The sequence below is a fragment of the Coptis chinensis genome, chromosome 4 (genome assembly GCF_015680905.1).
Source record: "Coptis chinensis isolate HL-2020 chromosome 4, ASM1568090v1, whole genome shotgun sequence".
Lineage (NCBI taxonomy): Eukaryota > Viridiplantae > Streptophyta > Magnoliopsida > Ranunculales > Ranunculaceae > Coptis > Coptis chinensis.
The window spans coordinates 93,746,127-93,890,305 of NC_141459.1; the positions used below are offsets into that span (position 1 = coordinate 93,746,127).

Sequence of the window (144,179 nt, forward strand, 5' to 3'; positions counted from 1 at the left end):
TTGCATAAGACTCATCATAACTTCCATGAATCATTTCCATTGCTAAGTTCCTGGCATTCCAAGCTTGCCAATACTTAATCTTAACTTGATATCCTGCTCCAAATGATTTTCCCGATGTCACCGGTTTTGTAGGTCTTGAAATGAAGTCTCATGTCTTTCTCAATATCTTTTGCTATCCAAGCCTGCATTTGCCATAGGGTTTCTATCTTTTCTATCACCGCACAAGTGTGAACATCATTCAACCTTCTTAATCTGAATGTACTCCTCTTAGTCATGCACCTGCAATAAGCCCTCCATTTACAACCTTCCTCCTTACACACAGCTTCAATCTGCAGAGCATCATTTTTCTTGAACTTCATACTATATTTTCTTTTAATAGCACACAACCTCAGATAATCTCTACACAAGAATCTATCATTTCCATTTCTGACCTACAAACAACCTAACTGATGTATCATCAGTTCTAGTCTCTCCCTCATCAGTTGGAATATTAAATGTGTTTTCAACCAACACATTTATTACATCATCATCCTCAACTGTTTGTGTCCTAACATTTGGTTGTATTGGTTCATCTTCTTCAGCAATTGAACCATTTCCATCCTCTTCTTCAGCAAACAAAGACTCCTCATCAAACAAAGACTCTTCACCACTTGAATTATTTTCAGAAGGTACATACTCCTCATCAGATGAATCTTGACTGTAGTAATGCTCTGCTGCATCTATCTGGTCAATGTTGAATTCACATCTAGAACTTTGAGTTGCATCAGGACCTAAATCATTCAAGCAACATACAATAATTATAAAAGAAGTCTTTGGAAAAATTTGGATGTAGACAGATATTAAAATAATTTGGTTGTAATTACACATACCTGCAACTCCAGTAGATGTAGACAGCTCCTCAACTTCAATGGATGTGGGTTGTTGATCTTGTTCTCGAACAACTCTCTTTCCCTTTACTTTAAGACTAGGGCCACTATCTTTCTTGTCTTCAGAATAATATGGCAATAGCAATGGTGGGGACCTCAAATTTGCTGTCTTCTTCATAACATAGTCAAAGTCTTCTGTAGTGGGCCAGTCATCCAAGTCAAACATTTTTCCCTTTCTACATCTTCTGCCATGCATATATACATATTCATCTTCACTATCTGTGGAAGAGTCCACAACATGTGGTATTTCACCTTCAGAGTTATTTTCATCATCACTTGAATCACTTGAAATGACATCCAACTCATGCCAATTTACAAAGATATGTGTGAACCCCTTTGCATCAACTCTTGCATATTCCCACATGAACATCACATCTGTATCTGTATCTAGACTAGTTTTGTTTCCACCATGCAACCAACATATTTCCAATACATTTCCAGATGGGACACCAAATGCTAAAGTGATCCAAGCAACAAGGTCTATCAAATTTGCGTAATCATAATCCCATTCCTCGGGAATCTACATATTGTCCACCAACATATTTCATATATTGTCCATCCTCTACCCATTTACCCTGATGGTGACACCTAAAGATCCTAATTGAGGCCATTATCTGCAGCAACGTAACCAAGCCAAAACCAAAACAATAATCAGACACAACAACCAAACTTTAAAACCATGCTATCAATAAGGCATTGATACTCTTATATAATTTAAAAAAAACCTTAGAATGAAAAACCCTAAATAAGGCACATGAAAATTACCTTGATTGTGAGATTGTCGATTCGAGTACGAGATCATGGATTCCAGTGTAAGAAGTAGTGATGAGTAGTATAAGAACCCTAAGATCATGGATTCCACACTAAATAACCCTAAATTCAATGCATTTGGCGATGAGATGAGAAATAGAGTGAGAAGCAAAATAAAACCCTAAGTTGGGGGTTTTAATCTAAGTTATTGGAGTGGGCCATGTTTAATTGGGGGGGAAAATAATTTGCTCCCGCAATTTTCTTGAAAGGGTAGTTTGGGCATTATGGAAAAAATGAACAGTGTTTTTAGAGTTCTGAGACAGATTGGGGGTCTAATTGTGATGATTGAAATTTTGGGGGTTAAACACAAAACTCGACATATCTTTGGGGGGATAACTCAAAAAGACTCATTTTTTTTTATTTTTTTTTTTATTTTGTTTTGTTTTGTAACAGGGTAAATGATTTGCGGTTTATGAAAGGCTCAAAAAAGGCTCAGAGGGGCGACTAGCGGAAAATAATTCATAGGTTTGAATTTCTGGTTATATCGATCCAAAGAGGGCCTAAATTCTCGCTTTAGGATATGGTATAGTAATCAAGCAAGTGGACGTGTGATTTCTCTATCCAGATTTTACTTCTCCCTTGTGTCATTTTTCAAATGTTCACTCATATAAGGCTTTAGGCTATATTCTCACAGGATTTGTAGAATAAGTACTCTAGCATAGATTTCAAAAACTTACTACCAACAATCATAGATACTCATGTAACATATTTATAGATAGATGCAAGGATTATTACCTACATATTAGCCTAATTTTCTAAAAACTATTCTAATGCAAAAGTTACGTGAGACTTCTAGATTATTGAGAGCATAGAGAAAGAAAACAATACCAATATTCCTAAGTGTATAGCATACGTACTTTTTATTTATATTTTTAAAAATTTTGAATTTTTTTAACTAGAAAACAAGTGCATATTATACATATCTATATCCTAACAGATGCCTTAATTACACGTGTTTCTATGCCTCCCCAAACAAGAAGCATGCTTTGTCCTCAAAGTATTTAAATAAATAGGTTAGAGGAATGCCATTGAAACGCGTGAAATTCTGGAACATTTGCAAAATAAGGTTAAACATACTAATATAGAAAAGAAAAACTGACACAACTTTATAAGAGTTCCACCCGTTATGGGGTTAATGAGAAATAAATTGCTTGGGACATAAGCAGACACTAACTGAAATAAAAACTAACCTTAACTCCCGTTTAAACATTTTCCTCCTCATCCTTAATGAAGAAATGAGATTCCTTCGCATCCTGCCACGCCATGGTAATTTGCCAAGCTTCACGCCACTTATCGTCTATTATAGCTAACCTGTCAAGCGCCACTTGGTCGGATGGGGTGTAAGGCACAACCTGATGAGGTTGTATCCTCCACCCTTGCCAAGTCATTGCACGAAACGATCGAATAATACAATTGGTGGGTCTCACAATGTCAACCCCAACCCAATCTATGAAACGGGCACAAAAAACAGGGAAAAAACATAGCATTATACGACAAATTAAAACAGGCATAAGAAGGTACTCATGTCTCATGCTATGGGCTCGGGCTAAACTAGACATTAGGGTCTGGGGAATATCATAGAGTGTACGTCCCCCAGCTAAAGCAAGGAAAATATCACAAGTTTTAGTCATTCACAAAAGAATAACGCCATTCCCTCTAATGTTTAGCATGATCCAAAACATAACAAAGGTTCCACGCTCATAGAGGCAGTGCACCAAGGGCAATGTTATAATCCCCTTGGTCCTCTATCCTAAAGATTCCTGCCCCGTAATGCTCATGCAAATCATCATAGTTATACATGTACATATTATCTACCAAATAGGCCCATGAGTCTTGTATTTCGATCGGCATAGCAAGTCCAAGCACAAAGGCTATCAAGAACCTGGAAATTTCTATTGGTTCATCCCCGATGGTGATGGAGAACACTTGTTCTCCATCTGGTCTATCAAAGAACTTACAATTATCATAAAAATAAGATGTAAGTGTGGGAGAATAAAGTTCATCAGGACTTACCAATAGTGGCTCCCATCCTGCTAGAATGATCACTTCGTGAAACCACCCACCATAGCTGTCACTTTGGAACAAGTCTTCAAAAGACTGTTCCGGTATGATACGAGGGAATGTCATCCCCACTAAACTCGCTGGAATAGCTACGAAGGATCCTGGAACAACCCACAAAAAATTGGAATTTTTCTTGGCCACGGGGTTCTGGGCGCGAGGTGCGCTCCACCTATGCCTGGGTAGGGCGCAGGGTGCGCCTTGGTGATTTTAGGGTTCCAGGCACTTGGACGCAGGGCGCGCTCACTTTGTGCCTTGGATGGGCGCGGGTCGCGCTCAGGATGAAAACTAGAATTCCAGTGTTGTGGGTGAATGTCGCGCTCAGCTCAGGGCTTGGTAGGGCGCGGGTCGCCTCGGTGAAATTCTCGAGCAATGCCTGGGGCGTGGGGTTGCGCTCCATCAGCGCAGGGCCCCGAAATGCCGATAGTGCTAAAATGGATAAGAAATATGGGAATCGTGGGAGTGAAAGGTGAGAGATGAAAGTGAGGTGTAGTGTGGGTTGTGAGTGTAGAATGAATGAAGTTTTTATAGGTTTTAAGTTGCTAAAACGAATCGGGAAGTTGCCAAAAAGTTTTAAGGCAATTGTCGAAACAAAAAATTTCCAAAATCGAAAACGGAAACAACCCATATTCTCTATTCCAAAACAAACCTAATATCTTTTAGGTTGAATTTATGATAGAAACTGCCTAACTCATCAAGATTTCATCCTACCACAATATCTATTCATAGGGATGCCCATATCGGCAATATTCTCAACCCTCACTCCAACACAAATTCTAAACTGGAGGATCATATCAAAAATCATGCTAGAATACATAATACCACCCCCAAACAATTCGGGAATGTGGGATTAACGATAAAAATAATGCACAATTTAAAAAGAACCGTATTATATTAAAACGGAAATTTCAAACAACATTTAACAACCAAATTCATAAATTAACATCAGAACTAAAATAAAAAGCAAATACAAAACAACATCAACTCATAATATTCCTAAACCACTCGCTGCTGGTAGTGGAAGGGACATGGGAAGGTGATGTCTCCTGAGCTCCTGATGAGCCAGAGCCTTCCGTCCTGCGGTGACGATGCTCGTGCCTCACAGACAGCTCTACAGAAGAAGCGCCCTCCTGGGGTGGAAAGCGTGCAAGTATATCATCTCAGAACTTGCGCTGAGCTTCCATCTCGGCCCTCGTCTATTCCCACCGCTCATCCTCGCGCTGGGCACGAGTCTCGAAGTTATGATGCATGGTAGCCTACCAAGTTCGGAGGTCTTCACAAATAGTATTGAGAGAACGCATGCCATGATGAATCACAGCCATGCGTTCTGCATCCGACCTACACTTCTCCAAGGCATCGGCATCAAAACATGTCGTGTCCTCCTCATCCTCCAAGTCATCCTCTTCGACTACCCTCTCTTCAAGCAACCTCCAAACTCTTTAGATACACTCCGTATAAATATGAGGATTTCGGTGCTCTTTCAGGCAAATCCTATCAGAAGTCGGAGTCGCTCTCAAGGTCATCATGATCTTGGTTATCAAAACAGGGAGAGGTGCAATACTCTTCCTAACTCCCCTAATCATGTTACCCAAAAACTCCAAAATACAGAACTCGTACTTCTGCTCTTGGAGTATCCATATAATGTGAAGGTAGTTCAGACCAATGTCACTGACTTTCTCCTTTCCTATGACATTCCTACCAATCCACTGAGCTACAGCCAGATGGTTGGTTCTGAGAGACGACTGGTGAACACAATGCGAGCTCGCATTGTAGTTCCCTTCCGAAACAGTCACGTTCATCAAAGGCTCGACCCCAATAAATTGGGAATCCTGTAGTGTGGCATCGAGATGGCATCTAGGCGGAATGCCTAAAATCTCAACTAACAACCCAGTAGATACTTCTCTCATCCTCCCAGCCACCTTAACAAAAATCCTATTTCCATCTAACTCCCTCGTCCTATAAAACTGTCGAACCAAATCTTCATGGTAAAAATCGTCTGTCGAGTACCACAAACCACTCCAATCTCTCCTAACCATCTCATCACCGTAAAACGGTGCGAAGTGGTCAGCAGTAAGCGCGAGCTCCGGCAAAATCCAACGTCTTTGAGCCATTTTAAGATTTGGGACGATTTGGGGGTTTAAATTGAATGTGGGGATGGAGTTTGAGACAACCTCACTAACCAAACAATGGTGGTGGCGCGGCAGTTCAAATTCCTCAATTTTTTTTGTTTTTTTTCTAATGTTTTGGTGGTGGGAATTTGTGGGGATGGTGGTGGGTGTAGTTTGGAGAAGATTTGGGGTGGATTTAATTGATTGGCGTGGGTGTAATTATATTTCTTTTTTTTTTTAATTTTAGGTTAGGTTTTGAAGCTTAAAACTTTGTTAATGGCGGTTTTGAGGAGGAACGCGACTGTTGTGTTGAAGATGGACACGCATGTGTGTTGCACGTGTGCGCGAGATTGGGCCCAAGCCCAATTTGATTTTTCAATTTTTCTCGCAACTTCAAACTAAATTTGTCGCTTCGTTACCGGTCCGATTTTTGCGAATGAGCTATGGAAATAATCAGGAGAGAATTTCCAATCCAATGATCCATAAAACACTCTATTCTGACCGTTGATGACATATAAGAAGATAGAAAATGCCTCAAAGTGCGTGCGTGATGTAAGTTATGCGAACGAATGAACTCTAATTTCATAGATAAAGTCAACCCGAATCGAAATACAATTAAACGGCCTACACAACACAAATGGAAAGTTGAATAATCCATTACATAAATGAACACCCCACCCCCCAAACAAATTGTTGGCAACAAAGTTTAGAAAATTTGTTTTAAAAGCGGGTCTTTTAAAGTCAGATTCCCGAGACTTCCTAAATTAATATTTTTATGATTTTAACAATTCTTATTTTTTTATGAATAAGATTTAATATAAGAAAAACAATAAAGCAATAAATGCATAATTCACACCATAGAAGAACATGACTCAAAATCCGAGAAAACATGCAAGAGTGGAAAACGTGAATTATGTTTAACGTGGACTTATGATCCGGTACTTACAGCCACACACTCCATATGGAGGGCCCGGTTACCTGACTGGTGCACTTACCAATATATGGAAATGAAAGGAAGTACACCAATGAAAAAAGTCAGTCCTCATAGACAGGTCCTGTAAAAGGACTTCCTCTACATCAGGGGACAATAGCTCGTGAAAATGTTTCAACCATTGGCCATTGACTTGAAAGGTACTGTTGTCCTTGGGATTTACCAAGGTGATTGCCCCATGAGGGGTGACTTCAAGAACTTAAAAGGACCGGACCAACGAAGTTTTTAATTTCCTAGAAAAAATATGTAGACGGGAGTTGTAAAGCAAGACTTTTTGACCTACCACAAACTCTTTGCGCAAGATTTGCTTATCATGAACACGTTTCATGTTAGCTTTATAATCCTTCGCGAGATCATAAGAATCGCTACAGATTTCTTCAAGCTCATTCAATTGCAACTTGCGCTTGACACCCGCCTCACCGACATTGAAGTTAAGGCTTTTTATAGCCCACATAGCACGGTGCTCCAATTCAGCGGGCAAATGACAAGGTTTCCCAAATACAAGTCTAAAGGGAGACATACCTATAGGGGTTTTGAAAGCCGTCCTATATGCCTATAAGGCATCATATAGACGTTTTGACCAGTCTTTCCTATCGGGGATTTACGCTTGTTTCTAATATCTTTTGATTTCCCTTAGAAACTTTTACTTGTCAGCTAGTTTGTGGATGATACGGAGTTGCTACTTTATGTATAACTCCATACTTTTTCACTAGAGATACAACAACTCTGTTGCAAAAATGTGTTCCACCATCACTAATGATGGCTTTGGGAATGCCAAATCGACAAAAAATATATTCTTTAACAAAAAACACAACTGTCTTATGGTCATTGCTACGGCAAGCCATGGCCTCTATCCATTTAGACACGTAGTCCACGATGACTAGAATATAAATGAAACCGTGGGAAACTGGAAAGGGACCCATGAAATCAATGCCCCATACGTCAAAAATTTCTACCACCATGATTGGATTCAATGGCATCATATTACGCTTCGTGATTCGTCCCAAGTTGTTGGCAACGAATGCACGTCTTGCAATGTACTTGGGCATCTTTAAAGAGAGTGGGCCAATAAAACCCACATTAAAGAATTTTAGCAGCTGTTTTCATATCACTAAAATGGCCACCACACTCTTTGTCATGGCAGAATGAGAGAACCTCATTATATTCCCATTGGGGAATAATCTGATCCGCACAATACTTGAAAAGGTAGGGCTCATCCCAGTAGTATATCTTAACTCTGGCCAAGAACTTCTTACGTTCATTTCTTGACCAATCATAAGGAATAACATCAGACGCTAAATAATTCACAATGTCAGCATACCATGGTGCAGAAAAAATAGCATACAGATGCTCATCCGAAAAAGAGTCTGGTATAGAGTCAGAATCACTATCATCGTCGTTTGTATGTCTAGATAAGTGGTCGGCAACTACGTTTTTGACCCCTCGTTTGTCATTTATTTCTAATGTGAATTCTTACAGGAGAAGAATCCATCGGATTAATCTCTGCTTAGCATCCTTCTTTGTGAGAAGGTACCTAAGGGCTGCATGGTCCGTGTAAACTAGAGTCTTAGAACCAACCAAATAAGGACGAAACTTATCTAAAGCATAAACGACAACTAAGAAATCTTTTTTAGTAGTTGTATAATTTTTTTGAGCATCGTTTAGAGTTTTACTAGCATAATAATAACGGTGGATTTATTATCTAGTTTCTGTCCCAAGACAGCACCAACTGCATAATCACTAGCATCACACATAAGTTCGAAAGGTTTAGACCAATCGGGAGGCTGTATAATGGGTGCAGAAGTTAAGGTAGCTTTTAAAGTTTCAAAAGCCTGTTTACAGTTAAAATTAAAATCAAAGATGGCCTCCTTTAAAAGCAGATTAGTTAAGGGTCTAGCTATTTTCAAAAAATCTTTGATAAAACGCCTATAAAAACCTGCATGGCCTAGAAAGGCTCTAATATCACGGACAGTCCGTGGTATAGATAGAGTCGCTATCTTATCTAGTTTGGCCTTATCTTCTTCGATGCCATCACTAGATACGATGTGACCTAGTACTATGCCTTTTTTCACCATGAAGTGACATTTTTCCCAATTTAAAACGAGACTCTTCTCTTCACATCGTATTAAAACTTTAGACAAGTTAGACAGGCATTCAGTGAAAGAGTTTCCATAGATAGAAAAATCATCCATGAACACTTCCATGAAACGCTCTACCATGTCACTAAATATATGAAGCATACACCGCTGGAAGGTACTAGGAGCATTACAAAGGCCAAAAGGCATTCGTTTATAGGCGTATGTTCCAAAAGGACATGTGAAGGTAGTCTTTTCTTGGTCATCAATATCAATAATAATTTGGAAATAGCCAGAGTAGCTATCCAAAAAACAATAAAAAGCATGACCAGCTAGACGTTCAAGCATCTGATCTATAAAGGGTAAAGGAAAATGATCATTTCGTGTCATGTCATTTAAACGTCTGTAATCAATACAGATCCTCCATTTCATATGACTATGCGTGGCAACATATTCACCCTTGGCATTACGTACCATGGTAATTCCTGATTTCTTTGGAACTACATGAATGGGACTTACCCATTCGCTATCAGAGATTGGCTATATGATACCCACATCGAGTAACCGTAAGACCTCTTCCCTAACCACTTCTTTCATGGCAGGGTTTAAACAATGCTGAGGTTCGCAGGAAGTCTTTGTGTTATCCTCTAAATGGATACGATGAGTACACACATTAGGGTCAATTCCCTTAATGTCAGCTAGGGACTAACAATCGCAGAACGATGTTCCCTAATCACCCTGATCAACCGTGTCTCTTCCTCCTTAGATAACAGAGAAGATATAATTACCGGATGACTACCATCCGGATCAAGTTGAATATACTTTAACTCAGGAGGAAGAGGTTTAAGCACCGGGGTGGAAGGAATATCGATAAATGCTTCTGGAGGGTCCTCATCTTGAGTAATGAATACTTGCTTAGGCAGCAGGTCTTCAAACTCTGTATATGGAGCAACCGAAAGGTCTACGATTTGTGTAGACTCGAAGATTGTGTTGACTTCCTCTATGTAGGAGTCATTGACAAAATCTAAACTTCCAAAAGAAAGGAATTTATGCATATGGTTTTCTGAAAACATGTTATTAAAGTAATCTTGAGCTAAGCTCTTGATCATGCTAACCTCTCCATCTATAAACGAATCTGGTAACTGTTTCATCATTTTAAAAATATTTACCTCAACCGAAAGATGGCCAAAAGACAAGGACATCGAACCATCGCGGCAGTTTATAAGCGCGTTGGCAGTCGCCAAGAAGGGATGCCCTAAGATGATCGGAACAGAGTCGTTAGTGACTTCTGTATCGAGGATAACAAAATCAGCAGGATAGTAGAAATCCTGGATCTTAACAAGCACATTTTCAACCACACCCTTAGGGTACTTAATAGATCGATCCGCTCATTGCAACGTCATTTTAGTAGGTTGCATCTCTTGTAGACCTATTTGTTTGTATAGATAATACGGGTGTAAGTTAACACTCACCCCCAGGTCTAGTAAAGCGGTCGTCATGTGGGAATCTCCTAAGGTGCATTATACAGTAGGACGACCAGGGTCATTGTACTTAACAATTCCATTGTGTTCCGTTAAAGTTGGAAACTGTTCAGTTAAAAAGGCGTCTTTAGGAATATTTGTCTTACGCCTTTTAGTGCATAACTTTTTGAGAAACTTAGCATGGTGAGGTAATTTTTTAATTGCGTCCAGAAAAGGTAAGTTTATCGTTAGATTTTTAAAAACTTCCCTAATCTCGTCGAAGTTTGTATCCCTATTTAACATAGCTAATTTCTGGGGAAACGGTGGTTTCTCTCTATATTTAGCGTATGGATCAACTGGATGTCTAACCTTTGCTTTCTGTTTCTTAGGTTGTGGTTTAACTAGTACCTCTATAGGGGTAGGCTCTTCAGTTCCTATTACGGTATCTAGTACAATCTCCAGTATAGGGACAACTGGTGGGGTAACTATAGGCATAGTTACTTTGTTACTAACCACTCTCCCAGAACGGAGAGTGGAAATGGCATTTAGCTCACCTACGTTTTCATTTTCCGTACTAGTATTACCATTTACCTCAAAGGCTGTGTTTGTTGTTTTAGGATTAGCTATCGCTTGTCCTGGAAATACACCTTTGGGTTGTACTTTCTCTTGAGCTAACTGCTGTAAGGAAAGCTGGATGGCTTGTAAAATCTGTTGTTGAGATTGCATAAAGGTATCAAAACAATCCGGTTGTGGAGTAGTATTTGCTACTGGTTGTGTGACAGGAACTATGTCACGTTGATTATTAATGGGTGGATTTTGGTAGTTATTATTTATCGGAACGATACCTCTATTAATTAGTATTATAATTATTATAATTACCCTAACCTTGTCCTTGTCGTGGTTGAGCTTGGTTGCTATAATTATAATTACCGTGACCTTGTCGTGGTGGGCCTTGGTTATAATTGTTTGTTGGCCTAACATTTTGATTATTAAACCCTAGAGGTGTTACTTGTTGATTATTTCTCCAACTGAAGTTGGAATGTTATCTCCAAGGGGCATTAGGAATAGGATAACTATTAATTGAGCAAACGTTATCTTGTTGTAATGTTTGTTATTCATAAGCGAGAGGACAATAGGAGTCGGGATGCTCTGGACTCAAACAGAAATTACATGGATTGGAGTTGACATTCATGACGGGAATAGGCGTTTGTTGAACAGAGATAGCCTTTACCTTTTTAGTTAGAGATTCGATTAAATTTTTAAGTTCCAGATCGGGTTTCATCTCAAACATACCGGTGACTTTAACTGTTGTAGAAGAACTAGTGGAATGGGAAAAATCGTCACTACCCCCCCAGTTATTATTACGCTTAGTTTGATCTTCTAAGAATTAATAAGCCTTTGAAGCTCCCTTACTTAGGAAACTACCTCCATTCATTATGTCAAGCATCTCCTTGTGGTGGTGTAACAGTCCCTTGAAAAAGGCACGAACTAGCATGTTTTTCGCGAGGTTATGGTGTGGACACTCTATAAGTAGATCGGTGAAACGATTCTAAGCCTCTGAAAATTATTCATGAGGATTCTGTCGAAAGAAATGAATCTTGGAAAGCATTTCATCGGTCTTCAATGGTGGGTAAAAATGTTCCATAAATAGTTGAACAAAGTTTAGCCTACGAGTCCACAGAATTTGGTGCTTGGGCAGTTAACCAAGACACCGCCTTATCGGCTAAAGTGAAGGGAAATACCCTTAGTTTAATTTGTTCAACACCAACCATAGGATGGTGGAATGTAGTAAGGACTTGATCAATCCTACGCATGTGCTGATAAGGCTTTTCATGGTCTAACCCATGAAAAAGGGTAACAAATTAAATATATTTGGGGGGATTCGGAAATCCCCCACTGGGTCTGATAGAACGATGCAAGATTTAGGGCTATCATTCAAGGCTTTGTAAAAGTCAGAGAGAGGAGACTCTCTTTCTTCATCCATTACTTCAGGTGGTGTGTGTGGTATATTAGTTAAAGGTGTAGTGAGTGGTATACTAGAAAGGCGTGTGTGTTGACGTTGCCGGTTGATTACATTAGGCGTTTTTCTTTGGCCTGACCTTAATATCATGCAAGGCTAAGCCAATCTTAATAAAACACAACAACACTCCAAACAATCCTGATATGCTAGTATGAACCTCTAACAGGAGATGCGAGGTGTGGAAGAAAAGAGTACCTGAATGCCTCCTTGCTTCACTTATAAATAGCGTCTTATTTACACGTGCTCAGTGTGTATAACAAGTTAAAACACTGAAAACTATGAAGAAATGGAAATTTGAAACAAACATATGGAAATCGGGCAGTTTTAGCGGTAGGCTGTAAGCCTCGAAATAGGCCTAAGTAGAAGTAAGTAGTACGCTTTTAGGTTCGAAATGGAGTTCCGTGCTCTTGGTATCCACTTTAGCCTTGGTAGGGCACAGGTAGCGCTCAGGGAAAACCTCAAGGTCCAGGAGCTTCAAAGACCGGGCCAGTGTTTTACCTTGGCAAGGCGCAGTCGCTTCGGCCAAAAGTGGAGTTCTAGGCGCCAGTGCGGTCGCTCAATTTAGCCTACCCAGGGAACAAGTCGCGCTCCGTGTAATACTTCGAGGAAAATTTTCAGTGCGGAAACGGACAGCCACAGTGAGAAGCAAACAAGGGTGGGTGGGTTATGGGACTTTGGAAAATTAACAAATCTAAAGAAAACAATGTTAAAGGCAACTAAGATGGCAGCGGCGCCATTTGATAAACGTAAAATTGCTAGTTTTACTAATGAATAAAGCGATGAAACTCTAAACGGAAGTAAAACTAAAAACTGAACTATACTCGTGATTATCAAAGATTTCTACTCTCGATACTATTGAAGTAGAGTTGGAATAGAAGATTCGTTCCACTCCTAGTTCTTTAGCATTCAAGTTTCCTACGACTATCAATCCTACCAAAGTCAATAAGAGATTTACGAATTATACTACGAAATGCTACGAAATACTAAGTTTGAATCTCGAATAAGAATTAGGGGAGAATTGAATCCACCTTGAATCCAACTTAAGAAACTAGCATAGATTGTTGTAATCTAATTCTTACGTTCTTACGGTAAGAATTGGTTGTTCTAATCCCTAATTATACATGACATCTCTACCAATTCATAACTAGCATGTGAGGACGTCCACCCATTCTCATGGCGAATCAACAACCTTCTAGAGTGGAATAGACTCTTACAACTATTCTAAGCTAACAAAATTAAGTTTTCAACAAGGCTTCATCAAACTCCTCTAATGGAGGTTTAGCCTTGATTCATCAAACTATCATTTCCATATGAAATTGAATACGAAATAATATAAAGATTGTACCTTTATTAAATTTAACTAAACAATAATTGAAATCTAAATTAACAACTAAGAATCATTAAATAACAAGAATTGAAATTAATCTAAACAATCATTAAATAACAAGGATCGAATTTAACAAGAACTACTATTTTATTTATCTAATGAATGATAAACAATGATTCAATACTGAAATTAAAATAAGAATAACAACTAATTAAATAATTGAAAAACTAGATCTAGAACTAAGCTTTAATGGCTACTTCTATCCTAAGCTAATTGATACTTAAGAGCTAAGTCTTGTGTGTGGAAATGGAGGAGACCAGATCCACATTCAGGTACTTCTTTCTTCCACTCCTCGCATCTCCTGTTAAAGGTTTATACTAGCATATCAGGATTGTTTTGAGTGTTGTCGTGTTTAGTTAAGATTGGTCTTAGCCTTGCATGAGATTAAGGTCAGGCAGAAGAAAAACGCCTAACGTAATCAACCAGCAATGTCAACAAACACGCCTTTCTAGTATACCACTCAATACACCTCTACCTAATATACCACACACTCCAACTTAAATAATGGCTGAAGAAAGAGAGTCTCCTCTCTCTGACTTTTACAAAGCCTTGAATGAGAGTCCAAAATCTTGCATCGTTCTATCAGACCCAGTGGGGGATTTCTGAATCCCCCCAAATATATTTAATTTGTTACCCGTTTTTCATGGTCTAACCCGTTTTTCATGGGTTAGACCATGAAAAACCTTATCAGCACATGTGTAGGATTGACCAAGTCCTTACTACATTCCACCATCCTACGATTGGTGCTGAACAAATTAAACTGCGGGTGTTTCCTTTCACCTTAGCTGATAAGGCGGCGTCTTGGTTAACTGCCCAAGCGCCTAATTCTGTGGACTCATGGGCCAAACTTGTTCAACTATTTATGGAACATTTTTACCCACCACTGAAGACAAATGAAATGATTTCCAAGATTCATTTCAGAATCCTCATGAATCATTTTCAGAGGCTTGGAATCGTTTCACCGATCTTCTTATAAAGTGTCCATACCATAACCTTGCAAAAGACACGTTAGTTCGTGCCTTTTTCAAGGGACTGTTACACCACCACAAAGAGGTGTTTGACATAATGAATGGGGGTAGTTTCCTCAGTAAGGGAGCCTCAGAGGCTTATAAATTTCTAGAAGATCAAACAAAGCATAATAATAACTGGGGGGGGGTAGTAATGATATCTCCCGCTCTGCTAGTTCTTCTACAACAGTTAAGGTCGCCGGTATGTTTGAGATGAAACCCGATCCTGAGCTTAAAAATTTAATAAAATCTCTCACTAAAACGGTAGAGGCTATTTCTGTTCAACAAAAGCATAACCCCATCATGAATGTCAACTCCAATCCATGTAATTTCTATTTGAGTCTAGAGCATCCCGACTCCTATTGCCCTCTCACCTATTAACAACAACAATCACAATAAGATAATGTTTGTTCCATTAATAGCGAACCTAACGCACCTTGGAGACAAAACCCCAACTTCAGTTGGCGAAATAATCAACAACCTCCAAGGTTTAATAACCAAAATGTTAGGCCAACAAATAATTACAACCAAGTTCCACCGAGGTAAGGACAAGGACAAGGACAAGGGAATTATAATAATTATAACACTAATAATTATAATACTAATAGAGGTATCATTCCGATAAATAATAACTATCAAAATCCACCCACTAATAATCAACGTGACATAGTTCTTATCACACAACCTACAAAAATGACGTTGCAATTAGCTGATCGGTCTATCAAGTATCCTAAGGGTGTAGTTGAAAACATGCTTGTTAAGGTTCAGGATTTCTACTATCCTACGGATTTTGTTATCCTCGATACAGAAGTTGCTAACGACTCTATTCCGATCATTTTAGGGCGCCCTTTCTTGGCAACTGCCAACGCGCTTATAAACTGCCACGATGGTTTGATGTCCTTGTCCTTTGGCCATCTTTCTGTTGAGGTCAATGTTTTTAAAATGATGAAATAGTTTTCTGATACGAATATCAATGGAGAAGTTAGCCTAATAGAGAGCTTAGCTCAAGAGTATTTTATCAACACGTTTCCTGATAATCATATGCACCAATTCATTTCCTTCGGAAGTTCTAATTTCAACAAAGACTCCCTGGACGTAGATGAAATTGAGGAAAATTTCCTTCAACTCTTTTGCAACTCTTCTTTGCCACCCCGCGAGTCCCCACTTATAAACATCCATTCATCCCTCGATGACATGACAGAAGAAGAATTATTCACCCTCTATCCCAGTGATTATTCTAACCCACCTATTAAGGAATGTGTTGCATATTTAAAAGATTCTGATGGTCTAAAACTGAGAGCATTAGGTGAGCACCATTTACCTACCTCATATCATCCTGTTACTCAATCACCTTCCATCAATGTTCCCCGCCCTCCACCTTTTTAAAGGAACCTTGAGTTTGCGTTTGACCCTCTTGCTTCTTCTGTGCTTAATGATTTTCTAAAGCCTCCTAATACATAAATAACTCCCAAGGGAAAAGCACTTGACACCTTCATTTTCAGAATTGAGACAGTTCCTACCTACACCATGAATGAGTTGTGTTAAACCCATATTCTCCTTTCTTCCATTCCTTACTTCTAAAACTAATCCATATCCAACATATCTTCCACAAACATCCATTTTCTCACGATCATTCACCTGGACACCCTCTCGGTCAAAGATGAAGAGGAAGGTACATTCTCGATTACGTTTTAGATCTATCAGACTTCCCTTTCATTTCACTAAGTTGCGTTGTCGAAAATCTTGGTGCTTGATTATGTTTGGGGGTGCATTCCATGTTATTTATTTATGGAAAGACCCACAACTCTTTAGGTTGTTGATATATGATAAACTGCATGTTCATTATATACATATGTTTTAAATATAGTCTTGAGTATCTAACTATAAAAGACTAATTTTGATGTTTGGTGTACTTCTTTTCACTTCCATATATGGGTAAGTGCACTATTCAGGTAACCGGGCCCTCCCTAGGGAGTGTGTGGCTGTAAGTACCAGATCCTAAGTCCACGGTTAATATAATTCATGTTTTCCACTCTTGCATGTTTTCTCAATTTTTAAGTCATGTTTCTCTATGGTGTGAATTATGTTTTTATTGTTTTTCATTTTTCTTATATTAAATCTTAATCATAAAAAGTAAAAAATATCAAAACCATAAAAATAGTAATCTAGGAAGTCTCGGGAATCTAACTTTAAAAAACCCACGTTTAAAACAAATTTCCTAATCTTCGTTGCCAAAAATTTGTTTGGGGGTGGGGTGTTGGTTTTCCGTCCTTAATCGCTAAACTTTCCATTTTTGTTACTTAGGACGTTTAATCGTATTTTGATTCGGGTACGGTTAACATTATCTATAAATTTAGATTTCATTCGTTCGCATAACTTACGTTATTCATGTATTTTGAGGCGTTTACCACCTTTCTATATGTCACATGCGTTTAGATTAGAATGTGGTATGGACCATTGGATTGGAAATTCTCTCCTGATCGTTTTCCTATCTCATTCGCAAAAATCGGACCGGTAACGAGTCGAGAATTCTAATTTTAATTTTTGCGCGCATGAGGACAAAATGGGCATTTCCGAATTTGATTGGGCTTGGGCCCAAGTCAGCAGTACGAACCAAGAACGCATCATGTTCTTCTTCTTCCTCACTCCATATTCCGCCATTAACGAGTTTCAAACCCTAGAAAATAAAATTAAAAAAAAAAAAAAACTTAAATACTACCACGCCAATTAGGATTCCCCCACCCCAAACCTTCCCCACAACATCCCCACCACCATCTCCAACAATTTCAACCACCAAAACAGTAAAAAAAAAAAAAAAAAAAAAAAAAAACCACCACGCCACCGCCCAAACTTTAAGTGAGTTTGATTTAAACTCCATCCCTATGTTGCATTTAACCCCTCAAATCGTTTCAACACTTCAATGGCACAAAGACGGAGAATTTTGCTGGAACAAGCTTTTACGGCCGACCGCTTCGCACCGTTTTATAGTGATGAGATGATTAGGAGGGATTGGAATAGGTTATGGTATTTGACAGATGATTTCTACCACTCCGATTTGGTGGAACAATTCTATAAGAAGAGGGAGTTGGATGGGAATAGAATTTTTGTTAAGGTGGCTGGGACGAGAAGAGAAGTATCTAGCTAGGAGGTTGTTGGCTGAGATTTTAGGCATTCCGCCTCGACGCCACATTGCAGGAATCCCAATTTGGTGGGATCGAGTCTTTGATGAACGAGACGGTTTTGGAGGGAAACTACAATGTGAGCTCACATTGTGTTCGCCAGTCGTCTCTGCGAACCAACCAGCTGGCTGTAGCTCAGTGGATTGGTAGGAATGTCATTGGAAAGGAGAAGGTCAGTGACATCAGTCTGAACTGTCTTCACGTTCTATGGATACTCCAGGAGCAAAAGTATGAATTCTGTATTCTCGAGTTTTTGATTACTATGATTAGGGGAGTTGGGAAGAGTATTGCACCTCTCCCGGTTTTGATAACAAAGATCATGATGAGTTTGAGAGCAACTCCGAAGACTGAGCGTACTATGATTAAGTTGCATACGAATGTCATAGCGTATACGGACTGTGTTCAGAAGGTTTGGAGGTTGCCTGGAGAGAGGGTAGTGGAAGAGACTGAGTCGGATGAGGAGGAGGACACGACATGTTTTGATGCCGATGCCTTGGAGAGATGTACTTCTGATACAAAACGCATGTCAGTGCTTCATTGTGGCATGCGTTCTCTTAATACTATTTGTGAAGATCTCTTAATTCGGTAGACTACCATACATCATAACTACGAGAGTCGTTCCCAGCGCGAGGATGAGCGTTGGGAAGAGATGAAGGCATAGATGGAAGCATATCGCAAGTTCCGAGAAGAAATACTTGAACGCTTCCCACCCCCACGGGGGTTCTTCTTCTGAGGAGGCATCTGTGAGGCATGAGCATCGTCGCCGAAGGACGGATGGCTCGGGACCATCGGGAACTCAGGCACAATCTTCATCTCATGCTCCATCTTCAACCAATAATGTGTGGTTTACGGAATTTATTGATTGATGTTGTTTTTATTGTTTTTATTAGTTCGAATGTTAATTTTGAATTCAATAGTTAAATTTGTATTCGGTAGTTAATTGTATTTGAATTTCGATTTTAATATAATGTGGTTCTTTTCAAATTATGCGTTGATTCTTGTGTTAATCCCACCTTCCAAAATTGTTTGGGGGTGGTATTATTTCTTTTAGCATGGTTTTTATATGATCCACAATTTATTATGTAATTTTGCGATGATTGTTGGGAAGGTTGCCGATATTGGCATGGCTATGAGTAGATATTGTGGTAGGATGAAATCTCAATGAGTTAGGTAGTTACTATCCTAAATTCAACCTAAAAGATATTAGGTTTGTTTTGGAATAAAGAATAAAGGTTGTTTCCGTTTTCAGTTTTGGAAATATTTTGTTTCCGGCAATTGCCTTAAATTTTTTTAGCAACTTGCCAATTCGTTTTGGAAACTTAAACCCTATATAAACTTTCTTCATTCTCCACACAAAACCCATATATCTCACTTTCATCTCTCACCTTTCACTCCCAATTTTTCCTCTTTTATTCTTCACTTCAGCACTCAAGCTACCCGGAGCGCGACCTGTGCTTGCACCACCTGTAACTCGATTCAGTGAGGAGTGCGACCTGCACCCTACCCAAACCAAATCTGAGCGCGCCCCGCACCCAAAACACTATAACTCGAAATTCACTTGAGCACGACCCGCGCCCTACCCAGACCAAATCTGAGCGCTCCCCGCACTCTGACATCCGTAGGCACAAAAAATTACGATTTTTTGTGGGTTATTCCAGGATCGTTTGCAGTTGTTCTAGAGAGTAGTTTTGGGATGACAAGCCCTCGTATCATACCGGAACAGTCTTTTGAAAACTTGTTCCAAAGTGACACCTATGGTGCGTGGTTTCACGAAGTAATCATACAAGCAGGATGGCAATCTTTAATGGTAAGTTCTGATGAACTTTACTCTCCTGCACTTACCTCGTATTTTTATGACCATTGTAAATTCTTTTATCGTATGGATGGAGAACACGTGTTCTCTACCAGCATTTATGATGAAACAATGGAAATAACCAAGTTCTTGTTGGCTTTTGTTGTTGAGCTTCCTATGCCTGCTGAGATTCATGACCCATGGGGCTACATAGTTGATAATTTCTCTGCCTACAACTATGAGCTTTTGCATGAGAATTATGGGGCCGGCATTTTCCATGTAGAGGACCAGGGGACATATAACGTAGCCCTTGGTAGCTTGTCCCTTAATGTGGGCACGGTCATGTTCTTTATCATGCTAAACATATTAGGGGAGTGGCGTTTTTCTTCTGCGAATGACGCCACTTGCGACGTTTTCCTTGCTCTAGCTGAGGGACGCCTGCTATATGACCTTCCCAAGACATTAATGTCTAGTTTAGCACGAGCCAAGAGTGTCAGGCATAAGTACCTTCTTATGCCTATTTTAGTTTGACGTATTATGCTATGTTTCTTCCCTGTTTTTTGTGCCCGTTTCACGGATTGGGTTGGGGTCGACATTGTGAGACCTACCAATTGTATTATTCGATCTTTCCGTGCAATGACTTGGCAAGGGTGGAGGATACAACCTCATCAGGTTGCACCTTACACCCCATACGACCAAGTGGCACTTGACAGGTTAGCTATAGTAGATGATAAGTGGCGTGAAGCCTGACAAATCATCATGGCGTGGCAGGATGCGAAGGAACCTCATTTCTTTATAAAGGAGGATGAGGATGACGCTTAAGGGGGAGATACGGTAAGTTTTTAGTTCAGTTCGTGTCTGCTTATGTCCCAAGCAATTTAATTCTTATAACCCCATAACGGGTGGAACTCCTATAGATTGAGTTGCGTCTGTTTTTTCTTTTTATATTAGTATGTTTTAACCTTGTTTTGCAGATGTTCCAAAATTTCACGCGTTTCCATGGTATTTTTCTACCCTTTTTATTTCAATACTTTGAGGACAAAGCATGCTTCTTGTTTGGGGGGAGGGGGGGGGGGGGCATAGAAACATGTGTAATTAAGGCATCTGTTAGGATATAGATATATAGAATATGCACTTGTTTTCTAGTAAAAATTTAAAATTTTCAAAAATATAAATAAAAAGTTTATGCTATACACTTAGGAATATTGGTATTGTTTTCTTTCTCTATGCTCTCAATAATCTAGAAGTCTCACGTAGCTTATGCATGAGAATAGTTTTTAGAAACTTAGGTTAATATGTACGTAATAATCTCTACATCTATCTATAACTATATTACATGAGTATCTATGATTGTTTGACAGTAAGTTTCTGAAATCTAGGCTAGAGTACTTATTCTACAAATCCTGTGAGAATATAGCGTAAAGCCTTATATGAGCGAAACATTTGAGAATGACACAAGGGAGAAGTAAAATCCGGATAGATCGAGAAATCACACGTCCACTTGCTTGATCACTATACCATATCCTAAGCGAGAATTTAGGCCCTCTTTGGATCGATATAGCCAGAAATTCAAACCTATGAATTATTTTTTGCTAGTCGCCCCTCTGAGTCTTTCTTTAGCCTTTCATAAACCGCATATCCTTTATCCTATTATAAAAACAAAATAAAAAAAAAAAAAAAAAAAAAAATCCTATCCATTATTTGAATGAGTCTGAGAATAGAGATGAAGAATAGAAAAGAGGAAGACCTTTGAAATCAAGAATCTGTTAGTCGCTTCAAATAAGAAAAGAAAGTTTCCATCCAAATAAAAAACAAATAATAAACAAATAAAAAAAAATAAAGAGTTAGAACTCCAAAAATAGAATAAAAGGAGTCAAAAGCCAAAGAAAAAGAAAAATATGGCTAAGGATGGAAACAAAGTGTATAAGCAAAAGTAAAGAACAAGGTTTTCTCTAGTTACATAATATGAAGACTCAATTATCTCAGACTTGTCCTTTTTGAATATCCATTCCCTTCCTTCTTAAACAATCTCCTAATCCCCGCAACACCTAATAAAGACCTCTAGCTCAATTAAGAATAGGTTAGTGTGATAGTAAGTGGCAGATGTGTTTGATGGACCCCGGCTTCCTTGTGTGTCATTGAGATTGTAAGGTAAACTGTGCCCACTGCGCACTGGAGTAGCGAAACTTGAGCGGAAAAATCAGAGTAGTTTTTGTCTTGACATTTATGTGAGGACCTACTTAAAGACGCTATTCTGAGTTTTCATAAACGGACCTGCTAATGCATTTCATAGTATTACTCATTGTATATATGTTTATTCGTAGATGATTGATTATTATGAACATATTAGCTTAGTTTTCGACTTGATTATTCTGTATTCATTGCTAGTGAGATGTATAGATAATTGAGGCATAAAAAAGGAAACAATAGTTTTATTTCTTAGTCATTGTAGTATAGATGAAGTTTGTGAGTACCTTCACTGGAAAACTCTCATGAGGCTATAACTCGTCCACTAGGGAATTCCTAGTGGTTTAAGGCCTTGTTGCATATGGTAAATGCAATCGCACTCGGTGAAACGAGAGTAGTTAGAACTCCATTTTTGGTCACTTATTCTAATTTCTCATATTTGCTTGAGGACAAGCAAAATGCTGTTTGGGGGTGGTTTGATAAGAGCCCAAAACTGTAGTTTTAACCCCTTAACAATAATATTTTTAGACCAATTATGTGAGTAATAAATAAGAGTTAATGTTGATTACGTGTTTTTATGTATTTCAGGCATTGGAGTCGATTATGTGCAGAAATGTGTCACTTTTGCAAGATAAAGGAGCAAGGATTGGTTGCTAAGAAGTTCTGTGATTAAAGGCCAAGATTCAAGAAGAAAAAGCCTTTTTAAAGCCCAGTCAAAGCTGAAAAGTCAAAGTCAACACGGGCATAAACAGCGGACAAAAGTTAGTAGAACTTCCGAAGGCTGTATATTTGGACTTAGACCTCGGAATTGGGCCTACCTTATGTCAAAACGACCGGCTCGGAAAGAGCTTTCTAATGGTCTAAGCTTTGACCCAATCAGAGGAGCAAAAGTGGACAAAAAATCTGTTGAAGTGAAATCCAGCTGAAAAGACCTTTATGGACTGAAGAAATTAGGTTTTGGGCTCGATTTTCCGGCCCAAAACATGGCTCCTCAGCCCATGCACAAAAATGTGGATCTGGCCTCCTCCATTTAAAGATACAAGACTCAACTCTTAAGAAGATAGTTTTTAGGTAGTCATTAAGGAATAATTTTAGATCTAGTTTTAGACTCCATTAATTAGTTTCAATAGCTTGTTTTAGATCTAGTTTTTTACATTCCATTAATTATTTTTAGAACAAAGTGGATTATTATTTTAGAATCATATTTAGTTTTATAATAAAGTATTAATTTTTAATTTCAATTTAGTTTAGTGATTAAATTCTTATTTAGTTTTAGTATTGTTAAATTTATTTCTTAGTTGTTAATCATTTCTTAGTGTTAATTTAGTTTTGAATTCTTGATTAGTTCAAATTAGTAAAGTTAGAATCTTTATATCATGTCTTGTGTAATTTCGTATAGTCATGATAGTTTAATGACTCTAGTCTAAACCTCCATTAGAGGGGTTTGAGAAAGCGTTGATGAAAACTTGATTGAGTAGTGTAAAAATGGTTGTAAGATTCTATTCCACTCTAGAAGATAGTTGATTCGCCATGAGAATGGGTTGAACTTTCTCACATGCTAGTTATTATTTGGTAGAGATTGTCATGAATGATTAGGGATTAGAACAACTAATTCTTATCGTAAGAACGTAAAAATTGGATTACAACAATATATGCTAGTTTATTAAGTTGGATTCAAGGTGGAATCAAATTCCCCTAATTCTTTATCTAGATTCAAACTTTAGTATTTGAATTCCGTCATTTCGTTATTCGTATCTTGTTAGTATAATTTCCACCGTAGTATAATTTCCCGTATTACTCTCATTGACTTTGGATAAACTGATAATCTTAGTAAACACTAATTCTAAAGAACTAGGAGTGGAACAAATTCTCTACTCCACTTAGTGCAATAGCATTCGAGAGTAGAAAACTTTGATAATTAGAATCGAAAATAGTTTTAGTTTTACTTGCGTTGAGTCTCGTTACTTATGCATAGGTAAAACTATTGTTTTACGTACGTTTATCAATGAGTTAGTCTTCTCCCATAATAGAAAAATTCTACAGATATGGCGTGCAAACATTTATTGGTCGCCCGTCCTTTCAGTGCAGTCTGTAGTAAATTACATTGCTAAGTATGCTTCAAAATCTGAGCCTGCATCAAAAAGTTTCACAGAAACTTTACGAGAAATTGTTGAAGATCTTCGTCGTCCATGGCAGAATGCAAAATCTACTTTCAAGCGATTGCTTATGAAAAGTGTATCCAGAAGAGATATTTCTGCCCAAGAAGTAAGTCATTTGTTAATGGGGTACCCATTGGTATGATTATCAATTAAGGAAGTTTGTCCTTTTAAATGTAAGTGAAAAGAACATGTTAGCATCAACTTTATGTCGTAGAAGAAGGAACGACGATGAAGAGATTGTTGGAACATATCCAAGCTTTGTAGGAAGATGTATGCAGTGACCTCCTTGCTATGAAAATACATCCCTCCTCGATATGGTGAAAAGACACTACTTTGATCGGAAGAGTTGGCACACTTTTCGAGCTAGTGCAATTGTGTGTTTGGTTCCACAACTGGATGGTGACATCCAACCAAACACTAAAAAATGGGAATCATTTTGTCGTCAACAAGTCTTGACTTATCACCATTTTTAGAGTATGGAAGAAGCAAAAGGAGATTTCATACTATGGTCAGAAAGGTACATTGACTTGGGCTTCAGAAAACACCAATCAATAATTTTTCCTGAACCTGTTGATGAAGAATTCAAAGATGATATTGAGATAGAGAATGATATGGAAGACCTATTTTGAAATGAATGGATGATGGCAGCAACAATGGGGCCCTTGTTTGTCCCTCGGGAGAATGTCGAATTAGGAAGGCGAGACTTTGATACTTCACACAATTGAGCTGAAGGTTTATATCGATATCCAAACATGGAGAGTGAAAGAAAATGTGTGCATACTTTGTGCAGTGGAGAAGAAGTTAACATTGAACCTCTTATTGTAACCCTTGATGAACTGTCTCCTAAACAAAGAGTGGCACATGATATGGTTATTCAAGCACTAGAATGTCGAGGGTGCATTCGTATGATAGTTTGTGGTGGTGCAGGCACGGGGAAGTCCACTCTCATAAATGCAATTGTGCATTCAATTACTAGATTTTTTAGATCAGCCAAAGCAGTATGTGTCATGGCTCTAACTAGAGTTGCTGCTTTTAATATTGGATGTGCAACCATACACCATGAACTTTCCATCAGAACTGAACAAAGATATGAATGAAATGTTTCAAAAAAATTTAAATCTTTTGAAGGTGATCAATGTCAGCGTATGCAAAAGGACTTTAAAGACACCAAACTCATCATTATTGATGAATATAGTATGTTCGGAACATCTATGCTTGCGAATATTGACCGTCGTTGTCGAGATATTTTTGGGCCTAACGAGCCATTTGGTAATATCTTTATTCCCGTTGTTGGTGATATGCGTCAGTTACCTCCTGTATGCGATATGGCATTGTATAAAGGAGGTGGGAATCCTCAGCAACTATATGGTGGACTTATGTACTCTTTTTTTGATAAATGTGTTCGGTTATCCACTACTACATAAATACACATTAGCCACGGTATGTTATTTGGTATATACCACTGTTCCCATAATAACAGTGGTTTATACTCATTTCCCACGGTACAAAACACTTTCCTAGTTTTGGAACAAACAAATACCACTGATTTTGTGAAACAGTGGTATATAATACTCCATATACCACGGTACTATCAAATACAACCTAATATTTTTTGTTGTATTCATATACCCAACTGTTTCTGTGAAAACAGTGGTTTATATTTTTGGCAAAATTACAGCTACCGTGGATAAAGCGATTTCTGAACAAAAAAAAACAAAGGAAAAAAAGGAAGACTCGCACTAGAACTCCCTGTTCCACTTCTATCTCTCCGTAATTTCTGCCACCAGGGTTCACGATTTGAGAGATGTTGCAATTCACAGTGATGTAATGCGTAAAGTTATCTCTACTGTGAGGATGTTGCAGATCGAGGCTTTTGAATCAAGTGGGAAAAACCATAAAAACAAAAAATGTTTCTGGCGATCTCATCAGACCAACAAATTCATAAAGTAAAAAGGTTTCTTCCTCTTACTTCTCTCTTTGGCTCTTTTGCAACAACATGTTTCCCTTTATTTTCTATCTCTTGCAACTAATGACAACCAATTTGTTTAATCATCTTCAAAATCCTCTTTGCCGAAAAGGATTGTGAGGTTTAATTTATCAATTTCATTTGATTCTGTGTGTATCTATGCGATTGAATTTTCAATTTGGGTGTTTGGAATTGGAGTTAGATTTTGGTATGTTATTGATGTTGTTGAACTTATGATTTTTGGATTTTTTATTATATTGTTAACCCCTTGGATTTAGATTTACTAGTTTTTGTTTAATCAAGGTTCAAGTACGTTGATAAGTTTGTGTATTTGGATTAAATGTTTGACTGTATGCTCAATTTGACTGTGGGATGTCTAAACTCTAAAGTGTTGCAAGATGTTTGTTTTAGTTTGGATTATTCGTTCGAGCTCATTTGGATTTGAAGGTTTTCGGTTGCATTCCATTTGTTATAAGTTGGCAGCCTATAGAAGGCTAGCACTCGATCCTGTTACTGGAAAGAGAATCCAAATACATAATAGCCCAAGAATACGCCGTCAACGTAAACCCATAATCAGTAACAACATAACCAATAGCACCACCCAAAATAATAACCAAACTACCAAACGTCAACTCAGATGGACAGGGCTATTTTCGGAAGGCAGTATCAGCAATAGCAACTAAAAGTGGTGTCAATGATCTTAACACAATAAATGTATCGACATTGGCGTGACAGAGTAGATTAGTGTTAGTGAATATAGCCAGGTAGAAAACAGTGGCAGCAGGTAGGAATTTCTTGGCAGTTTCGAAAGTGAATGGGTCGTGATATAAGAAGCCTAGTTTGCCTAGAATGTTGACACCTAATGCTGATGTTAAGTATTGGAGGGCAGTTAATAGGCCTGGGAAATTGAATTTTGTGATGGCATATTTGTTGATTACGGAAAGTAGGCTTGAGCAGAGGGCGTAGCCGAGGACTAGACTACTTGTTGCGTAGTATTGTTTTGATGCATCTATTTGGATTGAAGGCATTGAGAGGAAATGTGAGGGAACCCTAGAAAATTGGGGGGAATGTTTGTAGAATTGAGATTTGAGATTGAAGTGAACAGAGGGAGAAAGAGAGAAAGGTTTTATTATGAATGAATCATTTATGCTATTTTGCACTTTTTTATTTGCAGGGGAAATTAATACGATTCATCCCACGGGTGAGATGTGTCGACTTGAAGGGTGGAAATGCAAAGCATGAAGCATCAACCTTTGGATACCATCTTGATATCCGTTATTGGGTGAAACTGCTGAACATACACCGTTTGATTAGTGAGAAAAAGTGCTCCTTGTTTATATATTTTGTTGTGGTGTTGGAACAAGTTTCTTTTTGCTATCTTTTTTCATAGGATAACATCTACTTAGTTTCTTTGGTTGATACAGACTCCCGTAGGTTTTCACCACTCCAGATCAGAGCCACAGAAGAGACATCGGGTTTTGTTGAAGTTGGAGAGGTGTTCTTGGACATAAAGGAAAAGGTAAATGCCACCTTATTTTATTGATCTTATATCTTTCCGTATGGAAGAATAGTAGAATAATAATGTTTGTATTTCACCATGGGGGACTTGGTCACTCATTGATCATCTATTCATCCCTCTATTTTTAAACATGTATCTAAATCTTTTCACCAATATTAGTTCAGCTTTTTGCCGACTCTAAACTAACCTTTCTACAATCATTAATAGTGGGAGGCGGTTGAAAACAAATCCACAGTACTTATCTATGGAGGTGGGGCTGTACAGAGGTATAAAGGCAATGAATGAAAAGAGGATACCTATGAATACTGATTGAATCAGTTGGACACTGTCTCCCATTTTAAGATTTGAGAGTGGATTGGTTCAACAATTAATAATAACAAGATTATGTTGAATTGAATAATTGATTGAGTAGCGCCCTACTGGGAATGGTTGTATTTTTGTTAGTGAGGACTGAGGAGAAAACAAGATAATAATAAATGAGCTGCTTTTTTCCCACCGAAAATGGATTGGACTTTTTTTAGACCCCAACGTCCAACCCAACCAGCACCCCCTGTTGTTTGGAAGTGAGTCATCATAGTTTTGCCCAATGATGATATATTAATTTGAGTAGTGGTACTTTTGATTTGATTCTCTTCTGGGGGCGTAGGGATACGGTAAAAATTCTCTTTTGAGCACTCTAGACCCTATGGCCATGTTCTCAGATTGACACCGCCCCAAGCCTCCAACTATGCAAAATATATGTTGCATCTCGTCTTTGAAAATGGAAATGTTCACATACATGGAGCTTTCGCATTATTCTATTTCTCTTTACTTCTCATGACACACTTGACTTGGTACGACTAAAAAAAATGTTACATATTTTTCACATACTATTTTTCTCTTTATTTATCGACCAATAATATGTTTTCAATCGGGCCTCACCACTTCTACCTTTGCGGTCGATAGACTTCGCTTCAAATTGGTATTTCTTCTCATCCCCTCTTTCTCTCCATTTATATATATAACTTATGTTAAATTCGGTAGGAGACTTTGTCGATTTATTAGAGTCGCGGACGCCGAAAGCCAATGGTTCTCGTCTTTGCAATTCACGGATGAACTTGATGTCGCTTTGCCGCTATTTCTAACCTTCCTTATATTTCCTTAGCTTCTCTGGTAAAAAACTTACGTGACCCCACCCCCCTTTTTTTTTTTGTTCAGGACCAAAATGTCAATGACACTATTGAGGGTAGCATACGTAAAAGAGATTTCATCTCATCTGTAATAATAACGGAGGGGAGAAATACTCATGGCAAGGTTTATTATTTTTCTTCAATCTCCTTTATATTATTTTATATATAACGTTAAGCTTAAAAGCCTTTAAGACCTTAAGCCATATTCGATTTTTGTTCCATGTGCAGATACAAGCCATGCTAGGGGGGAAGAAGCAGGGTCTATGAACAAAATGGTAGCATACTAGCAGGTAGTCCTTGGATTTTCGTACTGTTTAATATTATCTCAATCACTCAATGTTTAAATGTGATCAATCTAAAACCTGTCCCTTCTAATCAGCTCATTATACGAGGAATGCTAAGGATAGCCTCTTCAACTCGAGGGTTGGAGCTACATTATTTAAATACACTATTATGCGAAGTAGTAGAACAAAATAACTAGTGTGATCAATGTATGAAATGGTAATGAATAACTAGTTATGTTTGAAGGTAAAAAGTTGTATGTTCTAAATATACAATGAGTCGTTGATATAAGAATCTAACTGTTTTTGATATCTGAATTGAGTGTTGTGCTCAGAAAGGCCGCAATAGGCACAAGGAGTCTATCACCAAGCCATTTGTCGGGCCGCTACATGCCATGTTAGGTCACTGCAGGCTTTCGTCGGGCTACCACAAGCCGCAATGAGCTTTAATATATCCATGCCTATTTTATTAACTTATTGTTTTATTTCCCGCGTAATTAATTGGTTGTTAGAATAGTAGTGAGATAAGTATATTAATGACATGCCATTATCATAGGTTCTCTTGCGCTAAATACTTCTTTTGTCTAGGTTGAATAATAATATATATATATGGTACGTTTACTCGAGAATTCGAGAAAAATCTCGAATAAGTAGAAGTGAAGTGACATACTAGGTAGAATACCGATTCAAGGTTGAGAATCGGTGAGGGAACGTTACATAGTTAGAACGAGAGTGAGGAACCTATACTGCCTTCCTCATCGGAAACGGCTTAATCCATCCCCATAGATCCCTACCCGAATAGGGGAACTACGATTGGCTTGATCCCTAAATGGGTACGTAGGCAGCCACCCGGCTCAGCCGCTTCCATAGGAAAACCCTCACCCCTTGTAGTAAGAAAATCGGTTGTTCAAGTTATTTTATTTCTAGTTAATTCTAGTACAATTCATTTGCCTACGTGTTAAGCATGATAGAAATCTTGTGAGTATGAATTATATTGAATGCTAATGTTTTTCTTGAGAGTATGTTAATCAATGCACTTACGAGGATTTAATAAGGAAACGGTAAGTGGTATTAAGAAGCTAAAGGTATGTGTTAACCTCGTCTTTTGTTTCAATTTCATTTCAAGTGGATTGTTATATATTGACTACGTATCCAACGCTAAGCGTTGGAGTATCTTCACAAGTGCTCCCATAAGACAAGAAAAGGCGTACGGGTAAATTAAGAACAATTTAACGTGAAGCGCACTCGGATTGGCTAAGGCGGTTCTTTTAGCTCTTTCTTGTTTATAAATTTATTCATTTAAGTTGTTTTGTAATAATTTAGTATTTCTTTATTGTCTTTAATAATGAATCCATATTAGGATGCATCCATTAGTTAGAAACTATGACATGGATTAGCCAATTAGGAAAGACCGATCCGGGTATGAGATTTGTTTCGGCTTGCAGCCTACTTGATTTAACCGGCATTTGTCGAGATGGTTAAGTAGCCGGTGCCACGAATCAATATCTTTAGTAGTTGGGTTTTATGGTTGAGGTTTTAATATAATAAATGGAAGTGTATTATTTAATTTTCAGGTTAGGACAGGTTGTAGATTTATGAAAGGTTAGAAATACGAGAGGAGACTCACTTAATTTTTATTTTTTTAGAACGCCATGTTCAGAGGGGGTTTTATATTTTAGTTATAGTTTGGACTCGTGTGAATCAAATCCGCTCACGTCTTGGTTTATTAGATTGTTGAATATTCAGATTGAGCTATTTTACCTGAATATTCAATTGTTTGAAAAACCGGGGCGCTACAGTTTGTAACAAACCTTGCTCACTTAGGACTAATAACTTTGGCTGATTTATATTGTTTAGGAATACGTTTGTATTTTAATTTCTTTTGTTGGCAGCTTTGTCGGCAGCTTTGTTGGTTGTTCGTGAACATTTGGATGTGGACAAAATGGTATGGTAAATTATTGTTTACTTCTATTTTGGTGACCTATTTACTTTATTTTGTTTAAACTAATGTTGCATTAGGTTGGTATGTTTTTCAGGTGGCTCAAGTTCAACTCACTGGAGCATACTCTTTCAGTTGTCAGATGTTGAATAACCTACATCATAAAGGTTAGTTTATATATACATGTCCTAGTGTTGCTCATAATTCTTACCCAATCAAAGACCAAGACTTTGCTAGAAGCTTATAACTACTTCAGTCGCTTAAGTATTTAACTCATAGATGATTGGTCATTGGTAGTGTGTTAGTTCCCTGATTTATGGTGGTATTTCTAGTTCAGTTTTTTTGTACCAAGGAGATATTCATTTTCTTTGTGTTTTCATTTTTCAGCACTTCCACAATTTACAAGTGCCTTTACAAGTAAGTTCCCCATCATATTTGACAAGTGTTGTTTTTTTTATTACTTGTTTTCTTTTCTCTTGCATATATATTTGAGAAATTTCATAAAAAAACATTCTATATGGCCATTATGTACTGAAGGTGAGGTTTGTACTGGGCATGGTTACTTAGAGCTCCTTAAGATTGATAAGCGACTACACCTTAGTTGTTTCGTTCCTACTTTTCAGTTATGACCTTTGATGGGATCATGTTTTGTATATGTGGACAATCAGTTGTACTACATTTGCGTTTAAACTAAGGTTCACTAATTCACTTGTATGTATATCTTAATTGGACTTATTAAATGGGATAGATGGTTGCGCAAACGAAGTGCTCTCTCTCTCTCCCCCATATACATGTTCCCTTTATAAAGGTATTAGTGACCCATGCCAAGCACTACAGACATTGTATTTTAGTCCAAATAGGACAATATATTTCTTTATACATTTCAACCTTGAGATGGAGTAGACTATTGCGAAGTACTAGTGCAAGGTTGCATATTGGGGGGGTAGTTGCATTATTTTTCATTACATTATTTGTCAGTACATAGGGCACGTACCAACCTGGTGATACAGAGTGGGTATTATGTAACGAAGTTTATGACGACGGAAATAATGGAAGCTTGTTTAGATAATTTTTTTTAGGGTATTTTAGACTTTGGTCCTACGCATAGTTGGTTTATTATCTCTATTTTGTGTTACTCTTCATTATTTAGTTATTATATACTTTTTTTATCTTTGATCATGCAGATGACAAATCTATCCCTCAAAGATACATACACACAAGAGGAACTTGATGTTGTTCGACTTGAAATTCTTAGATTCATCCAGCATAATGGAGCGTTCGAGCCAAGCATCGAGTCTTAGCTAGGTTTTTAGCTAAGTTTTGACCCTTTCCAGTTAAGGTGTGGTGTTTGGTCTCACCATTTTTTTTTAATATTTTAGATAGAACAAATAGATTGTTTTTTTTATTGATGCAACAAGTTAGGTCATTATTATTTTGATATAACAAGTAAATTTGGATGTTTCTTTCATTATTGATGACTCAAAAAAGTTCAAAATTCTTTTAGCAATTCAATGTCTTTGTGTTGGATGTGTAAATTTATTTCTTTTGTTTGTGTTGCATTATGAATTGTTTATCTGAGTAATGTGTTTTTAAATCCAGTGTGGATATATATGGTGAAAATGGCAAGGTTACAGGTTAAATGAATATGATTAGAATCAAATAATTAGGGGTTTAAAAAAAAAAAAAAAAAAAAAAAAAAAAAAAAAAAAAAAAAAAAAAAAAAAATTAACCCAGGTATAAGAACCGAGGTATAAGCAGTTTATATAACCCACGGTTTGTAATGACTATACACCACGGTTTGATAAGAACCGAGGTATAATCAGTTTATATAACCCACGGTTTGTATCCAACCGTCGTATATATCATCACTGTTTCCCACGACTTGTAAATATAAGAGCAAACTTTTCGGACTATTAACCACGGTTTGTAAATCCTAATACCACTGTTTTACTCAAAACCGTGGTATATAAGAGGTACTTTTTCCCACGGTTTTGTTAGAAGTATTTGTCACGGTGGTTGTTACCACGGTATGAAAACAGTGGCTAAAGGCTTTTTACCACTGTAAATAACAGTGGTATATGAGCTTTTCAACAAGCAGGGTATAGGCAAGCATTGTTCCGGGAAGTATTGATGAGACTCAGTGATGGAACATCCACAATCGATGTCTGGAAATTATTTCTGACTAGAGACTTTTCCTCACTCAGTGCGGAAGAAATTAACACCTTCAAATATGCTTTGCATCTATTTCCGACCAAGCAAGCTGCACATGATTACAATCTTAATCGACTAATTGAGCTTGGAAAACCTTTTGCTCGAATTGTATCAAAAAATAATTGTGATACTGCTTCTAGGGCTTTGTCTGATGATGCGAAAGGCTTGGAAAAAGTTTTGTGTTTATCAGTTGGTGCACGTGTTATGCTTCAATCAAACATTGCCACACATAATGGTCTGGTTAATGGTGCAATGGGCATTATTATGGATATTGTCTATGCAAATGGTTGCAAATCACCAGAAGATATTCCTCTTGCAGTCATGGTTGACTTTGATAACTACCATGGTCCTAAGTTCCATCCAGATTCCAATATAATACCAATTGCTCCACAAACAACTCATTGGAAGACAAATTATACTTCATGCCAAAGAACTCAGATTCCTCTAGTTTTGTGTTGGGCTATAACAAGTTATAAAAGCCAAGGGCTCACTTTTGATCAGACTGTGGACTGTGGTAGATATTGGTGAAATAGAAAGCCTCAGTTTGATATTTGTTATTTTGTCACGTACTAGAAAGTTGTGTGATCTAGCATTTAGCCCTATGTTCACTTTAGATAAACTGCAAAGAATTGGAAGATGTGCTGGTCTTAAAGGCTGATTACAAGAGGAGAGCCGTTTGTTTCACATGTCCACTACAAGCATTAGTTGAAACTACACTTATCTTGAGATTTTGTTTATATTCTCGGTATGTTAATTCGTGATTGCATCTTATAGTTGATTCATCTATATGTACCTTTAAACATCTCTAAAGTTAGACAAAATATGTTTCTTATAATATCATAATTGAATCTTAAGTAGGAGGTCGCACATATTGGTTTTCCATAGTTTGACACTTACTAATGTGTTTTCTAATGTTTTTTATTATCCTTTTTTTATTTCCTAATGTAAGGACTCGACAAATACCAACCATGAAGAACATTTTTGACACTTGCTAATGTATCTCGTCTATTCCTACTGGACTTTGATTCACCTCCACCCGCCATCTTCTTTAAGCTTGATTACTAGTGTAAATCTGCACCATATGTTTAGGTGCAACTGCATAGTGAGAGCTCTGTAATGAAACAATCTGTATAGTCTTACGCGTATTTTGTATGTTATATGTATTATGTTTTTGAACTTATAGGATGTAAATTGTTATGTATTTTTGTTTTTGGATTGTTTTATAAAAGTCGAAAGCAGGTATGATGTGGAGATATGATTTACAGAGGAGACTATAAAAAAATATATATATAAATGGGGAAAAAACAAGGTTGATGTACAACTAATTTGATTTTAGTTTTAGTAATGTCATGCGATGTTTGGTTGTTGTTACAATTACGTACATTAGACTTATTTTGTTAATTAATATGTTTTTTTGCATTCTTAAATTTGTGTTATCGTGTGACAATTTAATAGGTCGAACTTTTAAGTATATTGTTCTAACATAGTTTGGAAACTATGTCAAAAAAATAGAATATTTTGAAAAGAATCGGGTATTATAGATTATTCATGACATAGTCTAGAAAAAATAAACAGAGAAGTAATGATGTGAAATCCAATTGAATTTTTTCATTTACGGATAAAAAAATATTAAATTTATAGCCACAAAATTGCATACTAGACTATCAGTACAATAACCACATTAGTAATTGCTGAGACTGTTAAAGGGATTTGGGACATGATAAAATAAAAATTTCTCATTATGTAGAGTTGGGTTTAATTGGCAAAAGGAATTTGGGACATGATAAAATAAAAATTCTCTCATTATGTAGAGCTGGGTTTAATTATGCCAAAGTGGCACTCTAGACTTATGATTGTTTTTCTAACTTCAAAGCGTTTGAGTAATAGGGTTACATGGTTGGGCTAATTTTAATAGAACATAGTAATTCAATCTTTTTAGAACATAGTATTTCAATTTTTTAATTGAACATATATGATTTACGTGGTTTGCCTAATTTTTTATCTGAAAATTTTGAATTTTTTTCAAAGTCATTTAATTTTCAGGGAATGACTCTCAAGAACAAAACTGTTGAAAAAGTAACTCTCAAGGACACCTTTTTTTTCGTAACTCACAAGGACCAAGTAGATGAAAGGTCAAGTATACCCTTGACGCGAAATAAAAAATGGATCGGGTAGATGAAATGTCAAGTATACTCCTAACGCGAAATAATTAACGGCCCGGCCCAGACAAAACGACCCGGTGTATTTAGTATGAACATTGAATGTTCATAGTCCTTGGGTATGAACATTCAATGTTCATAGTCATTGGGTATAATGTCAAGTATACCCCTAATGAGAAATAATTAACGGCCCGGCCCAAACGAAACGACCCGGTGTATTTAGTATAAACATTCAATGTTCATAGTCATTGGGTATGAACATTGAATTTCATACATGAACATTCAATGTTCATAGTCCTTTGGGTATGAACATTCGATTTTTATAGTCCTTGGGTATGTACATTCGATGTTCATAGTCCTTTGGGTATGAACATTAATTGGGTATGAACATTCAATGTTCATAGTCCTTTGGGTATGAACATTCAATATTCATACATAAACATTGAATATTCATACATAAACATTCAATGTTCATAGTCCTTGGGTATGAATATTGATTGGGTATGAACATTCGATGTTCATAGTCCTTGGGTTTGGGTATGAACATTCAATGTTCATACATCAATATATTATATAAGGGACATTCACCTATTTGGATATGAACAATCATTGTTCATACACCAGCAGAAGGTATGAACACTCATTATTCATAGTAAAATGACAGAAAGGGTAAAATCGAAAAATATTTATTTTAAATCTGGGCCATTTGTCCTTGAGAGTTATTTTCACGAAAGGGTATAACTAGCATTTAAAAAAAAATAAAAGGGTCTGGCCAACTTATTTTGTCCTTTAGGGTTCTTAATTTTGAAATAGTGGGTTTGTGAGTTACTTTTCCCCAAAATTTGTCCTTGTGAGTTGCTCACAAAAAACAGTGTCCTCTAGAGTTACTTTTTCCCCAAATTGGTCCTCTGGACTATTTTCTTGTTTAATTTTAGTCCATATGTGCTGATAAATTTTTTAATTAAATAATAATTAATTTAACCAGTGAGATTTTTGTAATTAATTATTAAATTAAAGAATATAATTTATAATTAACGAAATGATATGCTCTGCTCACCCCCCACAGCAATGCAGTATACTAGTAAAAAAAGTGTGACTCTTGGTCACTTTTTTATACCACATGCAAAACGTGTGTCGTTCGTCCTCTATATAAGACACAACACTTCATTCGCGTTCCTCATTTCTGCATTACAAAACTGACGAATCTCAAAAGCTTTCGACACTTCTCTCCGAAATTCCTTTCTCTTAGATTTCGAAGGTAACCAACCTACAAAAAAAAAATTATTTACTGATTAAGATTCATTTACTAATTTTAGTTCGATCGGATTAAGGTAATGATCAGATTTGTGCATGTATTTTGAATTAGTAATATTTTTACTAACTCCTTTTAGATATGATATTGATCTTATGTTTTTTTTTTTGTATTATATGTTTGTCTTTATATTTGTATCATGATATTTTTTATTCTAATTCGAATAAAGAAATTGATTTGCATGGTTTTGCAATTAGGGTTGGTGTGTTACCGGCTTCATTTTTTTAACAGTCACTTTTATATCTACTCATTTGTTTACCCAGCATAAGTGCGTAGCACTTTTTTTTTTTTGATAATACCATATATATTACTAATACCATCAAACCAAAACAGGGATTAACTTGTCTTGCAGGATACAAAGAGGAAGCTGATCCATTTGCGGCTTATGGAAAGCCCATTGTGCAAGCAAATGTGCCTCTCCATTAGACCTCCTATTGATCCACTTAAACTTACAGAAAGCAAAATTAGAGCTTAACTTTACTACATAGTCTCGCAAGCTCTCAGACTTCCAAGAACATGTCTGGCCATTAAGAGCCTTAGTGACCTCTAAGCAGTCCCCTTCTATGTACACAACAGTCCACCCATGAAGCTTCGCAAGTCCTAGTGCCATCTCAGCAGCCACCATCTCTGCTTCCTCTGCAGACTTTGCTTGGAACCTTCTAGTACCTGCCCCTACTACTTTGCCTTCTGAGTCCCAGGCTATAGCACCAGCAGCTGCTTCCCCTGACATAACCTGAAAGGCAGCATCATATCTAATATTAATACAATCATTTGGAATAACAGGGAACAAAGAATTTAACTCAAAATTGTTTTGATTAAAGTAATTTTCAGAGGGGATAGAGTTCTCATTCTGCATTTTGGTAGTGGCAAAACCCTTGTAGCAGTTGCAGGCCTCCATCTCACTCCTTCTGAGAATTATTTCCCTATTAGGGAGCCTCTGTTCAAACTTGGCTTCATTCCTAGTTTTCCAGATGTTGTATAGGAGATAACAAGCCTGGACTCCTGCCTGGGCTATATGTTGGCTCTTATTATTGCTCCAACTTATGAATTTGGAGATCCAATCCTTAGTGTTGTTCCTACCCTGAATCTCCATTCTTAACCCCAAGCTTGAAGTGAACCACAAATTTCTGGTCTAATCACATTCAAAAAACAGATGGTTTTCTGTTTCCAGACTAGTGTTACACAGGGGACAAGAAAAGTCCCCCTCCATCTTCCGAGAAGCCAACCTATCTCCCATAGGTAAGGCATTCATATAGGCTTTCCATATGAACATTTGAATGTTGGCTAGTATTTTGGCTTTCCAAAGAAGCTTTACTGTTTTAGTATTGAAACTAGAACTCTGTCCTTCACCACTATCTTTGGCTAGGTACTTGTGTATAGATTTCACAGTCAATCTCCCAGACTTCTCTCCACTCTAGATCAGCCTATCCTTGCCAAGACCCAGAGGTCTGATCATAATATCTTTGATTCTTGCCACAAGGAAAGGATGAAAGAAGCAGCCTTGTAGCTTGGCCTCATCCCATCCAGTTCTATCCTCCAGAAAAAGGTCAGCCACATGAAGTCCTTCAAGTCTGGGATCCTCCACCCCTAACTCTCTCAGAGTCTGAGGTTTTCCATTGCAGATCACCCAAGGGTCATCTAAAACGGAGGTGGAGTTACCACTATGGATGCTCCAGACTATCCCTCCACTTATGAGATTGAAAGTGTTATGGATACCTTTCCAAAAGTAAGAGGCATGCCCAGGAGGTTTCCAGACATCCCCTATCCAGTTTTTACTATATATACTAGCAAGAGTTTTTGTCCAAACAGATTCAGTATCTGTAGCAGCTTTCCAAGGGAGCTTGGCTAGCATTGCTACATTTATATCCCTCATCTTTCTAAACCCCAACACTCCTTCAGGTTTAGTTTTACATAACTTGTCCCACCCAATGGTGTGGACACTGTTAGAATTTTCAACACCATGCCAAAAAAAATCTCTGCATGCTTTGTCTATTTTGTTGCAAGTAGACATGGGGAGCATATAGGTAGACATAGCATAGAGAGGAGTAGCTTGTACCACAGATTGGATCAGGGTAGCCCTTCCAGCCTGTGAAAGGACTTTAGCCTTCCAACCTTTTATTTTCTTATGGATCTTATCAACTAAAAAGTCAAAATCCTCAGCCTTTTTTTTTTATAGCATGATAGGTATACCCAAGTATTTGTCTTTTGGATCAAAAAGCCTCATTTTCCAAAACTTCTTTAGCTTTATTTTATTGCGAAACTTGATGTTTCTGCTGAAAAACATGCTAGATTTATCAAAATTTATCACCACGGTAAAGCGACAATAGTTTTGGAGGATATCTTTAAGATGACCCCCATCCTCAAGATTTCCTCTGGTGAACAGGATCAGGTCATCTGCATACAGAAGATGGGAGATGGGAGGAGAAGCCCTCCGGATCTTAATCCCATGGACTTTCTCCTCAGCCTCAGCTTTTGCAATCATCCTAGAAAGGGCCTCAGACATGATGATAAAGAGGTATGGTGATAGGGGATCACCCTGTCTGAGGCCTCTTTCAGGGATTATCTTATTAAGAGGACTCCCATTAAGAAGCACTTGAAAGGAAACAGTGGATATACACTGCTTAATCAGATTCCTCCACTTCTGGCTAAAACCCAGTCTATCAAAGATGTTGTCCACCAGGGACCACTCAACTCTATCATAGGCTTTTGCCATGTCCATCTTCAAAGCTACCCAGCCATGGTTCTTATCTTTCATGTTTTTCATGTGATGAAAGAGCTCACAAGCTAACCCAGTGTTATCTCCTATGTTTCTACTTTTGATGAAAGCCCCTTGGAAGGGAGATATGATTTTATTCAGATGTTGCTTGAGCCTATTGGCAAGGATTTTAGAGATGACTTTATAACAAAAATTGTAGAGACTAATAGGCCTAAATTGTGCCACAGTCTCCGGATTATTTATCTTAGGAATGAGAGCAATATAGGTTTCATTAAAAGTAGGGTTCAGCTCCCCCTTATGGAAAAAATCCTTCACAAAAGCAACAATACTACTCCCCACAATCTCCCAAGTGTTTTGATAGAAACACCCTTGGAACCCATCAGGCCCAGGAGCCTTCAGGCTTCCCATCTTATTAACAACTCTCCAAATATCCTCAGAAGATGGGATGGCAGTAAGCATCTCATTTTCCTTATCCGTGATACAAGGAGTGAACAGATTGAGAATGCTATCATTTGGATGGGGTTGATCAGACTTGAAGAGAGCTTGGAAATAGGAGTTGATGTTATCTCCCAATTCAGCTCTTCCCCCTCCATCCCCCACCCTCTGCCTCTCTCTACTAATACTATTTTTTCTTCTTCTAAAAATGGTGGAGAGATGGAAAAACCTAGTATTTTTTCCCCCATCCTTCAACCAGTGAATAGTGGAATTCTGTTTCCAGAAACTTTCCTCCTTAACCAACCATTCAAGCAACTCAGATTTTAGTCCTTTTGCTCTCTCATAGTTGGCTAGGGAGAAAGGTTTAGCCAGGACAGCTTCCAGCTCCTTGTTAACTTTTTTCAGATTTGTAAAAATGTTGCCAAACACCTTCTTATTCCATATAGTAAGATGTTGTTTAGTCATTTTGTGTTTTAGGATCACATTAAGGTCAGGCAAATCATGAAAAATAGAGTTCCAGGCAGTTTCTATAACAGGCATGCATGCATTATCAGAGAACCACATATTGTAAAATCGAAAGGGTTTTTCATGCGTGGTTCTATTCTCCTCCTTATCTTTGAGATTTATCATAATAGAAAGATAATCAGAACTAGCATTTACAACATTATACACATGCATGTTAGGAAAGAGGACAACCCAGGCATCAGTAGCCAGAGCTCTATCAAGTCTCTCTAGGATATGACTGTTGGGGGCTCTGTTATTACTCCAAGTATACATAGGTCCTTTAAATCCTAGGTCAATCAACCCAAGGTCATTTATCAACCCATTAAACTCAACCATACTGTTATCAAACATACTTCTTCCCCCTATTTTTTCATTAAGCGAGGTAATGGCATTGAAATCCCCAAACAGACACCAAGGTCCTGGGATCAGGGTAGCCACATCCCTGAGCTCAGCCCAGACCTGATGTCTATTACAAGCAACAGGTTCACCATACACAAAGGAGAAAAACCAGGTTTCAGTGCAAAAATAATTATTAAGTTTACCTGTCACTTGATTCCTAGTAGCTCCCAAGATTTCTAGGTCCACCCCTTCTTTCCAAAGAATTGTTAACCCCCCACTCCGGCCAACTGCTGGAACACAAAAACAACCCCTATACTTGACCATTCTACTGATACCTTTCATCCTATCTACGCCAACCTTAGTTTCAGACAGACATATAATATCAGGATCGAACTTCCCTATTAAGTCCTTTAGATTTTGAATTGCCGCGGAGGAACCTATTCCTCGGCAATTCCAGGCTTGTATCATGGTTGACGAGGCGGCTGTTGTGGGACAGCTGCCGCGAACCCCGAAGGAGAGAACAGACCCCCACTGTTTCCAGACTCAACACTACCACTACTATATCCACCACCAATACTATAACCCCCCTTCTTTCCATTTGGCTGCCTTGAACATTCCCCTTTATACTGTTGCTTAATTTTAACAGATCTCTTGTGTACCACTGAGGAGTCATCAACCGCTATAGGCTTTGGTTGTGGAAGCATCGCCTTCGAGATGCTCTCCTCTGATACATACCCATCTCCTTCCAAACTGCCTTGAGCAAGATCCCCAGGCACATTTCCAATAGACACTTCCTCTGGCCTCTCCTCATGCTGAAAACCCCTATCATTTCTAACCTCTATATCTTGATAGTCTTCCCCATTCTCAGAACGCTGTCGAAGAATCGATCTTCCGAAATGAGTGTCCCGAGAAATCAGATGGGTTGGTAGAATCCAGAGATCTACCCAAGTTAGATGGCTCAGTTGAGACCATAGAATCACTTGAGATGCTAATCACTGGAGCTTCTTCTGGGATGAGCAAGTGTCCTAGACCTCTGGCCCTTAGAGCATCTGCCTCTCTTTTGGCTCGTTTTGATTCTCTTGCTACCTTCCTCAGACAATACGTTGTCCATTCTTCATCATCCATGGTTTCTGCCTTACTTCCAGATCTTGAGATACTCTTCCTTTTTTTACCCACATCAGCCCCTCTTACTAACCCTACTCTTTGTTTGGCTGACCCTTGACGCCTTTCTCGAGACACCACCGTCTTAAAACCCCTTCCACGTGTAGGTAAACCAGAGAATCTGAAAAAAGGTGGTGCTTTTCCAGCTGTTGGAGTGGATTGATAGAACCCATCTCTATTGGTCTTCTCAAGATATGGTATGATTGTGTTGGAGACTGGTAAGAGAGATAGCGGCAAAGCCTGCTCATCTCCAGCTCTATTCCCTATTTCCAAGGAGTCCTCTCTCAGAGCTAGAGGATCTAGGTCTCTCATAGAAACTTCTAGGTATGCCAAACCAACCCCTTGGGCCTTATCCAATCCATCCTCCTTAGGCCTCTTCATATTATCCAGGTCCATCTCCATAGAGGCCAGTCCCCAGACAATTAAGGCTTGTTCCTTATGCTCCAGCCCCTGTCCTGATCCACAACTGCTTTCTTGGGCTTCTATCATATCGAGCTTTTGGGCTTGGGCCGATTCTCCCATAATCTGGTTTTTTTCAGCTTCCTGTTGGCCTGCCATGTCTACATCCCCAACGGCTACTGACTCTGCATTCCCCATTCCTGATCCATCCGTTCTGACTTCTGTCATATCAGACCGTTGCTCCTCTGCCTCCTTAGTCCTAGTCAGCACCCCAGCCCCCTCCTTAGCTACTCTTGGCGGTGTAGCAAGGATCCCCGCCCCTTGCCATGAGCGTCTACCCATCGAGCCCCTGTCCTTAGCTGGTATCTGATCAGCTCTAGGCTTTTTTGGCGTCCCCGAAATGGTAATAATTGCTGGAGAAGAGGCAGCCAAGCCATTAAAGAACACATTGGCCCTTTGGAGGAAGGAGAAATTATTTTTGATATCCCTAGGGGATCCACCCAAACTCCTCATCTCTACACAGAGTTTCTCTCTTAAATTGCAATAGTACAAATCATGCCCAATACATCCACAGAAATAACAAAAAATGTCCAATTTTTCATACTTGAAAGTCACTGGAATAATTTCCCCCAGCTCCGTGCATAAATCTATTCCCTTAAGTAAGCGTTCCTTGATATCCATACGCACTCTTACCCTGGCCACTGGATTTTTAAACTTAGGTGAACAGCCGGTATCAACTCCCTTCACTTTGCCTAGATTCATCCCAATGGTGTTGATATTCTCCTCGTTTATCCGATCTCTTAGAAGTCCATATATCTGGATCCAGAAGTCCACTTTGTCAAACTTCCAATCATCTTCCAGGAGGTCTACATATTTTCCTTTTTTGATGGACAGAATGAAACCTTGTATCAACCAAGGCCCATTCTGTCTAACATAGTTGTATTCATCTCCATTTTCAAACACCATCTTATACATACCTTTTGCAATCATCTCTATACTCGTCTGACCTTTTGTTTGCCAATTTCTATGTACCTCATCCGCAAAAACTTTCAAAGGAATATGTTTGCCCCCAAACAACTTCCCTACCAGGGTTGTGTGCTCTTTTGGGTCTACCTCTAAGTTCTTACATCCTATCGCAACCAGTTTTTTTTTCTTTTGAGCAGAACAGATTTTTCATATCAGCTTGGAGTTTTTCTATTTTTTGTTTTGTTTTTTCTTGATTTTCTTCTTCGTTCTCCTCCAGCCCACCTCCATGTATCACTTCCATCTCCTACCAAAACCCAGACTCCCAGAAAGCCCAGAGATGTATGAGTGATAGAGAATGCAGTATACGAGAAAGTGAAGGAAAGAGCAGAAAAAGATTGAAAGAAAAGAAAGAGAGTAAGAAAGAGATACACCAAGGGAAACAAAAATACTAAATTTTGGATTTTCTACCTAGCCACTTTGTTGCATCATTCAAAATTCAAAAAGAAAAGAGGGGGAAAATAGAACAAATCAGTCAGAGAGAGAGGAAACTGCTTTCAGCCACAGGAGAGCTTCAATTTTTTTTTATTTTTTTTTTACATCACCATCACCAAACTATTCATGTTTGTCGGCCAAAATTACATAATCCACCTCCTCCTTCATATTTCCCTAAATCAAAAAATCTATACGGGTATTGCACAACTTACACTACCTTATCAAAGTATATATTGGGTGCGATCATGCCAGTATTAGTTGACCGGATCTCATCAGAAACCTGTACATTAGGTAATATAGTTAAGCATATTTGGGGGGAAATAATGCTATGATAGGCAACCTTTTTGGAAGTTTTAAGTGCGTAGCACTTGCACCATACTAGTCTACATAACTAGGATGGTTATGCACTTATGCCATATGCATGTTGGTATGGACCAAATGAAATGGGTTGGGCCTAGATAGTAATAACATGTTGGGCTTCAGTCTTTACCTCTCAAATTAAATCACTGTTTTATCAATCCTCATATTTTTCAAACAAACAAACAAACCCTAGCTCGTTTCTAAGACTAATGTGTAAGTAATTATTATTTCCTTTATCTTTATTCATTTCTTGTTAGATCAATTTGTATTATTTAATCGCTTAATTTAACTCTACATTTTTTTTTTCCAATTTTGATTTGGCTGAAATTGGAATTGCTTCTTGTTTTGATACATTTTTAAAGTTACATGTGAATCAATTACGACTTCAATGAGTTTAAGAAATTCTAAGATGTAGGTTTCTTCGATAGATCATATATGGAAAAGTACTAATTGTGTAATGTATTTTCATTCTATTATGAATTAATAAATTCAAATGCGATTATGAAATTTTAAGTTTATATAATTCTTTGATATGTACGAAGAAGATTTTATGAGTTTAGGCATTATCATTTCATGATTTACATTATCTTTTTAGGAAATTTGGACTACATTTGCTCTGTAATTGTTTTGCATTGTTATTTTGAGTTGTGTGTATAGTTATTGATTGTCAATCAAATTTGCAAGATTTTGTAATAAGGATTATGCTCTAACTTAGAGTTTAAGTGTATTATAGTTGTCAATTGTGTGTTGGATATAGGATTGGTTTGAATATCAATTAGTACGGCCACATAATATTTCTCTTCTTTGCCTTTCTTCTCAATCTTCTTCCTGATGTAACTAGACAAGGAATATAGAAAGGCTCCATTGGCCTACTGTTGACAGTCTTAGGAGGTTGGGCTTGAAGCCCACATTCACCAGGGAAAAGGGGATTTATTTTGGGAAATGAAAATAGTAGAGTAGTAATAAAATTTTGTTATCTCTCTCCTGACCTATTCTTTTTCATCTTGTCAATGTGTTGGTGTGTTCAATTTTGGACTATTTTTTCCAGAAAAAAATATGAAGTGCCCATGTTAAACAAGTCTGATGAAGTCAGCAATTATATTCTTATATATATTATATCATCCTAAATAAAGTATGATCATAACCCTTGGTTAGTTGTTTACCCAGGTCCCTACATACTTTATGTTAGAATATCAAATATGTGAAATCCATTTTTTGATAGTACATCCCTGCATACGTTTTGTTAATCGAGTCTTAAATAGTGGTTTTTTGTATTCACATAAGTCCTCTCTCTCTCTCTCGTATAGACACAAGTGACTCTCACATTTTGGTTGAATTTGTTGTTGCATAAAATGGATTGATTATGCACTTGTATGGACATATGTTGATGTTTTAACTAGATCCTTAGCTTCATAGCTTGTCTTCAATATGCTCTTGTCTTGCATCTATCTATCCTTCTTGTCATCTTGTTTTAGAATATGGATGAATTTCTCACACCAATGTCTTCCATGATTTATGTTTCTACAAAATCTAGAAACCCGCCTTATTGAATTTGAAGTTGCATTTTGGATACACAAATGAGAAAGTTTCCATTTTCCAATTCACTAGGTTGCTAAAGTTTCCAGAGTCGTGAAAAATTGAAACAAGAGTTCTCGGAACTTTTATACATTTGCTTTTTTTTTTCTTTTTCATTGTTTCTATTGTAAGGATACCTCATTCTACTTTTTCTATGTTCATATGAGATTATATCAATAAGATGTCTATTTACTGATAACAAATAAACAAAAATGAAACAAGGGTTTGTCCCCTAACAATATTCTCTATGTAAATAATATGGAAATATTACTTCCCATCTGCATCATCACCAACACACACGATTATGTTGTGCTTGTACTTGGAGACCTATTCATTGATACGAAAAAGAGAAAACGTGAACGGTGATTGGATTGATGATAAAATAGAATCCTGGGTCACGAACAGTGATTCGATTGATGATGAAGAAAAAGAATTCTTGGTTCAGTTCTCCACCTTAACGACCAAAAAAAGATTGGTGCATTGGTCTTTGCAACATTAATGCTTTTTGCCGGTTGGTTCCATTATCACAAAGCTGCTCCAAAATTGGCTTGGTTCCAAGATGTAGAATCTATGTCGAATCACCACTTAGCGAGGGGACTTGGGTCTCTTTCTTGGGCGGGGCTCCAAGTACATGTATCTTTACCGATTAACCAATTTCTAGACACTGGAGTAGACCCTAAAGAGATCCCATTTCCTTATTTGCAGTCTCTGTCGAAGGAGACAGGGGCAAGGCACCGAACATGTTCCATCCTCAACCTCCATCCGTCATTTGTAATCTAAACCCGCTTTTCCTATTCACTAGTACACTGCGCGTTACAACTAGCAGCTTATGGAAAAAAGCTAGCATGCAACGGCTGTTAAGCTTAGATGTTAGTTCTATTCCGTCAGCGCTTGCTACTCGTGGAGTGCGCACTCCACTCGTTACCAAACTTTCAAGGTCGTGCAGCTGTTTTCCCACTGCAAATCATTTTTTACAAAGTGCCCGTTATAGCTTATTCATGAGCTTAGTAGGCTCTCTTTCAGCAGGTATTTTGTTTATAAACTTGCATACAAGAGAATCAATCACTCTATTTCTATTGCTTGCTGAGGGAAGGGAGTGAATACCTCAACTCATCTTATAGCATAACATGTTTTTCTTCATCTTTCATGTTCTACTTTTTTATAGCATAAATGAGCTTATGAATTAGCTTAGTAGAGTCAGTCCTGGCATGCTTGCCTTACTTAAAACTCTCATTAATTAGTTGACTGTCTTCACTTCTCTTTCCTTTCATGTCTGATCCCTTGCTTGCCTACTACCTGATCGAACGTGGACTAATGCTTCCCCTGATCTGTTGGATGGATAGGATCCGGCCTGTATCCACTCGTTAGCTTCCCTTTTCACTTCCATTCTCTTGGGGCTAGGTTCCTATTAGGGTTTTTATTGTTCCGCTTCTCCTACTGGTCTGGTGGTTGAGATGCCAAGGCCCGCTGGTGAAGGGAGTTCTTTTGTTGTTGTGGAGTCAAGAGGTCGATGTTGATACTGGCCAGACTAACTCACTAGTTCATCCCACAGCCATAGTGATGAATAGCCAAACCAAAGACGTTTGCCTAACTATCTAACAATGGAATTACGGTTGGTAACCAATCCCGGTAGCAGTAAATCATCTAGTTAGCACAGATTCAGGCTGTGTACACCAGAAAGAAATTGGTGTTAGCTAAACAAAGTCCTTAGATAAGAACTCACCTCCACGATCTGACCGACGTACTTTTACAACCTGTAAAATGTTCTTGCTCTATCATAAAATGCTTCAAGTTTGCTAAAGGTTCATCTTTTTTAGACTTCCGCATAGAAAGCCCAGTTTTTTAAGGTATAATCATCAAGAAAAACCTTGAAGTACCTTTGACCTTCAATGCTTGTAACTGCCATGGGTCCACAGAGATCGGTATGAATCAGTTCCAAAGGCCTTGATGCTCGTCACTTGGATTCTTTTGGAAGAGGGGTCTTGCTTACTTGCTTACCTGTATTAATACTTCCTTTCGCTTCCATTGTTCACTGGCTTGGGACCCTCCCTGCCAAGAAACCTTACCCTTATAGGTCCATTCCGTACGTACGAATAGTTCTATATCTCCTCTCCAAAACTGAAAGCAGCTGGAATGGAATAACGAATTGAATAGATGTGGATGGAACTGCCTACGTTGCCTCATCCTTTCTTTGATTTTTCCTTATTTTTGTGTCTTATAGAGCAGATCGTAGGTGAAAGGTTCTCAGTTCCTTTGCTAAACAGTAATCTCGTAGACCAGTAGACCAATCTTGGCTAATTGAATTCCATTTCATTCCCTGATTTCAGATTGTGATTTTCACTAGAATTCCTTTCGCTTACCTGTATTAAAACTTCCTTTCGCTTCCACTGTTCACTGGCTTGGGACCCTCCCTGCCAAGAAACCTTACCCTTACAGGTTCATTCCGTACGTACGAATAGTTCTATATCTCCTCTCCAAGACTGAAAGCAGCTGGAATGGAATAACGAATCTTTATATATATATAATAGCAGTCCCTTTTGCTGCACTATGAGGTGTCCACGTCGGCAAATTTTAAGTACCCTCTTTACTCACGAGAAATCAGGAGAAGAGAGGGATTATGGAGAAAAAAACTGCGATAGATGTCTCCCACTTAGAACGAAACCCGCCCAAAAAACCCACAACTGCTCCCAAAAAAAAAATCCACGACTAACATTATTATATGAAATTCGACACTTTGGATCTCAGACAAAATTAACCAAACTAATGCTGATAAATATGAGTCCCATCATCATTATCCAGGCGTTCATGATGCATCTGCTGGCTACTTGAGGTTGCATGGAGCAAAAGAAATTGATATTGAGAAGGTTGCTCAAGATGTTGTGCTTCGTGAACAAGTACGTTGTTTTTACCTTCTACGTGTTTTGGGCTGCTGGTTATTTAATATCTTACAAGATACCCTTTATTTTTACTGTTATTCTAATTCATTTCTTCTGCTGTTTTCTCATTTCTTGGTATTTGATCATTAGGAAATAACCACCCAACAAGTCATACATAACCAGAGGTAAGTCTCGTCTTTGTTCTCTATCTCTGAGATTATAGTCTAGAAATTGGCATTCAAGCTAAATATGATGGAGTATATATTGTGCGCTTATCTGTGATATCAGACAAGTGAGAGGTGCAACTGGACCTTCTGAGGATGGAAAAGATATCTTTTCAGGTCGTTTTGACTCAAATTTATTGAAGGTATGATGTACAGCATATTACTGAATTCTTTAAATTGACAATATGCAGTGATTCACAGTCCTACGTCTTAAACTCTTAATCAATTTCTCCAAATTCTTTCCACTTAATTTATTGGATTGGGCTTTTTTCATTGAACCTTTACCCCATTTTGGAATTTAACGATTTTAAATCTAATGATATGCATTTTGATACTAATGAGTTTTTTTTTTTTTAGGAATGCTACCCCAAAAAAAAAAGATTTGTTATATTAACTAAATGAATTGAGTTGTTTGATTCTAGAATAATTGCAAATCAAGGATTCTACTTGCTGGGATTGGACAACACTTCACCAACTTTTGCTTCAGCCATACAGAACTCAGTTACATCCTTAACTTTCATCATGGCTGTTGCACTTAGGTGAGTACATGACACTCTAAATTGTTGTTCACTCCTTTTATTATAAAGAACGTCATATTAATACTCTAAATTGTTGTTGTTGAAGAAACTTATGCTCTAGATTGGGCTTTGTTAAACACTTCATAATTTCTATTGAAATCAGATTTTATAATACCGTATGGTAATTTCATCATGTTTTAAAGTGAAGGTAAAGCAGTTGGTTTGGTTTGACGTATGAACTATGAGCTATTAATTCATGATTGCACTTCCAATAGCATGTTAGTACGTAATAATTCTAGGGCTTATTGCTTCTCCAATTTTCATCTTTAATTCTAATGCGTATTCGATAGTTAAAGATTGATTTCCAAATATGCTTCTCACACCTCATATTAATATGTAGTTTGGATCATCTATCAATTAATGGTAGTCAATTAATTACAATATCTATTGAGATTTTATTTGTTCTTTCATAAATTTGGTTATCTCTGAATTGATTCGAATATATTGATTGTTTTTTTATTTGTTTGGTCTTTAAAACCAAGGCGCTAACAGAAGCTTACTATGCCAAAAAAAATCTTCAATGGTGATTTTTCCCCCTCCTTATATTGTATACTTTTGAAAACAAGTTTTTTATTATTTATTTATATTTTCCTATTTTGAGTTTTTAGTCGTGGGTTTTTTCTTCTTTGATAGTATTTTTTTTTTCATGATTGCATTTGTTAATAGGTTTGAACTTGCATCACAACAGAATTGACAGGTTCTTTTATTACTGAGTGTTGTATAAATTGTGGAAGTATATTGCAGATGTATATAGAAAAAGAATAAAAGGGTATTCAATACTTTTACATACTGAGCTACTGGAATAGTATGCACGTAATATGCCCACTTAATTTTGAGTTATCTTTCTCAAGTAATTTTAGTTCCTTCCATTTTAACATCATATTCTTCTTATGAGTTTCACCAAGCACGTAGCACTATAATGTTTAGAACCAATTTACAATTGGGCATATGTTTCAACATCGTAATTCATTCTTCCTTTGTTGTTCTCCAAAAAACCAAGCCACTACCTACAGGTAATTCTAATCTAACAGTGTTTTAGCTGTGTAGTTGAGCCCTACGAAATTGGATAGTATCCTTAGATATATATTATAGCTCTACCCTTTTGGCTCTATTTTTTGAGTGTTTTTAAAAAGAAGTTTAAACATCCTTAAAAACACAAGCCCCCTAAAGCCGACTCCCCAAACCCATTCTCTCTTTCTCTCCAAAAAAAATACTGTGATGAAGAAGAAGAAACCAATGACTCAATTCTTCACTCAGATGATACCATGACGTTAGTGATAAAAAGTAATTGTATCTTATCCTACAATCTTAAATCATACAAAACCTTATTGTAGCCTTTCTTTTCAATCGTTTGGTCTCATTCTCCATCGCCTTTGCAATTGTTTCATACTCAATTTTTTGTTTAGTGACTTATCTGTTATTATAGACTGTGTTATGATTTGTTGGTTGAAGGCTGAATTTTTATGGGATGGATATTTTTAGGCCTTCTAAAGGTATTCAATTTTGAAATTTTCATTGTTACAATTATCAATTTGACAATCTTATTCCAACTACAATAGTTTTGATTCATGTGTGTTCACAATAATTCTTTTGCATTTTCAGTTCATATAATGTACTCTTTTGTGCATGTATGTGCACTATCCAAACTGAAAAGAATGAAAAATTATAAAGGCTTAAGTACTGGCCTTGATTTTCTCGGGATCTGTGCTAATATTTTAAGAGTCTTATTAACTTAAAACACTTTCCTGCTAATACTTTAAGAGTCCTAAACATTTTCCTGCCTAAAAGAACACAACACTTTCTTGCGCCTAAAATTTGCAGACCCTTTTTGTCCTTTTTCTTCACGCCATCTTCATGCACTTTCCTGCTAGCCAAAACTTCCCAACCCTTTTTTCCTTTTTCTTCACTCCATTGTCAAGTTCAACTCTTCTCTATAAAAAGGTCCAAGTTCAACTCTTCTACAAACTCTTTTCAACTCTTCTCAAGTATTCTTCTTAAGATAACAGGTAACCTCCAAACCTCCAATTCTATTCTAATGATTATAGTGCTTCTGTGCTTAATTGTTATGACTTTTCCTTTTTTTTTTTGTTCATCATATTCATAAACTTATTTTGTTTTGTATTGTTATATACTTTTATATAATTGCATTGTTATGACTTTTCCTTTTCTTTTTGGTCATCATATTCATAGACTTATTTTGATGATCGAAATGTGTTTGTACAAATGTCAATAAGGTGCAGTGTTTGTGTATGTTCATGTTCGTGTATGCATATGTTCATTTGGTATTAGTGTAACCAATCCCTTCCCTGTTGTGTGCATGGATATGCAATTTGCCTTAAAATTTAATTATTATTATTGCCTTATTTAGTTAAGCTATCCTTCCTTTAATTTGGCAGTATTGTTTGTAACATTAACTATCGTGTGCAGGTAATCGAATTACAAGTATTGCATTATGACCACAATGCTAATGTATGTTGTTCTTTTAAATTTACACTTGAGAAGATTTTTTTGTGCGTCTGTGTGTCACCTTCTTCTTTTAAGATGTAGCTGGATGATCAAATTTATTGTTTATGTAAATCAACACACTGGATGTCAGGCTTAGTGATTGAAACCTTTTGATCAATCATCTAATGATACTTTAATAGTAGTAGTGACAGAGACCGCGTGTTCTTAACATGTATCAAATCCACATTAATTCCTCTTTATCTCTCTCTCACTGTTTAGTCTCAGAAGGTTCATTGCTACTACCAAAAATGGCATCTGAGTCACATGCAATGCTTCCACTTCTTATATTTGGTAGAATTTTAGGTTCCTCTACATCTTAATCTTATGAGAATTAGGTCGATCCAAGTATCCTACAAGCTTTGGTTTTCTATTTACAACTTATAGGAACAATATGAATACTTGCAGATCTGATGATGAGAGGTGGGATTAACTGAAGTTCATATGGAGAGTCAGAAGAGCCTTAATATGTCTATACGTCCCTTAGACAATCTCATCTTCCTTTCTTACTAAGTGGCTGAATATTTGATTTGGAATGGTTAATGACAGGATGTCAGGATATACCTAGAACTCCTTAAAATATATATTTTGTCTCATGACAAGATTTACACCTTAGTTACCTTATGGTTCTCTTGCATTTTTTATAATTGTTTCTCTTTCAATTTATTGATATTTGAATGCATGTGCTCGACTTAAATGAGATACTTTGTTCTTTCATTTATTCTAGATTTATTACTGCTATCATTATATATATACTGAATTTACATCAAGTATATATAAGGTACCAAACCAAGCAGGTGAACGTATGAAAATATCACCTTCTTCCCTGTCACAGACAACTTTCTTAAAGTCTCAAGACTGCCACCTTCTTCACCTTCAAATTTTGGTGATAATCCTTACAAGAGGGCGGAATTGAAAGTAAATGCACGTCTGCATCTACTGCTCTTAGTCACCCACAACATTTGTAGGAAATTCAAGATATATCCTCAATCCGTTTGACATTTAATTTGTACGAAATTCAAGATATATCCTCAATCTGTTTCATATGAAGGTCAGTCGGCATAAATATTAAGCACGTCGCGATATAGCCTCTATGTTAAAAAGTAAGTCTATGATTAGGCCGACAATAACTCATCACTCATGACTCACTCACTCACCCCTTCAGTGAGTTAAAAGTTTGAAAGAAAGTCAACCAAGGTTGTATCTTAATTAGCTTTAGTCATTTACCTAATTATAATGAGAATCTTTAGAATCAATAGAAAAAAAATTGGGATAAGCTGAATAATCCAAGACACAGACACTTAGGCCACTGCCTATAACTTGATGTAATAGTCCAACACTATATTTTAGCTCAATAGATACTTTTAGGTTACCTTTATAGAGAATGGATTATCTCAGTCAAGGTTTACAGGAAAGAGAATAGTTTAATTCATTTAAAGTTTCGTGTGCAGGAAAGAGAATCACAATTACACTGCGACCATGTTTTCAGCCACATCATGCGGGATCAAAATACGGATGTATGTAATCATTTGTCCTTTTAGTATTTTTTATTCTTTTAGCTTTAAATAGTTTTACGTTTTCACGAGAAGGTCAAGAGAGTTGTTCCGGGGAGAAAATTTACGAATTCACCGGATAATTGACAGTTCTTTTCTGAAAAAATAAGTGATTGACTGAAGCATGACCCTCATATCAGCTAGCTTAGGATATCCAACTGGTCTCCAAGTGTCAGTGTTGTTATGTGATGAAGTCATTTGAGATTGAAGCATGAGGACTGTATTCGTAGGACGTCGTGGCTTCCGCGAGCGAAGCGAAAGGTGCTCTCGCGAGTAGTATATCCGCTCCTTCTTCCTCCGCCCTGATCTTATTGTAATTATTGGTTTTACCAGATGATAAGACGAAAATGCAGTTATCGTCTTTGCGTCTTATCGTCTGCTATTCACTTCCTTTCAATAGATGCCCTGTCTTCTCCCTAGCTACATCTCCCTGACGGAACTACACCGACGGTAATCGAATGAAACCTACTCCTTTCCATGTTCCTTTTACCATAAGGTGTAGACGATCAGTGTTGTTTTGAATAAATCCTTGGTTGGTCACCTTAGGTTAGTTTTTATGCTTTGGACAGGAGATGCTTTGCTGCAGGCTTATACCTGATGTACTTCTTGACAAGTTTCTAACAACATGGATCTATCGAGTTTGATGAACTATATATTTTTAGGAAATAGATAATGTCTAATATTAAGTCTAATTCTAATTGCAAGAGGGAGTATCAGAGTAATTAGTTAGATTTGGTTATGTTGTAATAATTTGTTCGTTACACAGGAGTTTATAAGGACCTATATGGGTTCGTGTGACAAGCAAGGGTTTCCGAGATGAAGAAGAAATTCCACTCCTAGAGTGTCCATCTCCTGCTACATAGAGGTGGCTTCTGTGCTGTTATAGAATAGACTTCACATTACTAGTGGAGTAGCATGAAAAGTTGTCATCTACATAAACAAATGGTCTGAGCTTTAAAGGACACAAACATGTTGATCATCACATACAAAGGTGAGCACAATCTTCCCAACACAATCACAGATACTGCAAGTCTTAACATTTTCAATCGTCTAAATTTGCTTATTCCGTCTTTTCTTAAATATTGCTTGAACTGTTATATTTATCATTGGTATTTTATTTATGGATGCGTATGTTCATATAGTGTTGATCCGATATGACGATCTTGACATGTATTAACCGAAGCATTGACACGCTTGCTCACTTTGTCAATTATTAATCATTGGCACCTATGATTAGCAATGGTCAAAAGGCAAGGGCTGTTTATTTCTCTGAAGCAATGTCTAGCATGGACTTTTATATAGTTCATTTCTTTATTGGCCCTAGAATGTATGCTATTTCTATGTAGGTTCACGGGTCCTTTTTGAATGACATGACATATGCAACTGTGAAGGCAATGAATCTTGACATACTTCTTTTAGTTGCTAACTTCATTTATTTTCTTACATACAATATAGGATATAAAACTATGTAATATGGTAAATACTCTTAAGTTGCAATGATTCTTCTTTAGGGTATTGGTTTGAACAAATGATTCGAGTATCATAACATTTCTCCCTAATTAGTTAATAAATATTCCAATAATGTAGAGTAATTAAGTGCTCAATAATTATATGAAATTGCTTATCGTAGTATATTTAAATTCTTGACATTCTTTACTAATGGTAAGTGAGTGTGTTTGCATAGCTTCTCAAAACAAAATAAGTAGAAAGAAGTTGACACTGAAAACACTATTGGGTGGTGATGGGTGAGTGAAACTGAACTCATGTGGATAGTGCTTTTTCTATAGTCTATATACCATAAGTAGTTTCACCTCCATTTGTGAGGTTTAATATTTTTTCTTTCATTTATTTTTTTTTTCTTTTTTTAAAAAAAATATATATTCTTAAACAAATTTCATTCCAAGTTTCTGAGGCTTTACAAACGAACAAAGAAGGGTTCCAAAGTATGCATAAATACGTCATAGATTGATTGAATGAATATAAATAGCAGTCCCTTTTAGAGCTCATTGGGGTTGTCCACATCAGCAAGGGATTAAGAAAAAAATAGGAAGTAAACAAACCTTTACATCGAACAAAACATTAAAAAAAACTCTATAAACCCCTACGTACTAAATTGTGGGTTTCCTCTCCAAAATTAAAGTTAAACCCAAAAAACCAATTCGGTCACAACACTCAGAAAGACCCCTTTCTTTGGTCACAACACTAAAAAAAAAACCCTTTTTCCCCGTCTATAACTCTTTCTTCTCCCCTTACTTACTGGTTTCAACTCCAATAAAGAACCCAAACAAATTATATCTAAAGTTTTTCATTTTTTTTACAATTCTGAGAAAAATTGAATTTTTTTTTTAATATATAATGATGAAGAAGAAGTCACCTCATGGTTTGGCAATGAAGAAGATAATCTTTAATTTTTAATAGCCTCTACTCCAAACTCACAGATTCATAGCAAAGCAAGGAGATGTTGGTCACCAAATTTGCACCGACGATCTGCGAATGCCTTTAAGATGTTGGGTGGCTCTCAAGGTAATAATGTTAAATTAAAAACTTGGGTACAATGTTAAATGTTAAGTTGTACTTTGTTTTTTTCCTGCTCTTCTTCCAAACATGTTAAGTAGTGTATTACTCTTACAATGAACTGCTACATCTAAACCCACAAGGAATTTAACAACATATTTGTTGTAAAATATGTGTGAATATTGAGTTTCTGAAACAATCAAGTAATCAACTATATCAGTATATCCTCAAATTTTGACCAAGGGATAATTGTTCATTTGTTCATCGTGCACTTAGCTAGATTCACCTTTACTATTTTTACAGTTGGTAAGGTGTAGAATATGTAGTTCTTGAGATATGACGAACCTTACAAAGTGATAATTAACATAACACCCAATTAACTTTAAGACAATTAAGCAATTAGTAGAGACAACTAGCTTCAAGCGAAAGTCTTCAGAGCGGATAATAATTACTTGAACGTTTTGAAGCTATTCAAATTGGTTATTTTGAGTGAGCCATATCTACATGTATAGAGTATTTTTATTTGATTTAGTGTCTTGGACATGACGATATGTACAAATTAAACCTAGGTACCTATTTTTCCTGCAAAACACGCCTTATAAATTTGTGTGCCTTAACTCCCTTTAGATCTTACAATTAATTGACTAATGCATACACAGTCTATAATACAAAATCCTTAAAGAAAAAACTATTATATATACTTGCATACATGACGAGAACTCTTATATGTAATTTGAGCATTGATAGCGATCTGTCTTGATTGTATATTGTTATGTTTTTTATTATGAAGGGTAATGAAAGAAACAATGGGTCTTACTATTCCTAATGTTCCGTTGAACTCTATAATTAGACCTGAATGGAAATGGAAAAACTGAGGGTCTCAGGACACCAAGAATCAGAGTTAGCTAGAATCGGGTCAGAATAACAACTATTATAGAATTGAGCAGAATTCACTGGCTAAAATTGATCTATTCTATTAATGTTGGCTAGCTATGCCCATGTTCTGTGGATGTATCTTGCTTTTATTGTTACCGTTAATTAGCAATAGAAAACTTAACATTTAACAAATATGGGTTATTTTGCTAAGTATTGTTTTCTTTTGGGATATAGTTGTATGTGGCAGAGACAGTATAGCATGGATCAGAAAAGTTATTATTTGATGCTTTCATTTGCAATGTGTTGTTGCAATGGTTCTTGGTTTAGTGAATTTTCTCCTGATTGGACAACCTTTCTTCGAGCTTGGTATAACATTTGTGTTGTGTGCCCTATATTAATGCTCACGCTTTCAACCTAAGAATTATGTTTTGTTCCTCATCGTGGATGACAAATGGATTGACCTCTTGGAAACATGGACCAGCTCATTCCTCATTGCTCACTTGCTTGCCTGCAACCTATGCCCATATCATCTACATCAAACCCACCAGGCATGGGCATTTGCCCTACTATGTATAGTACGAGTAGTCAGTTCATTACTAATTAAGAGCCATTGGTTAAAGTAGGATCTCCATTGAGGTGCATGTCTGAACATGGGTTTATGTTCTTCACAAGTACATGCAAGTGATTTTTTTTTTCGGGAATTTATGTTCTTCACAAGAAGTGCTTTGAATATTCATGTGCTTTGTTAAAACCTTAAATTTGTGCTTGCACTATGCCTTAAGTTTTCTCTGTTACTTCGTTTTTCTTTAATCTATTATTTCATAGCACATGGTCAAATTTGCATTTTTTAACAAATTGCTCATACCTATGGTTAGTGATATAAATTGAACAAATTAGGCCCGTAGAAACGAAGTATACACCATGGTTTGCATGTACCGTAAAAACTAAATTAAAGACAAATTATAATTGGTATCTTCATAGAAGTCGAATTGCTTAGAGGAGACACAGTTGAAATGTATGGAAAAATCTTTTAATACACTTGAAACACAGGCATAGGAGTTGGGTGGGCAGTCTGGGTGCAAAAGTTGAACTTCAAAAAGAAAAATATAACCACCAGGATGCTTTGGCCACATACAAGGAACTTGAGGAACAGTTATAATGGTTAGAATAAACTTATTTTAGTGAATTCCTATGAATAATCTGAGTCAATATTACTAGGCTTACTTTGTTTCAGTCTTGGTAACTGATTGCTCCATAGCGATTGAGAAATATATGTATAGCTTCGTCCTTTTTTAATCTTAAAACTTTCTTTGCCATGGGACAAGAAAATATATAGTTTAATTTTTAGAATTTTAGACCAATCACTGCATAAAAAATAAAAAATAAATAACTAAATCTTTAGCATTGCAGCATGTGGTAGTGATTTCACTATGTAGCTTAGCCAAGTTTCTCATTTTAATTCCTCTATATCTGTTTATATATATATCTAGCTTAGCTAACTTGCATGTATATCTCTTTGATTCATTGTTGCAGGAAAATAAAAGTTATAGTCTTAAAGATTTTTTGAATGTTGCATGCGGCGTGTAGCATTCGTTCTTAAAAACCATATCTAAGAGTTGTAAGGACCAAATCTGAGAGAAATGGATTTAGCAACCATAGAGCAACGACCATTAGGTATTTGTTTTGTATAATATTGTAATTTGGTGACATTGTTTGTTCTTTAAAAACTACTTATTTTGTGATTCATGTAGAGGAGTTTTTTCTGTAATTGTAGGAAGTCACGTTAGTTTACTCTCAATAAGTTTACTTTTAATTAATTATTAGGGTGCTGAGGTGCAAAGTCCAACTTATGGTAAGGACAAGTTCTGTAATGTTAGCTAAGGACAACTTGAGACATTCATGTGAGTTACGAATTTGCTTTCTTTAATTTGGTTGTCACCGTCCAGGTATGCAATCACAAGTGAGTCTATCAATCTGAGGGTCAAATTTCTAGAAGAGTTGATAACATTTTTTTATCTTACATGGCAATTTAGGAAAACTGATTTTTAGGATGTGGTTGAATGGTAAGCACTTCACTTATAATTAAACTAAATCATTTCCATCTCATTCAAAGAGTACAATATATTAAACCCTGTAAATGAGTTATTTGAAGTCAAACATTCTTGAAAAAGGTATGCTATTATGTCTATCACCTTTGATAAGCTTCTGTTGTCCCATATTCTCCTACGGCAGATGAAGTCAAAAATTATATGTTAGTTCTTTATTTCTTATGTTACTCCGTTGAAAGGCATCGAATCTCCCTTCTCTCTATCTTCATGTCTCCTTGCTTGACTTTTGAGTTGAATTTGATGTTTGGAACTGATGGTGCTTCAAATGAAGGTAGCACTCCTTCATGGCTCCATCTCTTTAACCGCCATCATAATCACCATCTTATGTTGAACAACAACTACCAAACCCATTTTTCATTTAGTTATATATAACATAAGATGGTGATTGCACAAGAGAATTAATTAGAACATTACAATTGGTGCACTTCATATTAATGTCTTCGATTCTATTGTTGATTTGGTTATTGATTTAAGTCGGAATTTTCCATTGATTCATACCAGTTGGTGATTGGTACTTTTCTCCAAAAATAAATCAAATATATATGATATGTTTTCAACTATTTGATTGCCCATCAACAGGCTAGAATTCAAATTGTCATAACTCAATAAGGTGCACACCATTTACTGGCGTGGGATTTCATATGATAATCAAATTTTTTATAAAATTTTGGCAGTGGTCTATAGAATAATGTATTGCATTTGATCCAAAAAAAAAAGACGGGGAAAAAAGTAAAAGAAAAATGTCTGTGGGATATGATTGTTGCTTTCCCATTACTCAAAGAAAATATAATTTATTGTCAGTTCCACGTATCATATCTAATCCAATTGTCACAAAAGTAAATTCCAAATCAGTTCACATCTAATGTAATGATACGAGCATACAAACAGTATGGTTTTATTTCAAGCATTCCACAAAAATTATCACATGTCATTTTAAGGCCAGACATTTTAAGCTATTTCTTGATTCCACATAGTTAAAAGACTTAAAACCATGTATAATTGTATATTTTATGCTAAGTTATTTTCTATATAGCTCTATATTTGCACTCTTTGCATTATTAGAGAAAATTTTCAATTCGTCAAAACAAATACGTTATTTGTAACAGCACCGTTTGTAGGACGGGTTCAAAAGCTAGTTGAATAGATGTGGATAGAACTGCCTACGTTGCCTCATCCTTTCTTTGATTTTTCCTTATTTTTGTGTCTTATAGAGCAGATCGTAGGTGAAAGGTTCTCAATTCATTTGCTAAACAATAATCTCATAGACCAGTAGACCAATCTTCGCTAATTGAATTCCATTTCATTCTCTGATTTCAGATTGTGATTTTCACTAGAATTCCACTGAATTGCATTTCATATGATCCAGAGATCGACCTTTCCACAGGCAGCGTGAACTATTTCCGCTTTCTTAGAAAGGATGTCATCCTCTCTCTTCTCTAGTTGTCTAGTATCATACTCTTATTCATATTCATATTTGAATCCAATTTGCTTGTCTAAGGTCTATTTCGAGGTACAGATCACCAAAGACGAACCAACAACTTTCATCACCAAGTTCAGTTTGGAGGTGTCTTCTGCTGTGGGTGCATCGAGGGGAGGGTGCAAAGATGCTCTGTAAAGGATCTCGGTGGGGGTAAGGCAGAACATCCAGTTTTTTTCATCTAAAAAGGTATCGGCCCGTATAAAATAGGGTCCACTGATCATCCCACTGAAAGGTCCCACGGATCAGCCTATATCCAATCTCAGGGGGCTATGGACCAATAGTCTCCGTCTCGTCTAGCCCATACCCCGCCGATTCGCTGAACCTACCTCTGAAGCTGGTATCCTCCAATTCCTACGAGTAGCGGCCTGCTTCCTGCCTCCAACTCCCCGCTTTCTGTTATATCATATGGGTAGGTGGTTCGTCTTGCTTAATCGATATGTGGTTACTGTGAAGTGATTTGAAGTGAGGGCGACTGTACGTAGCCCAATCAGCATCTTCCAAGTTTTTCTAAAATTTTATTTAAACCCCTTAATAACACTACATTTAAACTAATTATCTTATATATCTTATCTTATATATAATGGGAAAACTTGCCCCATTTATTAGTCCCCGTATTACCGTTTTTAGACCAATCTTTTAAATCACAAGGGTACCTGAAAGTTTCACCCACGAAATTTTTCCCAGTTCATGTTCGAAGGGTAAATTAGCCATTAGCTCCCGTAAATAGGCCTATAAAACTCAACATCTTCGTAAAACAGAAACACCGTTTCGCGGTTTCCCAATTAAACCGTTCGTTTGTCTTCTCCGTTCCTTCGCTCCCTCCCGAATTTAAGACAAAAATAACTCTGTCGTTCCAATCAAAACAAATTTGTCATTCCTCTGCTGATTGAATTTATGAATTGAAATCTACTCTAAAGCGCATAGGTAGGAATTTTGTTTATTTCTTCAAATTTATTCTATTTCTTACTTTTTTCTTCTCTTTTTTTTTTTTCCTTCCAGTCACAGAATAGTGCCTTTATCATTCAATACTTTTTTACCCAACTTCCACCTCGAACAGATAGGTATGGTCTTCTAATCTGTTGCCCAAAGTTTCCAGTTAACCAACCGTTTCGCTACTTTCCCAAAGAAAAAAAACATATTCAGCAACATCTCTTCTTCATCTTGAAAATCCCTCTCCACATGGAATAGGTTAGATTATTCTTTTTTTACTTTACTTTTAAATTGTGTTTAGGGAACAAGTTTGGTTTCCAATTTGTTTGCGCTTAACGATGCTTTCTTTAAGACATCAACTTTCTTTATCTGTTCTTCATCGATTGGGTATGTTTATTGTCTGCTTTTCATATTCTTCATCTTTCAGCCTCGTTTCCCTGCTTCACTTTCCATAATCTCACACAAGGTAAAGATGCATAGGTTCAACAATAAGTCACTGCAATGTCTCAGACACGGGAAGTGCTTTTACCACACTTAACTTGGAGAAGGCAAGAAAAGACGGAAATGGTTTGGGCAGTGGAAAGCTTAAGTTTATGATATTGGTTTAGATTCGTTTAGATTCGTCAGAGTCAATGCCAGATAATGGGATTTCGTATTGGTTTATTGCTCATCGGCATAGTTGCTATGAGCAAAGATATATATATATATATGCAGTGGAAAGCTAAAGTTTATGATATGCAGAACGTGGTTGTGAGCATCAAGTCTAGACGGGTAGCTATCACAGACGATGAATTTTTCTCGTCTTGCAATGAGACTGAGAGTGATTATGGTGATCCATGACGAGGATGAGAAGAGTCAATTGGAGCTTGCCCTTAAGATAGATTCTTCGTCGAGTTACGCCGAGAATGGGATTTCGATGGGTTTATTGCTCATCGGCATAGTGTTTATTTGGTGGATGGAGAAAACCGGAAGCCAAGCCCGAGACACAAAAAAATTTGCTTCCTCCTAGAAGTTCACTTTGTGTGGAGGAGAAGGTCAGTGATCTCCTTGGGGATTCGCCTCCCAGAAACAGACTTGGTAGGCACTCAGTATATATTGCTGCGAAGGGGGATGAACTCCATAGAGGAAGGGATACAAGAAAACCCTTTTTTCCTCGAGTACAAATAAGGATTGATACGTATTCTCTGGCTTTCACCCAATTTCCCGCTTCAGACACAAGAACTCCTTCCTTTGCTTGATTTTCTCGCAAACAAGGTCAAGGCAATCCGTCGTCTAAGAGAAGTTCTTACTACAAATCTTCCACCATTAACTTTTCCTGTTGAGGTTGCTATTCCGGTGGTTCCTACTATCAGGGTGTTGGTCACATTTACGAAGTTTGAAGAGTTGCAGCCATTGGATGAGTTCTCTACGCCTCCTTTAAGTCCTCGTCTGCAGGCAATCAAAGCCCAGCAGTGATGCAGGCCACAGGTTCATCGTGGCTGCATAAAAGCCCCTATGAATTGTTGAAGTTTGTTCAATTTGGCAGCCTCAATCTATGAATTGTTGATTTTGTTTATAGAATTAATTTTTTTGTGTAGTTATTGGTTGTTATCTATTAGTTTACTTATGGTTGCCCTCTATACCGAAATTATGGACATGCATATGAGGTATTTCTTAGACCATGCTCACCATAAAGTCACGTTGTTGACTGACTTCCAATTTGATTTAAGTGTTATTGTTTAACCAGGCATTCAGGTTAATCCTGAATCATCCTGACTCCATTTTAAACTCACTTACTCGCGAGATTAAGGAAGTTGGTCAAGATGGAAAGGAGGTAACTACAATTCGCACCCCTCATTATTTGGTAGTATAAGGTACTCTGTTTGTGTTTTGCTTATCAATTTGTCACTACACATGTCACTAACCTGGTACCCACTGTGTCAGATGAGATTAAAGATGCTCTTTTAATCAACATTAGGAGGCGCATGACCCTATAGCGGTGAAAAATACAAACGGACATTGAAATAAAATGTTTTCAGATGGAAGTGGTTCTTCACATCAAGGTCATGATCTCATACTGTTGACTTTAATTCGTTTCGTTTCTTTTGCTAATATGATTTGTTTAGCTTATTTGCCCAAATTTTAGTTGCTGTAGCCCATATTACGTCCATTCTTCTCCATTTTACAGGCTGCCATGCGGAAAGCTTAGGCTGCTGGAAATGAGGATTCTCCTGTTAAGAAGAAATTGGTGGCTCCCCCACTGTATGCCCTTACAACACAGACTCTCGACAAGGTATGCACTACTATTGGCCTTGAATTTTTTCTATTAATGTCATACACTGTTTACCGGTTTCCTTGATGAGGTGTTTTATACTTTCATGTACGGTTGGATATGTAAACAGTGTATATTTTGATCAAATGAGAATTGTTACTTACTTACTTATATTGTTTTGTTATTGAAGATTTTGTATTAAGTAACTAAAAACTAATATTAGTTGTACTAATAAAAGTCATTTATATATTACACATCCTTAACAAATTTGATGTTATCCTTTCATTTTTTAAATTTAGTTAATTATTTGTGTCTTATATGGTTGATTGGTTGAGGGTTTCAAACGTTTCTCCTTGAAGCTGTGGGGTAGTGGTTTAGTAATTAATAATTTGGTTTTTTCTCATTTAGTCTTGGGGATTCTTATTGTCCATTCTGTCCCTATCGTCAACATATGCATCTCTTAAGGCAGGTACGTCTCCCATCAATGCATGTATTATGCTAACATCACAGTTGCCGATTTCTTTACTCGGATTTTTGTTGGGTATGCAGGATGTACCTAAGCGCAACATTTCTAAATGGAAATGTTTTGAAATGATGGGCAGGATCTTTGGTTAAACCTGCATTGTTTTATGTTGTTCTTGCTGTCATTGTTGTGACTACCTCCAGCTTCTGCTTAATTGCCTACATTGAGTAGTTTATTTATTTTTCAACGAGCCATGTCATACCATTGCAGCCGAATGGTGTCATCACTACTTTCTCAACAATGTGCAAGTGTTGGATATTCTAAATTGTTAACTCTTCTCTTGGTCATGCTTCCTTATCCGTTTTTCTATTGGACTCTATTATCCGTCATCGTAGGTTTTAGGAGATCTATTATCCCACCTATTAGCCGGATTTAAAAAAAAATCTTTGATCAATGGCTAGAGTATAAAGTTTAATCATGTGGACGATAATGGAATTGTGGCCATCATTCTTAACTTTCATTATGGGTAATAGGTATTGACACATTTTACAGAGTGATTTTCAATTTATCTTCTATGTTTTCTTTGTTCATTTTATGGATTTAAAGCAATTATTTGCTCTTTAACTTTGATCTTAACTTTCATATATCATTTGTGTTTTACGATGCAATGTGGAGAGAAGGGGTGGCCCCGCTTTTGCTTTCATGCTCACGGGTCTATTGTTATACGTAGCGATAGTTGGGAGCAAACGACTCTAGAAATGGTATACAAGCAAGCTCCTGAACCGCTTCATCTTACTGCTCCTCCACAATCCAACCAACATTTCAACCGCGATAAGACAACCCGAATGAACCGGAAAAACCCATCTGTTACCGAATTCTTAGACAAGACATGTTGCAATATTTTCGTGCTGCTCTATCTGAGCTTCTTAGTACCAGAAGCGTTCTGTTCATGTCTGGTCAGATGGTCGCGCAAATTGGTTTGTCGCAGGACAGCCAGATCAAGGCGACAGTGGGAGCTTTCTCATTGTTGAAGTCCACTGCTATTCTTATTTATCATTGGCTTATATTTATTATTTTACCTCTTATTATACAATCAGGTGACAGAGCCATCACAGATTCTAAATGATACCTTCCAAGCCCAACTACCTGACAACATGCATCAATACAGCTCAACTCTTATGAAAGAAAAGGTATTCATTTACTTTTACCCTACTGCCAATGACTAACAATCTATACAAAAAAAAAAATGCTTATTCCTTGATTCAACGCTTTATTCTTATTATGTTCTTTTTTTTCTAGCAAAGAACTTCCTTTCGAAGGTCCACCGACATTCCTAACTCCTCAAATAAGAAAAACAGAACTGATAAAACTTACAAAAGAAAAGCTTATGTGGTATGTGTTTCACTTTTATATGTTTCCATTTTTAAATAATAGTTAGACATTCACTTATCCTCTATCAACTTTTTTGTCAAAGGTAATTTCGACTGAAGATTCGAATGAATCATCCCAGACTTCAGTCATTAGACCTCCATCTAAAAGGGTGCGTAAGATAAAAGAAAACAAGGTATTTAAACATTACTTATATTCAAAACAAATTTACCTTTACCACGATTCTACATGACTCTTCTTACTAATTTGAATCACATTTACTTTTGCTTTGTCTATAGGCCAAAAGCTGAAATGTGTCAAAGTAGATCATGCGATGGAGATATTTTATATTAATTTGTTGTTATTATTAGTTGTGTTCTTATAAAGAAAACTTATTGTGCTATCTTTTGTAACTTTATTGCATTTAGACATGAAGTCCATCTCTATCATACGTATTATAATAAACTATAATAATCTGCATAACTTTATTGCATTTATTGTGCTGTTTCTTTCAGTCCCTCTATATTATATCCATCTTACGGTACTTTCATATATATAATCACTTTGGTATTACAGAAGCACAAGGGATACCTACTGTCAAGGTTTATAGGTTTAAGTGATAAAGATCTAAGGTACTTGAGGGACATGTGTTCCAATGTTTTACACATCAAGGTCATGATCTCATACTGTTGACTTTAATTCGTTTCGTTTCTTTTGCTAATATGATTTGTTTAGCTTATTTGCCCAAATTTTAGTTGCCATATTACGTCCATTCTTCTCCATTTTACAGGCTGCCATGGGGAAAGCGTAAGCTGCTGGAAATGAGGATTGTCCTGTTAAGATGAAATTGGTGGCTCCCCCACTGTATGCCCTTACAACACAGACTCTCGACAAGGTATGCACTACTATTGGCCTAGAATTTTTACATAATGCCATACACCTTTGTTTACCGGTTTCCTTGATGAGGTGTTTTATACTTTCATGTACGGTTGGATATGTAAACAGTGTATATTTTGATCAAATGAGAATCATGCTATTGCCTGAACATGTATAAACCTAGAACGAACTTGACTGGCCAGTTGTATTTCTCGAATATCCGCTTTAAGTGAGAACTCCTAGCCAAGCGGGAGCTATCACCAGGGCCAATGATCCAACCCCATACGGAAAAGCCCTTATGATGATGGGCGTGATCCATTGCCGATGTAGTCTAGAAGCAGTATCAGTTGAAGCTATAGAGCACCCCTTCCAATTTCAGGTCGATATTTAGTTCCATATCCTATTACAGATCCAGATGTAGAGACAGATTCTAAGCCATTTGATCGAGATCGAGAACCTATAGCAGATCTATTTAGAGATCGGAACCCTGTTCTGGCTACACCTATTTTAGTAGCCACTGCGCCTAAGTCTGCATTAGCTGGGTTTAGCCGCTAACTAATAGCATCAAAAACATTCAACTCTGAACCTGCCTTGATTTCTCACTCTGTCTCCCAGACGCCTTTTGATTTACCAGAAACCAAGGAAGAATTAGTAGCGGGCATTCATTTCTATAGTCAACAATATTATGCTCCCCCTCCTGATTGTGAAAAAACTGCTTTTTCGCTACTTACAAATGATCTGCCGATTCGATTTATCTGGTGGAATGAGAGATCACATGGACGTCCACAAGAGTGACACCTCAAGCCCTGATGGCAGTGAGCCCATATATGAAGGAGAAGATCGGATACTACATTCAGGAATAAGGATTATTATCTTATCCATGTATGAAGGAGAGGTAATTTTGGCTGAACAAGCTGGAAAAGCCACAGACGAGTCTCATGCCAATAATGATGTCACTCACCATAATGGTAAGGTTCTATTTGATAACATTGAAGATAGTGTAAACTGTACATAATTTTATTGATTAAGTTGAAAATTGTAGATGTATAAACTACTATGATTGTACAACCTGGACCTGTAGTAGACTTCCTAATTGCCAACCAAAATGTCAGGGATCCGTATCATATTGACTGGGCAAAGGTAACCTTGGCTGTTTTTCATTATCTGGTGAGTGGTTAACAGTATCTTGCCACTTTAATGCCTTTGGTTTTGTCTTTGTTAACAGGCTAAGAGAACACTAAAAAATCTGAGGATAAAGGCAAGTCCCTCTAATATGGAGAACAAAATCACTGGATTAAGTGAGCTTCCTTGCAATCAGCAAGCGTAAGCTCTTAATGAGCTTTATTTTATGAACTTCTTGATCAAACAATGTGAAAAGCTCGATCCACAATTCTGATATCAACATCAAGGTCACTTCGAGTCGCGTGCCCACAACAGATCCTGCCTTGCCAATCCACCAAAATGGGATTCCCTTCTCCGAATGCACAACTTACATACACACAATTTTCAGCCAAACTGTATCTAGGAGCCATCACTTCTTCAGAAAGGAGGAAAGGGAAAGTGAGCTCAAGAAACCTTTTAAGAGTTTTCTGTCTCACTGGTTCAGCGGCAATCATGAGAAATTTCATTGAAGAAAGGTCATAGCTAGGTGTCTTCTCTCTATAAGACTCCAATCTCCTACCAACGAGTTCAAATGTGAAGTTGGGGCCTGTGTTGTGCGTAGCTCGGTATTTGCTCATTGTCTGAAGCCATAAAAGAGGATTCTTAATGAATGTGAGCGGAGAGAACAGAATCGCAGTATTCAGTGCAAGAAACTTTGATATACCTACTAAACATGCCCAGTCTCTTAATGAATGTGAGCGGAGAAATACAGCAGCCCTGTTTATTCTCCAGAGACAGTTTTATTTTCTCTGTTGTTCAGTTTTAATCTCCGAGAAAAGTCTTTGATGGAAAAAGTTATTCTCCTTTACAGTCTTCTCTTCCACCTAGAAGGTCTTCCAGGTACTTTTATTGTTCCAAGTTTCAGTTTTTTTGCTTCTTTTTGTTGTTTTATCAAGTGGGGTTTGTTCATTTTGTTTTAATTTGTTGGGTTCTCTTTATTTGTCTTTCTTTGGGCGTTGATTTGAATATTTAATGAGTTTTTGCAATGGAGTATGTTCATTTTGTTTAAATATTGAAGTAAGTGGTGCATTGATGGAGTTGGCGTTGGGGTTTTGTGGGTTTTAGGTTGCGGATGGGGTTCTTTGTTTCGTTTGAATAATTAATAACTCTGTCCAAATTATTGCGTTTTTTTTTTTTTGGTTTTGTTTTGAATTTATGATGAGTGTTTTAGATTTGTTCAAAATATTGAAAAAAAAAAAAAAACAAACACAATGGGCTCTTGATGGAGTTAGGCGTTGGTGTTTTCTGGACTTCTGGGGTTACAAAATGCAACTCCTGTTAGCTACTACGAAGTCGTGAAAAGAGAACCAAGAAGGAGGATGATTTATTAGGACCTTTAGTTGGAGAAGGTTTGCGGCCTGAGATTTATACTGAAGAACATGAGAATCTACTTGGTACTTGTGGGTCGACTTGGGATCTGTTTGTTGATAGTTATACAAAGGATGGAGTACGCATTTATGAGGTCAAACACCTGTTATCGCCAACTTTCAATGCACTTTATGCTGCTGATGTTGTAGTTTGAGATTGGAGCATGTAAACGGTAATAGGATTGAATCCTGGAAATGGCTTGGACTATGTCGTTATTATTATTGTCCTAAACTTACTATTGTTTTATTATTTATGGTTATTAGATATTTTGTTCTTGGAATTTATTCTCAATGCGCAAAGGTGCTGCTACTAATGTCTACTACATTTGCTCTGCCATGTAATAGTAATGTGATAGAATTTACATAAATAGTTGTTCGATAAAAAAAAAACACTACTAGATTTGCTCTGCCATGTAATAGTGTTTGTTATGATAATGGTAAACAAACACTTTCTTTGAAGGCCCCTCATGATTCAGTGCACTCACGCCTACTATGTAGTATAACCATTGTTGCTTAATCTGACGATGCATTTCAACTGTGCTTTAGATTCTCCCTTTGGCCAAATCCTTTAACTAAGATAATATTGGGGAAATGAGTCCCTTCGCTTTGCGTTACAGCTCGTTTCTATCTAGATTCTTTGACTGCACACATCTGCAAATTTTGTTCAAAATCATTGTTTGAGTTAATATCATGTTTTTTATTGTTTCATTTTATTATCATGCAGTCTATCTCTGCTCTTACTTCTGTGCACCTCCATACAAATGGATTGAAAAAATTCAATCCTCCATCATTTTAATCATTCAATCTTACCACATAGCCATCTTATCGAAAACTATTATTTATACATTCAATTCAGTCCACATATTATATCCGACTTAAATGTAAACGTTTCTAAATTTTAAAAAAAAAAAAATGGGTTTTTTTTGCTAGCTACATTTTCTACCTCTATCCAACCTACTTACTTATTTAATCAAACCAAAATATTCAACGACAAAAAAACATTTGCTAATGGATTCGCTATATCATTTTGAAGACAATAATAAGAAAAAGATTATTCTTCTTGCATTTTTCTTTAGATATTTTATTCTTCAGTTAAGAATACACATTATGTTGCACAACATGATGTAGTATTTTATATCTTACAGGTAGTACACTCATATGAATCCAACAATGCTCTTCCATCACATATAAATCCTGGCCAAGAAAATTACACAACTAGCAGCACAAAGGTGAATTTCCTCAACATAATATCTATTTTTTAGGTAAATAAGTTTGTGGCATATACAATACTAATTACATACTAACTAAATTACGATGCTTAAATACATCTTCAAATATATTTATTCGCAAAGATGGCAGAGCAAAGAAAAAAATCATTATCAAACAAAAAAAAAAAACTAACGTATTCAAATGTTTTTTTTCCCCTTAATTAAAGTTTCATTCAGACAAATTTAATATGTAATATTTTACATTATACATAATTCTTTCCTTTCATTTTTTCCGCCCCATTTTTCATTGCTAGCACGTGCAACGCACGTGCCCGTTTACTAGTGTTTATAATAAATAAAAGTTAGTATTGTTTATATGTTTTCATGCATTTCAGGACTTGAAGCTGATTAGGTGACTAAGGACACCATTTTAGCATGGAAAATGAGTCAAGATGATGGCTGAGGAAATTCTACGTTTAAAGCCCAAGAATCATGAAGAAAAGCCTTTTTCAAAGCTGGGAAGTCAAAATTAATCCGGATAGGAAAGGGACAAAAAAGTTAACAAATTTCAACAGGTCGTATATTTGGACTTGGACCTCGGAATTGGGCCTACTTTATGTCAGAATGACCGGCTCGGAACCAACTTTCTAATGGACTCAGTCTTACCCCAATCAGAGTTATAAAAGTGGATGAAAATGGCACTGAAGTAATTTACAACAGTTGTAGCTTCTTGGCCCATGCACGAAAATGTAATCCTAACCCTCTCCTATATAAATAGAGTTAAGACTAAACAAGAAAGAGTTCCCATTAATTTTAGTTTTTAGTTTTAGTTTAGTCTCTCTCTCTCTCTCTTTCTTTTAGTTCTCATTATTAGTTTAATTTAGTTTTAGTTTGTAGCAGCCTCCATTAGAACCCAATCAATAAAAGCTTTAATTCTTCAATTCAATTATTGTCTCTTTATTTTAATATTGTTATCTTATTGTTTTAGCCAAATACATCCAATAAAACAAGGCTAAACCTCCATTGGAGAGGGTTTATGAAGCAAAGTGAGGATGATTGGTCTTTAGTTTATTTGTCGTATTGCAATAAAAGTTTCAAGCCCTTTAGTTGTGAGTTTCTAAAGATAGAACTCATAACCAAGGGGCTAGAGACTATAAACCCCATCAAAGAGATTTGTGAGAGTGCTAGCTTCTCATGCTAGTGAATATTTGCTCCAATAGGACTTGGTATTCACTAGAAATAAAACAAGCGATTTGATAACTAACTAGAGTTAATGGCTATTTAGTACCACGAACTTTCACATTTTTTTATAAATGGTACCCGAACTTTGTTTCTCGCCTATTCGTACCACGAAGTTTTAATTTGTTTCAATTTAGTACATCAGTTAATTTTTCATCCAATTTCGTCCAATTTCACTAACGGCGTTAGCACTATTCATGTTAATACTATTCATACAGTCACACAACACTATTCACGTGAACAGTGTTTTTTCAAAGGTTCAAATTTTGGAAAACAAAAAACACTATTCACGTGAACATTGTTTTTTTTTTGTGTAATAATCTAATTTTTAAGATTGATTAAAGATTATTACAAAAAAAAAAAACACACACACACACACACACACACACACACACTGTTCATGTGAATAGTGTTTTTTATTATTTTTCATTAAAGAATTAATTTTTAAGATTGATTAAAGATTCTTTTAAAAAAAACATTGTTCACGTGAATAGTATTTTTTTTGTTTTTCAAAATTTGAATTTTTTGAAAAAACACTGTTCACGTGAATAGTGCTAATGCCATTAGTGAAATTGGATGGAAAATTAACTGATGTGCTAAATTGAAACTTCGTGGTACGAATAGGCGAGAAACAAAATTCGAGTACCATTTAGGAAAAAAAGCGAAAATTCGTGGTACTAAATAGTCATAAACTCTAGCTAACTAATAGCCAATCAAATCGCGTGGTGGAATAACCCCTCTCTAATCCTTCTTCTCATCATTTAAATTATTGTTTCTTCATATTATATCTATTATTTTACATCTTCTACTCTCATTAGGAAATAGTATTTCAATCTAAGTATGCATCCAAGTAATGAATGTACAACTAGAATGGACCGAACACAATAGCTCATCTTTATCTACTGATTTAGAAAGTATTTACATATTGTTTTCCCATATCATATCTAATATTTCTACACGTACATCTCATTACTGTTACTTCAATTGTTACTTCTCATCAGTGAAATAGCATCTAAGTTAATCCCTTATCAATGGCGCCGCTGCCCGGGATTGTTCATTATAACCACTGCATCTAGTTCATTATGACTATCCGTTGCCGGGGATAGTCAATTAGTTTGATTGTAGTAACAGTGTTATCAGACCTAGCCTGGCCCAGCGGGTTGACCCGGTGACCCGCTCCCTAAATCGGGTTGGGTTGATGAATAGATCGCATAAGCAGTTGACCTAGTGCTAATCCATCAACCCGTCTGGGTTTTTGTGAAAACCGGCAACCCGAACGGTTGTTATAAACCCGGGTGGGTTACTAAAGTCTTGAATAAGCAGTTAAGAACGTGGGCTGGCTGGACTAAAAATAAGAAGTTAATGAAGTTCTTCTGTTCTTGGCTACTTCTTGCCACTCATGAAATAAAATAATCACTCATGGAGATTTCATCTATCATCACACTTCACTAGTAGGTATTAATCAATGTCTTCCATTAATTTTTTTAAAACATGCAGTCATGCACTATTAAATATTTAAATATTAGTTACTATTGTTCTCTTTCTTTTACGTTCTCTTTTGTTCATTTAATTTTGTTCTTGAACCATATTAATCGTATTAGTAGGGTGCTTTTGAACTTGAGTTTTGAAATCAAGCCTTCATGCTAAAACTGTTTGACAAAATTCCTCTGTGAAATGCTCATTCTATTTTATTTTCCAAATTATTAACGATGATGTTTTTAGATGTCTTGGATGGCATTGATGACGATGATGATGGTGGAGATGAAGCTAGAGTTGAAGAGGAGAATAGAGATGCAGTTACTGATCTTAATACTAATACTCAAGACTGGGTTGTTGGAGATGATGAAATTACTGATCTCACAACAAATGTTCAAGACTGGGTTGGTCAAGGTGGAGGTGTTAATGGAGTTGTTAATCCATCTTTTGGTACCACAGAATGGAACAATTTTAATCATGCATAGATTCATAGTGCACTTGGCAGTGTCCTTACTGTTTGAGCTTTCTTTTAAAATGATTATACTACAATTACATAGCGAACATTTGTGTTTTTGTCACATTTCAAATAGTTTCATAACTATTATTATTTATTAAAAATTTAATTAACAACCCGCTGGTTGGACCAATGACCCAGTGACCTAGTCCCTAGACCGGGTTGGTGCCCGGGTTGGGTCTGATAACACTGCTTAGTAATGCTTTACTTCCTTAAAAATCCTACTCCCACCAACAGTCCAACAACCGTGAATTTATAATAAAAAAAGTGTGACTCTTGGTTACTTTTTTATAACTGTTTTAACCCTATAATTTTGTTCTAATTACGAGTTTACCCAACATAAGTGCATAGCACATGCACCATACTAGTCTACATAACTAGGATGGTTATGCACTTATGCCACGTGCATGTTGGTATGGACCAAATGAAATGGGCTGGACTTAGATAAGTAATAACATATTGGGCTTTAGTTTTTGCCTCTCAAATTAAATCACTGTTTTGCCAATCCTCATATGTTTATTAAAAAATATATTTTTTTTCAAACAAACAAACAAACCCTAGCTCGTTTCTAAGACTACTGTGTAAGTAATTATTATTTCATTTCTCTTTATTCATTTCTTGTTAGATCAATTTGCATTATTTAATCGCTTAATTTAACTCTACATTTTTTTTTTCAATTTTGATTTGGCTGAAATTGGAATTGTTTCTTGTTTTGATACATTTTTAAAGTTACATGTGAATCAATTATGACTTCAATGAGTTTACGAAATTCTAAGATGTAGGTTTCTTCGATAGATCATATATGGAAAAGTGTTAATTGTGTGATGTATTTTCATTCTATTATGAATTCAATGAATTTAAATGTGATAATGAAATTTTAAGTTTATATAATTCTTTGATATGTACGAAGAAAATTTTATGAGTTTAGGCATTATCATTTCATGATTTGCATTATCTTTTTAGGAAATTTGGACTACATTTGCTCTGTAATTGTTTTGCATTGTTATTTTGAATTGTGTGTATAGTTATTTATTGTCAATCAAATTTGCAAGATTTTGTAATGAGGATTATGCTCTAACTTAGAGTTTAGCTGTATTATAGTTGTCAATTTGTGTTGGATATAGGATTGGTTTGAGGATTATGCTCATCTTTATCTACTGATTTAAATAGTATTTATATATTGATTTCCCATATCATATCTACTGTTTCTACACATCTCATTACTGTTACTTTTTATCAGTGAAATAGCATCTAAGTTAATCTCTTATCAATGGCGCCGCTCCCGGGGATAGTTCATTATAACCACTGCATCTAGTTTATTTAGTTCATTATGACTATCCGTTGCCAGGGATAGTCAATCTCATATATTATAACCACTGCATCTATTTCATTTACAATTAATCTCTTATCACATTGTTTCTTATTCAATCTAAAGATTCTACATGCAGTTTGATACTTTGATGTTATGTCACTATTTTCTTCAAATCATATGGCTCTTCGACATTAACTAATATACTATTTCTGAATGGCGATATCATCTGAATAATTGTAATGGGTCAGTAAAACTTTTGGCCGATATTCGACTCTTGTGCCTTAGGCGGATTCTTATGTAGTTATATATTATTGGAATTAACTTTTACTTTGAAGTAGTCATGCTTTTCATTTTAAAGTGTAGTAGTTATATTTGACTAGGTTGTTGTGAAGTTTAAAAAGGGGGTGACAAAGCATTATGACTTAAATTTGTACCAATTGTGGCATGTATGTGACTCACAAAGTTGGTTGCCTGGTAGCATTCTAGAAAAAAAAAATGCTGACAACTGCTCATCCACTTCTTTACAACAAGGCTTAAAGCTCCCAAGTCACAATAGTAGAGGTGTGTGTTGGTAAGATGATAATTAAGCTGATTCTCCTTCTGTCTTTTGCAACACAACCCTTCCTGAGAATCCTGACTTTGGAAAGTACGTGCAGGTCTAAGTAATCTATATGTTTTTTCTTTAAGTACAATTGTGATGACAGTATTCTATTAGGACAACAGATATTTTTAAGAAAAAAAAAGTTGATTATTTACAATTGCCTAAGTAAGGGTGGGTAATTAAACGGACTACGTCCAACGCAAGACACAACTAAAGACTATATTAATTTTGGATCCATACTCTTTAATTTCTAGAGCTTTATTTAATCTAAGTGTTTATAAGTAGGGTCCCTTTTAACCAACCACAACTAAAGACTATATTAATGACGGAATTCAAGAACACCTGTTTTGACTAGGTCAAGCTGGTCACTTACCCTGGGGGTTGTCACTACATTCATTCATTAGAGAATTATTATTTTGTTGTTTATAATTGATTCAGGGGTCAGTACATAAGAGTTTTAAATTTCCTTTCATGTTCAAAATTGTACATTTGTAATCTGCAACCCACCACTCGCAACCAGTTGTGCGAATAGTTCACTAAAGGAACACTAATACAATCAAGTTTCAAGTTTCAAGTACACTTTATATAGATGAGAAGTGTGCAACTCACTTAAGAGTTACGAGTTGTTTCTTATGAATATGATCATTCAAAATCCAGTCGTGCTAATTCTAGTGTACCAAAATACGAGAATCGTCCATGTATTGTGGTATCTCAAGAACTCCAATCCATTATCTAAATCAACGATAATCATTCTTAATTCTACCGTGGAACATCTTATCAAAACTCCTTCGAATAAAGCAGCACTTGCATGTTGCCATGTTACACAACTCATACCTAAATGACGATGTTCCCTCCATTCCATCATCACACACACAAAACAATACTGCCCACTTTTCTCAAATAAAATTGATCATTCACAATTTCACATGGTTGACTTAAATTAGCAGAGCTCCTGCAAAAATGGGCTTGAGTTGCCTTAATTGGGTATTAGTTTGGGCTTAGGCCCAAGCGCAACGTTGAAGGTTTAAGTCCAAGTATCCTATTTAAGACCAAAGGCGGTATCCGAAAAATAAATCGTTGAATGTAAAAAGAAACACACCCATAAACAGACAAGGCCTAAAAATTCATCAATTTTCTTCTTCATACTTGTAGCTAAGTCAAGGTATGCAATTCTTCTTAACTAGTTAATAAAATTATTGTATGTTTTCAATTACTATTATATGCTTATTGCTTGATATCAAAATCTTGAAAAGATAAAATCTTTTTTGTTAATAGATTCGTGGGTATGTTTAATTGTTACGGAAATTTAGTTTCAAGATTACTAGCTATGGCTGTCCTTCAATTTTTTTTTACGGGGCACCAAGTACATGTATGAGGGTTAGCCACTTCAACACAACTAACTAAAAATACACACTAACACACTCAATTTGTCATTCTTTTTAAATCTTCGAAATTACAATTAACATTTCATTTAGCTTTAGAAAATTAAAAACTTAAAAATAGAAAATATTCCGTATATATGCTTTATCTAGGAAACCACTTCAAAACTGTACAATTTACAAAAGCAATGAATTTGTAGGTCTGTCATTAGAAAAATAGCCGAGGCAATGGAAAAAAAGAAATTGTCACCCCTCAATATGGCAAAAATATTGTAAAATAGTAGACTTTAGTGTATTTCTTTTTGTCTTCACTTACGCGTTTGCTTTAATTGTTTTCGTTCTATTCCAAAATTTCAATCAATGTCTTAAAGTAGATTCAAAACTAATTTCATTACAATAAACAATCAAAATTAGTGTAGAAACACATTCAACACAATAAATTATCATGGATTCGATTAACCAATATAATTCATTAGAACCAATATAAATATGTAAAAATATCAAGGAATAAAATGTTTAGATAACGTACCAATGAAAATATATTATGAAATATTGGGACGTGAGTGTTGTTTTTTTTCCTTTTTATTTTTCCTACCAAAGAATTACAATAAATGTTTATAAAACTCGTACAAAAAGTATTGTTCTATGAATGAAAAATAGATATAAAGAACAAATTCGTGAGAAGATATGAGACTAACGAGGCTTTCTTTTTCGTTTTTGGTATGTTAGGTACGATGTAGGTGTAGGTGTAGGTTAGGTAACAAATCAATATTCATATAAATTGTTTTATAATTATTCTTATATATATATAGTAGTTTTTTTTTTTTTTCCAAAATTTGAGGGTGAGCCAGGGTGTACCCTGGGACCCCCCTAGCTCCGCCACTATCTTTACCGATTAACCAATTTCTAGACGCTGGAGTAGATCCTAAAGAGATCCCACTTCCTTATTTGCAGTCTCCGTCGAAGGAGACAGGGGCGAGGCACCGAACATGTTCCATCCTCAACCTCCATCCGTCATTTGTAATCTAAATTCGCTTTTCCTATTCACTAGTATACTGCGCGCTACAACTAGCAGCCAGTGGAAAAATGCTAGCGTGCAACGGCTGTTAAGCTTAGATGTTAGTTCTGTTCCGTCAGCGCTTGCTACTCGTGGAGTGCGCACTCCACTTGTTACCAAACTTTCAAGGTCGTGCAGCTGTTTTCCCACTGCAAATCATTTTTTACAAAGTGCCCGTTATAGCTTATGCATGAGCTTAGTAGGCTCTCTTTCAGCAGGTATTTTGTTTATAAACTTGCATACAAGAGAATCAATCACTCTATTTCTATTGCTTGCTGGGGGAAGGGAGTGAATACCTCAACTCATCTTATAACATAGCATGCTTTTCTTCATCTTTCTTGTTCTACTTTTTTATAGCATAAATGAGCTTATGAATTAGCTTAGTAGAGTCAGTCCTGGCATGCTTGCCTTACTTAAAACTCTCATTAATTAGCTGACTGTCTTCACTTCTCTTTCCTTTCCTGTCTTATCCCTTGCTTGCCTACTACCTGATCAAACATGGACTAATGCTTCCCCTGATCTGTTAGATGGATAGGATCCGGCCTGTATCTGCTCATTAGCTTCCCTTTTCACTTCCATTCTCTTGGGGCTGGGTTCCTATAAGGGTTTTTATTGTTCCGCTTCTCCTACTGGTCTGGTGGTTGAGATGCCAAGGCCCGCTGGTGAAGGGAGTTCTTTTGCTGTTGTGGAGTCAAGAGGTCACTGTTGATACTGGCCAGGCTAACTCACTAGTTCAGCCCACAGCCATAGTGATGAATAGCCAAACCAAAGACGTTTGCCTAATATCTAACAATGGAATTACAGTTGGTAACCAATCCCGGTAGTGGTAAATCGTCTAGTTAGCACAGATTCAGGCTGTGTACACCAGAAAGAAATTGGTGTTAGCTAAACAAAGTCCTTAGATAAGAACTCACCTCCACGATCTGACCGACGTACTTTTACAGCCTGTAAAACGTTCTTGCACTATCATAAAATGCTTCAAGTTTGCTAAAGGTTCATCTTTTTTAGACTTCCGCATAGAAAGCCCAGTTTTTTAAGGTATAATCATCAAGAAAGACCTTGAAGTACCTTTGACCTTCAATGCTTGTAACTACCATGGGTCCACAGAGATCGGTATGAATCAGTTCCAAAGGCCTTGATGCTCGTCACTTGGATTCTTTTGGAAGAGGGGTCTTGCTTACTTGCTTACCTGTATTAAAACTTCCTTTCGCTTCCATTGTTCACTGGCAAGAAACCTTACCCTTATAGGTTCATTCCGTACGTACGAATAGTTCTATATCTCCTCTCCAAAACTGAAAGCAGCTGGAATGGAATAACGAATTGAATAGATGTGGATGGAACTGCCTACGTTGCCTCATCCTTTCTTTGATTTTTCCTTAGTTTTGTGTCTTATAGAGCATATCGTAGGTGAAAGGTTCTCAGTTCGTTTGCTAAACAGTAATCTCGTAGACCAGTAGACCAATCTTCGCTAAATGAATTCCATTTCATTCCCTGATTTCAGATTGTGATTTTCACTAGAATTCCACTGAACTGCATTTCACTGCGTGAACTATTTCTGCTTTCTTAGAAAGGACGTCAGCCTCTCTCTTCTCTAGTTGTCTAGTATCATACTCTTATTCAGATTCATATTTGAATCCAATTTGCTTGTCTAAGGTCTGTTTCAAGGTACAGATCACCACAGACGAACCAACAACTTTCATGGGTGCATCGAGGGGAGGGTGCAAAGATGCTCTGGAAAGGATCTCTGTGGGGGTAAGGCGGAACATCCAGTTTTTTTCATTAAAAAAGGGATCGGCCCGTATAAAATAGGTATCATCCCATTGAAAGGTCCCGTGGATCAGCCCATATCCAATCTCAGGGGGCTATGGACCAAGAGTCTCCGTCCCGCTAGCCCATACCCCGCCGAACCTACCTCTGAAGCTGGTATCCTCCAATTCCTACGAGTAGCGGCCTGCTTCCTGCCTCCAACTCCCAGTGTTATCAAACCGACGACCTATAGGTTAGGTTTTTGACATGAACAAGGGGTCCTATTCATTCCCCGCTTTCTGTTATATCATATGGGTAGGTGGTTCATCTTGCTTAATCGATATGTGGTTGCTGTGAAGTGATTTGAAGTGAGGGCGACTGTACGTAGCCCGATCAGCTGCTTCCAAGCTTTTCTAAAGTTCTAGTAGATGCTGTTTGGAGAATCGGTTGAAGCTACGGAAATCCTTATTGAATAAAAGAATTGTATGCACGAAGCAAGCAACGGAAACCTCTGCCTCTGCCTGTGCCCTAGCTCCTACGGATCAAAGCTAGGCCACACAAAAGAAGGAAAGGTAGCCTGTAGAATCTGGCTCAAGGATAAGCAGTTGAGCAACCGAGAAGAGCTACTCAAGTAAAAGACGAGAGGAAGCGAGTGAAAAGTAAGGATAGGGAGAGGAAGATGACTATCTAAAACCGACAGTCGAGTAGGTCCTTGTAAGGCGAGTGGAAGGAAGTGACTCGACCGATAGGTTGAGGGAGTCAGGCAGGTCTGGGGGTAGTGCCTCCTAAGAGGTATGATAACTGCACCATTCAAGATCAATCCTTGTATCCAGAGATAGATGGGCGAAAAATAGACGAAACTCCTTGAAAGTTGAACTGATTCTTATCTGCGAGCTACCTGCACCTGTCTGGTCCGATCGTTTAGCGGCTCTTTCTAAGAGACGGGAATGTAAATAGAAAACATCCCCTGGGAAAGCCTCATGGCCTGGTGGTCGGCGTAACAATAATGACATTTTTCGATATGCCACCGCCTGTTTGCTAAGATCATCATAGATTATTAATGCGTGCATTTCCATTATCGCGGAAATATTCTCCCATGGCACACCGGGGTGGAGTCTCATGCAGTTCCGGCAGCTTGTGATGGGCGAAGACTTGTAGTGGAAGTAGGAGTAGGAGTGTACTTTCTATCAGGCGAGTCCCGATCAAGTACTATATAAAGGAAAAAGGAGAATAATAATAAGAAGCAAGAGAAAGAAGAAGAGGAAAAAGAGAGACTCATTCAAGAAATTTAAGCATACTGGCACGGTGAGGGAATATGTGAAAGAATTCAGTTCCTTGATTTGATGCTGGACATCAAAAATATGTCCGACTCTTCAATTTCATGTCAGGTCTCCAATCGTGGGCACAGATTGAACGAAGGAGGCAGGGTGTGAAGGATTTGCCCTTTGCCATGGATGCTGCGGACGTTGCTTTTCCTTCAAGTGGAGATCTGTCTCGGAAGATTTTAACTAGAAATGATAACTTAATATGAAATAACCTAGGTTACATTGACACGGACACGCGTGTCGGTATCCGACACGGATACGGGGAGCTGTGGGAGTTCGACACGGGGACACGGCTAGGAATAATTAATTAATTTTTTAATAAATATAAAATTTATAAATTAGAAGTTTTTTCAGAAAATGAGAAAAACAGTGATAAATAGGGGAAAAACTAAAAAACTAAAAAAGTATTGCATACTAAACAAATATTAAAGTGATAGAAATATTATCTTAACTCAAATATAAAATGAGCATACAAAGTTGATTAGTTGAGGAACTTACAAAGTTGCAAAATATGCAAGTAAAGAGAATTGCCAATTGCAAATAATCTGTAACCTAATCCACTAATCTTGTAGCCCAAAATGTGTCGCACATCCAAAAAAAATAGACAGAGAGCTCATATCTTTCATGACCAAAGTGTAGTTTGTCAAACAATTCTCCTACACAAAAATTTGCTCTGCAACAGTTCAAAAAAGTTGTTTTAGATACTAAAATATTTAATATTATAATTATTATCATTCTAATATTCTACAAAAAATCAAAAATAGAAAAAAATAAAAATATATACCTCAGACAAAAAAGTTCCAAAAAAGGAGAAGGAATTTCTCATTGAGTCAATGTCCCCTCCTCATCTTGAGGAGGAACCGTCTCAAAGAAATTCAGATTAGCCATCTCCAACTCAGTAGGTCCTTCCATGCTTGATTCATCACCAAGTACGTCCCAATACTTTGTAGGACCCTTGGTGTAATTCTCATTATTTCTTGATAACAGTTGGAGACTACTATGGACAAAAACCAAATCCTCCGCTCGCTTTGGGTCCAATCGGTTGCACCTTATACTTTGAATGAGACCATATGTTGACCAATTCCGCTCACAACAAGAAGAAGAACAAGGTTGATTCAGCAACCTATGTATAAAAACGTAAAACAAATATATTAGTCTTCTGCTACACTCAAAAACAATAAAAGATAACGTAAATTAAAATGTACCTATCCGCCAAAATGGCAAGTGCAGGTGCAGTTGATCCATAATTGTTCCTCCAAGCTGAAGCATCTTCAGTATACCTATCCTTTTGTGACTCCCAATCTGCAAAGCCTCCCAAGCAACCAGAAAACCTCCCATATTCTTCTTTGACCTTCTTTCTGTCCTCAATATTTGGAAACAAGCGTTTGAAACAACTATTGCGCCCTGTTGATATCTCCCCATCACGATGTGGGGCCACACGCTGCAAACCACTTCCTCCTAACCACTCATCACTATAAAACTTAGGATGTAAGGAGTGTGCAAGACAAATGAGGGGAGTATTGCTTTTGTCCCACCTTTTTACAAGAATACCATGGAGTTCAGTGTAAAAGTCTGACTTTATTTCAGTAGCTACATCTTTATTTTCATGCTTGTAAACAACCATTCTTACTTCTTCGATCATTACATCCCACATATCATATACCAAGTGCAGCGATGGTCTATCGGTATCACAAACCCTTAGCATGCCAATGAGTGGATTCATAAACTCAAGTAAATAAGCCACATTTTCCCACCAACTATCATCTACAATCGAGTTTTTTACAGCTTGAGCTTTTCTAGTATCATCGCCTTTGTAAAATTTCCAATCAGCATCACAAACCATAGATAGCAAAGAAGATTTGACTTCGTATAATCGGCGAAGCATAATGATGTTTGAAGCAAACCTTGTTTTAGCGATACTCAATAGCTTCAATTTTGCATACTTCTTGTAAATCGACAAAGCATTGTTGTGATTTGCAACAAACATCTTGACAGCTCTAGCTTGCACAATCAGCTCTTTGATCCACTTACAATTGCAAAATCTAGACACATCTCTAGGAGTTGGGTCGCACACATCTTTCAATGCTAAGTTCAATGTGTGACATACACATGGAGTCCAAAATATGTGCGGGTGAGCATCTTGAACTATCTTCGCTGCGGCAGCCATTACAGGTGCATTGTCAGTAACTGTCTGAACCACCTTAGATGGTCCTACTTCATTAATTGCATCTAAGAATAGACCAGCAATATATGGAGCATCCTTCAAATTTCCAGAAGCGTCAATTGCCTTCAAAAATACCGGTCCGCTTCCAGAAGAACCCATGAAGTTAATGAGTGGTCTGCTGTTGTTGTTAGTCCACCCATCACTTATAATGGAGACACCAGTCCTTCTCCAACCATTTTTTGTTGAAACCAACAAACTCTCTATGTGTTCCCTCTCCTGCTGCAACAAAACTGTTCGAAGACGATCAGCAGTTGGTGGTATATAGCCCACAAGGTTATTATCACATGCAAACTGGATAGCCTCCCTAAACAGAGGTGATCGGAGTACATTGTTGGCGATAGCACAACCAAAGAAAGCACGAGCAATCAGATGATCTAGTTTATCTCTTGCAGGCATGTTAAATAACTCACCCAAACCTCTATCACCCTTTCTCTTTACCAAGCCATAGTTCTCGACATTCGGGAGGGGGATTGATTGCATATCAACTGCCGTTGCCTTTGCATCTGCATCAGCTTGGATTTTGAAGAGTTTTTTTTTAAGGTATCACTGTCCACAGCTTCACAAATTTCTATTCCAGAACGTGGGATGCGTAGAAGGTGACCCCACTCTCGTATATGAACCAGTGAATTCTAGTTTGCAAAACTTACAGCGGCACCTGTTATTTCCCCCACCATCATGCTTTTCAAGTTTCTCGATATATTCCCACAGTGGAGTTTGTGGTTTACTTGCCTTGGGCTTACGTTGTTTTGGTGGATGCATTTTGTTCACTTTGAAAAAATGGCAACAGACAAAAAAGAAGTCGGCATTTTTATTATTGACTAAAGTTGGAGGGAACTTTACTAAAATTGGAGGGATCTAAGAGTATTTTAAACGTTTACCTTTGTGAGGAATCTTTGTATGCGGTGATCTTCAGGTAATAAAATCTAGATGTAAGAAGGTTAATGCCTTGGAATGCGACAAATCTAACCCCCACTTGGTTCCATCTTTTTCGGTTTGAGCTTTAATGTTGTCTTTATGTTGCCTTTAGTGAAGCTGGAGAATTTTATAAGGAAAGCTGGAAAGTGAGTGGGTAGTGACAAACCCTATCTCTTCTCTCTTTCTATTTATAGGGAAAGTGAGTGGTCCTGAGAAAGTGAGAAACCCTATCTTGTGAGATGATACGGTGCACTACACCTTACTGATTATGATGAGGTGTCACTAAATAGGTTATAATCTTCTACTTAATTTTGTAGAAGATAAAAGGGTTGAATGATTTTCTTTTGCCAATTTATAATCCACAATAACATTTAGTTAATGATAAAAGTTATAATATGGAATTAACAATACCGTTTAATCAAGATGGGACTAAATTACGCAAGTAATATATTATTAAAGGAGAACAAGATTAGTCAAAGACAAAACACTCAGTGTGAGCGAGTCGTAGATCAAGAAAACATGGAGTTGAGGGGAGCCACTAGGGACGACACCCCAAGTGACGTCCAAACATTTATTTTGTTCAGACGTGTGTTCAAGTGTCGCCCGAGCTATTTATCAACTGATAGTGAGATGGATAATTTCCTACCTCCTCTATCGACTAATAGACTATTATCTACGGTTTAACACCCCCATTGGATAGAGTTTTTTTGATACTTTGAGTGTTAACTTTCCACTCTATACGGTTTACACCCCCCATTGGAGATGTCCTTATAGAACATAATCTATAGGGGTGAGACATTCAATTATATGTTTCAAGTGTCAAAAACCTTTTAATGGGTTGTCATTGGTGAGCCAATATTTGAAAACTCTATATTCTTTATCATATTAGTGTCCCTCGTCGCTATTCTACAATTTTTACATAAGTGTACACATAAGTATACGAAGATGTTCAGTGACTCGCAATCCACTCCTGTCCCGGTGAGCGTAGCACCAGAGAATAGTGCTGTCCAAACAAGAGCCCAAAAAAAACGCAACTCAGAACAGCAGACAACTTCGGGGAAGCGTGGAAAAGGACGGCCGAAAGGGCGTGGGAAGAGGCGGGGTCACTAAACCTATTCCTCATCAATGATTAGGGTGTGTAGTTGGAATATAAGAGGATTGAACGACCACATGAAAGCGAAAAATTTAAATAAGTTTATTGTAGAGAAGAAGATTAGTTGCATGGGCTTGTTGGAAACAAAAGTGAAGAGGGAAAAACACCTCTCTATTGCCGATTTGGTTTGCCCCTCATGGGAATGTATACATAATTATGCGAGTGATGAACATGGACGCATATGGATTGCATGGGATACGAGCAGTTTGGATGTACATAGAGAGGTGGAAGGGGCCCAGTTCTTACACTGCAAGGTTCAGAGCCTACAGCATGGGTTCTCCTTTTTCCTTACCATTGTTTATGCTAGTAATAGGAGTCATGAGAGGCTCATCTTGTGGGATGAGCTGAAAATGATAAGTGCCGGAACCCAAGGTGCGTGGTGTGTGATGGGAGACTTTAACAATGTGTTGTTTTCGCACGAAAGAGTGGGAGATAGGGCTGTTCATCCCAGAGAGACTCTCCCTTTTGTGAATTGTCTAAATACGGCAGGGCTGTTTGATCACGCAGAATCTGGATGCTTTTACACATGGAACAGCGGTGGGGATAAAATAAGGAAGTGGTCGAAGATTGATCGGTGTCTCATCAATGCGCCTTGGACGTCAATTCCAGTAGCAACAAAGGTGGAGATTTTAACCCAAGGACTCTCTGATCATTGCCCGTTGATTCTGAGTTTTTTGGAATCTTTTCGAAGTAACACTCCTTTTCGATTCAGCAATGTGTGGACAATGAGCCAGGATTTTATGCCTACTGTTAGAGCTTGTTGGGAAATCGAGGACCATGGGAGTCCGCCATTCATGCTAACAAGGAAACTCAAAAGTTTAAAAGGTGTGTTGAAAGGGTGGGCACGATCGGTCAGGAATGATACTCAGAAAAGGGTGGCTGAAACAAGAAGTGAACTGGAAGCGATTCAAGAAAAACTGAACGGTAAGCGGCTTGACCTTACTCTTAGTGCACAAGAGTTTGCTGTGAGGGAGAAGCTGTGCCACCTTCTCAAGCTGGAGGAAGCTGAATGGTACTATAAAACTGATATAGATTGGCTGAGCTTCGGGGATAAATGCAATGCGTTTTTCTTCAATGCTTTGAAGGAGAAACAAATCAGAAATAGGGTATGGAGTATTACAGATGCGCAAGGAACTATAAGGGAAGGTAAAGAACCAGTGGCTGAAGCATTTCTGCAGTACTATAAAGAGCTACTTGGGGTGTCGTCAGCAGCTTCTTGTGACACCGATTTTCTGAATGGTGTGCATATTACTGAGGTAGAACTTGGCACTCGCCAGATGTTAGTTTCCCCAATTAGTGACATGGAGATTAAAGATGCACTGTTTGCGATGGGAGACAACAAGGCACTAGGCCCGGATGGCTTCAACGCTTGTTTTTTCAAAAACAGTTGGGATATTATTGGAGATGATTTCATTAGAGCTATTCAGCATATTTTCAGCCACAAGCAGATACCAGGTGGTATAAACTCTACTTTTCTGTGTCTTATCCCGAAGATGAAAAATGCCTCGCATATTGCTTCTTTTCGACCTATAGCATGTTGTAACATCGTGTACAAATGTGTATCAAAAGTGTTAACTAACAGAATGAAAGATTGCATGTCATCTTTGATATCAAGTCCCCAATCTGCTTTTATTCCGGAACGATCGATCAGGATAATCTTTTGATGGCCCATGAACTGTTGCGTGGGTATTCAAGGAAGAATGGGCAGAAGAGATGTGCAATAAAGCTGGACATTCAGAAAACTTATGACTCTGTCTCTTGGGTAGCAATTGAAGCAATTCTACACAAAGTTCAAGTTCCCACCTTTGTTCATAGAATGGCTCCAGATGTGCTATACTTCGCCGTATTTCTCGGTGATGGTAAATGGGTCTCCTGAAGGTTATTTTCAAGGGAAGCGAGGCTTAAGACAGGGAGACCCTGTGTCTCCTTATCTGTTCGTGCTAGTCATGGAGATTCTGAATTCGCTACTCCGTCAAGGGCTGCAATCTCGGAAAATTTCAGCCCATTCAAAGTGCAAAAAACTTGGGATATCTCATTTATGTTTTGCTGATGATGTGCTCCTGTTCTGCAAAGGTAATATGGACTCTATTATGGCTGTTAAGGGTATCTTACATTCTTTCTCTGAAGCTACAGGACTAAAGCTCAGTAATGCAAAGACAACTCTTCTAACTGGAAGTATGACTGAAGCGGAAGGGCTAGCATTAGCAGAAGCCATGAACATCTCTCTTGTAACCCCACCAGTCACTTACTTGGGGCTGCCACTCACGGCTACAAGATTAGGGGTAAAAGAATGCTTGCCGCTCATAGAGAAGATTACCGGAAGAATCTCAAACTGGAAAAACAAGGAGTTGAACAGGGCGGGCAGAGTGCAGCTTGTGAAGTCAGTGCTTTCATCCTTCCAGAATTATTGGGCCACAACTTTTGTTCTCCCGAAAGCTGTGCTGGATAAAGTAGCTAAACTGTGTAACAGATTCATCTGGGCAGGACCAAGTATGGCAAAAAAAATGCACTATGCGAGCCACGCTACCCTCAGACTTGACAAGGAGCAAGGCGGACTTGGTTTGGTGGATCCACGGGTTTGGAATTAAGCTGCATATTGTGGATTAGTGGTGAAATTGGCTCAGAAAACTGATTGTGTATGGGTTAAGTAGGCTTGGGAGAACCACATAAAGAAGAAGCATTTTTGGACCATGAAAGTTCCGCAGGACTGCTCATGGGTGTGGCGAGGGATCCTAAAGAACAGAGAGACTGCCTGGAAGTTTGTTAGATACAGCATAGCGAATGGTAATGGGACGAGCTTTTGGCATGACCCGTGGTGTGCAGGCCCACTCATCTTGGACCCTGATGCAAGGGCCCTTCTGGCTGAAGTCGTTCCAATGGATGCGCTGGTCAGTTCGGTGATTCTTAATGGAGAGTGGGCAAGGAGTATCATCGACCTACCTGAATGTGAGGTGAAGAGGCTGATCATGAACACCGAGATTAACTCATACACCTTGGAGGACCAAGTAGTTTGGACGCCATCGAGTTCAGGGCTGTTTTCTGTGTCCTCTGCCTATGCGGTCTTGAAGAACGTTAGAAGTAAAGTAAAATGGTACAAGATTGTATGGGGAAAGCTGTCGGTGCCGAAGCATTCATTCACCGTATGGCAGCTGTTCTCTGGATCGCTACCTACCCAGAATAGACTCATGGCGAAGAAGGTGATTGGGCATTCGCGCTGCTGCCTCTGTGATTTATATGAGGAAAGTTCGGCGCACTTGTTCTTTGACTGCTCCTATTCGAAACTGGTGTGGAGCAGTTTTAAGGAGGCGATGGGGTTACCAAGCAGAGTTCGAAATTCCCATGCAGAATGGTATTACATCATGCGCATTTGTAGACCGAAATCCATAGCCTCTGAAGTGTTGAGAGCGCTAACATGTGCTGCAGTGCAAGCTATATGGAATGAGAGGAATTGGAGGCTCAAGAGGCAGCGGTTTCTCAGTGCTGATTCAGTGAGCATGAAGGCTGTGAATAGTATGAAATTGTATCTAGGGAAATCGCTGGAAGCAGTGAAGGATGATGTCGCAGTGCGAACTGTTTTGACTAGGCTCGGGATTGGTGTTGCGTACACGCGAAGGGAGGACCAGTGGGTCAAATGGACGAAACCTGACTCTGACATTCTTGTCCTTAACACGGATGGATCTTTACAGCAGGGAAAAGCAGGCTATGGAGGGGTTTTAAGGGATCGATATGGAGAGGTTCTCATGGCTTTCTGCGGAAACTCCACAAAACAGTCAGTCTTATATCAGGAGCTGCTTGGGGTCCAAAAAGGCATTGAAGGAGTGGAAAAACTGAACATAAGAGAGGTGGTAGTGCAGTCTGACTCACTGAGAGTGATACAGATATTGGAGAAGAGGGAAGCTCCACCTTGGTATTGTAAGAACCTGGTGGCTCAGATTGGGTGTGTAAAAGCAAGATTTGCAGAGGTTAAATTCCAACATGTGTTCAGAGAAGGAAATCAAGTTGCGGATTACCTGTCAAGAGTTAGTAGTAATTGTAGTACTCATAGTATAGAATGTAATAATCAATGCATGTACTTCCTCCCCCCCCCCCCCATAGATCAAAAACTTAGTGCTTTGATCAAGGGGGATAAAGAAGGAAAGTTGTACTTGAGAGTTTGCCAGTAATAAAAGGTTGGGGTCTCCTTATACCAAAAAAACCTAGCCTAAGCTCACTTTGCAAGTTCATCTTTTGAGTGAGATGGTTGTATAGATGTCCATGTATCGATTCCATATTACTTTAGAGCTCTGTCTATATATCGATTCCCTAGTACTTCAGAGCTTTGTTTATTTTAAAATTTCCGATCAAATCCGAAAGTGAACTAATATTGTTTGAGGAATATTAATATTGTTAAATAAATATGTTCGTTTTGTTTTACTGATAATGTGTCAATAAATTCATAATAGTGCCCCACAACGCTATTCTAGGGTACACATAGTATAACAATACTATTACAGTAGTCCTTTGTCTATTTCAAAAACTTCTAATCAAATCAAAAAATAAACTAATATTTATTGATGATTTTTTATTTTTTATCTGTCTTCTTTTCTATTATTTATTTGTTTCATTTATAAAAAAAAAAAAATCTTAAGTGTTAAATACATATTTGTGCCCAATCGTCGTATTCTAAAAGGTGCATACTAGGGTACACATATAATAGCAATATTATTACAATAGTCCTTAATCTATTTCAAAATTTTATAATTAATTCCAAAAGTGAATTAATATTTTTTTGATGAATTTGTTATATTTTTCTCCTTCTTGCTTATTTTTTTCATTTTGTTTTTAATAATAAGTATTAAGTACATATTTGTGCACAATTGCCCAATTCTAAAAGGTGTATACTAGGATACAATAGACCTCCGTCTATTTGAAACTTCTAATAAAATCCACAAGTGAATTAGTGTTGTTTGCATGCGATAAATGACAAAAAAAAAAGAGAAAGAAAAAGAAACTTAATAGAACGGTTCAAATTGAGTTTGTGATAAAATGACATCAATTCAAAGCACTTTACCAATAATAAGTTAAATGATTTATGATTAGGTTGTTTTCCTATATTTTAATTTGTTAATAGTTCAGTTGAATTTTATTTTATTTTTTGTACAATTTAATATATTTTTCGTATGTACAATATGTGTACCTTTGAGATATATCAACACAATTTGACAAAAAATATATATATATATATAAACACAATTAATTTTGAATAATAGTATATATAAAATTCATTTAGTACGGTATTAAACCAAAACTACTATAAATGCCACTTAATTGTAATTAAGATGGAAGTAAAACAGAAATGGAAGCAAGTAACTGAAAAATGCAATATGACATCAATAAGTTGCCATTTCTTTATTAATTTTATTTTGTTGTACAAAATCAAGATAAATTAGATATCACGGGCCCTTCTTCTGTCATCACAAAACTCCTTCCACGTGTAGATGCCTCAGTACCTTACCTGGAAAAACAGAAAAGTGAACCTCAATTAAACAAGGCCCAAAATGTATCGCAAAACATACTGATATTGTTTAAACAAGGCCCAAGCCCAGTAAACCAACATACCTTCTTCTTCCTCATCGAACCCTACCTCTTCTCAAAAATAGATCTGGTAGCCGCCAACCACACCTACCTTCTTCTTCCTCATCGAAACCAGATCGTCATCATCAAAGAAAACCAGATCGTGTCTTCTTCATCAAAGAAAACCAGATCGTCGAAAACAGGTTCTTCATCATTTACTACTTTTTATAGTCGTGTGTGTGTTCTTTACTCGTGCTCTGCCGAATTTCCACGCATTTAGCTGTGTCGACATGCGAATCCGTGTCGACACGGTGTTGTCGACACATTTTTTTAAGATATTGACGTGTCCATGTAACCTAGGAAATAACAGTTATCACTTCTTTCACTATTCCCACCTAGGTCCCCGGCTTTGGTTGCTTGGCCGGGATAGAACCAATGCTTAGTAAGCGGCGTCGGCGCTCCATTCATTAGGTTGGAGCTATGAAGAGATGCTCCTAGTTACCGAGTAGCTAGTTCGTTTACCCGCTTGCTCGCTTCCAACAATGAAAGTCAGGATAGGATCTTAGGCCGCTGGAGCTTTCGTGAAAGCGAGTTTGGGCAACGGTTTCTCGAGCACTATCCGACGTGTGAAGACACAACTATTAGAAGTAAGCTTCCCTTTTCGATTTTGATATTGTACCCTAGTACACTGAACACCAACCTAATCGGGCCATGCAGACTTGACGTTATCCCCACCTTCCTCCAGTATATCACTGGCAGTCCCTCGTGAGTGCAGCACACACCTTTTTGTTTTTTTGTTTCGGAGCTGTTTTGGCGGGGCGTACTATTACCACTGCAAAATATTTGTTAGGTGGAACAGAACTAAACTTGAGGTGATTTAGGAATTTGTCATCCTGGGAGGTGGGTTTCACTACCAAAAATCTCTTTCAAGTAAAGCTGCAAATAATCTTTGTATTTGGAGGTTTAAAATGACACCAAATTTTGATTGTATTTGCATCTTGTTTGGTAGTAACTTTGGTGGAAGGACCACCTACCAAGACAGCCAGAGCATGTCGAATCATTTGAATGTTAGCTCTTTTATATCCAGCAAAATGTTGCAAATAATATAATTTTAACCAAGAACAGCCACAGGATCAAGAAGGGGGTCATCTGTATTTGATCTTAGGACTTGCTTATCAGCCAATCTGTTGGTCTCTTGAACACTTTAAAACACTCAACCTTATTCATTTTGCTTATCAGGGGGAAGTGCAAGAAACAAGGAATTTGCCCACCCTAGAGCTGGCTTAATCTCATTCATCATTCTTCTTAGTTGTTCCAGTTCCCTGGATTCTGTAACTGTTTCACCTTTCTCTGAGTTACCCCCTGTCAACTTAATACCCATATGCCCAGGTGTCTTTGTTGTTGTATAATATCTGCTTTCTTCTTTTGTAATGATCATCAACATGCATAGTATCTCATCTGTGATTTGGTAAAGTTCATTGTGGAAGACATTAGTCTCATTGTTAAGTAGTTGCTAATCTGATAACGGTTGGGTGCTTATTTTTGCTGTGTTTTCCCTAACAAAATCCTCCGTGAAATGGTTTGCCACATTGTATGTGGTTTCCCGAGTTACATTAACACGGATACGTGTGTCCGTTTTCGACACTGATACTAAGTGTCTGAAATGGCAAAATATCAAAAATGTAGTTAGATCACATACAATATGTGTTTGTATTGTATCCGACACAAACTCGTAGATATGTATCAGACAAGGGTATTGTTTATAATATGGGTGTCTATGTAACATAGGTGCTTTCATATCAATTTAATTACTTTGTCGTTTGACCTTAGTAATGCTTTTGAAGTTCGACCCGTTTTATTTACTTTTTTTTATTATTATTATTGGTAAGCCTGTTTTAAATGAGATCAGTAACTCTTTGATGCTGGCGGGGTTCGAGCCCCAGAACTCTGGTATCATCACCCAAAGATTTTACAGTGAAAGGTTGGTTATTATTTTTATTCTTGATGGTGATACTGTTTAGTTGGTGCAGATTTGAACAATGACTGGAGCTAAGATTGTTGGAGCTCTTGTAGTATCTGGTGTAGTTGCATATGTTTGTGATGTTGTTATTTCTGACAAGAAGATATTTGGTGGTAAGTTGCTTTCTACTCCTGACTTTCAAATTAAGTGGTCGTGTCTTTGTTGGTTTTACAGTATTCTTAATGCCCTAACCAGGGACTACACCCTCAACTATCACGAATAAGGAATGGGCAGAGGAGACTGATAAGAAGTTGCAGGCATGGCCACGTACTGCAGGACCCCCCGTGGTGATGAATCCGATCAGTCGTCAGAATTTTATTGTCAAATCACGAGCCGAGTAATGAAGATATATTTTGCTGTTTTTGATAAGTTTCCTTGGCTTGGGGAAATTCTTTTGGCTTCAGAATTTAGTTGCATTGTTTCTTATTCAATCTAAAGATTCTACATGCAGTTTGATGTTATGTCACTGTTTTCTTCAAATTATGTGGCTCTTCAATATTGACTGATAGACTATTTCTGAACGGCGATGTCATCTGAATAATTGTAAGGAGTCAGTAAAACTTCTCTGTGGCTAACTGTCCGTGAATTAGGCCCGTTTACCTAGCTATTATGAAAGCGGGGTTGGTGATTATATATTTCTCTGTGGCTAACTGCTCATATTAGTATGTTGCTATCCGTACACTTACCCACTAGAAGGATAGAGAAAGCTCCCTACTTGGAGTAGCTGATGAACCATCCCACAAGACAAGGAAGCACTGACTACTTGTGACTTTTATCAAGAACTTTGACAAATCAATGGAAAGTGCCAAAATGGTGAAAAACGTTGGCAAGCAGTGCAATCCCCCGTAGATATAAATTGCCAGCCCACGAGTTTTCAGCTTACATCTCCGCCACTGTTGGACAGGTTTTTAGGCGCCAATTCTGATCATAAGGATATTCTTGTAGCAAAATACAGTGTTCCAATAGTATAAAGAAACGAATTATCTTTTATTGAAAATTTGAAATTCTACAGGTCAAAAAAAAATCGGCAAGGGTTTCTGTAGTATGACTTTGACACACCACACAATGCTTGTTATTCAACAAAACTGAATCAAGTTTAATTTTGGTACGTGCTGTATAATTTACTTCAGTTTTCTTGCAGAAAAGTTCACACATCAGAAGAGAATCTTCTTGAAATCTCAAAGTACTCAATTTGTTGTTATGTGGTAGTCAGGTAGTGATGCTCCAAATATTTTGACACTAATCAAAATCGGCCGCTCTGTACGTACCAAATCATGTCTGTCGAAGTTGCAACCACAGACATTTTTTTTCGTTACTCAACCTTTTACCAAATTTGAACTCCCAAAAGACCCCAAACCACTGGACGCAACGTTAAAAGAGCTTCTGTTCCCTTCTTTTCAAATACAAAACTTACATTTTACAAGAAAAATTATGTTACAAAGATGGCATTCTAACTTCTGAGCAATATGATTCTCACAATTTGGGATAGTATATCAGTTCCAGTATAGTTGATGTAATAAGTACTAACTAGGCAAAGGAAATCACTTATGACAACATTTAATGGAAGACAAGTAGATATCAACCAAGCAATCAGAAAGTTGTAGCATATAGAAACAATTCTTGCCACTCGACCCATTCTGCAGAATTCCACAAACTAATGGAGTAACTCTTTCCCCGGGGGACCATTTTGGCCTTTATTTTGGATACCTGACATCGCCATCCTCAATCAAAGGACTAAAGGTTGTAGGAACTCTTTATCTGCGGAGCAAATGGACCCCAATTCCATGTTTGACGTGTATTCTGTATGCTGACTCGTGGTGCTCGTACGAGCACTGGACAGTATTTTCAAAGCGAGAATGGCACCATGAAGGACCCCGATCACACTCTGCGCTGATTACTTCAGGAAATCATTAGTGGTCAAAACTCCATCAAAATATATGTTTCAGGAAGTCGCCTGAACAAGCACAATGAAAGCTGCACATGAAACCGATGAAATATATTTACTATATTGAAGAAGTGCAAGTCTGAACAAAATTAGCAATCTTAGCCATCAACGATCCTGAAATGTTTGTCAGATCAAATAACCATATTTACTACATATGCCAAGAATTTGAAACTCATACCGTCACATTTTTTTAGCAGATAGCTTTAGGTACTTGAAGTTCTCTCTTCTTATTTCTTTCCATTTTTTTTTCTCTAATGATTATTTTCTTTGTCAGAATGTGCGACTGTGCACTTTAGCCGCAGTTTAAATAGACACTATACTATGGGAATCTACAGCATGATGAAAGAAAATATGCAAGAAACCATGTTGCTCTATCAAGGGCTGCTTCTTACCTGTTCCACTATACCATATATCTTAATTCTGTGGAGCATAATATTGAGGTGCCAACTCGGGTAACCACAATTTATCTATTATTGTTATGTTGCGGATGTAATCATCATTTGTTTGAACCAGTTCATTGAATATTATGCATTCTGCCTTCGTCCGGAATAACACCAAAGAAGGATGAATCCGCACTATCTGACCACCAGCACATACCCTGGCACAGCAAATATGAGGTTGACAGATTAGAAATAATTAAAAAAAGCGAGTACAAAGAGCTCAGAGAAGCATTTCACTTCATCAAGTAACAAGTAACATATATATGGGATATATCATAAGTCACAGGTGTTGGTTAACATTAATCAGTGGTCAAATTGCATAAGGTCATGTGAAGTCCAAGACCTGTAAGAACCATCTGGCTGTTTAGAAGCTGCATTGAGGAAAAAGGAAGCAGTAAGGCATCTTCGGAATTGAACAATTTCATCTCCACATGAAGTAATACGCAAACCCATCTGTTCAACGTGTCCTCTTATTTGACTACAAGAATGAAAATTATGTGCAGAAGGATGAAGAACTACAGATGAAACCATAAATATCATCAGGACTAACTTATATGAAAAATGGGTTCATAGTAAGGTCCGTCAAATACAAATTACAACATACACACCAAAGATGATTGGACATAATCCACTTTCCAAGGCCCAGGGCATAAAATCATCCAAGCCTTCTGTCTATTACTTCTCAGGCATACAGAAGAAGTTGAGAAATGACTTCCCTATCGTAAGCTAACCTATGAACGTCTCGAACATGCCTCAGAGAATGACCACTGATGAAATTGTCCTTGCACCGCTTGCCTAGGCTTCTTTCAGCTGTTTTATCCTTACTTCCTGACATTTTTCTCTTCTCCAAGAACTCTGCGGAGGACCGAAATACATTCACCAAGGTGAGATGGTCCCCCTCCAGGCTTGAGAAGCTTTTCCTTGCATTTCTTGCCTGACAACCAAGAAAGGGTAACCCAAGATTAAGAAGACCCCATCTTATACCGTAAGAATGAAAGAGGAAAAAACAACTATAAAAACCCGATGTTTCCATGGAAAAATGGAAAGGTTCTTAAAATATTGGACGCCACTCAGTTTCAAAGCAAGCTACTGCTTTTCAGTGGTTAAAGACTTCAATGGTTTCATGGTTTAAAAAAATAAAGTTAGTCTTCTTAAGTGGGTCACCACTCAGCAATAACATATGTGAGCAGGACCTTTTTATAGAAAACAAAGTCGCACTACACAAAGTAGAACATATAATCAGGTCATCCTTCCACTAAATACTCATATAATTCCAACAGACTATCACTCAAGAAACTTGTCTTTCAATATGGAAAATACAAAAATGTCTATGACGGCTTTTTAGGTTTTAGATGAAATTTGCTTGTTTTAAAACATTTCGGGATTTCATCGATGGAAAATCAGCAATATGCAAGTCGGTACTCAGTAGTGTCTACCTGAATTCACAGACCAACTGCAGTAGAAACTCCGTGAACTAGTCTGATTAATCACCTCCGCTAATGGTTCCATCACACTTTTTCTCTAAATTTTTAGAGAGAGAGAGAGACGGTTGCACTTGTTTGTCATAGTCCATATATGAATACTTAACCAGGATACACGTTCAATAACTCTACTCATTTTTAGGTTGTGTGTTATACAGAGCGATATCTTAGAAAATGTTTGCTGACACTTCATCATACAAAATCTACCATCGCAAAGCCATGACAGTAACAAATCTTTGATTAGCATAAAGAAAAAGGATTCATGCATACCTCATCCAATTTCTCACGAGGGGTGTAAAAAATTGACTCCACCAATAGCATCGCTACGGCTATCAACATTTCCTCCACGCAGTTGAACTCACTAGCCACAATGAGAGCTTTTGCATAAATAGGGTCTAAGGGTAAGCGAGCCATTAGATGCCCAACAGGACTAGTGAGCTTACAATCCTCAGTTAGAGCTCCTAACAAGAATAAATGCTCCAGAGCTTTGACAATAGCAATCCTGTTCATTCTCAAAGAGTCAGAGGGGAAAAAAAAGCATAAAATTATGATTTCTCAATTTCATCACCCAATGAAGAGTCAATGGAAAACAGAGAAAAGAAAATAGTTTAGGGAAAAAAGTGTGTATTCCGTACACACCACCTACTTATTTATAGAGGTATAGGCACATGTTGTGCACATGCAAACTTAATATATGGGAAATACATAATAGGCAATAGACTGCTTATAATCCCCCGCAAGCTGGTGCGTGGATATCAGACATGCCCAGCTTGGTCATTCAGTAGGGGCTGTGGACTTCAATTTTTCTGGATCTGGTGATGAAGTGACTTGGCAGTATGGAGGGGACGTGGTCTTCAATCTGTTCTTGCGGCGAGCATAGACCTTTAGTGGTGGCCCATCATTGGAGACGGAAGTGGGAGCAGATTCAGTAGCTGGGGAATCCTCACACATAATAGGTAGTGGAATAGACGCAACAGCAAAAAGAGGCGGATTAGACACCATGGAGTTAAACCACTCCCCCTAAAACTCAACCGCTCCTTGAAAATAGGCCTTGTGCTAAAAAAAAGTGACATCCATAGAGACCAAAAAACGGCGGCTGGGTGGGTGATAACACCTATATCCTTTTTGAGTGTGGACATATCCCAAAACACACCCGAAACGATCGTGGATCAAGTTTGGTACAATCCCGACTCATATTCTGAACAAAACATACACACCCGAAAACCTTGGGTGGAATTAGAAAAAGTGGAGAAGTAGGATATAAAGCAGAGTGTGGCGTTTTGAACTGTAGGAGGCAAGAAGGTGTGCGATTGATCATTTACACAGCTGTAAAAACAGCATCCGCCCAAAAAGTCTTGGGGACATTCATCCCAATTGATATGGCTCTAGCTAAGTCAAGGATATGACAATTTTTCCTCTCAGATCGCCCATTCTGTTGAGGCGTCCTTACACAAGAAAACTGATGCATAATACCCAACTCGTCACACAAGTTTTTGACACCACCATAAATATATTCACCCCCTTGATCAGATCTGATTGTTTTAATTGTCTTGTCAAATTGCGTCTTAACCATCACTATAAACTTTTGAAAGGTGGAATACATCTCATCTTTAGTTTTCATCAAGTACACCCAAGTCACATGAGTGCAATCATCAATAAATAAGACAAAATAACGAAAGCCCAAAGTCGAGGGGACAAGGGAAAGACCCCAGACATCAGAATGCACAAGGTCAAAAGGAGAATTTGCAATTTTATTAATACTTGGTGGATATACAGCCCTAGTATGCTTAGAAAGGTGATACACTTCACAACTCAACTCTTAGAAGGACACTTGCTGAAATAACGACGGAACAAGATACTCAAGATAACTGAACGAAACATGACCTAGGCGGATATGCCATTGCATCAACCGCTTTTTATTCTCACTAGACACTGAACTTTGAGAAGAACATGCATGGACAAGAGACTCTGGTAAATCCAACAAGTATAAATCTCCTTCGTCACGTCCACTGCCAATCACTTTCTGTGTCACCAGATCCTGAAAAACACAATGAGATGGATAAAAAGTTACACGACAGTTTAATGTTCTCGTAATATTGCTCACTGAAATTAAATTTGTAGTTAATTTAGGAACGTGGAGCACAAAAGACTGAGAACCATCTGCAAGGCGCACTTTATCTAGGCCAGATAAGACTCCATAAGACCGAAAGAAAGATTCCATACCGGTCATACTGCCAGAAGCACCAGAATCTATAATCCATACTAGAGACCTCGAGGTCGTCACTATTTGCGGATGCAAATGTACCTGTCTAAGCAAATGTCGAAGTTGGAGTAGGAGCTGCATTATCCATTTGAGAAAAAAACTTTCAAAACTTCTCAATGTCCTCCTGTGTAAGAGCAACGGTAGAAGTGGTGTCATATTGAGAGATAGCATGGGCAGAAGACCGAGTTTGACAAAAACGTTGATGACCAGAATGAGGTGGGAGAGCAGGTCGTCCATGAAGAGTCCAACATGTGGCCTTGGTGTGATTCCACTTGTTGCAATGTTCACACCGAAGCCGACCACCTTTTTGTGAAGTACCAGAAGAGTTCCTACGATCTGGAATAGGGAGCAAAGGTGGAGAAGATGCACTAGATGACCCATGTGATAGGCGTACAGATTGTGAGACCATGGCTGACTTATCAGCAGTAGAAACAAGAGAGGGTAGCCGAGATCTCCTACTCTCATTAGAAAGTACAAATGAGTAGGCTTCATTCAGATTCAGAAACGGTTCCCGATTATGGATATGAACCCGAGCATACTCAAACTCTAAATTTAGCCCCATTAAAAAATGAAACACTCTCTACTTGTCAATCAACATCGCATAAAGTCATGCATCTTCAATATCTTTCCAAGGAAGAAACGATTCATAATGATTCATTTCTTCCCAAATTGCACGCAAGTTGGCATAATATTCAGAAAGAGACAGATCACCTTGTTTGAGGTTGGTGATTTTTGTGCCAAGTTGAAAACTTATAGCATTATTCTGGCGCTATGAATAGGTGTTGTGGACTGAATCCCAGATTACTTTGGCTGTCCGCATAGATTTCTTTGGCTGTCTGCATGAACATATATCCCACTGCAATATTCGGCTGCATGGAATAAACAAGCCACGACATCACAAGTGAGTTCTCAGAGAACCACTTGGGATAGGATTTGTCAGAAGAAGTGGGCTCTTTTGGATCTCCTATCAAATACCCATATTTACCTCTGCCGGCAATATACATCCTAGCAGACTGTGCCCATATCAGAAAATTCTTGCCATCAAGCCTTACTGTGGTGATTTGGAGACTAGGATTATCGACTGAGACTGGATTGTACACACCAATTTCAGATGTGGGACGGAGAGGAGTTGGCTGCTCATTGTCCTTGGCCATATTGAACAGGCAAATAAATCACAAATCACCGAAAAACGAATATTTGATGACGAGTGGATAATTGACCCCTATATTAGATCATCATAGGAATATATTGATAGGAAAAGAAAAAAAACGAAAGAAAAGAGTGCGGATTGCCTTTTACATGTGTCCAGCCACCAAGGCTGACTGGTGGTGCTGAAATGGAGAGGGGGGGGGGGGGGGATGGTGGATTAGGGTTAGGGTTAGGGTTGCGGAGGCTCTGATCCCAAATGGAAAACAGAGAAAAGAAAATAGTTTAGGGAAAAAAGTGTGTGTATTCTGTACACACCACCTACTTATTTATAGAGGTATAGGCACATGCTATGCACATGCAAACTTAATATATGGGAAATACATAATAGGCAATAGACTACTTAGAGACACTACCAACAAGGAAATAATTTTCTAACTGAACAATAATATCCTTCACATAAGACTAGGGAGTCATAAATTTTCACTTAAGAAAGCAAGTGAATACTAAATTATCTATGCAAAGAAGAATTTATAGCATGAACATAATTAAAATTGTAAAATAACAATAATAATAAGAGGAAAGAGTATCTAAACAACACGGCTATGACTAGGAAATAGATCGGCACGGACTATTTATTTTAAGAATAATGATAATACATCAATAAATAAAATCAATCAACCTAACAAGTTGCAGAATGTACGATAGAAAGAGAGCAACAAAAATATCATTTACAGTACAAAGAAATAATCAAGTACGTAAAAAACACCTTTTTAGTTTTCTTTTTGGACAGGACATCATTCACATAATAACATTCACTTACAGTTTAGCAGCTTTGGGGAAAGAAGTGAATCTGGAGTTTATAAATGTCACTTTTTAAACAAGATCATGTTTCAAATAAAGTGAAACAAACAGCCAGATACGCTTAGGGCACCTTCAGTAGCTTTACTTCACCTTGATGGCTTTTCCATGAAGTCAAATCCAACAACATCATCCACACCTAGAGCCTTCAGCTGAAGAATGACATTAGAGAGGTTGCACCGCTTGATCTCCGGCACAGTGGACTCGTTTAGAGAATTCACTCTATAACCGGAAGCATTTCCCAGGTCCTTCACGCCCTGCATGACCACTGCATTAAGGACATGTCAATTTGGTTTCTGGTTTAGTACTATGTCTACGAAAGACGTTCTTGCAGCCAAACACTCCAACAGTAACATGGACATAATTAAGGATAAAATGTACGGCTATTCCATTCAGTATGGGAATAGAGTTGAATGTACAAAATACATACTCTGATGTTCATCTTCTTTCTTTTCACATGATACACTCATACACGTCTGTTTCTACAAGAGATTAAGAGAAACTGACGCATGGTTTTCATTGATCCTCAAAAGAAAGGAGCACTTAGGGATACAATGAAATGTGTTCGGATATGTGTGATGCAATAATAACCAAGTGTAACCATATAGGGAGGAGAAAAAGGATTTCCGGTTACAATTGTGTAATACCAATGTCATTGACTTATTTGCTTTGGTGTTAGCTCGCATTAGTTTGCTCGAATCATACTGACGTATGCTATATAGTATTCTATAGTCTTATATATACAGATCTTTAAGGAAAAGTAAAATGCAAGTACCCGGGATATCATTAAATCGAGCTTTCAAAGGATTTTCAGGGGAGTCCTATAAATTCCATGGTATGGCATTTTGATTGAACAAATCAGATGGTATAAAATGCTAAACAAGAACTCTTGAATGGCAAACAACCAGAGCTATAAATCACTGAGCCAAAGATTTCTAAAATGGAGAAGTGAAATCTATAACCATATGAGCGATCCCCTTAGAAATCTACTTATGGTAAAAACAAAATCACATAAATAAATAAAGAAATAAGCCTATGTGAGGGGTGAGAACTAGTAAGAATACATGATAGGATGAAGCCTTGTTAGCAATTTGGGATACGGCAAAAATACGATACGGAAATAATTCAAGAATTATTTGGTGACCCAAAAAGACGGTACGGTCAATCATTCGGTCAAATATTCGCAATTCATTAAATATCTGGTGTTTAAATAATACAGGTATTAAACATTTTCTTACAAAAATTCGGTGTTCAAAAATTCTGTAATTCTCATAGGAAAATACATGTGTTTTAGTGATTGTATAGATAAAAAATAAGCATGTGTTTTAGTAATATTGATAATTTAATAGTTTCTTTACCAAAAAATTAATAATAATAATTTGGGTAGTTTTTAGTAAAAACTATATGGGCCGGCCCATCAACTATTAGTTACTGTCTTGAAAACGTTGGAAACACTATATCACATTATCACGTAACCTAGTAGTTAACCCTACCAATCTGCAAATTTATAAACAATCTTTGATCCACACAAGAACATAGATCTTCTTTCTCTTTCAATCAATTTTATAAACAAAATTTGGGTGTTTTTATTGTTCCCCTTAAATTGATTTCTCTTAATTTGCCGTTTTTTTCAAACAAATTTTTAATTAATTCGTGAATAAATGTTTTATACTTTTTTACTCAAAAAACATGCGAATTATAGCAAATCTTTCAAAGATGCGGAAGTATTAATCGTTTGTCCTTCAAAAATATGTATACGCAAATTATATGCGAATTATACCCGAATTGCTAACAAGGGGATGAAGTTCTAAGTAAGACTTGATGAAGAAGAAGAAACGCCTAAAATGACCACCACTTGATGAAGAAGAATCGTCTCAAAATAAGCCTTGACGTTCGAATAAGACTTGATTAAACAAAACAGATGTTGAAGAAATGAACGGTTGAAATGAGAATATACTTGATGAATGTCACCAACCAATACAGTGCAATTAAATTGATGATGACTCATAGGACGCAAGAAAGCCATGTATACTCATGGTCATGGAGAAACTGGATAACATGTTCATCAGACTAGGTTGAAAATATAAGTTAGAAACCATACCATTTGATATACTATATCAAGTATTTACAATAGGATTAAAATTACAGGAAAGCTGATCTATTGACCAAAAGTATGCAGCACGCATAGATAAGATATGCAATTTAGCTGCAAAATTAGTCTTTGAGCTTCATATATAAAAAGTTTAGTATGCTACCTCCTCTGAAGAGGTTGTGCTTTTGATGTCGGAACAATATTTAATGATTCCATCCCTGTGCGAGGATTGCAACACCATGCTTTCACCACCCCAGGATCTATAACATACTTAATGCCAGGAAAAGTTAGCGAAGTCTCAGCAATATTCGTTGCCAGTATGACCTACATGTAGCAAAAAGTATTTTCAACAACTGCAGCATAATAGCTCATGCATCAAGTGTCCTTACTACTTTCACAAAATAGTGAAACTAAGACAAGATACCAATGGAAGGGCAAGTGATTCAATTGGACAATAATTGTGTTTCCAAAAGAGTAACACCTCGAACCACAAAGAAACAAACGCAAAAGTAATGTGAAATTGTTTCCCTGAACATTATAGTATCTCCTCTTTATATCCAACCAGAGGCCCTAACCCGACAAAAGAGTAAGCCCCACCAAGAACAATTTCAGTAATTCTACTTCTCTAAACAAATGAGAACTTAGCAGAGTGAAGAGCTGCATCAAGACCTATATAACAGGGTCTTCTATAAAATGTTGATGCCTCTAGCAGCCTAGGAGAACAATAAAATTTTGATAATTGAAGCACATTTAAATGTCTACTGAACAATATTCAGATCATTGGACCAGAAAATGCAGTTTTGAATTTCCTTAACAAGGCTCATTGGCCAGTTAAAACCTTCTGATGGATGCATGACACACGTTTAGCACAAGAAGCACCCCCACATTGCCAAAAATACACTTGTCAGAAAAAGGAGAATTTTGCTTTAAGCATGGCCCAACGACACCAGATACTTTGTATCTATGGGAGGCAAAGGTTTTGTTTATTTACTTTGTTCAATTTTGTCCTGCATCTCCAACTTGACTTCTAGATATTGACATCATCTCCGTTAGACCATTCTACCTGCAAGTCTGCAACTAAATAAAGATGAGGCCAACAATAAAATGCACTCGATCACCTTGGTTCTTATGCTACGTGAAATCAACTAAGAAAGCCTTTCAAAAAAAAAATCAACTAAGAATACAGCATACCTTCTGAAACCCAGATGGAGCTGGCTTGAATGCTAGCATTTGTTTCTCTGATGGAAGAGCTGAATATATAGGAAACGTAATCATATTTTGATTGTCTTCAGATAATTGCCTAATGCGTTCCTTGACAAGCCTTTCTACGGATTCAATCTCTTCTTGCCCAGTCAAAAATACAAGTACATCACCAGGGCCTTCCTCCAGATGAATCTAACATTAACAAAGGAAGTGTGCTATTCATCATGGAGTCACTACTTGAAACAACTAACATTAGACAAGATGTTTACATTTAAAAATAAAGATGAGACAAGATATAAGAACATTATGAAGTGGTTGTAACTAAAAGTCCTTTCAAAACATGTATGATACTGTTTGGAATGAACAGGACCTGAGGTAACTTTATGGTACTCCAGAAGGATGTGTGTCATTTCAACTCTTACTGAGTAAAAGCAACTTACAATTGGTCCACATCACCTAGCCTCTGCTAAGGCTAGTTATCACCTAATTGTTTTGCCCATGATCAGAATGTAAGTGAAAAGACCATCTATAGATCTATTCAAAACACATCTGTTTCTTAAAACTTGGATAAACACAACAGTTTCCTAAATGAATACTTATTCAAGTAAGTTTCCAAATGAACTTCAGCTATGTTCAACTTTTCTAGGTTAAATATGCAGGTAGAAAGTTGAATGGATTCTCCAATGAAGGGTTGAGTTGGGAATCAATAAGCTAAACCTCTAGAAGCATTCATTTTCAATGATACTGAGTGAAAGATTGTGAAACACAATTAACAAATGTTGTTCACTTGTTGTCCAGATTTTTTAGTAGGTTGAGAATTAAATTACTATATCTTTTTAAGAAAGGGAACAAGTAAAGAAAACATACAGTGAATAACCTAATTGATTTCAAGTTTCAAGTTACTGACCCAATTATTTTTTGATTTTATTTTTTGGCTCAAGTAAAGTGAAATTCCATCAATAAGGGATAAGTCGAGGCTGAGAAGGCCTACATTACAAGCGAAAGACAAATATTTACTACTGAGTATATTTACAAGTGAGTCAACATTAAAAAAAAATGCATCATCACCCCGTTTTTAAGAACATAAGACGATCCCACCTAGCTACAAAAGTTACTAACCCAATTTTCGGTCATATAAACCGAAAATAACTGCTAGAATGCTAGACTAGATCATAGTCTATATGGCAATAGGAACCCAAGAGTATATGATGTCAATAATGTACCTGGAAAATAGTTATGAGGGCTGCTTCTAAGAAACCAGTCTCAACGTGATTAGTATATCTACAGGATACTGTCGCCCTTGGACGTGGACAGCTTTAGCTCCAAAGAAGTAATCAGAAAAACCCTTTGCATCCAAACTAGCAGACATAACGATCAACTTCAGTGGAGGAAACTTTCTTCCCTGGCATGGCTTCAGAATACTTGAGCATTGAGGAATTTCTTTGTGAAGCATTGTGCCATTACTAGACTTTGTTTTTTCCAGATTGAATTGTTGACTATTAGATTTTGACCTTGCTTCTTGTACATTTTTCAACAAACTGTTCTCTCATGAGCTTCGTCAACAATGATAACTGAATACTTGGAGAGAAATGGATCTAATAATGCTTCTCTGTGAACACATAAAAAACTAACTCAGTTCATACTAAACAAAAACTTCTATTAACATTTCAAAAGCTAACCAATAATATCTCATAATTAAACATTTGACCTTTATTCTTTTTTTTCCTTTACCCTAATTGTTTTAAAAGGCTTCAAAGGCAATTCATGAAAACCCCCAATAAAAGTCATAACCATTTTACTCCCTTAAGTGGACTCTCCTTCGAAGAAACGGTATCCCCAGCTTGTTAAGCAATTTATAAGACCGGTGACATTCTATCATTTCTTTTATCAGCATTAAAAAGGCTTTATATTAAATTGATTATATATCGAGAATTAGATTAATTGATCCTCGTTGAAGCCGAAGTCATGTCATCAAATCGAATGGAATAACTAAACCTCTGGCCCAACTCAACACCACTTTCCTCAGCCACACGTTTCGCAACATGTCGAGGTCGAGTAATCCCTATGACCTTCCCTTCCCGCTTTAAATAAAAACTGCGGTAATTCTGTATTTATACATCAAACAAAAGCTACAATAACATATATGTGCAAGTTTAAAAGCTCGTGCCGGGCCCGTTTTGCTAGTATGCACAAACAATGCAATAAAACTTACGCGTTGATTTCCCACTTCCAGTTTCTCCCACTATAATCAAAGTATCATTCTTTCTCACTTCCTCAACAATTCTCTTTTCAGCCGACAAAATTTACCATGATATATAATATAAGTAAAATAAAACTAGAAAGAAAAAACACTAGCAGTAATAAAATAATACCTGAGGCAATGGGTAAAGATTTTCTTTGCTGTTCAAGTCTTTGTTTACTGAAACATAAAAAAAAACAAAAAAAAAATGTACTTTAAAACATTTTCACTTATTAGTGTAAACTTTAAGAAATTAGCTATTAGCTTGCTTTTGGTAGGAAGACTTCAATATATATGGCATTAATATTCAACTAGAATGTTAATGGATTATATTTGACTATTCTTCTCATTATGATATATGCTTTATTATTATATCTACTAGCATCATGCACGTATTTATACTGCGGTTGAATCGTGAACCAAAAAAAAAAACAAGAAGAAAGTGTCTGATGAGAATCATGAGACGTAGTAAGTCATTAAGAAGTAGTTCCAAAAAAAAAAGGTTGCTGTTCTGTTTCAAAGCTAGTCCCTATATCTCTTTACCAAGTTAAATATTTAAACTCTTCAAATCTGTATTATCAGTTATAAGAAAACAAATATTTGTTACTAATAATTTTTACACCCACCCAGCACCTTATCAGTTTTCACAACCCTTCCATTTTCTTCTGTGTTCTTCATACACTTAACTTTTTAAAACACACGTAAACTAATCAATAAAACAGGAAAAAGTAGAAAAAACAATACAACACTGGGATATATTACTATGTTAGTTGTACAACATGGGAGCATAACTTAAAAAAAATAAAAATGGAACATCGAGTTACATGCATTTCAGTAGCAGAAGTGAGTGCTCGATGAGATGTTAAATAGATAACGACTGTAGAGGTTTGTGTTTTGGGGTCAACGACCTGATGTTCTGGCTGATAGGGAATGGCTGCACTCTTACTTGGGACAAGAGTTGCCTACTTTCTCAGGATAAACTTGAATCAAGTCTTACGTAGTTCATCTCTCTATTTATAGATGTTTGAGTTGACTTTTCTTAATTGCTCTAGGCCATTGTCAAGTATAGATCCATATTTTGTGCTATCTTGATGATTCGACATTACTCCTGATGTTAGAAAGTAAATGTCTCCTTGATTGGTGTATTAACTGAGCTCCAGGATTGCGCTAGATCATTTGCTTCCATATATGGTTGTAACTGGTGTTTGGGACGACCTGGGTTTGGGTCGTCGGTACGTTCTAATAGTTTGGTACGAGCTGATGAAGTACGACCTGATGTGTGGACACGTGTGATGTAGTGTAGAACGGAGGATACTTACACAACCCTCTTTATTTTATTTATTCTTTGGACAGCTATGATGTGAAAAGAAAAGATAAAATAAAGTGTTTCAACACGTGTCGCACAACTGCCTTTGTTTGGTTTGGAAAATGTGCGGGAACTATTGGATTTGACCCATGGGCACAAAATCGCGGCGATTTGTGGGCGAGTTATGATTATGTTATGTGGGAAATCCAAACGTTTTGTCTTTTTTGAGGTTTTGTGCAGCTTAAGGGTTTAGAGAAAGCGGTCTTTCATTTCTTCACTCTACCATCTCAACATACGAAAAAAGCAGAGAAAAAACACTTTTCGAGTTTTCGTCTTCAGGTGCGTCACTTTTCCTCTGAAAAATTTGATCTTTTGTTTCATTTTTGTTTTTGTAATGTCGATCACTAGTGATAGTTTGAGTGGGGAAGTTGAGATGGATCAGTGGAGAGAGAGAACTGTGAGTGATGATGATGGTGATGCTAGGGCACGTAGTGGAGGTGAGGCGCCATCGTCCTCTTCATTGGAGACGATGACTGATGATGTGGTGTCTAGGTCGGTGTTTGATAACTTTGGGGACTTGAGAAGGGAGTTTGGGATTGATAGCCCCGATCTGATGATATACAACTTGAGTGGTGAGAAGAACGTGTTTGGGTCAGATTATGTGCCTCGAGATAGTGAGATTATAATGACGTATGGCTAACTGAAGGCAGGGTTGAGGCTGCCATTCTCACGTCTGACCCTGGACATTCTGAACTATTGTGGAAAAGCACCTTTGCAATTTGTAGGTAATAGTTGGAGGGTGTTTCTCGTTCTGGATTTGTTAAGACTCAGAGGTTATAATATATCTGTTTATCTGACGTGCTTGAGCATTTCACTGTGAAAATATACTCTGCTTTGAACTTTGGTTTTCAAGTGACGAAGGGTAAATCGTCGGTGATTGTGGGTGTGAGCAAGGAGGAATGGTGGCATAGGCCTTTGTTGATTGTGGGGAGTTATTGTCCTGGATGTGTTTTGGAGAGTCGTTATGTGAGGATTTATGGTAGGTCATTGTTTTGTGTGGGTCATTTTCATGAGTAGGTCGTCTATTTGTGTGGGTCGTCTATGTTTTCATGTATAAATCGTTGTTTGATATGATTACGTTCTTACATCTGTCTATTTTGTAGAGGTTGTAATTAAGGGTCATACTTCTACGGGGGTTATTGAAGAGTTTTCGAGGCTGACTTAGGAAGAAAAAGCGTCCTTGCTGGAGGAAGTTGTGCACTACTGAGGTGGTGTGAAAATCAACAAGAAGAAAGCTTAGCAGAAGAAGAGGGCTCGAAAGCTTGCTCTTGATATCTCTGATTCTAGCTCGGATCCTGAGATGGAGAGGGAAAGTCAAACGAGGCAACCTATTTCTGGAGTGAGAACGGCTGGAGGAGCTACTAATAGCCATTCTACTTCTAGACGTTCTGAGGGAGGTGATGGTGACCGAGCTGGTCGTGGTGTAGGTGGAAGTGTTGGGGGAAGTGGTGATGCTCCCACTCAATTTAGGAAGCCTAATTTGAAGAGGCGTTCTGAGGTGGTTGAGGCTGAGGGGACAAAGAAGACCCGAACTGAGTCTGAGGAACGACCTGGAATGGTGGAAGGTCGTACCTCATCAGGTCGGGCTCCTTTGAAGAAGATGAACTTGAAGGATTTGGCTGTGGATGTGGGGGTGGCTGAGTCAAGATTATTGAGGCTTAGCCAGCAGCCCAAAAGTGCAAGGGGTCGGGGAGTGTAGCCCCAAGTGACAAGGGTGGTGACTCTGACGTCCTGGATAGGGTTGTCACCTACCTCGACCCAATTAGTGGGTTGAGGAAACTAGTGAAGAATAGGGACTGTAGCTTCAAGTTCACACTAGTTCTTTGGGGGCAGGTGGAGAGTATTGCCTTGGATGGGGATAGACACCAGCTGGAGAGTGGGAAAGATTTGGATGCGAATCTGAAAGATATGGATCGCTCCATCTGCTTTGTAAGTGTCCTTCCGACCTGAGTTTTTGCTTTGTGCTTTGATATGTTGCCTTTTTTACTTGTTTTATTGGTTGTCAAGTCCTGACTATGTATAAGAAGCTGAAAGAGATGGCAACTATCTCCAACCTATAGAAGGAGCTGGATGCTGCCAAGGAGGCCTATGACAAGCTGTTGGCGGTGCAAGAGGTGGAGCGGGCTGAGGTGGGAGAGCTGAGGGCTCAGGTCGGAGAGCTGGCTGGGAAGGTGGCCTTGTTGCAACCATCCCTTGATGCTTCGAGGGTGGAGGTTCAGCACTAGATTACTGAGTGCAAGAATGCGCAGGCCATCGCTGAATGTGCTCAAAATGAATACAACGAGCTGGTCGACTTGGTAGAGAGTGGTGATGTTTACATTATGGTTGATGATTTTATGGAGCTATAACATAAATACAAAACCCTCAAGAGGTCAGCTGAAAGTGGGGCTACAACAGTAGCTTTTGAAAGTGCTATTGTAGATGCTAGCTAGTAGACGACCTGACATACCAACCGACTAGGGTGCTGCTCCAGTTGCTTAGCCAACCGAAGATGCTGCCATCGAAGTGCTGAATGGGAGTGGTAATCCAGCTTGTGGCTCTATTGGTGAAGAGGGCTACCAGCTGGACCCCTTGAATGTGGAGCATCTTTCCCGTGTTAATTGATGATGATCTTCTTGTTTTTGATTTGACGTTTGGTTGAAGATTTTTGAACAAGGTTTAAATACTTCTCTTTTGATACTGATAACTGATATTTTTTATGATGGGGGTGCTGAGGTCGTTTTCTCAGGATAACCTTGGGGCCTCTAGCATCTAACCAAATTTGTATGAAGTAAAAATTATTTAAATTACTTACTTATTAAAATTGATGTTTGTATGAATGTGATTACTTCTATTGCTTTGGTGTTTGACGTCCTGTGTTGTATAGTAGTAGAATCGACGACCTGCTATACTTTGTTAGATCGTCTGATGGTAATAGGTCATAAGCATTTGTGTGCGACCTGATATATGCGTGTAGTTGGCACCTAGGTTTCCTCGTATCCTTAGGTGTATCATGTATGTGTTGGTTGAGTCGTTCCTTTTAAGGGAACTCCTTATTGATTCTTGACTGATAATTAACCTTTGAATGACAATTATTAGTTGAGCCAAACTTAACCCTTTCAAAAGCCTTAAGTTGACTTTGGGTACGTCATTTTGGGGGTCCCCTGGATTGTATTTGTCTGATAATTAGCCTTTGCATAGCAATTACAGTTGAATCATGCTTAACCCTGGCGTTGGTGTTAAGTTGATTGCGGTCCTTTTGGGGGACCGTAGATTGAATTTAACTGATAATTAACCACTGCGTGGCCATTATAGTTAAGTTGTGCTCAATTCTGGCGTTAGTGCTAGGTCGGGTATTATGATATCCCAGATCGGTTAGCGCGTGAAAGATGTGTGGTACTCATGTAATGCAAAGATAACATTTATACGTGAAATGCTGATGGATTGTTATTCATATTGCTTGATACATCTGGAGATAAATTATTGGAAAAACCGCTTGAGTAGAGCTATATTCCAAGGTCGGGGGAGCACATCACCGAGCTAAGTTTTGATCCAGTATGCTCCATTTCCAACGACTTTGTGAACAATGTAAGGGCCTTCCCATGTTGGGTCAAGCTTGGTTGGAGCTAAGGTCTTTTTGAGGACTAGGTCGCCCGCTTGGAAAGATCTTGGGACGACATTCTTGTTGTAAGATCGTTAGATTGTTTGGTGGTACCGAGCTAGGGATATTACAACTGTTTCCCTTTGTTCTTCTAGGAGATCGACTTATTTGGCTAAAATGTTGTCATTTTCTCCTGATTCGACAATGTCGGATCGTGTGGTTGTGATTGTGAGTTCTTATGGTATGATTGCTTCTGTTCCGAAGCAAAGTGTGAAAGGAGACTCATTAGTACTAGCTCTGGCTGTTGTTCTGTATACTCATAAAATATTCTCGAGTTGTTCTGGCCATTGGCTTTTCTTGCTCTCCAACTTCTTTTAGAGATTTTCTTTGATGGATTTGTTTGTGGCCTCTGCTTGGCCATTGCTTTGTGCATATCTAGGTGTAGAAAATGCTTGAGTGATGCGCCATTTTTGTAGAAATGCCTTGACTTGGGTGCCAGCAAATTGGGTTCCATTGTCCATGACAAGGGTGTGGGGTAGACCAAATCTTGTGATGATATTGGTCCATATGAAGTTGATAACGTGAACTTCCTTTACTTGAACAAATGGGATTGCCTCAACCCATTTGGTGAAGTAATTTGTGGCTGCTAGGACGTATTTGAGTCATGTTTTCTTTTGTGGGATGAATTGTTCCATGATGTCCAGCCCCCACATATGAAAAGGCCATAGGCTGGCTATGTTAATCAATTCCCGTGCTGGACTTAGGTGGTTGTGGCCAAATGTTTGACATTGGTGGCATTTGAGAACATACTTCATTGCCTCGATGTGCATACCTGGCCAATAATACCCTTGGGCGATTGCTTTATGAGCTAGAGATCTTGCTCCTGCATGGTTGTCACATTCGCCTTTGTGAATTTCATCAAAGATGAGTTGGCCTTCGCGTAGAGTTATGCACCTTAGATGAGGTCTCTTGCAGATTTACGTAACAATCGTCCGTTGATCACGGTGTATCTGGGAGCTCGAAATTGTATGGCACGAGCGTTCTTTGCTTATGCTAGGAGCTCACCATGTAAGATAAATTTCAATAATGGGCCTATCCAATATTGATTGATTTCTTCTTCGGATGAGGGCTGGAAGTCTGTGAGGCTGTTGACACTTTCTTACTGGTAGGCAGGCCTTTCCAGGATGTCTATGTAAACTGTGCTAGGACATGCCTCTTGGGTTTTTGAGGCTAAGAAAGTCAAGATGTCTGCATGTCTGTTATCCTCCCGGGGGATATGTTATAAGGAGAATGTTTTAAATGAGATCATGATGTCATTGACGACCTGAGCGTACTTGGCTAAGTTTGCTCCATTTGTCACATACTCCTTGGTGATCTGTATGACGATTAGTTGTGAATCACTGTAAGCTTTGAGCTTTTGGATTTGTAGTTGTTGTGCCATACGGAGGCCTGTGATTAATGCTTCATATTCTGCTTCATTGTTAGATGTTGCGAAATCGATTTTAATTTACTTATGCAGCTGTGTTCCTTCTGGTGAAGTTAACACAGCCCCCAGTCCACTACCGCTGTTATTGCACGCTCCATCTACGTAGAGGTGCCATGTGTCTGGGATGGTTGGTTGATGAAGTGAAGTGGTGGGCTCGGGTTCACAGTTGACATCTTCGATGGGGAAGCTAGCAAGAAAATCAGCAACGACCTGGCCTTTGCGAGACGTTCTGGGAACAAATTCGATGTGATGTTCTCCGAGTTCTTCAGCCCATTTGATCATGCGGGCTATTTTGTTGTTAGAACTCAAGTCCTGTTTGATGGGTACATTTGTTATGACCTTGATATTGTGAGCTTGAAAGTAAGGTCGGAACTTTTGAGCAGAGTACAACAACAACAACGTTGTTTTCTCTATTGCAGAGTAATGCTTTTCTGCATTTGCCAATGTCTTGCTAGTGAAGTAGACATGCTTCTCGATTCCTTCACTTTCACGGAAAAGGACCGAGCTAATGGCAAAGTCGGTAGTTGCTAGGTAGAGCCCCAACATCTCTCCTTCATCTGGTTTGGACAGGAAGGGTGGAGTTGATATGTAAGCTTTCAGGTCGTTGAAAAGTTTTGTGGCATTCATCTGTCCATGTGAATGTTGCGCCCTTCTTGAGTATTTGCAGGAATATTCTGCAGTTGTTAGAGGCACGTCAGATGAACCTGTTGAGGGCTGAAACCATGCCAGATAACTTGTGAATTTGTTATTTGGAAGTTGGCTCAGGCATTTCAAGGAGAGCTCGTATTTGTACTGGGTTTGCTTCAATGCGCCTTTGTGAATGAAATGAGGTAACCTAAGAATTTTCTTGAGGCTACCCCAAATACACACTTTGTTGGGTTGAGCTTCATCTTGTTTTGGTGCAATCTTTCAAAGGTTTCTTGCAGGTGAGAAATGTGATCGCCAGCCTTTTCGCTTTTGACTACCATGTCATCTATGTAGACTTCCATAGTGTCGTCCAGCAAGTCTTTGAACATCTTTGTGATAAGTCTTTGGTAGGTCGCACCGACGTTCTTCAAGCCGAACGGTAAGACGTTATAGCATAACGTTCCTTGTTCGGTTATGAAGGACGTCTTTTCTTGGTCTTCCTCTACAAGTGGTATCTGGTTGTACCCACTATATGCATCCATAAACGATAGAAGTTCATGTCCGCAAGTTGATCTACCAATATGTCAATCCTTGGTAGGGGGAAGTTGTCCTTTGGGCAATGCTTGTTGACGTTGGTAAAGTCTATGCAGAGTCGTACTTGGCAATATTTCTTAGGAACGACTACGATGTTTGCTAGCCAGGTCAGGTACTCGACTTCTCTGATGAATCCCACGTTTTTGAGCTTTTCTATCTCTTCATCGATTTGTGCTTGTTTCTCCTTGAGCTTGTCTGGTGCTAGTGCTGAAGGGCTAGAAGTTTGAGGATCCTGCAGCTTTGGGCTTTCTTTTGTTTGGATGACCTGAGGTTTGGTCGTGGTTGTTATGCTGACTTGATTGCATCGATGAGCCTCTAGTTGGTTACTTCTGAGCTCCATGATGTCTCGGGGTCTAGGGAACCGCAACATTTGGTGCAAGGTAGACGGTACTACTTGGATCTTGTGAATTCACCTACGTCCTAGGATGGCAATGTAGGATGACTTGACATCAATCACGCTGAAACGTGTTAAGGTCTTGACCATGTCCTCTTTTTCTCCAATGGAGACTGGTAAGATGACATGTACAATGGCATCTGTGCGGTCTCCGTTGAACCCATAGAGTGGTGCATTTGATTCTATCATCACCGAGTCATGTAGGTGCATATCCTTGTATGTTTGATAGAAGAGGATGTCGCATGAGCTGCCTGGATCGATGAGGACTCTTTTAACTGTCCACCCGTTGATCTTGACGTGCACTACCAAGGCATCATTATGGGGTAGGAACACCTTGTCTAGATCTTCCTGGGTGAATGAAATTGTGGTTGTTGCTTGGGAACTGGTATGATTGATCACTTCAGCTTTGTGGGAGAGGTGGTAGATTTCTTGCAGTGCTCCTACCCGCCTGTATTTTTTCACAACCTGAGGTCTCGTCGTTGGAGGTGTATGTAATCATGTTGAATACTTTTTCCTCGTCATGATCGGAGGAGTGTTGTCTCTTATTGTACCTCGATCGACCTGGAGATTTAAAACATCGAGTTGTTCTGCTTCTGCTCCTTCTACGAGTAGGTCATTCCTGGCTCTTGCTTTTGCTTCTGTTGTGATTGGCATTTAGCTTATGCCTGAGGTCACTTTCTGGCAGGAACTCTTTCAGTTTTCCCTCTTTGACTAACTCTTGGAGGTAATGCTTGAGGCTCCAACACTCATCCGTGTCATGGTGGTAGAGTTTGTGGAAATGGTAGTATGGACGTCCTTGGATTGCTATGACTTTGTTGATGTTGGGCTTGAAGTATGGTGTTGTATATATCTTCTTCAGGATATGGCTTGGCGTCCTGGAGAAGTTGGAGAATTCTTTTTTGGTGTATGAGGGATTGTGGGAGATGGATCCCTTGTTATTGTTGTTGTTGTTGTTGTTGCATGAGTAGTGATTGTTTTTATTTATCTATATTAGTATGTTCTAAATTTGTTTTGCAGGTGCTCTAAAATTTTCACGCGTTTCCATGGTATTTCCTACCTTTCTTATTTCTATACTTTGAGGATAAAGCATGTTTTTATTTGGGGTGGCATAGAAACACGTGTAATTTAAGGCACCTATTAGGATATATATATATATATATATATATATATATATATATATATATATATATATATATATATATATATAATATGCACTTGTTTTCTAATAAAAAATTCAAAAATATAAATAAAAAATTTATGTTATACACTTGGGAATACTAGTATTGTTTCTTTTTCTATGATGATAATAGTCTAGAAGTTTCACGTTAGCTTTTAAATTAGAATAGTTTTTAGAAACTTAGGTTAATATGTAGGTAATAATCATTACATCTTTCCATAAATATATTGCATGAGCATCTATGTTTGTATTGGCAGTAAGTTTATGAAATCTAGGCTAGAGTACTTATTCTACAAATCCTGTGAGAATAGAGCATAAAAGCCTTATGAGTGAAATATTTGAGTAAATACGCAAGAGAGAAGTAAATTCCGAATAGAGAAATCACACGTCCACTTGCTTGATCACTATACCATATCCTAAGCGAGAATTTAGGCCATTTTTGGATCGATATGGCCAGAAATTCAAATCTATATAAAATTATTTTCCGCTAGTCGCCCCTCTGAGCCTTTCTTTAGCCTTTCATAAACCACAAATCCTTTACCCTTTTACAAAAACAAAACAAAATAAAAATCAGCCTACCCATTTTTTAATGAGTCTGAGAATGGAGATAAAATAAAGAATAGAAAAGAAAAAGACTTGTGAAACCAAGAATTTGTTAGTTGCTTCAAATAAGAAAAGAAAGTTTCCATCCAAAAAAAAGAAAGAAAAAAAATCAATAAATAAAATAAAAAGTTAGAACTCCAAAAAATATAATCAAATGAGTCAAAAGTCAAAGAAAAAATAAAGAAAAAAATGGCTAAGGATGGGAACAAAGTGTAGAAACAAAGTAAGAACAAGGTTTTCTCTAGTTACATAATATGAATACTCTATTATCTCAGACTTGTCCTTTTGAGTATCCATTTTCTTCATTCTTAAACCATCACCTATTCCCCACAACATCTAATAAAGACATCTAGCTCAATCAGGAATAGGTAGTGTGATAGTAAGTGGCAGATGTGTTTGACCGACTTTGGCTTCCTTGTATGTCATTGAGATTGTAAGATAAAGTGTGCCCACTGCACACTGGAGTGAGCGAAACTTGAGTGGAAAAATCAGAGTGTTTTTGTCTTGACATATATGTGAGGACCTACTTAAGGACGTTATTCCAAAGTTTCATAAACGAACCTGTTATTGTATTTCATAGCATAGTTCATTATATATATGTTTATCCATAGATGATTGATTATTATGCACATATTAGCTTAGGTTTCAAATTGATTATTCTGTATTCATTGCTAGTGAGATGTATAGATATCTGAGAATAAATAAGAAAATAGTAATTTTATTTCTTAGTCGTTATAGTATAGATGAAGTTTGTGAGTATCTTCTCTGAAAAACTCTTACGAGGCTATAACTCGTCCACTAGAGAATTCCTAGTGGCTTAAGACCTTATTGCATATGGTTAATACAATCGCACTCGGCAAAACGAAATTAGTTAGAACTCTATTTTTTGTCACTTATTTTAATTTTTCATATTTGCTTGAGGACAAACAAAATGCTGTTTGGAGGTGATTTAATAAGAGCCCAAAATTGTAGTTTTAACCCCTTAATAATATTACATTTAGCCCAATTATGTGATTAATAAATAAAAGTTAGTACTGTTTACGTATTTTTGTGTATTTCAGGCATTGGAGTCAAATATGTGAAGAAATATGTCACTTTTGCAAGAGAAAAGAGCAAATGTTGGTTGCTAAGAAGTTCTATGGTTAAAGCCCAAACTTCAAGGAGAAAAAGTCTTCTTAAAGCCCAGTCAAAGCTGAGAAGTCAAAGTCAACGCGGGCATAAATAGAGCATAAAAGTCAATAGAACTTTCGCAGGCCGTATCTTTGGACTCAGACCTCGGAATTGGGCTTACTATATGTTAAAACGACTGGCTCGGAAAGAGCTTTCTAATGGTCTAGGCCTTGATCCAATCAGAGGAGTAAAAGTAGACAAAAAGGCTATTGCAGTAATTTTCAGCAAAGAAACCCTTTTTGGACTTAAGTAATTAGGTTTTCGGCTTGAATTAGTGGCCCAAAACATGGCTCCAAAGCCCATGCACGAAATTGTAGACCTAACCCTCTCTTATATAAAAAAGATTGAAGTATAACTCTTAGGTACTTAGTTAATTATTAAGTACTTAGTTTTTAATATATCTTTTAATTCTTAGACTCTCTTCCATTAGATTAATAAAGCCAAGTTATTGTTATTACGATGTCTTCTTATTTTTCTTCTATTAATGATAGTCTAATGAGTCGTGGCTAAACCTCCATTAGAGGGGTTTGATGAAGCTTTGATGAAGACTTGATGTGTTAGTTAGAATTATTACTTATTCAAGAGTTTCACTTTAGAAGTTAGTTTATTCACCATGAGAATGGGTTAAACTTCCTCTCATGCTAATTATTAGTTGGTTAGAAATGCCATGAATAATTAGGGATCAAATACTTAATATTTATTGGTTAGGATTGCAATAATCTATACTAGCATATTAGGAATTTATCTAAGTGAATATCAAATCCCCCTAATCCCTTCTTCCCATTTAAAATCTTCGTATTAAATTGTTTTAGTATAAACTAGACCATTAAATCTTCGTAATTAGTTATTTTTATCATATTAGTATAATTATAATCCATTACTCTCATTGATATTGTTAGAATTGTTAAAACTAGTGAAACTGTTATGTCTAAACAACTAGGAGTGGAACTAATTCCCTACTCCACATATTTGTATGATAAACAAGAGTAGAAACTTTGATCAAACTAGTACAAATTCAAGCTAGCGTTTACTTATTCCTAGCATAATTATTTAAGATTAGGTAAAACGATTGTTTTTACAATTATCAAGCGCCTAGGTCGACCCCACCCATAGAACTCGAGGTCCTGCAAACCACACCTCCAGTTCGCTTGCGCAAACTAGAAGTAGAGTGACCCACACTTTTAGACCGCTTTATGGCCCTCATGTCAGAAGCGACCGACTTCTGTTTACCCAGATCGCGCGAACGGCGTGGCAAAGAATTCAATCTTATCCAAAACCATCAGAGAGGTCTCCCTCGCCCTTCCCATTGGAGGGACCAAATATTCAAAATCATCACTATCTGTCCTAGCCATTCTACACTACATCGACAACACAACTTTCAGAAAAAGAAGCGTACAAAGCTTACATATCACAAAAGAAGAGAAATGAAAAGAAGTCGGAAACTAACCTGAAACGATCTAGAACTTTGGCAAATAACTTGAGGGAAGGGACGAACCAGTACCCCTAAACCTCTCACAAAAAAACCTTTTAGGGTAAACCGTTTCACTTACCAAGACATACCATAAATACATCGAAACCCTAACTGACGTGCCGCACGACCCGCCATCTTTTCAAATTCCACAACACTAGGCCGTTACTATTCCTACTTATAACGATTCACCTCCTCACACGTGCCAAACATGTGCTAAAGTTTTCTCTTATCAGAAGAATGCTCTAACATGGAGAACACTCTTTACGAGCAGGATGCTCACTCGAGCTAACAGGCTACATAGCCTCGCCACTTCTCACTAGTCGAAACCTACAACGCTAGGTCTGACTCAAAGAAGAACGCTATCTATGAGCAGGACGCTCACTAAAACCCACAGGCTACATAGCCTTAGCACTTCCCACTAGTCGAAACCTACGACGCTAGCCGCGACTCAGTGAAAAACGCTCTACAAGAGCAAGACGGTCACTCGAGCTCAAAGGCTACATAGCCTAGACACTTGTTACCAGTTAGAACTTACAACATTAGACAGATGCAACAACATCAGTAAATCGCACTCAAGACATCAAGCAAAGAGCAATGAGAATAAACATGCATTTCAAAAATGTAAAAGAACGAACTGCCTGAACAGGCTCAGGAAACTAGTTCGTTCCAAATTCAACATAAAGTAGATAATAAAGGCGAACTGCCCAAGCAAGCCCAGGTTATCAGCTCTTAATGTATCGGGCCATAGGCCATGCAACAATAAATAAAAGCAAACTGCCTAGGCAAGCCCAGGAAACCAGCTCTATTGTATAAGAACAACCAATCACAGATAAGACAAATAAAACAAGGAAACATTCTCTCATAGCTGACAAGATTTAAGAAATAGTTGGCAAGTTCTCAGTGGCTAGGGGCTCCAGTGCGTCCTCCAAAGCAGCACCATCCAGGACGGGATCCGAGGCAACATCATTCACAAGAGCAAGACCTTCACATACATGAAGAAAGATACTAGCATCTCCAAGTGCGTCTAACATTACTGCACCTCGAGCCCCACGCTAAGTTCCGCTTTATCTGACAAGGTATTCTGCTCCGGATCGTTGTAGTCCTTGGCGGCTCGATTAAGCCTCTCGAGAGTCTCATAAATGGCGTCATCACGGCCAATTTCTAAACAATTACAAAGTGAATATTTGAAATATAAATATCTCAAACATCACTATGTTCAATTGTCTAAAAACCCAGGCTATGATGGGGTGGATACAACACATGCCAAAATCGAAAACCCACATCATAAGGAATCAACTTAACAACAATAATCTCCAAAATTTCTCAACCATCACTTTATTAAAAGGCTATCTTCCGTCCCAATAAAACATCAAACAAACTCTAAGAATAAAAGTCTTCAATATCGTATTCTCATGTCATATGAATATGAAACTACGTTATTACATACTTTCAATAAGAATCCGATCTAATAAAAGAACTAATGGACTGCTCCAGGGAAGAATCCAAATCAAATGCCATGATTCCACTGCCTTCCACCTATGTTCCCAAGAACACACCCACGTTGCCAAAACAAAGCAAACATAGGTCAGCAAAATGAAATTTGCTGGTATGAGTAGACTAACCACATAAAAACAATGTCATACTTTAATTATCCAAACAATCACTTTATATTTTCCCATAACTTAATCATTCTCAGCTTGGAAGACAGGTAGTTTCGTCATTTCAACCGGCATAGTTTCTTCCCAAGCAAGACTTCCATTCTCATTATAATAACTCATTTTAATAACTCATTAATTGAATTAAATCTTACCGATATCCACTTCTGTATAAGGGTAGGACCGCGTCCCTACACACAATATTATTACGTCCTACCCTCCTGCAAACGGAAGTTAGGAATTCTAAAAACATATTACATATGTAGATATCCTATAAGTATTCAAATGCGAGTCCAAGCACACCAGCACCATCAAATCAATTTCTCTTATTAATTAATTAATTACTTTTCTTATACACCCACCCTTTAGTAACTATGTACCTTAGGTCATTCCCGTCACATCCAATGAATACCCGGGTCATTAATGGCACAATCAATGAATACCCAGTTATAACGCTAACGGGCCATTTATGGCACATTCAATAAATTCCCACCTATCACATGACATATTCAGTCATAAAATCTCATTTCCAAAACTTGAGGTGTGGAGAGATTCAAAAAGGGTGTGGTAAATTATTGAGAACACTCTTGAACTTTATTGCATATATTATTTCAGAGAACGGAGGAGTATCTTGTTTCTTGTATTATAGTTTACGCGTTATAAATATATCGATGTCTAAGTGTCATAGCGTCGTATATCATAAAAGACTGATATATCACATAGAAGTTAATACGATATATATATATATATATATATATATATATATATATATATATATATATATATATATATATATATATATATATATATATATATAGTCTTAGCCCAAAGCCAAGCACGCTTATAGCACTAGACCTATCCTAATAGACCAAATCATCATCCGAGTTAAAAGTTAACTCTGGTAAACTAGTCAAAGGGTATTTACCAAAACGGTGTTCGTCCAACAAGTCCTGACACAAACCAGTATGCAAAACACTTCAACCCATGGTCCTAATCCTACTAAACAAAACAAAGCCCAAAAACCAAAGCTCAAGCCTTTATAACTTGACCCAATAATCTAAAATAACTTAAACCCACAAGTCTGTTTCGGCCCACAAGTCCACAAAACACTCAAGCCCACAAAAATAACTTAAGCCCACAATCTAAACAAAACACTCAAGCCCACAACAAAAATAGGAAATTGGCCTAACAAACAAACTAATGTTTAGGCCCAATCCCAACCAAAATAGAATTAGAATTGGTGAGATTGGGAGCACTGGATCCAAATCTCGGTCATCCCTTCCACCACCAGCTCACATTTTCCGGCCACCTCTCCTCCCTTCCTCATCATATCGGTTTTGCTCCGGAGGAAAAACCATACAACTTTAACAAAAGGTAAAACTAAAACCCTTAACTCCATCCACTCCCTCTAAACTAGATCTGGGAATTTTCGACTTCCATTAAAGCTTGTTCAAAGCTTTAACCACACACTCTCCAGCACCCAAACAACCATCAACAACCCATAACCCACCAACAATTCACAATCAAAACCAAAAAGAGTTCAAACTAAAACCATCAGGACGATTTCCTTCATTTGGCTTGACGACGCCATTAAAGACTTCTACAAGCTTCACCAGTGCCTTCCCCTCACTCTACAGCACTCAATCAATCCTCAATAATCAACATCAAACCCACAGTATCACATCACAACAAAATTCAACCAAAACAATTCATTCAAACAAAACAACACAGTGCGATTTGGTTCTTTTGGTGAAAACGCGAAAGCGCGTAGCCAATACATAAGTCGATCGCTTTGTTTACAGCAACCATAATCGATTTATTACCCTCGTTTTATCATTGGATATGAACAAGTTTTCCGAAGACAAACGTTCTTCAAATGATAGTCATGTACACGCAATTAACACTAAATGACCTACAGTACTGAATAAAGCAGCATGTAAACAGTATGAACAGTAAAAATCATATATTTCTTTTTCCTCGTATCATAAACTCTACAGTAAACGAGAAATAAAAAATATATAAAATATCTACTCACTGTTTGTAAACCGAACAGCTAGATTTCCGAAAGCGGAAAACCCCCGAAAGACCGAAGTCGGCTGTCGCGCGAAGAAGACGGTCTTCCTTGTTCGAAACCTTTCTTTTTACTCTTACACAACACTGATGTCACTCTCCTTTCCGTTTCTTTTTCTTTTCTTTTCTTTTCTGGGTAAAAACTCTCTGTGTTTTTAAAAACTCCGTGAACTCCTTTTTGTTTTCAAACTCCCTTAAACACAAGGAATGAAAGTTATCTCTTAATTGCCACACCCCAAATTTCCAGAAAATTAAAAATAGGGAATTATCCACACCTTATTCCATTTTCTGAAAATTCAGGATGAAACAAAACCCTAATAACCCATTATTAACCACGATATTAAAATATGAGATCAAATTAAAACCAAACGAATAACTCTTAATGTACAAATTCAAGAATTTACTAAACCACTCTATTACATCTGTTTCAAATCAAGACTTTATACTTCATAAAACTTATACCAGTAGGACTCCAAGAGCGAATCCCAATCAAGCGTCTTCATCCGCTACATTCCACCATCTATGTTCCCAAGAACACACCCACGTTGCAAAACAAAGCAAACATGGGTCAGCAAATTGAATTTGCTGGTATGAGTAAGACTAAAAATATAAAATAGGTTCATACTTTAATTATTCAAACAACACTTTATATGTACCCATAACTTAACCATTCTCAGCTTGGAAGACAGGTAGTTCCGTCATTTCAACCGGCATAGTTTCTTCCCAAGCAAGTCATCCATTATATTAACTCATTATAATAACTTAGTAATTGAATTAAATCTTACCGATATCCACTGCTATATAAGGGTAGGATATCGTCCCTGCACAAAATATCATTAAGTCCTACCCTCCTGCAAAACAAAGTTAGGTTTTCCAAACCTAAACATTTAATTCGTACATCTACTTCTCTCACCATAACCATGAGAATATACAATCTGACATAATATATCACCTCATCGTATAAATTATATCACGTTAACAATATTTACATTCCTTCGTAAGAAATCATATGTATCATATCATAATACACAACCAATCATATTTAATAACTCGCTCATACATAAAGCCAATATTTTTCTTTAAAACTACTTGTCTATTTATGAGAACGAAAAGAATCACAACTAGGGAGTACATTCATCCCTCGTGAGTATCAACTCACACAAACCACATAAACATTTCTCATAAAAAATCATATACATCATAATATATAAATATTCATATGCAATAACTCCATCACATGTAAAATCAATATTTTACTTTGCTTATTAATTATCTCGTTGACTCCTTTATTAAAAGACACAACCCAACATTTAGTTCGTACTCCACAATTTGCACTACACATATTTGTCAAATCACACATATCCGTGTGCCTCACTCACACCGAGTACCACTACAAGACATATGTCCCAAGCGGAGATATCACCTCCAGGAAACATTTTTCATCTTGTAAACTCGTAACTTGTGAGTCATAGCCATCTCTGGACTTCCCATACACACAATCCCAAAGCCTCTTTTGTGGATAACCAAATATCAGGTCATTCATGGCACATTCAATGAATACCTTGGGTCATTCTCGTCACATTCAAGGAATACCCATCATAGCACTAACAAGTCATTCATGGCACATTCAATGAATACCTTGGGTCATTCCCGCCACATTCAAGGAATACCCATCATAACACTAATAGGTCATTCATGGCACATTCAATGAATACCTTGGGTCATTCCTACCACATTCAAGAAATACCCACCTACATTCCCGTACATTCAAGGAATACAACCAACCCGCAAGGCGAATGCCTTAGTTCTTCTCTAAGGCGGCTTTTCACATGACATCATTAGTCATAAACATTTCATTTCATTTCTTTTCATCACAGAGGCGTGGAGAGATCTAAAGATGTGGGCGACACATTAAATTTTCACCGGACATTTTTACACTGGATTTTAACACTCAAAAGTTATCATTTATTATAATATTTTCATTATATTATAAAATATACATCGTCTCAAGCAATAGAATCATTAATAAAGATTCTAAACACAATAACCAATCAACTCACCTCATTATCCATTATATAAATCATAAATATCAAAAGGTTCAATCAGGAATAATGCATTAGTTAAATGTCTCGTGAATACATTTTAAACTACCATAATCACGTACACAATTAAGTACTAGCATTGTACACATATAGTTATCACAATAACTAATAACTAATATATATAATATATAATATAATATAGTGTAGTGGCTGCACTTTTGCTCAAAGTTGCCTACGTATCCAAATCTTTTAAGATTGGAATCAAGTCTTCGTAGTTCTTATCTGCCACATAGTCAATGCTATAGTTTTTCCTACATTCATTCAAATGACATGTAACTTAAATATTTAGAAACTAAGGTATGTAGATATACCTTTTCATGTAGAACTCAAAGTCCCAACCTCAGCCCATCTAGAAGAAAACTTAGGTCGAAAATGGTAAAAATCATAATATTCAGCAAACTAGATTTCTGACGGACTATCTTCCGAATGACACAACTCTTTCCACAGGTATCCAAACGCATCGAGGCTTTTTGTATTGAAAATAAGACACACAGAACTTACTTTCTTATGTTTTATAAAAATACCCAATCTCATTCTAAATATTCGATAACTAAGCTCGAACACAGTGCGGAGAAACTGATTTCTGACGCACTATTTTCTACCAGTCAAGCTTCCAAACACCATAATTAATTCCACGGGCCTCGGAATGCGATGAGGCCAATTGGAATAGAAAGCAGACTTCTAAATATTACTCTTTTATGTTTTATAAAAATACTAACTCTCAACCTAACTATTTTAAAACTGGACTAGTGTGCAGAAACTGATTTCTGACGCACTGTTTTCTATCAACTAAACTTCTAGGCATTATATCTACCACCACAGACCTCGGAATATGACGAGGCTAATTGAGTTAGAAAGAAGACTTACAAAACTCACATTTTCATGTTTTACAAAAACTCTAACTCTCCCCCTAGCTTTATGCAATTTGTGATCAAACCCTATACAGAAAATTGTTTTCTGACGAATAGAATTTCTGATGCATAAAATTGTCGAGGTCATATCTTTTTCGTCACTCATCCAAATTAAGTGAGGCTCACTGCATCGGATAAACGACTCTCTAAGGTTTCATTAGGTTTTGGTTTCCAACAAATCTACAAAGTATAGTGTCCCATACACTTCCTACAATACAACATATCCAGAATATGTGCACAAACAGTTATCATATATTGAAGTCAGTTTTCATAATCTTAAACACGAGTATGAACTCGGGTAAAAGTATGAGGTTGTACCTCTGTAAGTCTAGATTCTAATGGTTTTGGAATCAACACAAAAGAGTACATATTTTATTTTATATGATTTTATTACTGCAGATTGCTCAGTTTCAGTCCCAGTTTCTGTGTCAGACTTCAACTTAAATTTCAGTATGAAAAACGACTAGATATGAAATTTTACAAAACATGAAAGTTTTAGATATGCGTGTCTACAGTATACAGGCATTGGATTCATATCAAAAAGATCAAAAACGAATTTTCTATGCTTAAATTACTAAGAACAGTTCTGAAATTCTGAAAATCAAAACCCTATAACATAAATCCAATGACTTCACATCATTCAAACCAGTTGCAGGCCTATATAATACTACCAATCAATCAATAAAATACATGGTTTACTTACTACCGTATACAAGTACTCCTGAACACAACAATACCTATTTATCAAAGCTAAACTTTTGGTGTCAGTAATTCAATATATCGAAAGTCTCTTATTAAATAAATAATTTCGATCTCAAAGTTCTATATCATTATAGAAAATTAAATACGCAACTAATCTAAACCATAGTAATAAATCAATTATATGAAAATAAGGTTTAGACTACTCACCCGAAATTGAATTTGCAAAAGAATATCCATTTATGCTTCCTTTTCTCCAATCCCTTTTCTTTTTCTTCCCCTTCTTTTTATTTCTTTCAATCAAAAACATTCTTTTTAATGGAGGCTAGGATTTTGTTTTTGAATAATGAGATTTTTACCGAGGAAATTCGCAGGTCTTGTTTATTCAATGTTTTAAGTCTGTTTAAGTTAACCTATGGGCCTCAAATGGGTCTAAAAACACCCAAGGTCCATACCTATATCAATGGGTACATTTTAACAATGTTTTCAAGCCCAACAATGATTCTAAAATACCCACACAAATTCTAACAAACAATTCAAGTAAAAACAATTTTGAAAAATCAACAACAACCAAACAAATTCTAGAACAAGTTAGACTTCATAATATAATAATTATTTTCAATTCAAATAATGTAATCTATGTTGTCTAAAAATTGGGGTTGTTATATTAACCCTACTGGATTTCCTATCCTTACTAATATATATCCTATCTTTTGTTTTATCTATTATCTATTATTATTATTATTATTATTATTATTATTATTATTATTATTAGAAAAAATAAAAGATAAAACACGGGGTGTTATATCGTCCTTCGCCGCCCTGGCCGCAGCTGTTGCCTTCTCCACGTACCTAATGTACTGTGCCACCTCATTATTCGCTTTCTCCAGCGCCGTAGCCATGATCATTTTCTCCAGAGCAACCTGATCGTGCTGCTTCTTCAGTTCGTCATAACTGGTTTGGAAAGAGACTTGAATAGAATGCACGTTTTCTAGTTCTTCTTTCATCTTCTCTCGCTCACCCTTTTCAGCATCAATGATCACAGCCAACTCTTTCAATTTTTGATAACCGGATAGTACCTACAACACAGCAGTACGTCCACAAATCAACAAATCATCCTACTCATAAACAGCAAAAATTCAATTCATACAAGTATGTACCAAGCAATATCCAAGGTCCATGGCCCTCACGTTTGCAGCAAGGTCGCCCATAGCATCCAAGTTCCGCCGATCTCCATCAAGAACGATGCTATCCAGTAAGCAATTCGCAATTGGAGCCGACTGGAAGCTACAGTCCGACCTTATAACGTATTGTGTCTCTCCAGTATCGGGGTTAACATAGGTGGCACCCGTCTCCAGAGCGCCACCCTTCCCCTTACCAAGACCACCCTTGGCACTACCCTTGCCAGAAGACTTCTCTCTTCTAGCAGGAGGAATAACAGTCACAGCCGCAGTACCCTTCTCTTTCTCGAGTGGGTTCAGGTCATCATCTCCCACCGATCGACCTCTCTAGCGACCTCACTCACTTTCGAGCTCGAACCCCCCCGAACGATCAGCTTTCTTCCCTACAGAACGGTGACCAGACTCCAATGCTCTCCCGGCGAGCTACCTTAGCCATCCTATCTTCATCAACAACAACTTTTCTTTTCAATAAACTCCCAGGTTCATGAGCTACAACTCTCAGCTCATCTACATCCACTAGAGCAGGCGCTCGCCTCCTGCTTTGGTCCCAGGGAGTAGGATCAGAACTAGAATGGTGACCCTTCCCACCACTAAGCTTGGGCATCCCACCATCACCCCCAGAGGTCCCATCGGCTCTTATGCCTCGCCTCCCTAATCAGAATGCCACTATCTTCCCTATCCATGACGAACTCGCATGAAGATTCACTATCGACCTGACCACGAGCCCTCTTCTTTTGACTTCTCCGCTTGAGCCTTATTCCACGACCTCCCCTTTCCACAAAGAAACCAACTACCTCAGGCAGTTTCTCTTGCTTCTTAGCTCGGTTAAGCTTAGCGAACCTCTCGATCACTCCCCGTTCAGTACGACTGGCAACAACAACCTCTGCAAAAATATCAGTTCCAAGGTCAGTTCAAAACAAACAAATATTGCTCAGTATATAACAAAGGACACAACAACATACTAGCAAAATTGCAAACCCTAGTATGAATTGCAAACCCACTAGTACAGTAATTTCCAATTAACAACAACGGCCTTCTCTCCCAAGGCTAGTTGCTCACACCGTCCAGAACGCTCGACTTCCCCGTCAGCGACTGCAAACTAAAATTATTAGCACGAGATCGCTTCACAGCGAAGTGCTCAATAATATCAGTGACTTCAACATGGTACCCGAATCTCTCATTCAACAGATCGAATACCCTCAACAAACGCCAAGTGTTGGCAATGAACTGACAAGGCACCTTCTTACAAAAGTTCAAAAAATTACAGATAAGTGGCGAGAACGGTATCCTCTTCCTAGCTCGCAATTGCCCCTCACAATCTACCACCCCATATCCTCGTGGGATGTACGCATTACTTAAAGCATCAACATCATCCCCTACTTCATGTATCTCCAAGTCGCTAACATCTATACCACAAGTGTCCCTCAATTCACCAAAACTTTTTAAAGCTCGCTTATCTACTATCTTGGGTGTCAAACCACTAGAGGAAGACGCTGCCCCACTATTCAAACGACTAGCTATAGTAACAACAGAGTCAGATTTCACATCCTCAAAACCCTATTGACTCCACCACATCTTTCTCTACCTCATCATAACCCAAAGACACGTCTCGAATCTCCTCAGATCGAGTGTCATCCGAATCAGACATATCCTTTTTGTTAAAATACCAACAACAACCACAACTAAAGACGACCTTAAACAAAAATAGCAACAACAGAAGAAAAATGAAAAACAAACAACAGTGGCAGAAGAAAGACTAACCTTACGCTCTCGTTTTCAGTTGGAAGCAAAATAAGAACCACTCAACCCTCCCAGCGCGTATACAGCAAGTCACCGGTTCATTTTTCAAAAACAATCATTATCCCCTAAACCCCAGACGACATGTCTTCTAAAACTACCGTCTTTTCAATCCCACAAAACGAGGCAACTATTATTCCACACATATGCTACACACGTGCAAACGTTCTCTCTCAATAGATCGTCAAAACGTACTAAACGACCTACTAAGATGGGGCTGTGTGAGGGAGTAATATTCACATCTAATGAATACCACGCACGTGTCTAGCATATTCAGAGCTAACAACCAACCTCGTATCTTCGTCCTCAGAGCTCGCTTCATAGTGACTCGACTCAGGCAAGCAACCTATTTAACTCGCACCCAGAGCGATGTCACTACCAACCGGTCTCTTTTACTTGACTTGCGAACTCGCTTCAAAGTGACTCGTGTCAAGTAGACAATCTCACCATGAAGCGGCCTCCCAAGCGCTCACTCCTCACACTCCACAACGGCTCGTAACGTAAGCCTTTATTGCAGCCATCAAGACCGAAGCTTCAGACATGTAGCTCATGGATTTTTCATAATTCGCCATCATGGCTCATAAGTGACTTGAAAACCTGGATCTGACCTAAAGCGGGAGAGCGTGAGGTGCGAGCATCTTACCTATATAAAGAGGATGAGGAACTAAGTCTGACCTGATTCAAGTTCGCCCACACACCCCAGAGAGAGAACTTGATACGTATGCAGTTCGTCCATACGAACTCGGTCAAACCCAATTAACCAATTCATCTCCCCCAAATTCTCCACTCCAGTAAGGTTAGCTGAAATATAACCTTTACAGAATCCCCCAGATGACGACATCATAAAGGTAAATACTGATGGGGCCTCACATGGCAATCCAAGTCCAGCGAGATACGGATCAGTTTATCGGAATAGTAATAGTGAAGTGTTGGTGGTGGTTTGCAAGAACAGTACATAGGGACGGTGATGAGTTAATTATGTGGCAGAGGTTATGGGAGTTATAGAAAGTATAGAAGTGGCTATTGACAAGGGTTGGCACAAGCTATAGATAAAGTCAGACTCAAAGGTGGCAGTCGTCGCTTTTGGTACTTCAGAGCTTCCGTGGGAAGTGAGACCTCGTTGGGAGACTTGTAAACAAAAGTTGAGCTATGTGTTGATCTCACATACGTGGTGTTTCGACCCCCACCTACGTGGCAAACGTCCATTACTAGGGGTCTCTATTTTATTCATTTAATTGACAGGGCTAAAGCCCAATTTGCAATACCATGGATCAATGTACATAAACCCGTTAACTCATGTGTCTAAGGTCAAACCTTAGCCACATGGCTTGCCACTAATGTACATTGATTTATGTCCAGATTCATTTCTTATCAAAGAGATAATTATCAGTTAAAAGTTATAGTCTATCACAATTACTCAAGCTACAAGAGCTACAAGGACTCTCTACTCTACCTATATAAATACCAAACTATTTTTCATTCAGAACTACGTTCTTGAGACTTGATCCCATCGATAATTTGAGTACATAGGCAACCGAAAGATACAGTCTCATCATTCTCTCAATCACCATCACTTTCCTCACTACTCTTCTACGTTATTCACCTCTTTCGTCATCACTTAGTGTTTTGATCATATTTGGTCGAAACATAATTGGCGCCGTCTGCGGTTCTTATGCAAAACCGACGATCACATTCTACAAAAGTTATGACGAATACTCGACGAGCCTAAGTTCTCGATGCACTTACTGACGATCATCGCAAATGTGCGGTTCCAGGTCAACCTGGTGGTATCGAACTACTCCCTCCTATTCCTTTTCAACATCCGATTGCATACAACCCGGCTACCGTTTCACCGATGCGCCAAATTATTCAGCACGAAGTTATTGCCTCTGACGATTCTTCGTCATCTATTACGGATAATGTCCGTCATATGTCTCGAGGCATTCTTGTATTGAAAATATTACACTGGCCTTATTTCATGTTGTCAGACGTCTTAAGGTTATTTCAAAGAAGGAATAGTCGAAGTTTATACTTGTCGAATATCCGCTGCGCAAGTTTTTTCGCAACGTCTACGGATCTAGTCGCAGAATGGAAAAGTTACTTTAGCGTTTACAACATTGTCTCTGACACTCATACAATTAAACAGAGACAAACTTTGGTTTCTCTAATGACTGATTTTCTTATTGATGATATTCCTATGTCGAAAGCATTACTCGATGAGGAAAACGTCGATCTCTAATTGTCATTATCTCCCAGGGGCGATGACTTGAAATATTTATCGGATATATCAGCTACTTGCTAGATTTACACCGATAGTTCGCATAATAAGTCTGCCTCCGGTCTTGTTTGTGTCATCTTGAAGCTGAATGAAGACATAATTGAGAGGTCTCTACATTGGGGATTTGACGCGTCAAATAATATGGTCGAGTCCGAACCGCCATTTTGTGGTATACACACAACTCTTTAGTCAGGGGCTACTAAGTTACGATTAATTATTCTAAGCTAGTCGTTAGCCAATTTGAATGATAATATCCGGCTCGCAATGATAGAATGGACGTTTATTTAGACTTCGTTCAACGAATTGCATGAAATTTTACATTTATCATTACTGTACAGTATTCGTGTTATGATGTAAGGCATCCTGATTCTATCGCATACTTATCCGTGGAAAATTAAGTCGTCACTGTTATGACAACACTGGATTAACCACTTATGCTGTAAGATGATTCCAACGAGCTTGGCACTGATAATATCTCGGTATCTACCGACGACGATCATGCAGCTGACGATGCTCAGGAATTCCTGATGACTAAAAAACTCTATCATAGCAGCACAAGTCTCAATCTTATCCTTCGTTGTTTTGATCATATTTGGTCGAAACACGTGGCGCGAAGTTAACTTCTCAGTTGATCAAATTGTAACACATAGCCTGACCCTCAACCTACAAGAACAGTTTCTTTATTTAAGTAAACCAGCATGGATTTCCAAGTGGGAAACGCCAAATTTTGTGTACTTCAGATTTGATTAAGGTTAATTAGGAACCATTTCCTAATTAAGCCAATCTTTTGTAATTTTATTTCATGGTAATATAATTTGCTAACTTAGGGAAAAAAAAAGTATGTGGCATTTTGGTCGATGACAAAATGCTCAGTTTTTTTTTTAATTAGACTAAACCCGCAAAGTATGTACCCATTTAGGTTAAACCCTATATTGTTTAAATCATTAGACTTAAATACCCATTATGGTTGTTATTTCACTTAATTCCAAAACTACTATTATATTTGACATTTCCATCTTCCCCGATCACTCGTCCTCCCTAATGGCCCAACCCCAACTTGATTCCACAATACAATCCATCACAACCCAAATCTCATAACCCACAACAATAACGTACCCAACCTTAAGTAAATCCAATGATACTCAATTTCAACTTCTAAATACTCAATTCCTCTGATTATTAGTCCAAAACAAATTGGATTAAGCGAGTTTTGATTAAAAATTAAAATCTTCTGTTCCAAGAGAGCTCAAAGGGGTTATAATATAGTTTGAACAATTTACCAAGTAGGTATTGTTAGTTTCAAATTCTTGGTACTTGAGTTATAATTTTGTATAAATATGGTGATAATGTTAGTAAAAATGGAGTAGGAGAGTGATGGAGGGAAAAAAAATAAGGACAGTTATGGAATTAAGTGAAACATCAACTAGAATTGATATTAAGTCTAGAGGTTGTCTACCCCGAGGATGTCTTCATAGGGATGAGGGCGGCAACCGTTGGATGTGTGATCCAACAGTCTAAAAATATAACATCCTCACATCTTCTCTCTCATCTTTTTTGTTTTTGATTTTCAGACCATTGGATCACACATCCAACGGTCTGCCTTATGAGAATATCTTCGGGGTAGCTGGAGCCTTAAGTGTAATGATTTAAACAATAGAGGGGGGTTTGGTCTACTTAACTTTTTTTTTTATTACTAGCTTATTGAGTTTTTAAAAAAAAATTATAAACGTTAAATTATTATTTTACCCTTCAAAAAGAAAAAAAAAATCTGAAAATTACTAAATTACTAAATTACTTTTAGGACATACACCACCAAAATACTGGTACTCAACCCCCACATTTTTCTATATATTAAAAATTATTATTAATTTATTTTCTCAAAAATCAGAACTAGTCAAAACCATTGAGTTTATCGAGAATATTGGACGAGTTAAAGGATGCAAACATGTTTGAAGCGTTTACAAGAAAAGGAAATGAATGGTTGAAAATGCATTGCTTGTCTAGAGACTTAGCCATTCACAATTTCACATCATTAGAGGAGAGCCCAACTTCCTAGTTAAAGCTGGCCAAGGCTTAAGGGAAGCACCATATTTCTTTGAGTGGGGTTTTTCCTGAAAAATTTCGTTGATAGGGACTTGGAACATCCTGACTCAATATTCACTTCCTGAATAAGTTACACCTTAAATCATTTAAAAAACAACCTTAAATCATTTAAAAAACAATAAATCAGTGAATTAACTCAATCATCTTCTTCTTGAAAGTTCAAACCATAACCAAACACATGAACCACCCACTGCCTCACACGTGATATGTTATGCAACTTCTGATAACATATTTCGGCAAATCTCTTGAAACTCTAAAAACATCTTTTTCTATTTGGTGTCCCCATATGCCACAAACAGTGTCATATTTCATGCCATTCCAAATTGTGTAATTATGTCCATGTTTTTGGGTGCCTCATGGTGAGGGACAATCTCATCATGAGGGGCGCTTACTCCATACATTTCCAAATCAATAGAAAGAGTGTGTTACCAATCTAAAGGTAACACAACAAATATCAAACTTGTTCCTAGACAAAACTTTGGTCATCATATCCAACCCATTTTTGTCGGTATAGATATTCTCAATACATAATTGCTTCTTTTCAAGAACTTATCTAATCCAATAATACACATGTATGTGATTGGATCTCAAGTGAAAACTCAAATTCTTGCCTAAATGGATGGCGTTCTGACTATCGCAAAGTACTACAAACCATTTATGTTTTAGTCCAAGTTCACTAAAGAAACTGTTATATGCAAATCCTAGATCTTTAATTTATTTCTTGTATTGATATCTTTGGATTGGCAGCTTCCTAAAGTATGACTACCGTGATTCCCTATACATTTCAATTCCAGAAAATTCACACAACTGCAGAAGCATAGCACAACTTATTGAGACCAATGCGACTACATGTGGTTTCACTGTTTAGTTTCCTACTTCTGTTCAAATGAAATCCCTTTGTACTTTTAGAGAAGATCATCAAGTCCAGAGACCACCAAGTTTGGTGGAGTTCCTTAACAAGGCTCTAGAAAAGAGTGCCAAAGTAACAAAACCAAAATAATTCTAAATGATACTCATCCGACTAATAATAGTCGGAATTGCTTTCTTTGTAGAGAGTACACTAGAACCCCGATAATTTAATAGGCGACTTAAATAATGGACTAATTAATAATTTCGCTAAATTTATAAAATAATAGATTTCAAAACAACTGCTGGAGAATTTTGTAGAGCCCACTTATTACATAAATTAATAAAAAAAAAAACATACAAATGAGGCGAAATATTATGCCTTCTAAGAACATTTGCAATGCAGGTGATAGAGGGGGGGAAGTGATAACTATCACCTACTTTCCTCCAAAAGTGCTATGCAATGCTGGGTGATAAACTCGGTGATAGTTTTCCCGAGTTCAAAACAAGGTGAAACCTTCCACCGAGTTTATCACTGACTTGTTAACTTCGGATGGGATGTTGGATTCCGTCTGGATTACAAAACTCACCAGACGGAATCCAACATCCCGTCCGGAGTCCTAGTGTACCAACGGTCAAAAAGTCAGAACGGTCAAAATAAAAAACTTTGGTATATATACAACATTTGTTTCATTTCAACTCACACTTCCAACAATCATATATCATATTTCTTCTTCTTTTAAAATCAGTTCTTAAAAACCAAATATCAAATGGCATCAACTCAAGCATCTCAAGCAAGTGGTAGCACTCAAGCAAAAGCGAGAGCTCACTTTAGCATGTCCGATGATCAAGCTCTATGTCTTGCTTGGATAAAAATTAGTGAAGACTCCATTGTTGGTGCTTTCCAAAATGCAAAAGGATTTTGAAATCGTGTAACAAACGAAGTTCAATCAAGCACGGGGTGGGATAGGTCTTCCGATTCAATTAGCGGAAGGTGGAAATATATTTCAAAAATGATGAACAAATTTGTTGCAATTGTGAATGCGGTGGAGGCTCGACATGCAAGTGGTACAACAATACAAAGCCGGGTAATTACAACGTTGTCAATTTGGAATTTATTGATTATCTTAGTCTTAGTCTAATTATTTCCGTCTTCGCCTAATTATCTTAGTGTATTTATTATTTCCATTTTAGTCTTAGTCTAATTATTATCTTAGTCTAATTATTATTGCAGTTTAATTATCTTAGTCCTAGTGATTATTTTAGTCTAATTACCACCATTTTTTTTTTAGTTGTCCGAGGCAAGGATGACGCATCCAACTACAAGAAAAATCGGCTTTTTCACTTGATCATTGTTACGTTATACTCAAGGATAATCCAAAGTGGAGTAACGCGTTTTTAGGCAAGGTCAAGCCGTCCCCACAAAGGGAAAAGGTCGCAAAAATGATGGTGAAGATTCAACTTCTAATTCACCAAGTGTTGGTGGAGTTGAATTGGAGGGTTCTCAAGAAATAGAGCGTCCAAAAGAAATGGAGCGTTCTCTTGGATCAAGAAAGCCAAGTCCAAAAGGAACCAAGAAAAATCAATTGGTATGTTGGAGGGTTACTTTACATCGTTTAGAGGATACATTTTCACAGGATGCAAATGAAACACAAAAAAATGCTTAGAACTTAGGGAAAGGGAACTTGCATATGGTCAAAGAACTGTGATGGCAAGAGAAGAAAAAATCGGATTCAAGCAGAAAAAATCAGGTTCAATTGGAAAAAAATCGGCTTCAAAAGATGCAATATGAAGCTAAGATTTTAGCGACCGATACAAGTGTCCTCCATCCCGATACCGCTTTTATAATCGAAAGCAACAACAAGCTGAAATACGTCTTTGAATGGGGAAGGGCTAGAGGTGGTTCTAGCTCTAACTAAGCTTATGTATTTTAATTATCTAGTATTTTATTTTAATTAAAGCACTATGTATTTTAATTAATGCACTATGTATTTTAATTTCACTTTGTCTTTTAATTAATGCACTATGTATTTTAATTTCATTGTATTTTTAATTAATGAACTATGTATTTTTATCTAACTGTTTTTTTAATTAATGCACTATGTATGTTCTCATCCAATATAATTATTTTCATAGAAATACAATTACCAATAAAATTAAAATACATTGTAATATAGTTCATTAAAACACAACTCATTAAATACGTTGGAACTACATAGGAAATACATTAGGAAATACATAGGAAATACGTTGGAACTTAATAGTTCACGTTAGGAAATACATAGGAAATACATTTTCATTTCCATTTTAATTTTCGCCTCCTTCTCCCTCATCTGGATCCGACCAATTTGGATCATAAATTGGTACCGGATCTGCTGTTTCTTCAATGCCAGTTCAATTAAAAACATGTTCAACTAAGTCCTTTTGAAGATTAGTATGTGTAACTTCATTTCTGATCTTATTTCTTGCTTCAATCATCTGATAGACAAAATGAAAACCATCATCTTCCTGAAAGAGCGCAGGTATTGTTTCTTTCCTCTGACCTTTCCAATTCCAAACTCCACTTTCACGTTCATTCTCAACAATCATATTATGCATTATAATGCATGCCTTCATTATATCTCCAAGAACAACAACACTATGACAACGCGCATAAGCCTTAACAATATGCCATCGTGCACCGCAAAACTCCAAACGCCCTTTCAACATCCTTTCTTGCGGCTTCTTGATGTTGAGTAAAGATCTTTTCATGCTTATTTCTTGGATATCGAATGGCTTGAACAAATGTGCCCCATTTTGGGTAAATACCATCACCGGATAATATCCCATATCATAGTCATTACCATTCACATTAAATGCAACAGCGAGGAGCCTCACCTTGCTCTAATGATTCAAAAACATGAGAACGATGAAGCACGCAATGTCATTATCACTAACCTCGTAGGCGAAGAAGCAATGCCGATCCAACAATGTTTGTCTGCAGAACGGCTTCAAGTATCAAAGTTGGTTCCTTCTTGTACCCTACATGTGTTCCAGCCCATCCACTTGGGCAATTCTTCCACACCCAATGCATACAGTCGATTGATCCAAGCATTCCTGGAAAACCCCTTGCCGCATTTTCAGCTAATATCCTAGCGATTAATGCGCCTCACTTGGTCGCCTCAAGTACTCTTCCTCAAACGCGATAATTGCCTTGCACCAACGCTTCATAGATACATTTGCCTTGGAATCTCCAATTTGTAAATACTCATCCGTTGAATCGGAAGAACAACCAAATTGCTAATTGTGCAACCGCAGCTAGTCCCTTTTGTAACCCGTAAATTGCTTACCGACCCAATCCATCCACCTTGTCTTTAAAGTAATCGTCGAATGATGCAACAAGATGCAACATATACATAAAAGCTCTCTTGTCATCATGTACCTTCGCCTAAACTTATGAGGAGGCCACCTACAAGGTGTTGTGAAGTAATCCCTCATTATCTTTTGTTTATTCTTGAAATCACCACCATCTCTAAACGTGTACTCTCGCCTTCACAGATCCACCGCGTTTGTCTCAGATCCACATCTTCAATTTCAATGGCTGCTTGAGTCATTAATGCCCCAAAGAAGTGGATAATAACTGCAACCTCCTCCTCCTCCTTCCTCATCATATCATTATGCTCATCTCTTTTACTCTTTCCATGTAGTCATCTTCGCCAGGTACCGGAGAGGCGACCCGGTGAAACCGTAAGATCTAACTATTACTACTAGATCCTCCCCATAACCTTTGGTTATATGCAATTCTTTCTTCTCTAGACATTTTTCCTATTTTTAGCTTGGTTGTGGGGAAGAAGATGGCTGTGTTGTTTGTTTGGTCTAAAAGAAAGAAGAGTAAAACGAAATATGAAAGGTAAGGTCACATATGATAAGGTCACATGTGATACTTCGATTTTGCTCCACTTACCAATTGACAACACATTTTATTAGATTTTTGTTCACTCTCCAAGTGACAACACATTGTATCCAAATGTCTATCCAAATGTACCCTCAATAATTCCAAATGGGCCACCATCCCTATCCATAATTCCATTGTTTGGAATAGTAAAATGTGCAGTGAGAAGTGCTTAAAAACCGCATGGGATGTTACATTCCGTCCTCGGTCTATAAAACCGCACGGGATGTTACATTCGCTCTCGGTATCCCCATACACTATTCTGTCGAGAACCAAACCACCTGCAAAAATGAGTGATATTCCAAACTAAAAATTTTCTGTTTCAACAAAGACAGGAAATGAGTGAAACAAATGTGAAACGAGTGAAACAAATGTGAAACGAATGTGAAAAACGAAAAGCGAATGTTCCATTTTTGAAACATACTTAACTTATAAATTTTAATTTTTTTTTTTTGCCATAACCTCATTTGTTTTATTGACATATTCATATAAAAACCCTGCTAATATACTTTGAAAATAATAAATAAGACAAACAACAATCATGAACAACACCCAAGTCTAACACAGAAACTCGGTAAAAAAACTAACTTATAATTTCTAAAAAAAAATGGACATAACCTCCTTTGTTTAATGACATATTCATATCCAAAACTCATCAAAGAAAAACCTGCTAATCAAAAATTCATTACAAACAACAATCCCAAACGCCATAAGACAAGTAATGGCGCACAGTTATTACAAACTACAAAAAATATCTATCGAGACCTCCTCCCCTACGAAGAAGGCTCACGTCAAGAGTTCTCCCCCCCGCCGTTGTCGCCTCTCGGTTGAGTTTGAGCTTGAGGTACTCCACTTCCAAAGATTCTCCAACTCTTGCACACGCCTCAAGCCGCAAAGTTCGATTCGTTCTTCTTGTAAGTACTCCAAACTGCGACGAGAGGACTCCATGAAGGACTCACGATGGCATAACCGGCGAGAGAGTTGTAGTTAAGGAGCTCGACCTTACTTCATCCCGTTTAACAAAACAAATGCAAGTTAGGGGTTATAGTGAATACTAATAATAACAAATTATAAATAAATTCAAATTATACTAACCTCGCTAACCGCTTTCGAATCAGATCGACAAATCTGCTACCACCGGCATCTACCGGGTGGAATAGGTATTCTCATATCTTGCCCTTGAGAAGTAATCATGCTCCAATGCCAAAGGTCATCATCATCAAATATCTGTGGAGTTCTTTTATGCGGCATCCGAATATCATGAAACACCCCTGGGTCGTGGATCGTGGCAACTCCACTCCTCCCCGGAAATGAATGTCGGCCCTCAATGCTCCGTAGTAACCCTTCAAAAATTGGTGCCCCCGTATAACGCACCTAGCAAGAGACCCTCGACCAACCCTCTTCCAATATAAGTCATAGTCGCCCGTAAAACCGAAAGTCGATCGTCCGCCACTCATTTGGGTTTGCTCTATAGTGTGATAGAACGGCCGGGAAGAATATCGAGACATATCTATCTATAGGTGGTGGGTAAGGTATAACAATCTCTCCAGATACTTGCCGCCAACATCTGTCCCCAAGGTACCATGCAGTGACTGACCCTATAAGTATCATTCGCCGCTGAGAAAGAAACCTTGCTCTATGACACATATATGATAGTCTACGGTACTTAGTGTTCTCTGGAACATCTGGAATATCCGCATAAGGGGTTTGAAAGATGAAGGACTCGGCCCAGGGTTGCCACTCAATTCGACTAGCTCCTAAAAGCTCAATCTGCTGAAGAGTGTTATGAATATTATGCGATAGGTCCCCATACCCCCTCGCCTCGATGAAGCCCCCATGCTTGAATACGTGGAATCGGTCATGAGTCTCATCCTCTTTCCAACCTCTTCAACACGGGATGCATCACACCTAAAATGTTCATACCACCAATCTTGTCATCAATAGATAAAATACAATATCAATATATATATAAACATGTCAACATTAATAATTAGATAAATAAATGAAATGAAATAATAACTTAATAAATAAGACTTACCGGTATAATCCAAACAAAGCCGCACAAAATTGCCTTTTTAGCGGCTTTAGATCTCAACTCGCGAGGTCTAGCCACCGTAAAGGTATGCCAAGATGGATTGACCCCCACCATAATCCCACATCCTCTCTCTACGCCTAAGACAAATGCCATCCACCCGACACGTAAATAACTATCGGCATATCCAAATAATACCGCACCAACAAAGTAGAAGAGGAAGGCACGTGCATACTTGGTGGATCGACTCCTCACCAATATGATAGTCTTTCGGCTTCTCCTTGAGTCTATTCAAATATCTCAAGTAAACCAACTCATATTTATAGCTCCTCCCTTAAACCGCTTTCAAATTGATAATCTCAAAACTTCGTCTTGCTCATCATCTTTAACCAAATCAAAACCTTCAAAGAAACTCATCGCCGTAAAAAAACCTCTAAAGTTTCATCAAAAGGAACGACATCTCCATAACCAATTGGGATACCCGTGAGCATTGTGAAATCAAGAGGGGTAATCCCAAGCTCACCCCATGGGAAATGGAATGTGTGGGTAGTTTGCCACCACCGCCAACTATCCCAAACAACAACGCTGATCATTTTGTCCCAAATTAGAATTCAAAAACTCCCCCCAAATGGTGTGGCGGATATAATATCGGTAACCGTGACAAAATTAGGATCCGTTTTTTGATTTCATACAACGCCACCACGACACAACATTTGAAACTGCACAACCCACTTTCCATAAGTGTACTTCCTACATTCAACAAACACGCTAATCTGATATAATTACAACTATTTTTTTTTAAATAATGCGACAAATTCAAACTAATTACACAACAACAAACTTGATATAAACTAACATAAATAATAATAATTAAAAAAAAAAAAAAATCAAAACTTACTTTGAGACTCCGCCACTCGATTTGCTACGTGTCGGACCGATGTTGACGCTTAATGGTGGGTGTTCCTCGATTTCACAACGCGGTGGAAAATTAAACCCAAGTTCAATTTAAAATCCCTCCTCGCCCACATTCTCGCGTTCTCGACGACGATCCTTTTGCCCCTTTTTTTTGGAAATTTTAACATTTCCAAACCATCTGAATGCTCTTCATGTGGTGAGGTTGGTGGGGATGGGTTGGGGGGTGGAGAAGTCATTATGAATGAAAATTTGTGTTAAAAGGTTGTTAATGGAGGCTACAAAATCGGAATTTTGGCTGGAAATGAAGTGAAAATGGAGCCTGTTCGCGTCTATTGATATTGAGCCATCAGGACCGGGATGTTACATCCCGCCTCGTTTAAAATATCAGACGGGATGTTACATTCCGTCTCAGATCAAAACCTCCGGGACGAATCCAACATCCCGTCCGAAGTATTTTTTATCACCTCTGCATTGCACAACTTCACCTTATTTTTCACCGGGTTGGTGAAAAGGAGGGTGAAAAGTGATGAGGTGGCGGTGATAGAGGGGGGGAAAACTATCACCTGCATTGCAAATGCTCTAAGGTTCAATGTATGAGATCCAACCTAGGCACAATAACCCCAAAAACTACAACAAAAAGAGATAAGGTTCCCAATATTTCACGAACTAACCCAAGTACACTGCAGCTGGTTGACTGACAGAAACGTCAGAAAGTGCTCTTGTAATTCCAGTACATAAAATCATAAATGAAGGACACAATACCAAAACTAGAATCAGTTAATCTAACTACAAACCAATCTGATCAGGTGATCTTCCAGCAAACAAGGCAATCATGATACATTGAACTTTTATCACCAAATAGAGTTACTCTAGCTATTTTACTACCAGACATACTGAAATATCAGTTTCCACTCTTAACAAAAAACCTAAGATATTCTCTCAGACCATAAGTACACACACTTATGGTCCACATTTATATCACTGAAAAGGTATCCAGCGATGACGTACACAGAGGTGAGGGTGAACAAGTTCATGCTTCAGATATAAATACTGTTACACACAATAAACCCTGGTTTTGTACTTCTTGAGCTTTGGTGCTTTAGTTACATCATAATACACCTCCTCATCAGCCTTCTTAGCCTATCCTGCACTCTATCTCAATTACCACCAACTCGTAACCTACTAGAGTCAATGCATAGAGTTTTGTATTAGACATTTAGGCTTAGTCAAGTTCCAAATCGGCAATCGCTTCTGTTAGAATTTCCTGCAACTCCTTCACCCTTTGCCTTGTAAGTGAAATGCAGTCCTGTAGCCATTGTAAAACATTGTTAATAGATTATGGTAATTGGAACCTGTGGACGGTTTAATATGGGGCAGACCAACCTGAACAGCTGACGTGTAAGCAAGAAATGTTCCACCTGGCTTGTAGAAAGAAACAAGCCGTCCAGACATATCCAACACCACTGTTGCAAGAGTTTCCATTATGGACTCTTCCTCTGCAGTAGGGTCAGCCAAAATATACTTCTTGTGCAGAATGCATGTCAATGCTAATGGAGTGCAACTCAATGTGAGTTTCCTCTTCCCTTTATTTAGGGGTTCTTTCAATGATTTGCCTTCTATTTGCTCCTCCGAGATAGCAAATACTCTTCCTTCATCATTGACAGACACAGCTGGGATGCATACTGCAAAAGAAGACAGATACTTGTACAGTAATGATGCAACAGATAAACAATCTAAACTAAAAGGGAAAGCATCAAGGATTGTTTGGCATTTGGATCGGTAACAAGTAGCTAGTTTAGCATTTCCACCCAAAGGTAACAAACTTCAAACCAAACTAAATAAATGTGCTCAAAAGGCAGCTTTTTACAGGATTTCAATGGGGAAGGAAAAAGTAGTAGTAACTCCTATCCAACAGAGAATAATAAAGAAAAAACGAGAATGACTGGTTGTCAGTTAGGAGAATGACTCGAGTAAGTTGAATATAATCTGGGATTAAACATACAAAAGCAAACTATTCACTAATTTACAAACTGAATAAGCTCCATCTGTGATCAAATTATGCTGACTCAGTAATGCTGACCCAACAAGTTTGTAGGGAGAGTCCACCCACATCCCACAGAGTCGATTGCACCTGGGCACTCTCTAATTCTCTAGTTGAGTTTTCATCTCATGGGCTACTTAATCGATTGGAAAATGCCTTAATTTGAATCAGACCACTAATGATTTCAATAACAGCAAGCACAGAATAGACAATTGCAATGTAGCAAGAACCAAAAGAGGAAATGAGGAACTGGAAGAAAGAGAGACTTGTCTAAACTTTAAAGTAGCAATATGTTCCGACAATCGCATTGGTTTTCCAACAGATAAAATGAATGAGCAAGCCATTAAATCATGAAGCTGGAGAACCAACTTTCTTTTCATGTGCTGATCAAGATTTCTGTTTTTTATTATTTACAGGTCAAAACCCCAGAAGCAACCCTACAAGCACGCATAAAGAAGAAAATAAAGGGCAAACAACTTAATTTTATGATGTATTTCATTGTTAGACTAAGAACCCCATATACAATATTCAGCCAAATGTATTTAACAATGTAAAAGTACACAGAAAGAAGGAGCAGTATTTACAATGTGAAAAGGCAGCAACCGCTGAAAGCAAAGCAGCATCAAATAAGGCACCATCTGCATCTAGACAGTAAATATCCTGCGAGACACAAGATATAGTTCTTTATCAGCCCATCAAGGAAACACATCTGGTAATAAAAAGAACAAGGACTATGTAGCTTGGACCCTCCTAGTAACCACACACGATGGAAAAGGAATATCTAAAGAATCAGGACACTACAGGCTTTTCACTCAGACATTTTATAAGTCATAGCGAAAGACCAAAAAGTATCCTTAATTGTCGTGATCTATATATCCACTGCACCATTTTATTTTTCTCTACTCTCAGCTCAGCTCTTTGTTTGTTCTCTTTGATCAACTTCAGACATGATAATGAAAAGTTTTTTCT

The 144,179-nt window shown here is 37.6% G+C and overlaps 6 protein-coding genes, 2 long non-coding RNA genes and 3 pseudogenes across 23 annotated transcripts in view; 5 read left to right on the forward strand and 6 right to left on the reverse strand.

Annotated features, from left to right (window-relative positions):
* Window positions 1-414: 414 nt before the first annotated feature.
* On the reverse strand, window positions 415-5,905 carry LOC147505772 (uncharacterized). Its single transcript, XM_086605626.1, has 3 exons — window positions 5,828-5,905; window positions 870-1,446; window positions 415-770 (listed from the first exon to the last, which is right to left on the reverse strand). Exons 1-3 carry the CDS (start codon window positions 5,903-5,905, stop codon window positions 415-417), a joined length of 1,011 nt encoding a protein of 336 aa, XP_086461752.1.
* A 19,855-nt stretch (window positions 5,906-25,760) lies between these two features.
* Window positions 25,761-32,501, forward strand: LOC147505773 (uncharacterized). 2 transcript variants are annotated; one of them, XR_015193465.1, is made up of 9 exons: window positions 25,761-26,113; window positions 27,300-27,407; window positions 27,550-27,644; window positions 28,842-28,937; window positions 29,042-29,103; window positions 30,987-31,039; window positions 31,131-31,200; window positions 31,421-31,450; window positions 32,218-32,501. It is a non-coding gene; the product is annotated as an uncharacterized LOC147505773 (long non-coding RNA). The 2 variants fall into 2 exon arrangements; XR_015193464.1 differs by having other exon boundaries at window positions 25,769-26,113; window positions 27,300-27,438.
* On the reverse strand, window positions 25,812-27,305 carry LOC147505774 (GDP-fucose transporter 1 pseudogene; annotated as a pseudogene). Its single transcript, XR_015193463.1, has one exon. The product of XR_015193463.1 is annotated as a GDP-fucose transporter 1 pseudogene (transcript).
* Window positions 32,502-33,163: 662 nt separating the features above from the next.
* LOC147505775 (uncharacterized) lies at window positions 33,164-33,772 on the forward strand. Its single transcript, XM_086605627.1, has one exon. The coding sequence runs from the start codon at window positions 33,164-33,166 to the stop codon at window positions 33,770-33,772; it is 609 nt and encodes a 202-aa protein (XP_086461753.1).
* Window positions 33,773-36,586: 2,814 nt separating this feature from the next.
* On the forward strand, window positions 36,587-70,943 carry LOC147505776 (uncharacterized). 10 transcript variants are annotated; one of them, XM_086558216.1, is made up of 11 exons: window positions 44,128-44,300; window positions 48,462-48,556; window positions 48,689-48,723; window positions 48,827-48,905; window positions 49,185-49,301; window positions 51,768-51,809; window positions 53,294-53,359; window positions 54,162-54,386; window positions 55,834-55,918; window positions 57,836-57,946; window positions 58,319-58,739. In XM_086558216.1, the coding sequence occupies exons 1-5, from the start codon at window positions 44,297-44,299 to the stop codon at window positions 49,299-49,301; spliced, it is 330 nt and encodes a 109-aa protein (XP_086414342.1). In that variant the 5' UTR covers window positions 44,128-44,296; the 3' UTR covers window positions 51,768-51,809; window positions 53,294-53,359; window positions 54,162-54,386; window positions 55,834-55,918; window positions 57,836-57,946; window positions 58,319-58,739. The 10 variants fall into 10 exon arrangements, 6 of the variants coding, with proteins under 6 accessions (XP_086414345.1, XP_086414343.1, XP_086414342.1 ...); XR_015193469.1 differs by lacking the exons at window positions 44,128-44,300; window positions 57,836-57,946 and adding an exon at window positions 36,587-36,661; XR_015193470.1 differs by lacking the exon at window positions 58,319-58,739 and having other exon boundaries at window positions 44,108-44,300; window positions 52,251-53,359; window positions 57,020-57,890.
* On the forward strand, window positions 59,729-64,369 carry LOC147505777 (uncharacterized; annotated as a pseudogene). Its single transcript, XR_015193466.1, has 4 exons — window positions 59,729-63,116; window positions 63,227-63,345; window positions 63,471-63,575; window positions 63,963-64,369. The product of XR_015193466.1 is annotated as an uncharacterized LOC147505777 (transcript).
* Window positions 70,944-76,149: 5,206 nt separating the features above from the next.
* ATOZI1 (monopolar spindle protein (DUF1138)) lies at window positions 76,150-93,142 on the forward strand. 3 transcript variants are annotated; one of them, XM_086558220.1, is made up of 3 exons: window positions 76,150-76,301; window positions 92,522-92,624; window positions 92,707-93,142. In XM_086558220.1, the coding sequence occupies exons 2-3, from the start codon at window positions 92,531-92,533 to the stop codon at window positions 92,850-92,852; spliced, it is 240 nt and encodes a 79-aa protein (XP_086414346.1). In that variant the 5' UTR covers window positions 76,150-76,301; window positions 92,522-92,530; the 3' UTR covers window positions 92,853-93,142. The 3 variants fall into 3 exon arrangements, with proteins under 3 accessions (XP_086414346.1, XP_086414348.1, XP_086414347.1); XM_086558222.1 differs by having other exon boundaries at window positions 76,198-76,301; window positions 92,513-92,624; XM_086558221.1 differs by lacking the exon at window positions 76,150-76,301 and adding an exon at window positions 90,556-90,694.
* LOC147505779 (uncharacterized) lies at window positions 78,346-91,138 on the reverse strand. The gene is made up of 2 exons (XR_015193471.1): window positions 90,860-91,138; window positions 78,346-80,858 (listed from the first exon to the last, which is right to left on the reverse strand). It is a non-coding gene; the product is annotated as an uncharacterized LOC147505779 (long non-coding RNA).
* LOC147505780 (uncharacterized) lies at window positions 81,181-83,632 on the reverse strand. Its single transcript, XM_086558213.1, is given in 5 exon segments — window positions 81,181-81,319; window positions 81,431-81,769; window positions 81,852-83,404; window positions 83,407-83,473; window positions 83,475-83,632. Coding segments are annotated over 4 exon segments (2,076 nt in total). The 5' UTR covers window positions 83,630-83,632; the 3' UTR covers window positions 81,181-81,319; window positions 81,431-81,468.
* A 735-nt stretch (window positions 93,143-93,877) lies between the features above and the next one.
* Window positions 93,878-106,859, reverse strand: LOC147505781 (pre-mRNA-splicing factor ATP-dependent RNA helicase DEAH10-like; annotated as a pseudogene). The gene is made up of 12 exons (XR_015221102.1): window positions 106,808-106,859; window positions 106,315-106,361; window positions 105,938-106,047; window positions 105,166-105,551; window positions 103,931-104,134; window positions 102,903-103,063; window positions 100,741-100,915; window positions 96,648-96,879; window positions 95,628-95,830; window positions 95,240-95,374; window positions 94,849-95,054; window positions 93,878-94,485 (listed from the first exon to the last, which is right to left on the reverse strand). The product of XR_015221102.1 is annotated as a pre-mRNA-splicing factor ATP-dependent RNA helicase DEAH10-like (transcript).
* Window positions 106,860-141,981: 35,122 nt separating this feature from the next.
* Window positions 141,982-144,179, reverse strand: part of LOC147505782 (uncharacterized) — a 5,526-nt gene continuing 3,328 nt past the window's right edge. The window contains exons 7-9 of the mRNA XM_086558223.1: window positions 143,795-143,870; window positions 142,553-142,851; window positions 141,982-142,475 (exon numbers count right to left, since the gene is read on the reverse strand). Coding sequence (XP_086414349.1) covers window positions 142,392-142,475; window positions 142,553-142,851; window positions 143,795-143,870 — 459 coding nt within the window. The 3' untranslated portion in view covers window positions 141,982-142,391. The remainder of the gene's footprint in view (window positions 142,476-142,552; window positions 142,852-143,794; window positions 143,871-144,179) is intronic.

What these genes read in the sequence shown, in the direction of transcription:
- LOC147505772 (XM_086605626.1), bottom strand. Translation starts at nt 5,905, where the DNA reads ATGGCTCAAAGACGTTGGATTTTGCCGGAGCTCGCGCTTACTGCTGAC. An exon ending in CGTTTTACGGTGATGAGATG is followed by an intron (nt 1,447 to 5,827) that starts GTTAGGAGAGAT and finishes GACAATATGTAG; the next exon opens with ATTCCCGAGGAATGGGATTA. An exon ending in TACATCTACTGGAGTTGCAG is followed by an intron (nt 771 to 869) that starts GTATGTGTAATT and finishes TGAATGATTTAG; the next exon opens with GTCCTGATGCAACTCAAAGT.
- LOC147505775 (XM_086605627.1), top strand. Translation starts at nt 33,164, where the DNA reads ATGAGACTCAGTGATGGAACATCCACAATCGATGTCTGGAAATTATTT.
- LOC147505776 (XM_086558219.1), top strand. An exon ending in CAAGTCATACATAACCAGAG is followed by an intron (nt 48,724 to 48,826) that starts GTAAGTCTCGTC and finishes CTGTGATATCAG; the next exon opens with ACAAGTGAGAGGTGCAACTG. An exon ending in TTGACTCAAATTTATTGAAG is followed by an intron (nt 48,906 to 49,184) that starts GTATGATGTACA and finishes GTTTGATTCTAG; the next exon opens with AATAATTGCAAATCAAGGAT.
- ATOZI1 (XM_086558220.1), top strand. Translation starts at nt 92,531, where the DNA reads ATGACTGGAGCTAAGATTGTTGGAGCTCTTGTAGTATCTGGTGTAGTT. An exon ending in TGACAAGAAGATATTTGGTG is followed by an intron (nt 92,625 to 92,706) that starts GTAAGTTGCTTT and finishes TGCCCTAACCAG; the next exon opens with GGACTACACCCTCAACTATC.